Here is a 107,442-nt window from a genome sequence, read left to right as displayed (position 1 = left end):
CCCAACTGGCACGCTGTCTCCTCAGACTGGGTCTAGGCTGGCTCCTGTCCCCAGCCCCATGACGATTACTTTTGCTGGCTCTGCTGTCCAAGGATGTGCTGCAAGTGTCCATCATCCCCTGAATTTTTCCCTTGACAACCTGTTCCCGGGCTGCTGGCTCCAAGCTATTGTTGCATTCCTACAGCGTCCCACTTCCCAAGGGCTCACTGCCTGGGTCTGATGCACTCTGTTACCAGAATGACACTTCTTCTGCCCTGTCTCTTCAGATTGTACAGGACTAGGAGTTGATGTGATGCTAATCTGGCTTGCTTTTCCCCAGGAAATATCTGTGGCTCAGTGTTTGCTCTGTAGGTTATGCTAAAATGGGACAATGCCAGCATGTCCATTACTTTGTGTTTCTAACCATTTCACTCATCACTGTGGTCCATTTTTTGAACTATTTTGGTCCATTTTTTTCTGTCTGCTACACACTTTATTATCATCATCATTATCATCATAGTCACCACTATAATACTTGTAGGAAACCAAAAATAGGAAGATTTGAAGAAACTGTTTTTCTAAAGTTCATATGTTTCATGGTGATATATGGTTATTATTACATGGTCTTGGAGTGAACTCAGAGAGTAACTGTTGTAGTACCTGTGTGTTCAAATTGGTACTTTTTTAGTTACTACAAACAGCAGCAAAGAGCCCTACAAATGAAGAATGCCTGATGGCCATGGACAAATCAGTGTGTGATCAGAACCAACCATCTCCTACCCAATTAGTAACAGAATTAGGAAGACTTTTTTTTTCAGCATACACTTGTCCCTGGAGAACTTGTGAGGTGTCTGAAAGCACCCCAAGGCTGCAGGCACAGTACACATGTTCCTATCAAATACACTGAACACTGGGAATGCCATAAAATGTTTTTCCACACATGTGATGCCCAAATGTTATGTTCTGGTTACCCAACCCATGTGTATAAAGTATTTTGCACTGGGGTCTCTTGGTGATCGCAGTGTTTGAGACAAAGTGGTTTAGATGCCAGCCACATAAACACTCTTAGAATCTAAATGTTCCATTTTGTTCTTCCACACTTTCAGGTTGGCTTTTGAGTTGAGAAAAAAAAAAAAAATAGGCTTGCAGAATGCCACAGGTGAGGAAGCTTAAAATGAAAGGAGTAATTTCCCATCTTATTTCCCCAAATGGTTCAAACTAAATACGTGATTTTTTTTTAGTTCCTACATTTCTATTTCCATGCAAAATACAGGAGAACAGTGTTTGAAATTTAACTCTGTCAGTTTCTAGAGGGAAGATAAAAGATCGTTCATTCATAGTTGTTGAAACTATCTCCTTCGCTTCATTTTGTCTGAGGATTAAATTAAATCAATTTTTTTGCCATTCATGATGTTTTTTCATTCATCTGTTTAACGTTTTGGACTTTCACAGATCTAAAGAAATATTGAAAAAGGCGAGTCTGAAGCTTTGGGTTTTTTACCATGTAAAGGGAAATTCACATTCAAAATCAACATTTAAATAATGGCACAGATGCATACAAGCAAGGAAATAGATAGCTACAATGGAAATGTGCCACATGTCTCAGAACACATAACCACAACAGGGTGTCTCTTTTATGACTTCCTTAATGCACTGCAATATGCCTAGATATCAGAGGACATATGGTATATTTTCCCTTTAATTGCACATTTCTTTGCTCTTGTGAGTTACTCACAACCTTAACATTATTTAATTGTAATTTAGATGCATAAATCTCAGTCATCATCAAGAGTTTCAAATGCAAATATGTTTCAGTGAGATCTTGCTTCCACCTCTGTTCCTACTTTGGTCAGTATAGTCTTTCTTTTCTGTTAATGAGCATTTGAATATGTCATATTTTTTTGAGAGGGAAGAATTCAGACAGAGGAGTATCAGTCTTTTTCTGAAAGACTTTTTCCTATGTTTCTGACTAATTTCTTAATAACAAGTTGTTTTCTGTGACTTCTATTATCTGAATTTCCACAGAGTCATGGACATTTCCATCCTTGAGAAGGAAAATACAGCATGCTGATTCATTACCATTTTCAAATGTACATTTAAAATTAAAAAGAAAAAATTTAAATGTAGTATTTATGAAGCTGTCTATGAAAGAAAGCGACAGCAAAGAATTTTATGGTAGTACCACTTGCTTAAAAACCTTCATGACTATAGGTCTTGGTATGAGAGTTAAGAATTCTTCCTATGAGCCAAGTGTTTCTTAAGCAAAGATTTTAATATCTTTTTTGGTGAGAGCACCTAATTTTGTGTACTCACTCCAACTGACAGCAACCCACCCACTTTCTTTGCTATAGTAAGGATGATAGCTCAGGATCTAGTGCTAATAGATAAGTTAGTGGTGAATTTAAGCCTCTTTTTCAGGACAGACTACTTTTTCATCTTGAAATTAAAAATACCAAAGGGGGTGTTTATACTGGTGTTCTGTAACATCAACAATACCATCAGGTAACAGAGGAGATCCCAAGGAAGAAGCGTCTTTCAGTAGATGAAAAAGGAAGATGGAGAAAGGAAAAAATGCCATTTTTGGTGTAGTATTTCTTACCAACTGAACTTGATGATCTCAAACTTTTTTGGGATTTTCTAATGCCCAGTCTCTGTGTTAATTCATCTTGTGGCAAAATGAAGCTTGCACCTGAAGGTCTGCCTATGTAAATGGTTGATGTTCGAATTCTGTTTATTTAAAACTCAGCAACTTGTTATCAATATACACAACAATATCAGAGTGGTTTTTAGGGTAAATGGTGCTTTTTGCTTCTTAGAAGAGATAAATTTGTCTTGAATTTATTCTGCCAGCTTCTTGCCTGTTTTTTGGGGTTTTTTGGCAGAATTTTGTAATTTCTATTCTGCGTTGGCTATTGTATGGAATAGTAATAAAAAGTAGCAACTGAAATGCAAGCCTGTATATTCCAGTATAAAATTAAATACTCAAACAGCTCTGTACACTACGAGAATATTGGTGGCTCTGCCATATTCCAGAGGAGCAGTAACAAATCCAGAAAAAAAATCATTTGGATGCTAAACTTTTATTCTACTACCTGTCATTTTAGTCTGCAAATATAAATATTTAGAATAAAGAAGCTCACAGCAGGTTCACAAGTTTGCATTTATGGGAGGGAATAAGTGCAATACCTGTGGTGAGAAAATCTTTCCATGTCCTCATTTTATTCTTCAAAAGGGAATCTCCAGCCACTAGGAACATATGCTATAAATAAAAAATAGCAGAACATCTAATCTAAGCCTCCTTAGAGCTGAACATTCCTCAAGTATTCTTTGAGGTTAATATTTTATTTTAGGGCACAGAAGCAAAGTGCTACAGTTCACTAACTTCTTCAGTTTTTGAATGTTGAAAGCAAAGCAGGAAAGAAAACATGAGAAGGCACTGCCAAGCCATACTGAAGAAAAGGCAGCAATGATCTTGATGATCACTGAACTTTCATATCTGGTAAAACACAACTCGTTTGCAGTGGAGAGTCATACTGTTCTTCTGGGGACTCTCACTTCTGCATCACCTCCAGCGTCTGCCTACTGAAGAGCCATGACCATGAAGGACAGAGGAGATGACTGAAAAACTAGAGGGCAGTACTTCCACCTTGTCACAATTCCAATAAACTTCCTGAGGGAAAATAGAAAATGCAAATTATGTCATGTGTGATTTTCTTTCAGCGAGTCTGATCCCATGAGATAAAGAAGATCCCGCTCATTCTGCTGGCAGTGCTCTTTCCAGTGCTGTCCAAGATGCTTTTGCCCTTTATGACAAGGGCACATTGCTGGCTTACAACCACCTTGTCCACCAGGACTCCTGGGTACTTTCTGCAAAGTCATCCCTCAGCACGAGCTGGTGCATGGGGTTGGTTCTCCCCAGGTACAGGACTTCGCTCTCCCCTTTGTTGAACTTGATATGGTTCATGCCTGACTATTTCTTCAATCCACTGAGGTCATCCAAGAGTGATGGTGTATCAACAACTCTAACTCTTGGAACATCGGTGAACTTGCTGAGGGTCTGATTCCCTCATCCAGGTCGGTAATGAAGAAGTTGAATAGCATTGGCTCCAGCAGTGACTCCTGAGATGTACCACTGTTGACTGGCCCACAGCTGGACTCCATGCTGCTGATCCCAACTCTGTGAGACTGACAGTTCAGCTAATGCTGAGTACACCTCGCTGTACACTTGTTTAGTCTGTACTCCATCAGCTTGCCTATATCACTGTTGTGGGAGATAATGTCTAAGGACTTAACTAAAGCTGAGACTATTAGAATATCCATCTCTGTTCAGACAATATTTCTATATTATTCCTCTAGATTGCCTGTCCTTGCTTCCACCTCTGCTATACTACATTCTTATGTTTGGGTTTTGTCAGGAGCTCCTTGTTCATGTTCATCCATACAGACTCCTTGCATCCATGCATGTGTGTTTCTTTTCAAGAAGGAGCAAAAAAGAAGAAGGAAGATGCTTTATGTGAGTACAATCTGTAAGTAGAGAGTTCAAATGCAGAGAAGGTCCACTGTAAAAAACAGGAGAAAACATAAAAAAAAACCTAGTAACTATGTTGATTTTTAGCATTTATTTTATGGCTGTAGCAATGCTTTTTACCACTCTCTTTTCCTTTTATTCAGCATGAAATTTTAAAGCATGCCTCTCACACAAAAAGATACTTCAAAAAAGTGTTATCCTATAATTGCAATATATTCTTTTCCAAGCCAAATAGCAATATATCTTACTATTAAGTCAGTCTGAAAATCAAGATGAGTTTGCTCTTGGTATCAGTAAGAAAAAAATCTAAGTTAAAACACTAATTAGAAGCCTTGCTGATGGGAACGTGGGCCATAATAATACTTACGCCTCTTTTATGTTGATTCTGTAAGATTAGAGTCTGTAAGAATCTATAAGAATAGAATTTTTCCTAACTATAAACCTTCATTATTAAATACTACTTGTCTTCGAGTAATGACAAAACGCAGTTCTGTGTAATTTTCTAAATATATTCACATACTAGCTATTAGTGTGTATATATTTCTATTGCTCAAATCAATTCATTAGGCCGTTTTCTAAATGCTCTATTCTTTCCTAGTCATTCCGAATGGGCCTTTGATTCTGCTGTCTATGATGCATCATTTTACCCTGATTCAGCTAGTGAGAATAATTCAGTTTGGAATAATTATCTTTTGTATTTTTTATTTATGTATCTACTGAAAATGCTAAGCATGGATTTCATTCTTCTTTGTCTTTTCATAATTCCTCATAGTATTTGGTCAGCATCAGCTTGTAAAGTTCATTAGATACAGTCAAGGAAAATAAATTATAACCCATGAATGAAGAATTGAAGTAACTTTGCTCTTTGGAGAAAGGAAACCAAAAAAACCCTAAATTCAACTGAAATTATGATGAGAGCCAAGTGGAAGAGAGAGTGGGCAAATCTGGGTAAGAGAAGCAGATTAAACCTTCTGTGTTTACTGATATTTATTGGTTCGGACCAAATTTTTGTAAGCAAAGTAATGATCTATAAGGCTAGAACAGAGGACAGAATTTTAATGGATTGACAATGTAACATGAAATTTTCTATGAAAACTTTCATTTGCATAATTTAACATGGAAGTTTTATGAGCTCTGGAACAAGCAGAATTGATAGCTAGATTGTATGTACCTATTGGTTTGCACTTCTGAAAATAGCAAACATTTTATATTAAAAGTACAAAATCATAGCCTGTTATTCTTCTTAAATGACCAAAATATCAGCATATGTCTTTTAAAATAATAAACTGTTTTCTAGATTTATGCATGTAATATTTTACCCTGTGTGTACTTCATAAAAATAGTCACGGAAAATGTGAAGTATGATATTGGCTGTGATATACCAAAGCTCTGGTCTTAGGTAAACAATAAGGAGAATATTTATCATAAGAAAGTTGGGTAAAAAAGGGATGAGTTTTGTATGTAGTGTACTAAAAGTATACTTTTCTTTCTTGAGTACTGGATAAGAAGATACATTTCTGCAAGGGAAGGACTATGTGTGTTCCTATAAGCTCCCTTTTACATCAATTTGTTAGTAAGAGAGAATCTTTAAGGAAGACTTACTAAGCAAAGGAGGGGTTGGTTATGTTGTATTTCAATCATGCTTAACCATCATAATCATGTTCAGCTCAAAATCCTTGTTTATTTATCACTGATCCTATCATTCATTTAATTTCTTCAGTCCATTGTCAGATCTGACACAGTGCTGGTCAGTTTTCCTTTTTCATTTATTTGCATCTTTGAAGAAAAATGTTTTATGAGGGCAAGTCTGAATTTCAAACAACTGAGTAAACCACAAAGTTCTTATCTGCTCTTGAGATACTGACTAATATTCATTCCAATAGTCTCTCTCAGAAATTTTCAAAGCAACAGTTGCCTGCCTTCCTTCCTTCCGCCACTTCCTTCCTTCCTTCCGCCACTTCCTTCTGCCACTTCCTTCCTTCCTTCCGCCACTTCCTTCCTTCCGCCACTCCCTTCCCTTCCCTTCCCTTCCCTTCCCTTCCCTTCCCTTCCCTTCCCTTCCCTTCCCTTCCCTTCCCTTCCCTTCCCTTCCCTTCCCTTCCCTTCCCTTCCCTTCCCTTCCCTTCCCTTCCCTTCCCTTCCCTTCCCTTCCCTTCCCTTCCCTCCGGAGCTTTTCACAAATCACTGTACTGCAAATGCCTTCAATATTCATCCCGACCAAAATATTCATGACACCAGTGACAGTGTTAAAGTTGCAGTCTGGTATTACCTTTCAGATAAGTAAACCTCACAGCAAGCTATTAACCAAAATTCATGTTTTTCCTTCAGTCCCCTCTACACTCGTCTTCCCACTCTCTCTCCTGCGCCATCACTTTTACTTGTCTGATCACGTAGTGGTGAATGTGTGTTTAAGGAAGATAAATTGGCAGAAAACAAACTGCCTTTCTATAAAATCACTTTCCTGCCTGATCAGTTTTAGAGACTGGGATCAGGTGAGTTTCAGTATCAAAGCAAGGGAAGATGATTCACAAGGCAGAAGAGTGGAGTAGCTTTACCCTTTGTCAACAGTTAACTTTTAGAAGATCATAGCCATGACTGCTATGGACAAAAGGTAATTAGGAGTCCTAGCTCCTTCTTTTCTCCTTTTCTAAGTACTGTATGTTTGTTTGTGTGTTTTTTTCATTTTCCCAAGGTGAGCATACAGTAGCAGAGTTACTTACCAAGTGGTGGTGTTTAACTTTGCAGTCTTCTACTGTTCTACTGTTCTATCCTCTGATGTGCTCATCACACTTTCTTGGCTTCCTGTCCTGCTGGGACCTGCCTGTACTTGTCTCTTATTCCCTAGTTTATGCCTCAAGAGTGTAGTTAATTGGATTACTCTTCAAGTTATCAGCTTGATTCCCAAAAGAGAGAAAGCAAGGAAGCCCTTACCCCCATCTGTTTTTCCCATCCTCTGAATATACTTCTTTGTTTTCACTGTAAACAGTGCAGAACACCTTTCCTACCATTCTCATTTTAATTTCAAGAAATGCTCCTGGATGATCCTTGTCTTCAGGACTGGTGAATGTGTGTTGGCAGTTGGACCACCAGGGATACCATTTATTGACAGTCATGGCACAGGTGAAAATGGTCATGATCAGCTCTTCAGTTAACCCAGGTGAAGCTTCTGCCCACTTTCTGTATCTCTTCTGAATGAACAAATGCTACTGGGGTTTTTTACTGCTATTATATTAGAATAATTTTTTTATGATTAAACTTCAAGGAGGGAAAGCTAATCATCGAACCACTACAAATATTTATTCCCTAGATAATATAAGAAAAGAAAACAACAGCACTATAAGCTAGTCTTGCACATGAGACTATGTGGACAATCTTCAATTCACTTAAGAAGTTGATAGTGATATAGATGCCAATGAAACTGGAAAAAGTTTGGAATTCCATTTGAGAGAAACCTTGTGCATGCCTTTTTTTTTCTTCTCTGATGTAAAGTAGTATGTACCAAACTTTGGTGGTTCTTTCAAACTGAGCTTCTTGGCTGTTTTTACAAAAAACCCTGACTAACTCAGCCACTAAATGCATTCCTAAATGATGAATATAGATTTACATGGGTTAGAATAGAAATAGTTAGAATAGACTATAGAAATAGTCTACATTCCAGCTTACTCAGAATGCTTCTGCCATGGACAGAATTTGAGTTCCTTCAACTGTTGCTCACAGGAGTGTCTTAAAGGATTGAAGTTCTTGTGCTTTCCATAGCTGTTGATCAGAAGGGGTTTTGGCAAACAAGAGTTGCCAGAGGATAAAGAAAAAGATATGTGGCATAAAAATAGTTGAGAACTGCTGCTTTCATGTATTTATGTTCCTAGATATCCTAAGATGAAGTACTGGAACATTAGCAGAGTAACTATGAGCTGCAAGGGGAAATTGTTGACCTGGCAGACAGGAAAGTCATGCACTGCATGATGCACAGTGACTGTGAGGGAGTCCCTTTGCAAAATGTACGTGAGCCTTTATAAGATCTACTTAAGCAGGTAAGTTCATGTGTGTTGTGGTGAGATTTGCAACTTCCTTTCTGTCATCTGCAATTGGTGGCAATGCTAAAACTGGCTAAGAGTTTTTGGAAGAGAAATACCCCAAAATTGCTCCAAGAGCTCAAAGGACACCATCAAATTAGCTAAGAAGTCATCCAGTACTAAGTACGTGCTAAAAGCTTCAAGAAAAGCCTGTGCCTCTTTCCTTCACGAAAATGCAAAATACTTGGTAAATATACTTGTTTTAATGATTTCATTGTATGCTACACTGTGAAATCTGGTGGAAAAAACATTGAACTTGCTATCATAAGGAGAAACCAGCCACCCCAGGTAGGTATTAATGACTCTGTAGGAAACAATTATATAAATGGTATGCAAAATCTTCTCACAAAAATTATTCCAGGTGACACCTGTGCATTCAACTTGATGTATGAAATCTCCCCTAACATCTGGCGGTACAATGTTAGGTGACTTTTGTAGTGTCTCTGTAGATTGATAGTGCTGGGAGCTATAATGGTTGCTGCTGATTTATAATAGCATAAGACACTGTTGGGAACATTTCATGCAGGAAGCAGTGTAGGAAGGTGTATGGCAACATGCTACTTGTGTGGGTTGTATAAGACATTATCATTGTCTTTAAAAATGATGAAAATTATAGCAGTGTTTTATCCCGTAGTGATCCTTATCACAGTGTTTCTGACATGTTGTTGTCCCTTTCTAGCTTAATAGCTTCTGTTTCCATCACAAGTGGAAGATACAGGCTTTATAGTATATAGAAAACTTGCATTAAAATATTATCAGAATGCAGTATTCTCATTTTTTTTTGTAAGTTACTGTAATACTACTTCTATAAAGTCCTGCTAGCACACTAAAGGAAGATAAACTTTGCTCAGCACTGGTGAGGCCACACCTGGAGTGTTGTATTCCGTTCTGGGCTCCCCAGTATGAGAGAGACATGGATGTACTGGAGAGGGTCCAGCAAAGGGCCCCAAGGATGATGAAAGGACTGGAGCATCTCACCTATGAGGAAAGGTTGAGAGTGTTTGGACTGCTGAGCCTGGAGAAGGCTCAGGGAGATAAAGTCAATGTCTATAAATACCTGATAGGAAGGTGCAAAGAGGACAGCACCAGTGGTGTTCAGTGACAAGACTAGAGGTAACAGGCTCGAACTGAAATACAGGAAGTTGTGTTGAACATCAGGATTCTTTTTTTATTATATTTTTTTTTTTTACAATGAGGGTGATGGAGCATCAGAGGGTATTGCCTGTCTCTAGGTATTCAGCTTGAATAACAAATTTTAATGAGTGTACTTTGAAATTCAGTATCCGTTTCCTCTGTCCCAGTATGATTGTACATTATATGACTATGACTTGGATGTTTTGGAAACAGTACAGAAAAAATATGGGAGGGAACAACATGTAAATGCATTTTCCCAAGTGTTTAAATAGGGCAAACAATTTGCTTTGCATTAATGCTTTTGAAATTAGACTAATTTTTCCATTTTAACATTTGTTCAAAGTTTAAAATACCCCTCTTTACCCCTTCAAATATGAGAACAGTGTGAAGGAAGGAAGAGGAAGGGAAAAAAATTCTCAATCTTTTTATTAATGACCAAAAGAAAAAAAAAAGATAAATCCAGGCATTCTTTGCAGGCACTTTTTGATCAAGTAAACCAGTTTCTTTGAATTATCCATGGAACAAAAATAAGGAAAAAAGATTGCATTTCCAGGTTCAGAAATCATTAGCTTCCTATGCTTTTATGCTCTTTGTGTATTAAGGGTGAATCAAATTATGAATTCCCAGTGGAAGACCAGCAGTTCAGCTAAAAAAGATGCATCTATTTAATTTAAGGAGATATGCAAGCATAGGGAGGTGGAAATTTAACACACCAATCCAGTAGTAGTTTACTACAATGTGATACTTGCGAGGATAAAGGAAAAATAGATTACAGCATCACAACTGGAAATCCGTGGCATTAGTAATTTTGTTTTACTCAGATTTTTAATGCAAAAGACACTGAAATGCAAGTTACAGAAGCAGAGAAGGGAAAAAGATCTATGTCACAGAACAATTATGACAGCGTAATGTTTTTGAAGCTCTTAGAAGCAGTAATTATCCACAGTGCACAGAGTTGCTGAATGAACTTGTTTCAATCTAACCTGAGTTTTGTGGTTTTCCTGAAACATGATGGAGGTAGAGTTGTGCTATTTCTGATATGCTTGAGCTGTATTAAATGAGGCTTTTTTTTTCTCCTCACACATATATTTGCCCCAAAAAATTGCTGATGTGTTTTCCAGAAGCTGATGATTGGCCTGGGTTAGTGGTGGTACAGGATATGTAAAGTCTGTCAGAACCTCTTTTTTCCTCCTTTTTTATTGAAATTTTTGTAAATAGGCTAATTACTGCTCAGTGGTACTATGAGTCCAAGAAAGATCTTATTTGTGTTCTGTTTCAATTAATAAATAAATAGCAACGTCACTTTACATAATGCTGTATTATTATAGACCACTGCAGCTTCAGTGATAAAACTTTTATTTTAATGATTTTTACTGGATAGCAAGTGGTATCCAGTATAACTTCACAGTATAGTTCTGTAATTCTTAACATATTAAGTCTGAGATCAATTTGTTTTATTCTCTGTGCTCTGTTGAGAATACATTTGTGCCCAATGGCTAAGCTTTAATACTGTGGATCTCTTTTGTAGAGGCATTTTTACCATACCTGTTTCCTGTTACTGTATATTTTCAGCTACTCATGCCTATTGCTCGTGCCCGTTCCTCCCTTCCTTCTTCCTTTGTTCACCTAGTTTTCTGATCTTTCTCACTTAGAGCCATGCTTGTGAGGTGCCTGTGCTTTCCAGACCTTCCCACCTCACCAGGTCATTTCCAGCTGAACATGAATCAGCTGTGCCCAGGTGGCCAAGAAGGCCAATGGCATCCTGGCCTGTATCATCAATAGTGTGGTCAGCAGGACCAGGGTAGTGATTGTCCCCCTGTACTTGGCACTGGTGAGGCTGCACCTCAAATCCTTTGTTCAGTTCTGGGCCCCTCATGACAAGAAGGACATGGAGGTGCTGAATCGTGTCCAGAGAAGGGCAACAGTGCTGGGGAAGGGTCTGGAGCACAAGTTGTTTGGGGAATGGCTATGGGAGTTGGGGGTGTTTAGCTGGGAGAAGAGAAGGCTGAGGGATGCCCTTATCACTCTCTACAACTACCTGAAAGGATGCTGTAGCCAGGTAGGAGTTGGTCTCTTCTCTGAAGGAACGGTGATAGGACAAGAGGAAACGGCCTCAGATTGTGCTAGGGGAAGTTTAGATTGGAGATTAGGAAAAATTCCTTCACTGAAAGAGCTGCTGAGCATTGGAACAGGCTGCTCATGGAAGTGGTTGTCACAATCCCTGGAGGTACTGAAACAATCGTGTGGTGGTGTGTTTTTATTGTTAATTGATGTTAATTGTTTGTACCAATGGTTGACCCCAAATTCCTTTCCCCTGAAATGGAATGGTTTCTCCTAAATTCTCCCCACCCTTCTCTTGTGTCACTCATCCTGGTATCCTTCCCCTTGCTCCAGAATGGTCTTTGTCAGTCTTTCCAAACACCAATGATATTAAAGTTCCCCTTTGTCCATTATTGTAAACCCTGCCCTTTGTTCTAGACCCTGCCCTGTCAATCCCTTAACCCTTGAGGCCCCATTGGCCTATGTGACCAGTCCTCTCCACCCCCTCATCCCTGTTGGTCCCTGCATTGTAATCCCCTCCCCTTGCTCCTCCCTCCTGGATTCCCCATTGGCTGTTTGCTTGTACCCACCCATTGGGTTGATGCTCTATAAAATCCCAAGCACAGATGTGCTTGGGTCTCTTTGGTCCCTGATCCCCTTGGGGGACAAAGCTCTCTGGGATGCACACCAAAGGCTCCTCTCCATCCTGTACCCCTGTCCTGGGTGCTTTCACTGACACCAAAAGCCATAGAGCATGCCACTCTGACCCACGAACTTGCCAGCCGTACCCCTGATTGCACGGCTTTCTGGGGACAGCCCACTCATCTGTTGCCATACCAGGGGCTAGCCTGGGCGTGGCAACACGATCTGTATGTGTGATACTGAGGGACAAGGTTTAGTGATGGACTTGGCAGTGCAGTGTAATGGTTGGACCTGGTGATCTTGGTGGTCTTTTCCAACATAAATGTTTCTATGATTCTCTGATGTAGCTTGGGGTTCCTCAAATCAGCTAGCACTGCAAATGCACAGCCAGACAGGAATTCCTCTGCTGGGACTTCATATGCCTCACTGTTAGTTCTCTTGCTATTAGTAGCTCAGTATAGTCAAGCTTATATAGCAAGCTTTATGTCATATATCAGTTTAAAAGTATATGCCCAATTCTTTTATTATACCTTCCTGTTGTCCTTTTAAATTTACAAAGTTTTAAAGCTGCAGGGTACTGTACCTCATGGAATAAAGACTTTGACTTATGCAAATCTGTATATACATTGTGACCTGAATATCCAAAAGAAAGAGGCACCTCCATAAAAAGATCATCAGTCAAGACAGAAAAAGCAGGGCAGACTGTATCTCTGACTATAAATAAACTAAAAAATCTACTGAAATTGCAACTGTCTTAGGTTGCAATGCAAGATTTAACCAAAAGTATTTTCTATTCTATTCTACTCCTAGTCTAGTCTAGTCTAGTCTATTCTAGTCTATATTCTATTCTATTCCTTGCCATCTGTTAAAACCAGGTGAGGCAGTGCTCTTTATCTCTTCCATGACCCATCCCTCATAACTGGGGGATATCTTCTGTTAATGGGTCATTGAGTCTCACTGCATGACTGATAAAATTACCTCATCCCATTGTGAGATGCTCCACCCAGGGGAGGAGCCAAGCATTCCTACTTGCCTGTAATCTGAGACTTGGAACACCACAATCAGCCTTCCTCCACTGGCTTCTGAGAGGAAGACTGGACCCATCTACACCACCACTGGACCTTCACAGTAAAACTACAGCCTTCTACAGGATCATTGCTTCAACAGAACCACATCTGTCACTCCAAAAGGACAGCAGCCACCATTTAATCTGTTACCAATGCCCTGACCAACAGGGTGTCAGGTTGTATTCTGATTCTGTCAGGGCTTTTTTGTACTGCTGCATTTTTATTTTAATTTTCCTAGTAAAGAACTGTTATTCCTATTCCCATATCTTTGCCTGAGAGCCCCTTGATTTCAAAATTATAATAATTTGGAGGCAGGAGGGGTTTACATTTTTTCCATTTCAAGCAAAGCTCCTGCCTTCCTTAGCAGACACCTGTCTTTTCAAACCAAGACAGCAACTAAAATGCAGGTGTGTTTACTGCTGATATTAAATAGCTATCTGTGAGTTTACTTGGTTGTTTCCATTAGTAAATAAATACACATTTACAACTTTGGTTGCCATTACTTAGTCTTTTTGCTCATGTATTCTATTCCTGCATTTCCAACTAAGAGAAGATAAAACTTTCATAAAAAGGATTATGGGCAGATTAAAAACTCTTGAAGCATACTAGATAGATTTTATAGGATTATAGGAAGCTGGAACCATTGTTGTATGTAAAACTGGCTTAAGACCTAAGGACTTTAAAAGGTCCATCTTTGGAAGAGTTAAGGCTTGCTGTGTGTGGACAGAAATTTTGGAGGGCAAGTGGCTTTATGGAGGGTGGTTTGTGTTTTGAATATGCTATTTGAAAGCCTCCAAAAAGCTTAGAACAGCACAGACTTACTCGATGCACACTGTGATGGTCTCAGCTGTTGGAAACAGGTTATGCAGAGCAAACTACGGGCAGTATCTATCCAACCTAATAGCTCCTGGAAAGGAAATCTGAGCTGCTGTTTGCTGCAATGCATTCCTGTGCCTGGAAGGCAAAGAAGGGACTTAATTCTATATGAATGTCAGATGTGCCCATTCATGGGTTATTTGAAGTAGTAGAACAGGTCAGTTTGCCAAGGCTGGGTGTTCATGAAAGGAATAGTTACGTGGTTAGATGCATCTTCACCTGACTTTGAAAAGTAATTATGATGTTTAGCAGTACCCCCAAGACAAGACCTGGGTTCTTTGTGGGTTTTTTTGATTGGTGGCATTTACCCACGAGAATAGAGATTTTTTAAAAACGCAAAACTCTAGGTAATGACAAAAGTAACCTCCTTACATGTACTGTAACCTCTTCAGTTATGAAAATAGCTTTCAAGTTCCAGATTCTTTGTTCCTTTTTATTCTGAATGACATTTTGTATTTCCCTTAACATTGCTAATAAAGAGTGCGTACTGGGCGTCTATGATAACACATTTTTCCAGTGTGGGAAAAGGACTCTTCCTTTTATTTCCTGTGCAGTTTCATACAATGATTTGTTTGGAGAAGACAGTATGCCACTTTTAACTTTTTAATTTTCTTAAAGATATGCATATTTCTAAATTGTCTGGGTATAGGGGTTTTTTTTCTTCTTTACTGTAAATGTGCTATGCCTTTTCTTGTAATGCGTTTCATATTGCTTTCTTCGTTTCTTGATTCGTCTATTTTTCTCTCACTATGCTGTATTTTATACTCCCCATTTTCTCACACTGCTGGGATTTGCAGTTTTGGTGCATACCCTTCTGCTGTCTTTAGCTGTTTCTTTTTGCCTCTTTCAGACACGTTTTCATTCCTAAGAATCTGCATGGGGATCTCAGAAATTCCCTCTAAAGTTCAATGGCTACAAGAAGATAAAGGCTTGGCTTTAAGTAAGAAGCCAACTCCATTCTTCCTGAAGTCCAAGAATAAAAAACATGATATCTTGCTTTGTATCCTCTTCCCATCTGCTGTCAGTCACTGCTGGTCTTTGCTGAAACTGAAGCATCCCTCTCTCCTGTTCTCTGTGCATCCTTTGGCATGTAGGAGGTAACTCACTGTACCCTGGTTGTTACTTTATGTGGGTAACAGCTTGATATGCGTTAGAAGCGATGTAACTTGGACAGACTTGGCAGAGCTGTAAAAGGTACAGAGGATGCTAACTCTTGCTTAACCATGTCTTTCACCATCTTCTTGGCTTGCTCTGACACTTGGAAACTGTGACCATTGCTGCTTCAGGCACCTCTTTGAGATTTTGGGCTGATTTGTTCTGGAATAGAGTCCAGAACTAGTCCATGGCAAGAGGAGAGCATTTTCTCTGTTTCTGTTGCTGCTGACAGCAATATAAAGCACTACAGCTGTGGAATCAAGCAAAGTTGTTACTCAAAATGGCCAAAAAAGAGTGTTTCTCTTTCTTGTCTACATTTCTATCTGAAGAACATAGTTGCAGGGGAAGTTTAATACAAAAATATTTTTTTTTTCTCCTAGTATTTTTTTGAGATTTTTGTACCACTTTAATAAACCGTACAACAGGCCCTGGATTTTGTAATTGCTTATGTTGTGCTCAATTTGGATAGTTATAAGCAGTAACCCTTAAATTTTATGCATAAAATAAAGCATGTGCATCAACATGCTTCAGAATGTATTGAAATTTAACCCAGCCTTGGCTATGATAACACGACCTCAAAGCAGAATTACTGAAGGTCATGCTGAGTTCCCTTTGTGCAAAAACTTTCCATTATATTCTGAAATTTGTTTTTAGAGCTGTATTGTGTGTATTCTGTAAGGATCACACTTGCACATCTTCCCTCAGCCTTTCTCCAAGTCGAGCCCCGGGCATGAAGGTCAAACGGGACAACTTTGTCCCCTTCATCCTTTCTGTCCCTAAGTCCGTGCTGCTTTCTCCGTCTCGGCCTGTCAGCAAGTTTCCATCACGACACGACCAACTCCCACACTTGCCGGAGCTGCTTTTGTTTTGAATGGAAGCCCCAAGGACACCTGCAGCCCAGGTACAGCCGGGGGTGGTCTGGCGCAGGTAGGCGGGCCGGAGGCCGGCACGGCGGGAGGAGCAGCTCCGCGCCTCTGCCGCGGCCTCCCACGCGTGCCCCCCATCCCGGGGCTCCGGGCGCGTCCCCCTCCGACCGCCGGGACTCTCTCCGCCGCCGCCAACTTCAACGCGGCACAAGCGCTGGAGTCCGCATGGCTCCGTAAACACGGGCGGGCTCAAAGGGGCGGCGGGGCCGGGCCGGGCGCCGCCGCAGTAGGACGCTCTGGCAGCGTTGGACCGCCCTTCTTCCCTCCTCCCTGCCTCCCTCCCGCCGCCGGCAGGGGAGGCCGGGCGGTCCGGGCCCACGTGCGCGGCGCCCGGGAGCCGGAGGAGCGGCGCTGCCATGTGTTTCTGCGGGCGAGCCGCCGGCCGGGGCACCGCCTGAGCGCCCCCCGCCCGCGATGCTGCGGGGCGCCGCGGGGCTCTGCGCGACGCGGCCGCCCCCCGTCCCCTCGCCACCTCCTCCTCCATGAGCGCCTCGGCGGCCCCCGTCAGGCTGATGCCCGGCGGGCACCCGGAGCAGGCGGCCGCCTGCGCCCCAGCCGCCGGCTCGGCGCCCGGGGGGGGCCGCCCCGGCGCCGAGCCCGGCGGCCCCGCGCCCGCTGCCGCCCCCGCGGGGACCCCGGTGGTGCGGGGGGCCGCTCCCGGGGTCCCGCGGCCGGTGGTGCCCAAGGGGCCGGCCACGGCCAGCCTCCAGTTGCCGGCCAACTTGCAGCTGCCCCCAGGTGAGTGATCCCTCCCGGGCTGCCCCGGCTGCGGGCACGTCCCGTGTCGCGACTTAGCCGGCATGTCGCCGGCGTCGCTGCCGGGGGGCAGGTGGGCAGGAGGGAGCCGCGCTGCCCTTGCTGCTGGAGATGAGCCGTAGCGAAGGACGGGCAGGGCGGCGGGGGTGGCGGTGATGGTAGCGGCGGTGTGGGTTTCGGGCTGCTCGTCTGCCCCGAACTTCTGGGGACCGGCGTGTGCGTCTGCCTTGCCGGGCATTGGCAATGTGACTGGATTCAGTCGGGTAGCGCTGGGGATGCTTGCAGCCTGTCTGAAAGATGGATCTGGAAGTCTCTGGATAAAGGCAACTTCTTACTTTGCTGGATAGCACGAAGAGCAGGAGGAGTAACTAAAAACTCAGCGGCCAAGTTACCATCTGACTTGAAAAAACTGCTCGAGGCTTTAGTGGAACTTGGATGAAGGAGTATTTCGGGGAGAGGGGGTGTGAGCGTGGGCTGGCGGCTGCAGAGCGGCTCGGTAACTTACGGAGCGGGTCAGGTTGCCCGCACTCCCCTGCGACCGGGCGGTCCCGAGGGAATTCTCGTCACTGGCACAACCAGGCCGATGTGACTGTTGATGGAACAAAATACTGCCGTGCCTAAGGAGGGCAGAGTTGAAAGTTCATTAGGTGTTGCTCCTTGAAACACTTTTTTGCTATGAACCCTTTATGGGAAACATAAGAGTCCGGAGAGATACTGCCCTTACAGATGCGAAGTCCTTCTTTCTTATAGCAGCAGTGAAAATACTAACGTAGGAGTTGCACAGTGCTGATACACATATTTTAATACTTTGGATAGCAACAGAGGATTAGCCAGAGCTTTCACCTGCACTTTCTCTTAAGAGGGAGAAGGTTCTGAACTTAAGTGGTTTTTTTTTTAAAAAAAATAGTGACTTTGCTTCCACTGGTTTTGGTTGTGCTCTGTTGAGACCCCAAGATATGTAATGACTTTATTGCTATTTGATGCTGTAATTATTTCCTGCCAGGACAGTTCTGTTGTTGGAGCATCTGTTGCAATTACTTTTAGGTTGGCTGTTGCTGAAAAGGATGACTGGCTTTTACAGTAATCCCTGTGCTGGTAGTGCGTATTTGCTTTTTTTTTTCCTTCTCTCATTTTTTTTTTTTTAGTCCCAATGTCTATCAAAGACATGCACCTCCCAAGGAAATATATAATGCTAATTAAAAATAGTCTTTAGTCAGTCACTTTTACTGTAGACTTCCCAGCACTCATGATGCTGTAATGTCTGGGTAGTCAGCAGTCAAGGATGAGTCTAAATCCTTGCCAACTTTCCTCTGAAGTGAACCATGATGGAAATATATTAACTTCTTGGATGGAAATATATTGACTTCTTGTACTGGGGCTTCCCAGATGTTCAGGTTTTGTATCTAATATTTTTGCTTTCTGGAATGCATTGACATTCAGTTAAACACCTTTCTGTGAAGGCAGATACTCATGTGAGTTGCCTGTGAATTGGGAGCTAGAAGTTATCAAAACTTGTGGGTTTTTTGTAGTGGCTTAAGTTTGATTGCATCCAGGTAAACTGTTGAATGTCATCTGACTTGAATTGTGGTAGGAGGCAGATGCCACAAAAGTAGTATTACCCCTCACTTGCATCAGCCTTGCCCCTGGGACAATGCAGTCTTTGTATCAGAAGTTCAGAGATGCTGGTACTCTGCAGCATTGTAAATTAAAATAACTGTATGGACTTCAGTGCTTTAGAAGAAACTAGACATTGTCAGATTTCAAACAAAGATCAATGTTTCAGGGAAACTTGCCTATGTAATTGTTGCAAGGTTATATAAAAACGCATCCCATTTTGAAAAAGTGTTAGTATTTTACCTCTGTGTTTCTAGGTGGATTCAATTTTTAATTAATATTAAAAAATGCAAGTTGGATAGCACTGAAGCTACAAGTGCTAGCAGCATTAAAAAGAGAAAGTGGATTAAACCACCAAATTCCTAGGCTTGAAAGTTTATATTTCAAATTAACTGCCAAATTTAGCCATACAGGATAAAATACAGAAGGGGGAATGCACTTAAGTTTAAAATCATGGCATTCAACTTTTGTGGCACCAGTTAAGAAAAATGCATACAGAAAACATCCTTCCCTTGAATGTCCTCTTGGTCAGAATACAGCCAGGAGTTGGGAAAAGCAGATGACTTGATAATGACTGACTCCTCATGTCTCTGAGCACAGATTGCCCATCTGCCAAGTGCCTCTTTTTGTCTGGTTGCCCAGGAAAGATCATTGAGCTTTACAAGTTCTTTTGGTCTTGAAGGACTCAGACTTGCTCATGGGTAACAAGGGTTTTTCATCACCTTCCTATGATTTCCTCTACAAAGTGCTGGTTTTCAGCGGAGCAGCCAGCTGTCAGAGCAGTGCTGCTGATGCCCAAGGCCATCCTCCTGCACCAGTCCATCCCTGGCTGACCACCACTGAAGGCTTGAGCACGCAGTAGGACTCCAGCTGGTCTGACTTCAGGGTTTGGGTGTGTACCATCAGCTCTTAAACTGAATGGTTGAGCTGTGTCCTCCCAAATGGAGGGGATTTGATCTGCTAAAGGGACCTTTTCTCAGTTGCTCTCTTTGTTGACAAGGACAAAGCTAGCAGCATTTCAGAAGGTAATTTGCAGGTAGCAGTCTGAGTTTGCAGAGAGCAGAGGCAGAGTGCAGTGCTGCCTCAGTCCTGAGCTCCGTTTGGCCAGTGCTGATGCGTACAAACCTGCAAAAGTCTCACGTCATGGACCATCTGCTTAACAAGAAATTGTGTCCTTGATTAACCTGAGTTTAATGAGGGGGGAGAAATGGATGGGCTGTGCTGTTAAACAGGAGGAAATAATTGGGAAGGGGAAGGAGAGATGAGGGCTGTGACAAATGTGTATAGTTCACCTTAGTGTCTTTGGGCCCCACACTGCTTTGGAGAAGTGGAGGGTAGAAAAAGTGCATAAAAACAACAAAAAGAATGTTGTTTCTTGGTTTTGTTTACTTTCTTGAATTTAGGATTTTGTCACTTCTGTGTCTGTACTTTCAGTCTATCCCTGGCCCTGGAATGCTTGTTACAAGCAGGTGTTGAAAGTACAATTAGTAGATAAATCTGCTTCTCTGCTGGTGGGATGAGAAAGGACAGAATTGAACCGGATGCCAGAGATCCTCCATTGTTACCTTCAATCTGCTTAGAGCAGGGAAACCCTCTGAAAACCTCACCTCATGCCACTGCTACTGGCTGCAGGGCTGTGGCAGCAGCTGCTATCACTCTCCACTGTAGCACTGGCTTCCTCTTGTGTGTATTTCTGTTTTATGCTTTCCATTACTGCTAACACCAGTGGACCTGAGCAAGTACGGTGTCAGCAAAGAGAAGTTGCCCTGAGCGTGCTGTATTTCACTAGTAATGTGGTGCAAGGCATAGTCTCCGGGTAAGGTTTCCTTTGCACCTGACTTAGAGGGGAACAGCAGCAAGTGCAGCTTCTTGGTTTCTGTTTGCAGCTCAGTTGACTTTGCTTGGATGTTTTGCCTTGTCTGTGGCAGGTTTTCCACTGCCTGCAGCTTATCTAAGATGATGGTGGGTAACTTCAGAAAGCACAGCCACTGTTTGTGTCAGGTGGCTGGGCTGTGTGGCATGAAGGAGGCAGGCAGAACGTGGACTTGTGTGGGTGAGAAGGAGAGAACCTGTGGGGTATTCCAAAACTGCAGTGGGATGGCATGGAGCCTGGTCTTGTCGAGTTTCTCTTAATTTTCTGTAGAACCTAAGGTAGGTAACCTGAAGAGGTAAGAGCTGATAAACATCTGGATGCTGCTGCCTTCTGCTTTTGAAATTGACCTAATGCGTCTCATGCAGAATGCTGTGAATCTCCCATGTCATGGTCTAGTTGTTGTTTTTCAGTGGTAAAACCCTATGAGGAATCCGATATTTTCATATTTGTATCTGGTCTGTTGCTTTAGAGTAGGAGGTAATGCTGATTTTAAAATACTTCTTATACTGTATTTGAGTAGGAGTAGGCTATCTAAAGATTTCTTGTTTCAACAGGCAGAAGTCTGTAGAAATTCCTTTAAAGTATGCAATTTCTGGATGTTGATAATCCCATGAAGTCTGAGCATGGTACTTGTGCTTAGACCAGTAGGGGCTAAATAATCGGTGCTTTTAACCTTTTGTATCACAGTTACATCCTCTGTTTAGCAGGCTTCTGGGGATGGATTCTCTGCAAACCTTTCTCTTGACATTAGGTGACACTGATCAACTTTTTATTTTTTTCCTGAGGAAGGGTGAACAAAGCTTTGGTGGGCTTGAAGAACTAAGTCAAACTTAGTGAGGAGATGTTTTGTGCTGTAACCGTTTGAAATTTCAGCTGCATTATAGAGCTGAATTTTGCTTTCAGGACTGAGTGTATCTAGCAAAATAATGCCTTCCTATGATTAAGTGCACAGCCATGTGGGAATTAAGATTTAAATCTCGGCAGAAGATGTAAAGCTAATGTCTAAATTTATGGTTTTCCAACACAGAAAAAAAAAGATGCATTAAGAATACTGAAGCACGGAAATCTGATGCTCAGTAAAATTAATGTTAAATGCTGTTCAGATTTTACAGTCAATTGGAGTGTATTGCAAAGAATTACAGCTACAGTTCGGTGAAGAGTAAACTTCTTTTAATCTTCAGAAGAGAGAATGTGAGCCTGACTTGTGTTGCTTTTGCAGTATTTTAAGGACCTTTCAGCTTCTAGCAGTAAAAATAGTGTCATCCACACACAAGTGACAGCTGGAAGAAACATCATTAATTATGTTTCAGTATTCTTTTTCCCAAAGATGCTGATAAAATCTAGGTAAGCTCATGTGTTGTTATTTTGAGTAGTTATCATACCAGGTTTTTAAGTAATTTTAGAGAATCGGGTATTTGTTATGCCACTTGATTGGAATCTGTGCTGTACCTATTGGGTAGGATTGTATTTACAGATGCAAGTATATGCAAGTTTTGATGTAAATTGCAATGCTTCTGGTAACTATCAAAGATGAATAATTAGTACTGTCATAACCATTTAGACAAAAGCAAAAGGCAAATACTTTTTTAGAATTCTCTTTGGATGAAGCTACTTTTCTGAAAACTGATAATGTCAGAAGAAAAGCAGGTACAATTTGCAAAATGAAAGAGAGCACCATAGATGCTTTTAAGTGTCTTGCTATTCAAATTGTCAGGATTAAGGTCTGTTCTGCCATCTGGATCACCTTTAGAACAAAGTCCACTAACAGTTCTTTTCCACCAGTGTCTTGAGGAAATAGTCTTAGTTTGCAACTGAAGTGGGGTGAAAAGGCGATAGATAAAAGATCCTTGTTGCTAATGAGCAAATCTAGGGTCTGTTAAAGCTAGAGAACTGGTGAAGCTAAGTGATCTTACTGCACTGTAAGAACAGTCCCATGATATGGTAACACTTAATTTTCATAGCTCATGTTTGCAGACTTCTTCCAATGCACACTTCCAGTTTGGTGGAGGCAGAGGAGATGTTTTCACTAGTACTGGCTGCTCCTAGGAGTTGCCTGGGAAATCAGAGTTCCTTGGGTGAATGTCCAGGCTAGATTAACAACTGGGTGAAACAGCATCCCTTGGTTGGCACAACACCTGGAGACTTTCTCTGGCAGCTCGCCCAGTGGCAGTTGCCACCTAGTCCCAGTGGAGCCTTGGGAGCCAGGTCCAGCTGACCGATGGCTGGTGCATTACCAGGCAGTCTCAATGGGGCAGCCAATGCTTTCTGTTGAAGGGGGTAGGTGCAGTCAGAAAGAACACCTTTATACATGGCTTGCATACTAGGCACTTGACAAATATGACACAGTTCTGGTGCCAGTTTCCACAATATCTTTGTAGACATAAGTTAATGCTTCCCATGAAGGTTTTGCTGTCTTCTGCAATAATTTTTGTTTGCTCCATCACACTTAGAGCACGGTGGTGACCAGTGTTAAAATTCAGTGTTGATCCCTTGTTTGCAAGTGAAAAACCATCCAGCTGAGGAGTGACTTCGCACTTTTAGAAGAAATGAAGTGGAATTCAACTTTTTTCTGATCCCCAAGTGAGCAATGAAGAAACAAGGGTCCCATTTAAAATTAATCTGAATTAACTGACTTGATTCTCATCTTATTTAAGAGAAACAGAGATTTAAAGGGGACTGATCTTGTCCTTTCTTGAAACACTACCAAAACACCAATGATGTGTTTAGCAACTCCTGTTATAAAGTTAAGATCTGTGGTTCAATATTTCAGATTTCTCTGTAACAGCTGTTACAGAATGGCTGTTCCAGGAATGCTAAGTATTGGCGTACCTTCTGGTCCTTAGAAAGCCATGTGCTGTATATATATGTGGCTGCAGTGTGCCAAGCATGTAACTTGCTGTTTGAAGAATTCCACTCCAGTGAATACTAGGACTACACAAGAGGATGTGGTGTAGAGACTCAATGCTTCTTTCAGCGTAGTAGGAATTGTCTTGAGAGTAAGGAAGTGTCACTTTGCTCCTTTGAGGTACTATTTCACTGCCATCAGCTGAGTCCCCAGCAAGTATTTGAAGCTCCTATATGAGGTAATTTGTGTCCCGGAGAACGCTCAACTGAGATCATCTTAGCTGTAGACAATCCTAGAGCTGTCTGATTGCTCTGATAGGAAAGCAACCTAGCCTCAAGGTGCAAAGTAGCAAACCACAAAGATGGGATGTGGAAATGCTGATGGGAAATGATCCCAGTTGGTGAAAGGCATGGCCCAAGGACAAGAGCTGGATGTTATCACAATATCACATAAGGCTCTGCCTTGTGGTACACAGTGTTGGCTGGGAATCCCCGATGCCTACATGCAATAAAAACAAAGCCTCTTGGGATTCAGGTGTAATAAATACACTCTGAATCCAAATAGAAACTAGTGCTATCTTGTAACTATGCCCAGAAAACCTATTGGTTGTTTACAGCCCTTCCAAGTACCAATGCAATATCCAGATTTTCTTCAGATGATTCGTATGGGCATCTGCTGCTTTGCAAAAAAACTTGACTACCTTTGCAACTGGTACAGTTATACTTTTGCTTAAGAGTTCTACTATAACTGTAAAATTATGTGGCTATAACTGTACTCTCAAGGAAGGAAGCTCAACTGTATGTGCAGTCGAGGAGAACTCTTTTTAAAAACACCGAAATGTGGGCTAGTATTCCATGAAAAGGCATCAGAAAATGTGAAAACTACGGTGGCCCTGTTGCTAGACTGGTAAACAGATACCCGTCTAGGCACCAAAATGCATTGATGAGCAGCTAGTCTCCAACAGCTTGGATAAGACTTGCTGGTTGAGCCGTGTGTGGAACTTGGCTTCAGAATTTTGCAGTTTTAGCACTTTGTGTCTAGTTCCTGGAGAAAGGGAGGGAGAGGGGACTTTGTTTGCACACTTGAAAAAGTTGTGTGTATTCCAGACTGTTTTAAACAATAGGATGTCAGAGTCTTCTTCATCCTGCCTAGAAGAGATAAATAGCGCTGTCCCTTTCCTGGCTCCCTGCACTTGGAAAGCCTGTGTCTGTGCTGGGTGTCTTAGGAGCTGGTGCCTGCTGTTAGCACAGAAAGGTGCTTAGCCAGAGAAAGGCTGGAGTTACTGGAGGCAGCAGCCTTTGCTGGGATGTAAACCCCTCGAGCTGTTAGTGTGTACGTTTAAAACACTGCTCACAGCAACCCAGACAGTCCAGGAAACATTAATGCTGGTGGAACTGTGCTGTCAGCTAGACAGTGATGTCCATGAGGAAAGCTGGTCAGTGGCTTTGGAAAGGTGAGATGTCAGACATCAGCCTTGAAAGTAGTAGGCCAGAGTCTACATGAATCTGCAGTGCAGTTGGCAAAGATGCCATCAACACCTTTAAAGAACTTACAGATATAACATTGTGTTGTATTTTATATGGACTGTGTTCTATTGTAGCATGAAAGAATATGAGGATTATGCCCTTTGAGTTTTTTTTCCTGACATGGAAATTAATGATTTCCATATCTGTGGGCAAAACAAGGTGTCTTTCATTGGAATTCAAAATCTGATGTTTCATTGTGACTCTGCAATATCTACATGCTAGTCACTGGTCCTGAGCCATTGCTATAAAGACCCATTAGTTTAGAAGCTTCCCTGGAACAAAGGGAAAGAGCACAGAGGGAGATTTCTGAGATATGTAATTATTTAGTTTGTGAAACAAAATGTGAATGGAATTAATTGGTTGAGGGCCTGGATGTGTGGTGAGTGATTCTGGTTGCTGCAATGGCAGTGCTTGATTGTGGGTTGGGCATTGCTGAATTCTTCTTACATCAGCTAGAATCGACTTCCAAAGGTTGGAATGATTTGTTGTAAATCAACAACGGAGTAAAATGTTTTGTGGGTGTAGTGTAGATCCTGAACAACTTATCTTGACCCCATGTAGTGTAGATGAACCCTCTGCCCTGCTTATCTGGGAAATATGAGAATAATCACAGGCATTTTTCCCAAGAAAAGCACAAAACAGTCAATCCTTGTGACTTCACGGAATTTCTGTTGTCTGAAGTCAATTGCATTTAAAAACAGAAGTTAGAGATCATGATTGGGAGCCTGTGGTAACTTGGTGTAGCCTCTAGATCATTGTAGCTTCATTCCTAAAACAGTGAAAAGCACAGCTGGATGTTGCCTCCGAATTGGGCTGTTTTCCTGGTTTCTTAATCTCCACTACAGAAATTTGCAGCAGACATCTAGGAAAACTCAAGTACTGAGTGAAGTTCATAGGGAGTAAGTAGTTCTCCTTCATGCACTACAGATCTGAAAGCATTACAGCCCCATCATATTAGAAGGATTATGTAAATCATGTAAAAGTTACATTAGTGTCTTTCACAGTATTTCATTAACACTTTGTGCCTCTAGCACTCTTTTTAAGCTATCCTATGATATAATGCACTTTGATACAGTCACTGCTGGTAGTCTGCATCTCTAATAATGCTCTTTTTTGGTCTGTCTTATTCAGTCCTGTAATGTATTTTTTAAAATTTTTAAGTGACCTATTCTGTGGGGCTCAATAAATGGAATTGAAGAGGAAAAAACAGGCTTTTTCTCTTAAAGGATGGCTTTAGAGAGGAAAAACTGTATTCAAACCTGTTGCATGGATTAGTAGTGTTTGGTATTTCATTTTCCGAATTTTGAATGATCCTAAATAGTCAAAGAAACTTAAAACCAATATTCCTTTTTAGTTGCCACTTAGTTTCCTATTAAAACATGCCCTTCAAAGCTTGGTCTTAGCTTGAAATAACTGCCTTAAAAGCTTTCACTTTGAGTAGCTCAGTGAAAGAGTGGCCTTTGTTTAGGAACAGAGAGCTCTGACACATTACTGTTGTTTTAAAACATTTTTGTTGTTCAGTTACTGATTTGAGACCTGGAAGTCCCCATTTAGCCTTGTTTTTATGATTGGGTTAAAGTGTACTTTACTAAGAATGGCAACATACCTGATGCAGACATTCCTGGTTTTGAAATAGGCTAAATTTACCCTTCTTTGAAAGCAGCTTTTGTGACTTGTGTTCTTTTAAATGAGTTTGGTCTCATTGTGGCTGGTTCTTGCTTGTATTTTATTTTAGGAGCAAAAGACTTGATTTCCTCACGTTATTCCCTAGCCAGTAGCTCACAAGAGCTGCTTGGTTGCGCAGTTGGGTTGGAAACCTTGTAATCTAAGTGGTGGTTTAACATGACAACTTCAGCTTCAGGTGTAGTAACAGCGTAAATTCTGTCTCTACTAGAGCACAGATGCCAGCTGGTTCATCTCAGGAAATTCCTGGGTGAAGTTCCCCTTCAGAAATGGTCTCAGGCTTATCTTATATGGTGGAAGTTGCTCTTTTGGTGAGCTGCTTTTAGCATTCCTTGGTGTTCAGTGCTGCTGGCTGAAGCCCAGAGCTTCAGCTGGCAGCGCAGGTTTATGTTAACAACATTGTGGTTTCCTTAACACTGTTCCCTGAAATACAGTGAAGCCCATGCAGGTGGCATTGCATACAGTGGCATAAACAGATCTCTGACGTTATCCCACAGCTTCTTGCTCATGTCTCCAGTGAGGTTTTGGTGTTTTCTTGTTAAAATGCAGAGGTATCTGGAGCTGATCCTCCAGCTAACTTGTGTTTCTTGGTTCCTGGGTTGGGTGCTGAACCAAGTTCAGAATAAGCTGGGTTTCCTTCACTGATGGTATTGGGACAGTGAAAATTTGTAGCAGAGGGATCTCAAGTTTGTGAAATGAAACGAAATTTCCTTAGAAGGGCTCTGATTTTCCATTGCTGACAGTGCTGGCATGTCTAGGTAGAGGCTGGTCTGGGTGACGGCTGCCGGAGCTTTGCAGCACTGCTGCCAGGCGCTCCTCCTGAAGGCAGGGTACCTGCAGCCCTGGTTCCAGGAGAAGGCAGGGCACTGGGTGTAGATCTCAATGAGACCTCCTCAAGGTGAGAAGGTGGCTCCTTCTGTGTAGCTTTGGAGGAATCTAAGTTGGGTTTTGGTTGTCAGGTACTTCCCCTCCAGCCCTCTTTCCAGGGTTGCAGCTGAAGAAGGGTGTGCAGAGAGCAAATGGCTGAAACAACTGATTGTGTTTTAACTGGCTTCTCTGCCAGTGTAGGAAAACCAAATAACTTCCCAAAGTGTTTTTGGCAGGACGGGCAGAATCTCTAAGGACAGAAGTCTTAGTTCATTGTAAAAATGTTTGTTTTTTTTTTTAAATCTGCAAGAGACATCAGAGTCCTCCAGTGAAGCGTGTAAAAATAATTCCTGATGGTAACCGGTCACTGTGGTTTGAAAATAGGAACAGCTTTGTAGCCCCAAAGGGGTTTTGCCTTGCTCTTACTATCAAAGTGTGTGAGCAGTGAGACATTTGTTCCTGCTCTCTGAAACAACTCCAGTAGAACTATCAAACAGTGTTCTTGGAAGTGCAGCTCAAAAGAGGGCATCTCTAGTGTTACGAGGATGCTTCATTGCTCTTCATTTACTACCATTGGTGCTGATACTTTGCTCAGATTGCCAATACTTTTTCTGTTTTTAAATGCAGTGCTGAAAGGTGTTAGCTGAAACTTCATGCTTCAGCTGTTCAGAGGTCCTGTGTTGTTTCGTGTGTTGTCTCTTCGTTTCCCCCCATTTTCTTGTGGAGTTGCAGTGACTGCAAGACATGATCTGTTTTCACATTTATTTTGTTAGTATTTGCCTTCTAGTGAATGTGAAAGCAGCTCTTGATAGGAAGTACTATCTTTCCCCCCTGCCAAGTGAAGAATGTGGATTCTTACACTTATTTTCATTTCTGATGGTAGCGTCTTGGTAGCTGCACGAGTCTGTTTATGTGACCTTTCTACTGAGAGCCTCAAGGTTACCATCACCTGCTGTTCCCTCATTTCACACTTGTGCAGCTGTATAAAAGTGTATGAGACTTCAGGCATTGGTTTTGAGAGCCATGGAACCTCTTCTTCTGGCTTAGGAGACCTCCTGTGCCGCCCCTTGGAGTCTGTGTTATTGGCTGCAGTATGGGGTTATTGCTTTTGTTTCCAGGCAGAAAGGGAGTATCAAAGTTGTGAAAAACTGTAATTAAATTGTGGCAACCAGAGGTAAAAAATAAGTGCTGTTCTCAACAGCTTTCAAAGTGTTTCAGGCAATTCATGTGTCAGTTTACTGTCCCTTTGTGACATTAGGTTGTAACTGCCCAAAACACTCTCTTGTGCTTGGACAAGATGTGGCTCTTCAGTGTGTGGAACTGTAGATATAACAGTTGTTTCAAATTTGCCCTCAGCTTTATCTGTGCTAGCATCAGGCATCAATAGCATTAAGCCTGTAGAAGCAGTAGTTAGTAGACTATCATAATACTGGTTTGGAGTTAGAATTTTGCCAGTGTCACAAAGAGCTGCTGCCATGAAAAAGTTACCATGCCTTATTAAAAATTCTGCTAAATGGAACAAAGATAGGGAAGATTATTGTTTGTTCCAAGGTAACAATTTCTTACTCATATGCTAGTAACAGGCATTATCATAGTTGACTGTTCCAATCAAGGCTATGACCACTGGAGTAGCCTTAGGTAATTTCTTCTGTGGATGCTCTCACCAAGTTATTTTACAGTGTTCTGATTCAGTATGGATGTCCTTCTGTTGCCTAATCCTGTTACTAGGGGGAAAGTTGCTTTATATTACATCATTTTTGGGATCGTTATTATCCTGCTCAAATGTAAAGGGGCTACTTTGACTTGTTAATCCTCTAGTTGGTTTTTGTTTACCTTTTCTTTTTCGGAGATGTTAATGAATTTACATATGAACTGTACTGTATTTGCATAAACTTTCTAGTTCTGTCCTTGAGGTAATTTCCTGTCAAGCAAGTAGATTGTGCTGGAAACTCACCCCATTCAGGTGACTGGAGGATGGGATAGTTTTCCAGCAGGGTCTCCATCTCTGGTGAATGCCAACTGAAAATGCAGAACAGTAGGGCAAAACCAGTCCCATCTCTGTAATCAGGTTCACTGGTATCAATGTGGTTTCTCAAATGCAGACTAGAAAATGCACGTCTGATAATTTGACTTAACAGACAAATGTAATGAGTAGTGACAAAATATCCAAGTACATGAAAACTAACCCTTAATGCATTCCAAACCTCTAAAGGAATGAACTTATAAGTTTATATGTGCCTTCTCAAAGAGTAGAACTCTCAGTTATGTTTTAAACCAGGCTTATAAAGAAAAAGCCTAAAATCTCCAGTAGCAATACTTCTGCCTTTCTAAATGTAGACCTAGAGCAAAGAGAAATGCTACTGCTAGCAAAACGTGGTCAGCTTTCTCTCTTCCAAGTGAAATCTGCGTAAGCATGTGTGAACAAGGAAAAAAATGTCCCTTTTCTGGCTGATGATAAATTGTTTGCCATGAATCACTGTCTAAGTAAGATGGCATGAAAAGAGAATTAAAAACCTAATATGTTTTCTGTAATTCCGGTTATTCATTGATTAAATTAAATGACCCATCTGTACCTAAATATAATTACAGTCAAGTCATCAGTGGAGGAGGAGAAAGCTGAGTTGTCAGATGGAGTTAAGTGTTTTTCTGAATACACAATTGCCTTGTGCATCTGCCCCATGTAGTAAAAGCTGCTTGAGAAAGGAGGGGATCATGTAGATGCTGCTCTTGCAGTTCTCAGTTTGTGTCTGCTATGTAAATGGCAATATGTTGATGTTACAGAATTTTATACCAGGTTTTGTGTTGTCTTGCAACATCCTCTTAAGCTTTTAGATATGGAGGATGAAAAGCTGTTTCCAAGCATGTGGTTATAGTTTGATAGTTTTTTTTTTAAAATACCCCAAAACATACCCAACAAAACCCAGCTCATGGAGCTTATGGCTTTTTCTGTTGTATGCATTTCAACTCAAACAGAAGCTTTAGGCTGTATTGCATGGTAGTATTTTGACAACTTTCAGACTAACCAAGTAGTAAAAAGACTTTCATTGCAGTCTTGTTTTACACTAGGAAAGATCGTAAGTGTGCATAGAAGATCTTGGTTTCAGATATTTGATAACTTGCAAGAAAGTTTAATGCAGTCCTCCAGAAACATTGAGGTAGTCTTATTTACGTATCTGGATTCTCCTGTACCTCCTCCTTCCTTCTATTTGAAAGGTCAGTGTTAAGGGAGGATGCTTGGGGATGGTGTTTTCAGTGATGGACCTGTGCAGCAGCTGCTGTTGGAGGCAAAGGAGGTGAGACACAAAGGTAGGGTCTTCTGTGGCTCCCTTGAAGAATCTGACATGGTACAGACCAGGTATCCAGCTGGCATTTTGTATTTGTCATTGTTTTGAATCTTCTGAATTTTTCAGAGATGAGTCCTTAGGGGAGGAGGGAGAAGGCTTTGGTAGCTGAATGGTCTTTTTTTTTTTTTTTTTTATTTTCCCCTTTATTTTTTGTTTTTAATTATTTCCCGCTGTAATCTCCATATTTGGCTTCAAACTGCTTCAATAAAACCCTGGGTTTTAATGCTTTTGGACACAACTTTGACCGAGGGACAGCTTCAGATATCTCAGTGACTTGATTTTCTTGGGAGATCATTGCCCTCTTGACTGGGTAGGATGGTCTTGGTTACAGGTAGGTGAGCTCATACTAATCAGGCTTCAGTTCCCACTGCAGTTTTCTCTAAGCTGTGTTTTCACCTCTGAATGTGTGCATAAATGTTCAGAAGCTGAAGAGGCAGCCAAGTGTGATAGTGGTGATGAATTTTGCAAGTTGAAGAACTGCTTAAAATTAGTGTTAAAGAAATCCCAGGGTGTGTGTATATTTTGTGTGTCTGTCTTTTTAATGTTCAGAATATCTTTTGGACTCAAATGGTGAACTGCTTTGCAATTTGCATCTTGTATGCACACAGTGTTTCAGTGTGGCTGGTGGCTAAGTTTTTGTCTTGAATTTAGGGATTCTTTTCTGTCATAAGATGCATAGTAAAGCTAGATGTGCACTTAATTCTTATATTTCTTGGCAGCTTCTCCTTGGAGTGATAAACTCAGTATTACATTATCAGTGTGGTCTATTTATTTCTTCCACAGAAATATAGGAAATCCATAATATAACTTAATTTCTAACAATCTAAATGTGTTTTTTTTCCACAGGAACTGTTCTTATCAGAAGCAGTAATGGCCACCTAATGCTGGTATCTCAACAGGCAATAGCAGGAGCACAGAACCAGACACAAAACAACACAAGTGTGAGACCATCTGTGCCGACCAGCACACCTGCAATCAGAATATGTGCTTTGCAGGTAACTTCTCTCATAACTTCAATTTGACATAGCTGTATGTTATGTAGTTATAACAGGGTTTACAAGTAAGTTGTGGAGGGTTAAGTGTTTCAATCCTTTCTGAATGGTGTTTGAATCTGAATCCTTCTGATGGTGTTTGGTTTTGCACCAATAAATTATGTACTTTCCTTTCTTGCCTGGGAAAAAACTTGTGAGCCATTACATATGGTAAAGGTCAAATTAGTGAACTCCTCTCTGATGATGATGATGTAAACCAATGTAAGAAAAAAAAAATGCCAGCCACTGTCTAAATGGTAACTGCTAGTATCTAAAACCTTGTGATCCTCTCTTGGGATATTTCTCCAAAGCTGAGTAAAGCTGAGGACTTTTCCCATGTCCCTAGGATGTTCCTCCTTCCCTGAACTCTGCTGGCTTTTTGCTTCCATCTCTTGTAGGGTAGTCAGCGCACAAGAGTAGGGAAGTACATGAAAGTAAAAATTCACTTCATTTCTTTATTTATTAAATTTCTTTAATTTTATTCTGATTATACTTTATCTCTAAATGCCCCTGAATCTGCTATTGAATATTAAACTGGTAGACAAAGAGCTTTATTGAGCAGTGTTTAAACTATATAGACTGTGTGAATTATGCCTGTATTATTACTGTAAGATGATGTGTCTCAGTTTGTATCTGACCCCAGCTTCAGTGTCTGTTTTGTCACTGACTTGTCTGACAACTGTTCTCTGCCCATGTGTAATTATTTTTTATTTTTATTCTTTCAAAGAATTCTGGCACACAGTTAGTAAAGAAAATAGCAGCTGCTCCTGTGAAAACGTTATCTCAAACAACAAATGCTGTGGTTTCTACTGTTCAGACACCTGCTGTAATACAGGTACTTTGCAAGCTTTATAGTATGGTGGAATAAGTGACAGAAAGAACTAGAGAAAATATGGATGCATTCTTGTTATTTCTAACTGTAATATGGTTTTCAGTAAGCTTAGTAACCTTTGTTCTCATAACAAATTATTTCCCAAATCTGTTTTTTTTTTTAAAATGCATAATTTAATTAGGCTTCTGTCACTGTGTGTCAGATAATCTTATCTCACTACAGTAGAAAGCACACGAACAATGAATAAAATAAATAGTTCAGAGAGTCATTTCCAGTGCTTTTGTACACTGTGACAGAGCTCCTTCAATCTCTTGCTAAATCTTTTCTGGGAGATGTGCTCCTGTTGGAATTTCCTGATTCCTTAGTGGGGAAAAAGGTATACCTGAGATGATGTTGAGGGGAAAATGAGCTATCTGTGCCAATCAAGCTGTTTTTCATGTGTATGTTTTTTTTTCCCCCTCATTATACATTGAAGGAAAGTCATAGCTGAAGACCTGTTCTGTAATTGAGTGTGACAGATGGGTTCCATGGGTGCAACTATAAATAGGCAGTGGTTGAAAATGCCTCATTATTTTTAGATAGTATTTTTGTTTTATTTCCTAGGTCTTATTTTGCTTTTTCTGGAGAAAAATGCTGTAGTCCTTTTCTGAAGGACTTCTATCAGCTGCAGAGTATGAGATTTTTCCTACCTATGGTTCATCTTCTGTTCTTGGGGACCAGACTTCTGCATAAGCATGTGGAATGAAGAGAAAACTACATTTTTCTGCAGATGTTCTGGTCTCATAATCTGGAGAAGAAATCATGAAAAAGTCAGAAGTCTGGCTTGTACCTATATTTTGTGACAAGAGTTTGAAGGAGACTGAGCTGTAGTAGTTGACAACAGAACACTCAGTAAATGGGCAGGATCAGTCAGTCATTCAAAAAAACGTGCTAGATGTATGTTCTTGACCCTCAGGGTGTTTGAAGGATTGAGGGATGTGTTTGCTGGTAACAGTCTGACTAACAAGTTCATCCTTCTGCTGTTCTTCTGCATCAACAACTGAACACTACTCACTCTCTGTGCTCTTTTTTCACTTCTCTCTCACTACAGATAGGTAGTGTTGGGGCTAAAGGGGAAAACCCAGAGGCCTCTCTTAATACATTTTCTGTTTTGCTTAGAATGGGAACAGTGTATGCTTTGTGTCTAAATACAGCAATGGATATTCCTTGCTTTTATTTTGGAATACTAGTTTGAAAACTCTATGTTTGTGATCTCTGCATAGAGGTCTTTAGTATATAAAAACAATAGTCATCTACTATACTACCCTTGCACCGGGGAAAAGAGATGAAGGTCATCCATTATCTGATGGATGAAGTTGCCTGCATCCTCACACTCTCATGTGGATAAACACTGAGATTCATCATGCTATTAACTTCTCTTTTTTAAACTTATATCTGCCTTTGGCTTGGTTTTTCTGTACTTCAGTTTAGTTTGATGTAGTCTATTGAACTTGTGTTCTTCTGAGATATTTAAAGACATAGACATGGAGTATTTTTTGTAAGCTGTTCTTTTTTTTTGTTCCCCACTGTAGAAACTGGAACACTTGTAATGAGCTGTAGGGCTGGATTTAAACAGCAGGAATGATGACTCTAGGAAAAATGAATAGAGCTGTTTTGTTTGGAGTGGCTTCCTTGAAGCCCCACTGTTGTGCAGAGGATTGCAAAGCCTTCAGTACGAGCTCCTTGTACAATGACGAGTAAATAGAAGCGATGTGGATACATCTTGCTGTCATGTGGTCACGTTGCTCTTCACTCTGGTGTGGACAAGAGAAGAGTGCTGAAAGGGGAGTGAGTGCAAAAAGTTGATGGAACCATCTGGGGAAAGGATGGCAGAGCCCTTGAGTCTGATTTCCTTGGCAGAAATTCATTCATCAGTCTTAAAATAACTTCCTCATCTCAGTCTTGACAATTTTTTGAGGTCACAGGAGACGAGTGTTTGTGTGGAAGTATGATGTCATCACAGAAAGTGGTGGAGAGTGGAGAGGAAATAATCTTTGGCTTGGTTGTGCATCTTCAATCTTGTGTGAAATACAACTTGGAATACTGTCTGCAAAACTCTTTAGGTACTGACTGCAGGATTATTCTCCTCATCAACAAAAATACTTCCCTTTTTGATGTTACTGGATGTTTAAGCTCTGAGGTTAGACAAAATTACCTGCACATTCTTATTTTTCACCTGTTTCCCAGATGAGGTAACGAAGCTGCAAAGTGTCTAATTAGCATCATGCTGGGGCACTTTCATTTAGATGCAGAGCACTTCTTCTCTTGAAATGACTTCAAAATATGCAGGATTAATGCCATTTTTTGGTGGTTACTGTTTCTCTGTTGCTCAAAGTGAGAATGAGAATTGTCAGTAGCGAAAAAGGTTGACGGCAGATGACAGAAGTTAATTCCCATATATTCATTTTCCTGGGAAAAGGGTTCAGCAGACTTCCTGTCGTTTCCTCCCTCAGCTGATAAAATGCTGTTCTAGTCTTGATGTGTAAGCATGCTGGAATTTGCAAGAGATCAGCGCCTGTTTTCGACTTTTAAAAGCCCAGGGCATTGCAACTTGGCAGATTTGCATTGTGTCCCACTCTGTCTTCCTCCTGCCCATCTGTTTGTGGGATTCTTGTGCCCAGTTTGCCTCCCTGTGGTCTTAGAGCTGTTGAGCCTCATCCTTGGAAGAGGCAGTGGTGGTGGCAAAGATCCTGCAGAGAGCTATTAAAGTGTTACCAACAGTGGGAACCTAAGCTAGGAGCTTTCTGGTAGCTGCCTGCTGCTTTCATGTCAAGCTGGCAGCAGCTTGGGGAGGGGAGGACACCCACCCAGAAAAAAAATAAAATTAAATATATGACCAAAGTGTTGCGGTTTTGCTTTAGCTTCAAGTGTTCGTTCATTAATTTTCCCCATCCTGAAAGGCTGATATTCTACATGATGTCTGTCCCACTTTTGATTAGTTTTTCTTTTATCTATGGTAGGGTAAGTTAAATTCCTGTCTGTCTTATGATTGACGCAATTAGCAAGTATTAGTTCTGTCTGTTCGACTAAGCTGGGGTGATGGAATGTGTTAAGAGTCAGTGAAAGCCATTACATTGTGCAGATCTGAACATAGAATTTGAACTACAAAACCAGACTTTCCCTTCCTCTTCACAGGCTTGGAGGAAAGATGACACCCAACTTGAGGTTTCAAATGTTAACCTGGAACTCTGCCTGTGGGTTTCCTCTGACTTTTCTGCTTTTAAGTTGAGAAATCAAATGTAGTTTTTTTGCATGGGCAGAGTCTTTTATTCATGTTGTTTTATTCATCTTGTATTCTGTTCTTTCAAATGAACTGTGTTGGTTTTTTGGGTATGGTTTATTTTCTTTAAAATCTGAAGTAGAAATACTTCTGTTAAGTGGGTTTTAGATTTAGCCTAGTTTGCAAAGAAGGGAGGTATTTTTTTCTTAAATCTTAATTACTCTACTGTTGCTGGAGCTTCTTGATCTGTTGGGAAATTATAATGAGCTTTTAAAAAGAGGTCTCAAAATAACTGAATTTTGTGAGGGTTTCTGTCAGGGCAGAGGAGAAGGAGATCCAAATTGCTGTCCACAAGGAAAAGACAGGAAAAACCTGTTAGGTTCATTTGCTGAGCTGGCTGCTTCTGCTGGCACTTGCATCCTTCCAAAGTGGACATGATGTCTTTTGCCTACTCTGTGATAGGAAAAGCAAGGGGTGTTGCAGTTGGGAGAGGAGCTCAGGGCAAGACTGGAAGATAAAAAATCACGTTTGGTTCTTCTTGTCTTCAGAATAGTATCACCTGGCTTAGCATCGTCCAAAATCTATTAGTCTTAGACTGTAGGAGCCTAGCAAAGTTAATATATTGCTTTCTATAAGACAATTTTACCTTTCTCTCTTCCTTCAAAGTTGCAGGCAGTGCTTTGGTCTTGATGTGCCTTTGTAATTTCTTCCCCCCACCCTTGATTTGTAAATAGAATTGTGGCTGTGGCTGTCACTTACTGTATTAAATAGAGCCTCTCAAAGCAAATGAATCTAAAAACAAAGAGAAGAATTGTTTCTTTGTGTTTCAAATAGCAGTGTGGAGGAGGTTGCTACCTTATGTGCTAGCAGAATCCTGTATGTTTGTCACGTTGTTCCTTGGTTAAAAAGTGTTAATTTTTCTCTTCAGCCAGCAGCTGCAACAGCTACTGTTACTACAGTTACTGCTGTAAAGCCTTTGAGTACTGGAACACCTGTAAAACTTCCAGTTACAGGACCACCTGCACGAGCTATCTCCCAAAAGGCAGTCTCTGTGAAAGCAGAGGGCACAACAGTAGCACAGACCAGCGCTTCTACAGTAAGGAAAAAAAAAGTTTTTAATTAAAAATTAACATTCTGTATGTTCATCAGAGGTTGAAGAGACAGAGCAACATCTAATACTCTTCTCTTTATTTCCACACTAGGAGATGCTAGAGAATGTGAAGAAATGCAAGAATTTTCTTGCTACACTAATAAAATTGGCGTCTAGTGGACCTCAAGCCCCTGAGATGGGGGAGAATGTGAAGAATCTGGTGCAAAATCTACTGGTGAGACTTTTTTTTCAAAACAGTCTGTGTCATTTGTGTATAGATTTTTGACATTTACGTTATCATAGTCTTGTTCCTGTTATTTTGTAGCTTTTTTTTTTTTTAACAGCTCAAGAGTTGGATCTGTGGCTGAATACATCTGACCTTTGTTAAATCTTACATTATAAATCTTATTTTAACTGGATCCCAGTGTTACTTCCCCCCTCACATTTCTGTTTAATTTTATGCACACAGGTAACTGATAGCAGGAGGAGCTGGTAGTGTTAACACAGCTTCTGGGTCTTTTTTTTTCATGTTAGTGTAGTTTTGAGTGCTCAGTAGCAAGAATCTGATGTGAAGGGTGCAGTACAGTGCTAAGTCCATACTACTGCTTTACTCCGAGACAGAACTGAGCAGTGGAACAAGAATGACATTATCAATAGCTTAAAAACAGTAGGATGGAGCAAACAATGTGGTGGCTGCCAACCTCTCTCTCTTTGCAGGTGGCTTCCGTATGGTGCTTTGTGCTGTATCCCAGCACAGCTGGGTTTTCCTGGTAACGATTTCTCCTGCCACTTCTTGTCATGGCATTTGACCGCTGCTGCTGTGTTGCTGTTCCACCGTAGCAGAAGGCTGTGTGCTGGTGGAGGGGGGTGGCTTTGCTAGTGGTACCAAAGGGCTTTTCAGTCTAGGAAGGTGTGATGTAGACAGATGTAATTTCAGAGAGCAGATTGTTTGAAGATGCAGCCTTGCAAAAATTTGATTCCTTAGCCTGTGTCCCTGCTGGACTATACACCTTCCTTCTGTGGGAAAAATAAAGTTGTTCTTTCTTGTGCTTACAGTACTTTCTTTTTTTTAAGAGCAGTTAAGAGATGTTAATACATTGTTAACTGCACACTTGTTTGCTTTTTGTAGCAGTTTAAAAATCTGCCATTCGGTATGTGTATGATTTAAATGCAGAATAAAGTGATCTTTTGTGGGTATGACAGAAATGAGTAAATTGAAGCTGGGGAGCAAAATGATCCTTAAGGCAGTGTTTCATGAAGTGTGTGGCAAGCACCCTGTATGCACTGAGCCTCAGTGTGCCAAACCACTTGCATCTGTATCAGTGAGACCTTGGTGACCCATGGCTGTATCTCAGTGAGATCTCAAATGTTCTGGCTAAATGGGAGAGCTGCGGGAAGCTCTGTTTGTCTGCAAATACAGTCTTTACAATCCCCGTTCTGGTGATGTAGCAACTTGGAACAGTTGCTCCAGAGGTGAATATGGGTGAGAGGAGTAATTTCTCAGCAGAAATGGAGATTGGTGCTGCTCTTTGTGTGTCTGTACCTTCTTGGAGGGGGTAATGTTCCTTGGTGGCTCTGGGAGGGTGAGGAAGGGCAGTCTGGGGCTCAGCCCTGGGTTGCATTTTGCTGCAGCTTCCTAACCCTCCCAAGCCCTTGAGTCAGGTGTTTGTGTTGGGACAGGGCGGAAAGCATTAAGAAAGGAAACTACTCTGCAATTGAGAGGACTGTTACCATGGGGGTATGCAGAAATGTTTTGATTGCTCTTGAAAGACAGTGTTAAGTGTTCTATTATGTTGTGTATTCATTAGTTTAGAATTGTCTTTCAAAAACTGCTACGTTGTCATTAGTCTTCGATACCTGTAAGTTTATTTTCATGCAGATAAACTATGTTTACTGAAGGAAGTACTAGTAGTTGATTTAAAATACATCTACACAGCAATGAGATACTCAAAAGGATCAGTGCTGCTTATAAACTTTTTTCTATCCCTTCACTTCAGTGACTGGTGTGAACACCTATCCCATGGTGTGTTAGCTGCCTGTAGCTGAAGAAGGCATAAACTGGGGTAATACATATGGAGATTACAACATTATTCTATCCTAACTGCCCTTTTCTTTCTTTCTGAAATAAAGCAGGAGAAAAGCATTTGAGTATTGAGATTGAACAATGCCATGATATGTTTCCATGACCTTTTGCTACATCTTGGGAAAAAAGTGGGGTGGATTCAGTTATAGCTTACTATTGTAATTATATTTTCCTCTTAGGAAGCAAAAATTGAACCAGAAGAATTTACAAAAAAGCTGTACATAGAACTTAAGTCATCTCCACAACCCTATTTAGTTCCTTTTCTCAAGGTAAGTGTCTGATTATGGATAATGTAGTATTTAAAGAGCGAAGGAAGGAGGACCAGAAAAGAAGAGTTTGGGTGTTCAAATAGGTATTTGTTCAGGTCAGTTGAAGAAGAGTGCTTAGCATACCTCTGTGTGACTGTTGTGCTTGGAAAGACAATTCTTAAGGGGAAGGGGAATTTTTAAGGAGTAATTTATGCTGTGTTCTTAATGTTGTAGAGTAATTGCCCTCTAGGTGTTAGTGGAGACCAGTGTTTTGGAAGCTGTGCGTCGATCTACAGTAAATCAGCTATTATGTTAAGCTGACCTCTTACTTTCTCATCAAAATCGTAGCAATTCTGAGTTCTAACTTAAAAGCTGACAACAGTGGCCATGCACAGCTTATGCCATGTTAAAGATCAAAGAATCTGCATAAAGCTGTTCATCTTCTGCTGGTGTATGTTTAGCTGGAGGCAGAAAAAATCTTTACCCATTTCTCCAGAAAGGGTCTGACAAGACTACTGCTTCCATTCAAGCAAATAATCATACAAAGGAAAGAACACCTTCTTGAGACTTTTAATCATATGATAGAATGGTATTGGCAAAATAAAAAATAATTATACAGCAAGCATTAAGTCTCAGTGAAAACATGGAAAACTACATTAAATTTACTAAATTTCAATGCACACCATACTCTTAGGCTTGTTAAATTTGTACTTTTGTTACAGGCGTGATGGGGAATAAAGGAAGAATAGTTAAGTGGTAAAGCTGGGACAGAGTTTTTCTGGAGTTTGCCCTTTTCCTTGGTATTTGACAGGCCATATAGCAATGCATGTGATAATGTTAATATTGCTCTAGATGGCTGGTATTAATCTGCTCAAATGTGGGAAAAAAAAATTTCTTACAGTGGCAGCTTTTAAATGCCTTGCTAGCCAGTTTGCCGTGAGTCTGAAAGACTGCAGTCATCTCTGGAGGACCTTAAGCTGAGATGGAAGATTCAGATTTGATACTAGAAAAAAAAATTACCATGTCAGGATGGTTGGGCATTGGGAATAGGTTGCCCAGGGAGGTGGTGCAGTCACCATGGAGTCACCACACTGGAGGTGCTTATTAGGATCCAGATCTGGTGCTGGGTGATGGTTGAACTTGACGATCCTAAAGGTATAAGGTTTCTTCCAACCTTGATGATTCTGTGATACATAAAATTTTCCTATTGGTCATTTATTACCTGTTTAATTTCCTGGAGGCTTCTTAAATGCCCATGCAAACGCCAGAAAAGTAAACAGCTCAGAGAATGGGTTTTCTGCATCCAGCGTGGCCCTGGCTGCAGAAAGACCAGGCTGTGAGTACAGGGTCAGCATGACTGGCACTCACAGAGGTGCTCAGCTGTTATAAGAAGCCATCCAATGATGTGAAGAGCTGCTACACTTGATGCAGAGAACTCAAGGCAATTCTGCAGGGGTTAAGTTGGGTTCATCAGCGTGGGTCAGACCCTGACCTGTCTCAGCAGAGCCATTGTGTGTTTCTGCTGCAGCACACTGCCAAGTACTGGTATCATCCAGGCTTCTCTGATTTGGGCAGTGTCCCTACCACATAATCCTTGGCGCGTGCTCTTTCCCTGTTGCATGCTATATTAGCAAAGATATACTGTGACTTCAGAAGTGTTGTTCAGACACGGTCGGAGTTAGCTGATTTTGCGGTGTTGCCAATCCTTTAACATCTTGCACCCAGATTGCCTTTTCCTGAAACTCTGTGAGGATGTGCGGTTGATACACACAATTAGGTTGATCTGTAACTCTGAGCAGCTGTGACTGGAACCAGGTGCCAAATGGAGGATGACTTCAGGAGCACTTCTCTAAGGTGCTAAGCGGATCAGTACTGGCCTTGTTTGTGGGGGAAATGTTTGCAGCTTGAGTCTGGAAAGAAATGTGATACGGCTTTTTGCCAATCCACTTTTAGCCAGTGAAGTGGAATTTTAGGGATGACTCTCTGGAGTCAGCTCTTATCTTTGAGCTGCAGGTTTTTGATGAAGTTGTGCATGTGTTTTGTTTTGTCTGTTCCAAGAGGTAGAAAAAGTACAGTGGCTTTGGCTGTGAAGCCTGCTTGATTTTCAAGTCTGCTTGATGCTTTTGGTACATAAATTGCATCAGGAGCTAAGCAGCTTTAAAGGAAAAAGAAGTGAATTTTAAAAAACATATAGCCTGCAAAAGGTCTGGTTGTGCAAACAATATGATTACTTGGTACGCTTGCATGTGAAACATGAACCTTCTGCATGAAGTCCAAAGCTGCAGCATTGTGTTTGCAGCTCTTACAAACTTTAGCAACTGTTAAGAGGGGAGGAAAAAATACAAGGGTTTGCAAGAATATACAGGTAACTGCAGAATTGATTTCCCCTGGTTCAGAGCCATAGCAGATTATAAACAGTGAAGGAGAAAAATCTATGGAGAGTTTGAAGATTATTCTGTCCATTAACCTTCTCAAACACAGCTGTAGTAAAAATGAGATGTTGCCAGATTCCTTTACTTTTGTTCTCCTGTTGTGGAGAAGTAGCTGGCTGTAGTTGCGTTGCTGCAGCTCTACAGACATTATTTAAGTGCCATCCCCCCCTAGTGTAGATACAGCTGTATTGGTATAAAAGTGTTCTTCAGACCTTGTTTCTGACTTTATTGGATAATTCCTAGCTCCCTGTCAGGCTCCATGAAATAAACACAGCTGCTCCAATATAGTAGGGGTTTTTGGCAAAACAGAATTCTTTGAGGTAATAAAGCAGTTAAAATCATCTTACTCTGAAACATAAATTCCAAATTGAAAAATCTAAACAGAAGAACAAAGTAATATGCGAGTTTTCCCCATAGATGGGATTTACTATGTGTAATGTAGCTGTGATGGTTGACCTTTGCTCAGCTGGTGTTTCTTGTCATCTTCACTGAACAGGATTGTTCTCAATTTAAGGGTGCCTGAAATTTAACAAAACTTGTTTGCCATTTATTGTCTCATGAAAAATGAAACTGGAAAACGAGGAAGATGATTCCGTTACAAATGTATTATTATTGTGGAAAACTCTGCTGCTACTACATCCAGTGTTTTTTCATTTTTCTTTCAGAAAAGCATGCTTGCCTTACGGCAGCTAATGCCTAATCCTCAAAGCTTTATCCAGCAGTGTATGGAGCAGCCAGCTCCAACCCAAGAAGTGGTTTCAACTTGTACCTCTGCAGTGCCAGCTCCTTCAACAGCAGCGGCCACCTCGGCTGTAGCAACAACCGCTCTTCCAGTTGTAAAACCTGTGCCTGCCTCTGTAGCAGGCACAGCCCCTCTGGTTATCACACCAGTCCTTGCCAGCACATCGGCAGCAGCTTCTCTGCAGGCTGTGAAGGCTGTTCCTTCCCCTGCAGCGGGGACAGCGTCGCTCAGGCACGCAGCTTCCGTCCTCACCACAGCCATGGCATCATCCGGGCTCACTGCTGTCCAACCTGGCAAGCTGGTCTTCACCTCTACGGTGCCAACGCCCTCTCTGCCATCTGCAAAGCCCGTGCTGGTCTCTACGGTGGCATCTTCAGCAACAACCCCTCTCCAGCCTCTGAAACCAGTCATTGGAACCCCAATTGGTCTTAAAATCTCGCAGCCTAAGTGCGTTGGTGCGCAGTCAGTCGGTGCTCAGCAGGTGGTTAAAGTGAAACAGCTGGTAAGATGGATTCTCTGCTTCTCTGTAACTAACCAGGCTCCTCTACTTTGACTCTTGCTGTTCAGTAAAGAGGATACCAATTTGGACCTCTGGTTCATTTTTTGTTTTTTATTTTAATACATGAAGGTAGTCTGTCTTGAGTTCATCAGTTACGTTTGTCATAGTTTAGAAATACTGAGCCCTTGCTGGAAAGGTGAATCTAAAGCCAAGCTGTCAGCTTGGTCTCTTGCAAGACATGTCGACCACCATTTCACCAGACTGAACATCCATCTTGAGACACAAGAGGATGCGAGGTCCAACCCTCACTCTGCACACAGCCAGGCTAGGTTGGCAGCTGGGAGAAAAAGTAGGAAATGCAAGTGTCAGAAACAGAAACTGCTGATGGGATACTTAGATTAATTGCTCTTGGATGCCCTGTTAGGGCTGTGCCTCAGCTAGCTACCAGGGATCCCAGACTCTCTCCCCTGGTAGCTCCTGCCCTGGGTGCTTTGCAGGCTCGATGATGTTCAGCGATATGTTATCTGAAATGTACCAACTACCTCAAGGAGCTTTTCTGAGCTCAGTTCTGACCTCCACATTTACTAAGACATGTTAATTATGAAGTCGTCCAAAAGTGAGCTTTTTCTATCAGGCCTCATTAGCTAGCAAAGTCCAGGAGGAATAACTGTCTTACTAAAACAATACCCTCAAAAGCAACGTGTTAACTTTTTTTTATTCTTGGCACAGGTTAACTTCTTGCTAATGTTAATATTAAATACCGAGAAACTGTAGATCACAGGTAAACCTGAAAGAGCAACTTGGTGAAATAAATTAGGTTTGGCTTATAGGTGTTTAAGATATGAGGTAGCATGGTGTCTACTTGTGAGCAATGCTCTCAAGTATTTTGAGAGAACTAGTCTCCCTTCGGTAGATAAATAATTCTTGCAAAGGAATTCCTTGTAAAGATTATTTTTCTTTAAAAAGTGGGAAAACCATTAGACTTCCTGGGAAAGTAGATTTACTTTCCACAGGTGTAGCAGGACATTTGCTGTGTGAGTTTTCTTTTTTAGTTTGGATATTATGTATACTTAACAGTGCTCAGACCCCTGAAATGTTCTGCTTTTTTAGTTTTCTTCCTTTGAAAGGGCAGACGGTAGATGTAATACAATAATCCTGCATTCTAAAGAAAGAGTTCATGCTGTGGTAGTGTAAACTACCATAAGCATGAGCTTTTCACCTCTTCAGACTTACTTAAAAAGAACAAAACATTCAACTGTATGGGGTGGATGAGGAGTCCTTTTTCTGAGTGGATTTGTTTTTAAAAAAAAAAAAAAGCAAAATACCCTCAACCCCAAAACTCTAAAGAAGAGCTATTAATATTAAGCATATGCACTGACAATCTTGGCTAGTAGTATCTAAAGTCAAATTGGAAAAGGAGTTGGTACTCATATTGTCTTTGAGGACTAAGTTTGAAATTCCAGCCAGAAGAAACGGAGAATTTCTTAGGTAGTACAAGGGCAGGAGAGCAGTTTGTTGGCTACACATCAGGTCTCGTAATCCAGGGGAAAGGTTGACCATCTGTACAAATAGGCAGGGAAGCTTAGCTCCACACAGGGGAGTCAAAACTCTTCTTGAATTTGATTGTGGTGAACTCAAGAAATGGCTTCTGCCTCTACACTGCTGCATTGTGACAGTCTGCTGCAATTGCTTTTCTTTGCTATGCCTTACATATATTGAATTGCATACAAAACATGTTTTTACCCTAATTTAGGTAGATCCCAGGCACAGTGATTAAAATACTTGCTCTTCTCAGATACAGTTGAAGGATTGAGTTGTCTGCTTCACAGCTTAGCCATATCAGGAGCTTGGTGTTTGTTCAGACAACTTTTTAGTGCAAAGGACAAGTTAGTAGAAGTGGCTATATCTCCTATGGCTTCCCTGATGCCTTTTCTTCAAAGGGCAGAGGGTCTATTTTGTCCCATAAGAAAACAAATCTGGACCTGCCCTCCCTAAACAGAAGAGTCCTACTGCCAGCTGAAAAAGGAAGCACACTGCCAGCTGTGCAAATCTGTTTATACAATGCTGCCAGCAATTTTTTCCCTTTTCAGCCCACAGGGATGTCTGATGCCATACACTCCCTCTGCATGCCCCTTTCTAATTCCAGCCTCTTGTGCTTGAGAGAATTTGAACTTTCATGTGCCAGCTCCATTATAAAGTTCATGGTACTCAAGAATGCAGCACTGCTGTATTTTAATATCAAATTTGTTACTGGAGTGATGCAACATGAAACTTTACATTTCTCTAGCATTATTATCAATACTCTGTGTGGACACTAAGGAACCTGTTCTTCAGGGGTGCTGTTGGGATTGACTGCCCTCCTGTGCTGTGAGAGTTGCACATTTTGAAGGATTTTCTCCTGTGACTTTTTTAACACCACCTCATCTAAGGGTGTTTGTTTACAAAGAAGTTTCATCTTGGAAATAAAATTTGTCTTGCTCTAGTGTTGCTTTGTCTCTTGTTAAAGTGCAATAAATGAAAATTTACTGTACCAAATGCTGGCATCCATTGGTGAGAAAGCTGCTGTGAGATTACAGCTTCATGTCAGGCATAACCAGCTAGGGGTTTATGGTGTAGTCCCCACAGTTACCAGTGAGAGACACTGCCTGGAGATGATTAATGGTTGAACCAAGGAGTGAAGTGTTTATGCTGTTGCAGTTGTTTCTTCTTGGTGAGCTGGTAGTGCCAAATCCCGTCGGAGCTGAGCTTTCATGAACAATCTTCTCCATTATTTTTTTTTTGTCCTGGTTATTGCTTTTGCATTCAATTAGTGAGGCTTCCTTCATGAAGTGATATTGTGTGTGATGATACCTCAGCATCCCTCTGCTGATCTCCAGACTTTGTTTTATGAATGTAAAACATGTTCGGTGAGGCTAATCAAAGTCTCTTTCAGGCAGCTGTCTCTTCTATGTCAGTTGGATGTTGTGTTGCTTTTTTTTTTAAACTTCAGAACATGGGTAATTTTATTCTGATGTCTGTGTCAACCTGCTTAACAGGGCACAAAGGAACAGTCCCTTTTCTTTATTATTTTCTCCCTGCTAACTCCCTGCTAAGAAAAGAGACAGTAACTCCTTCTCACAGATACTACCAATGTTGGTAATGCTTCATTCTGGCATTGGATCCTTGTTGAAATTTCCAGTTTTGCTGTTCTCCCATTGCACCTTCCAGCTTTTGTTAGTCTAGAGCTAGAATGGCAAACAGAAAATGAGCTCTACTGCCAACACAGCCTTTGTTTCTTGGCAATGTAGCTTCCACTTAGACCATTGTTGTAACATTGCTGTCTCTGTTCTTTTGCCTTCTGTACTTCAGTCTGGAATGCTTATGTTTCCTCCTGTGCTGTTTCAGTGTTTTGCATGCTGAAGATGAAGCATTGTTCATCCTGGTGGTAAGGAGGATCTCTAGGTGTGTGTTAGTGCTAGTGGAGCCTCTGAGTAGTGTGTCCAAGCTGCTTGGCTCCTCATTGATTAGCTGAACTCACAAAAGGCACTGCTAGCATTGTTCACAACTTGTAGTTTTGGAAGCAGGATCTTTCTGAGAGATCAAACAGAACTCTGGGAAAAACATAGAGAAGTAAACGTTAGCATTTGTTCTACTCCATGAGGAAGTGCTGCATGTGTGAGCTTCATCTCTCCACAGTCTGTCCCTGTATTCCTGTAGCTCTTTTCTCCTGTGAACCTTAATGTTAACTGTCTGTCAGGTTTTCAGATACCACTTTGAGATCAGTTACTCTATTACTGCTGCTACGCCAAGCCTTAGTGCTACCAATACGGAGGTGGTTGAGAAGGGTGTCTTGGCTCTTTGATACACAAAGTACCTCTTTTTGTGAACATGTGAGGCTTATGTTGATGATAGTTATTAACAGAGGAGAAGTTAGATGACAGAAGAGAGCCTAATTTCTGAAGTATTGTCAAGAAATGTCAATTCTTTAATTACTAGTGCAGTCTTACTGTACAAGCACTCTTTAGACTTTCTGAAATAAAAGATGTAGAGGAGAAAAATGGTTTATTGATCCTGACATTTTCTTTATGTTAGTTTTTGGCTGCTAAGAAAATAGGATCCAGTCTGAAGATGCTGATTTTATGCTTTGGTGAAGTAACACCTTCCTAAGGCCTGTAATCAAGAACTTTTTTAAACATGTATCAAAGCTGAAGCCCACATTCTGCTAGCTAAGAGGCTTAGAAGTGAGATTTTTAGGGATGTTGCAATCTTATTACCTTCTTGCATTTTAATAGCTGCCCCTGAAGAGGAAGGATTAGTATTTCTGGGCTGTGCCTGGAGGTCTGTGTTGTGATGACATCCTGCTGTCTGGTTTTGTTTCTTTGAAGAGTGTCTTTAAACAAAACCATGAGCTGCCTTCCTTTATACCCTTCAGCTGTGTACTGATGTCTTTGTGTAGAGGCTCTACTTGCTATAGGTGTTGCTATCTAGTACTTCATGTTCCTGGTAACCGATGTGTTCAGTGTACTTTAGCTTAACACTTCAAAACCCAGCATCTCAATTTACAATTGATGTTGCAATTCCAAAAACACATCAGTGATTTTATAGCGTGTACTCTTTAATTCCTAGCAGGTAAAGTATTTCGGGCAAGACTTCAGTTGTTTTGGTGTTCTCCCTTTTTGACCAGGTGTTTGTGATACCTACTCTTTTTGAAGTTATTGGCAGGCAAACTCACTCTTTAATAGTTAGCTTGCTGAGCAAGACTTAGGTAAAGCCTCTCAGTGTAATGGCTTGTGTGATTATTATTGAAACTTGTCTGATAGAGTTATCAGTAGAGAATAGAGGTGAAGTGTCTGTTTGAGCTCAGTGAATGAGCTTAAAGCTCACTACCACTTGTTAAGATTTCTTGACATAAAGTTTAAAAAATTAAGGTATTTTCTGAGCATGCTGTTTGCTTTAAACTGAAAACTAGACAAGCATGCCTGCCCAGTGGCACTTCTGGCTAAATGGAAACACTGATACTGTTTACTTCTCTGTATTTTTAGCTCTTCTCAATCTTGATATTGGATATTCCGCTTCCAGGTAGTCCAGCAACCATCGGGAACCATTGTCAAACAGGTATCCACGCTCCCCCAGCCCTCAGTGCTCACCCTACAGACACCTGCCGAGAGGAAGATGCCGCTGAATACACTTGTTCAAACCAACCAGTTTCCTGCAGGTAAAGTGCAGGGACCCCTTTCACTGGAGAAGGGGGAGGACTGCTGAGGTGTAGAAGTACGTGCAGGCTGTTGGCAGATTGTATGAATGCCAAGAAGGTGGCTGTCTGTCAGGAGCAACCAGCTCTGTGCATTAAATTGAACATCTTTACTGTCTGGAGCTCTGAAGAGAAAATCATTGTCACACCTACTTCTGGTACTTGTTAAGAGCATATCAATCAACTATCTGTACTTCTTAAAATACTATGACTGAGCTTCTTGAAGTGAACTTCTTCTAAGCTGATGATTTTGAGAGTTGTTTCATGAGACCCTGCTTTTTCCTTCAACAGGTTCGGGTGATGCACAGTTAGAGTTTTTCTCAGCCAGTCACTTTTCATGGGCACATTTCCCTGGTCAGCACAGAAGGGAGGGTGTTTGCTGAGAGTGTATGAGGCTTTGGGCCATACAGAACTTGTAGAATGTAAGATTCTAGAGTGTCTGGTTTTCAGATGGACCCAGTTAGTTGTTACTGAGTCTGCAGTAGCCTTACCTAGAAGAATGAGCTGACTAAACAGTTGTCTAAGCATTTTGCTTTCTACTACAGCATGTTCTTTGTTTTGTTTTAGGTTCCATTCTGAAGCAAATTACTTTGCCAAGAAATAAAATACTGTCGCTTCAAGCATCTCCCGTTCAGAAAGTGAAAATTAAAGAGAATGGAGCAACATCCTTCAGGTAAAAATGAACAATATCAGAAGTTAAGTATAGAAAGGAACAAAAGGAAGAGGCAAGTAGAGATGTAGGAATGGAGCTCAAATAAAAGCAACTTTGTTCAGAAGCTTTTTTCTGGTACATGTTTTTCACGTTAGAAAAGTCATTGGCATTCACGTTAGAAAAGTCATTAAGGGTAACCTTAAAACTTCTATGCAGATGTTAATTGTTCTTAGTGTAAGAAGACTGTCCTGGTGAGGTTGGGTTTTGTGTCAGTTTTTCACTGACATGTTTTCTATCCTATAGATAGAAATATAGATAGAATACAATTACTAATCTAGTTATCTTGTATTAAAGTCTCAACAGGATTAAAACAGATAGAACCTCTGTTTTTTGCATATAGTCTGATAGCATTTAACTGCTTGTAACCTGTCTAAAGCTCTGTGCTGCATTTCAGAATCTTTTATTGGCTTCTCTTACAAGCTTGTTTCTGTGTGTATGGGTGAAAGTCTTTGACTACATCTCTAATCATGCTTTCTAACATGTTCTCTAGGCCTTTAGATTACAAGAGTGCTTAAAGCCTTTAGTTCTGGCAACTGATTAACTTTACAAAAGCAGAAATTATTTTTACAGCTGTGAAGTGTGATGTTGGAACTGAGGTACAGACTGCCATAAGCATTATTAGTCTTACCACCTCAAGGCAAGTTTGACATTGCTCTTCCAAGGCAGGCATGACGACACCTCTGTGTTGCTGACCAGTTGACTTATCATCTCTTGAAAGCTGCAGCTTTGAATGTACTGGTATAGACAGAGAGCTGCTGCTGTTCACAGTAACATACAGTATACAGTGAACACTTAAAAACAGTGGTTTCCAGAAGTTGAAATGAAAAGCTCATGTTAAAGCAATAGCTCTGTTCATCTGCCTCAAGGTCTCATGAAACATGCTTTAGAATATAAAGTGGGATGTAATTTTGGGTAGTGATGTTACGAAAAAAACCTTTTATCAATATCATAATATAACAAAATAACAAACAAACTCATACACAAAGAAAAAAAAGAAACGTTTTTTTCTGTGATCTTCCAAATGGAATATATTAGCTGTCTTACATGACAAATTTGAATTCTTGGAAGTCTTTCCCTGAATTGAATTCCTAGTGTAGGAAAAAAGCTGCTTTTACAATATGATTCAGTAGAGATTTCTCTGCTTGCTTTTGGGTTGTGATCTTCAAAGCAGCCTAAGTCCATGAGTGTTTAGGTAGGAAATCTCTAACTCACCTTAAATTTTCTTTGTAGAGTCTCTTGTCTCTGAAGAGTCTGTCTTTGGATACACCCTTGGTGTTTTTTCTATTCACTGCTATAATTAAACTTTCTGACCTATGATCCATCAACTGCTGATCATGTGTGAGGCAGAGAAAGGCACCATGGCCTGCTTTCCAATTTTGTGATAAAATTTGTTACAAGCAGAGAGTGTGTCTTGTAATTGATGTGATTGTACATGTGGCTCTTACTGTGCACTCACTGCAGTGTGTCATCGAGCCTGACTCCCTCTGCTGTTGTGTGACTAGGCTAGGTAAGGATTTGAGGACATTCTAATCACTAAGCTGCACTTAATTAGTTGCAGTTTGCCCTTGTCTGCTCTTTAACAGGCAGGTTTAGGTTGCCTGAGATAAGCAGTAAAAGGAGTGATTTCCTGCCCCCCAACCAAACAAACAGAAAAAAAACAACACACAAAGCATTCCAGCCTTCTAGATGTTGTTTCAGGTAAGCATGGACATTGCACCATAGCATGTCAAGAGATATTCTGTTTTAAAAAAAAAAAAAATTTAAAAAAAAATCAAGATTTTTTGTAATCTGATCTACACATTTCTGTAAAGTATATGCTAGAGCACTCTGCTAAAAAAATCAGATGCATATTTCATCTGTAGATATTTGTTTTGAATTTATTCTGTTTAATAGAGTAGTTCTCTAGAGCACATGCAGCTTTCTGGCTTGGCTGGAATTGTTCTGGCCTGAGTAGTTGTCAGGGATGGTGCACAGAGGTTTGGTTCAGTTGTCTTTCTAGTTTTCCCTTTGGCTCTTGGATAGAACGGAGTAAAGTTAGGGGGATTCAGAAGACAAGTGCGGTTGTCTGACACCAGAGGGTGCCCCAGACTCACTTTTCAGGCAGCAGGCTGATTCACAGATGTGAGCTGCATCTGCAATTGCCTGGGCTGCCTTTGCAGTGAATACCCAGTATAAATGTCAAACCTGACTTCGTGCAGTGTGTCGCTCAGAACTCTTGAGTTCTGTTTTCCATCTTGTGCTAGTAAGTGTAAATCACTGGAGACTTAGAGCAGCTGGGTGAGTTTTTCCTGTTCATTTCTGTGTGTGACATGATCAAATGAAAGGGCCATTGAAGAAAGTGGTGCAGAAAAGGGGCTTTATGGAGGGATTGCTGAAAGTGAAAGCAAGTCAATATCCATCAAACACTTTCATGTACACTCTGTAATGCTTTAAATTTATCACCTTAGTGAAATGATTTCTACAGCTTACTCAAAGTACATGGTACCTTACTTAAAATGATTGAAGTTTGTTTGAACAACAACAAAAAAAAAGAGTAGTAAGAAGTATGAATATGGCTTCTGGAACTTCTGTTAATCTTTAGTGAGCACTTTTCTAAGGAAATATAGTGGCAATTTCTTTGGGTTAAGTAAAATAAGTACAACAGTTTTTTCATATCTTTCATCAAAGCTAATGACTAATTGACTTAATGCAAACTTATGTCTCACAGTGAAAAAGTTAGAATTGGTACTGAAGAACAGTACAGGTAGAGGTATCTGCTTGCATATAAACTCTTGTATGCCTGTACACACTAGAGAGACCGTATGCATGGAAATAATCAAGAAAATAGTAACCTGGTTAAAGAGAAATGAAACTTCTCTATGTAGAAAAATGCATAGATGTACATTATAGAAGTTTATCTGTTCTTTGCTTGAGCATTTTGAGTATGTGGCCAGATTAAAAGCAAAATTGATTTCCTGAAACTGCATGCTATGCAGTTGTGCCTGGGATGCAAGCATCATTCCTGGGATTCCATAAACAGTTCAGCAGGAGTAATGTCAGGTCCCAGCACTGATCGCTTGTGATGTGTGTTCCTGGTGCTGGTTGTGCTGATTTTTGTCAGCGGATCTATGGTAGTCACTGTGTTTCAGTGGGATTCTTGTCTCTGCCATCAGCAAAGACTTCTCTGTAGTGGTCACTAAGAAGAGGAAACTGGAATGTACTTGTGAAGATCAGTTAGCACTCAATTATCATCCCATGAATCTTCATTGACACGCTTGCTGAAATTTCAGGTCTCTGTTAGGCTGATAGAGCCGAGTATGCACTTGGAGCTGCTCAGTTGCTGGTTGAGAAGGGGTAGGAGGAGGGAAGCTTCTTCTGGCACTGTTGGCTTCAGCTTTAAATTGTGGCTGTGGACATCGAACTGTTCTGACAGTCCTGGGATTTAACACTTTTCTTAGCATGATGGATTTGGGGCACAAGCTGTTTGGGAAGCTGTTGTGTCCAGTTAGACGTAAAGAGCTGGAGCTGGTCTGAGAATCTATTAGGTTTCCTTTTCCCTGAACACACACACACATAGGAACTGCTAGCAGTGAGGGCACATGAGTGAAGGAGGGGTAGAAGAAGGACTCATTTTCTGGCAGTTCTCTCACTGGATGTTTGCAGAAAAATGGTGCCATAGAAACATACTGAAACCCAAAGGGAAAAATACATCTATAGTTTAAGAAAAATATCCTAACATTTTCTTGTGTCTTTTGAGTATTGCTTAACCTCAACCCCAACTCATGTTCTAATAACTTCTACCTCTAGTCAGTCAAAGAATAGCCTCCAAGAAATATAATTTCACCTTGGAACGGCAGATTTCTGGCTAACCCCTTGTTCAAAAGTTATTGAGGCCACACAGTGTTTTCTGAAGGTGAACTTTATCAAACCTAGCCAGAGAATATTTTTCAAGAGGGGTGTGTGTGTTGATTTTGTTTCCTATACTTTGCAAATAAAAATATGTACAGATTGAGTGATTTTACTTATCTGTCTTAATACTGTGGATGTCTGCTTTGGATTGGTCCTAAATCCCTGAAGCCACAACTAGGGCCTTTATCACATTATGAAGTAAAAATGCTTTCTTGTGAGTCTGAACTTATTTGATGATAACTTGGATTGTTTCTTTGACAAAGTAGCAGAAAAACCTTTTCCATATAAGACTCATTCAGTATTTTAACTTAAATGATCTCTAAAAAAAAAATTAGGCTGAAGCACACAGGCTATTATACCTAGTCTGAGTGATGTTCGCTCTTTAAGTATGCCAGATTTGAGTTTTTATTTTGAACATATAATCCAAAGCTGCTGCATGAGAATCCAGCTAATGGTGTTGCCAGCTAGAGCTCCGGCATGGTGCTTCAGAAGCAGTGGCATCTTCCCCACTGTGTACATAGTATGGTAGGACTGATCCAAAGTACAAAGTCTGGATTGGTTCTAGTACATAATCAAGACTGTTTGTATCCTGTGTTTTAAGGGAACTCGCTTAAGAAAACTGAAGATCAGGTCTGTGCTAATAAGCTTCTGCTTTCAGCCTCAGTTTGCAAGATATGCATCTTAGTTAGAAAATGGGCTTGTTTTATAGTGCAATGAGTCAACATTCAACTTCATTCCATACTTGGTTTTACCTGGTGAATTAGTTTTAGAACAAATTTCAGGCTGCGAGAGTGGTGGTGCAGGGTTAGGGGTTGTGGGAACTTTTAATCTGGGTTTAACTCAGTCCAAAGTTTCCAAGCTGGCTCAAAATTTCAGTTTCATATAAAGGATTTGCATGCCTAGCAACTGAGGCATTAGCCAAATTAATGCATTTTGCAGAAGTGTGAGAGCTTTTAGGAGCTCCCTGTCCACACCCACACTAAACATCAGTTGTATATAGGATATGTGAATGTGGTTGCTTGTTGATAGTTGAGACTTTGTGTCTATTCTGAACAAAGCATAAAATCTTGGTCTCCTCTTTTGTAGAGATGAAGATGACCTAAATGATGTGACTTCTATGGCTGGGGTTAATCTCAGTGAGGAGAATGCCTGCATTTTGGCAGCAAACTCTGAGCTCATTGGTACAGTGATTCACTCTTGCTCAGATGAACCATTTCTGTCTTCGGAAGCTCTTCAGACTAAGATCTTGAACATAGGTGAGAACAAAGGACACATAGCAGATATATATGGATGTAGTGTTTCCTTGCCTCTTTCATCAGCCATCCTCCAATCTTTGAAGAAGGACCTGGAATTATTAAGATCTGCCATCTCAGTTAATGTGTTTCTACCAAACAATACTGATTTTTCACTTCCCCTTCTAGGAAAGAGCTGTCCTTTAAAGTTTTCGTAAACAAAAACACAAAAACAGTTTGAAGCATAACGAAAAAAAAGAAACTGATACCACTTTAACATGTGAGAAGTGAGCAACTTTCTTATTCTTAAACCTAATGCAACACGTAACAACCATAAAGGTGCTAGTGTCAAAACACTTAAATGTGCTTTTCTGTCTTGGCAGCTTCTAACTTGATGCATTACTCTGACTTCCCTAACAGTTGTTGCATTCCTCAGCCTGTTCAGGTATATGTATACTCTATTGACTGACATTAGGAAGAAGTTTCAAACTTCCAGTACACACAGAGCAGAGCTTTGTTTATGCCTCCCTCCTTGGGGAAAAAAAAAACATAGTTAATTTTATACAGAAGAGATGTTGATGCTGTTTGTCTGTATAGTGAGTAATACTGTGGAATGTATGTTGAATGCTTGTCACAGGAAGTTTCTTGTGTAGGTATCATCTCAGCGTTACCTTCTGGACAAAAGATTAAGTGTTTCTCAGCAATGTTGTATTATCTCAGAGCAGGGAGCATGCATTTGTGTAGCAGCACACTGGCTGGTCCCACTGCTGTCGACAGCAAACTCTATGCATGTGCTCAGCTCCTTGCTCGTGCCCTCTGCCCTGTACTTGCTGCACTGGAACACTGAGTTTTACAGCTGAGCATCCAGGAAAGCCTCAATGTGCAGTCACAATTCTGTCACAGTGGCTTAACCACGTGTTCACAAAGTCTTTCTGTTTCCACACACAGCTGGTTCTTAGTCCAGAGTGAGCAGCTAGCGTGTGACAAGCACGTAACCTGCAAGTGCTACCTGTGACCTTGGTGCTCCTGCCCCGGTCAGCCAGATGTGTCATCTCGAGCTGTACGGGGCTTAGTAAATGCTGTGTTACTGGGGGCAAAGGGAGAATACACATCAGGTCTGGTGCCTGGAAGTTGTTCTCAACATTCAGTAGAGGATTAATCAGTCATTTGTGGGAAGTGGGTATAAGGAAAAATAAAGAGCTCTGCAAAAACAGGGAGAGTATTTCTAGAATAATTTGCTTGTTGTGGGTGTAAAGACAATGTGTTGAAAGACAGAAAATAGAAGCCTGGCTGTTTCATAGCTAGAATGGTAGTTGTTCCAAATTAATAATAATAATAATAATACAGTAATTCATGTCATAAATGATAAGTGCTTGTTTGCAAGAAAAGGAGTGCTGCCAGGGAGTAGAGCAATTCAGAAAGTTAAGATGTCTGCTTTTGAGCTGAGCCATCTTTGGATTAAGAAATGTGTGTGTGTGTGTGTGCGCGTGTGTAGGGAGGTCTTGAGATTTTGGGGGGATTTTATTTTGTTTTTAAGTTGGTGTTTCATTAATCTGATTGTCTAGCGAGAAGCTGCAGAGGAAGCATTTTGAAACATGCTTGAGCAAAATGAGCTTTGCACTCAGTTAAGTTACAGGCCAGTGCTTACTGATCAAACAGGGAATGCTTTGGTTGTGTATGGGAAAACATTCTAGGTTTTCCCTGTCTTGTGAGATTGTCATTCATTTTCAGTTACAGTAGCAAAAGCAAATGAAATAGGTGATTAGCTTTTTTCAGAGTGCGCTGTTTATCCAATCTTAACACTTCACTTGGCAGTAAATACTGAAATGGGTTTTGAAGGCGTGCTGTATATTGCATCATAAAGTATTACAGCTGCTGTAAATGCAGTGTAGGGCAAGGAAAAGTGCTTCTGACAGGTACAACGTATGAGGCATGTGGAACTGCCGCTTGCCGTGCCTACCAGGGAAAAGCCGCAGCCGCCCAGGTGTCTCGATGGAGCCGCGCTGAGTGATGGATGGTGTCAGCCACGGGAAGGCTTCTCTGTCGGCAGCCTGCAGCCGTGGGAAGGTCACAGAGGTGATGCCCAGCTCTGGGTGCAGGGCCAGCACAGCCTTGCCTGGAGCTGTCACCAGCCTTGGTCGCAGCTGCTGAGACGCGGAGAATCGGCGGCAGCCCGAGAGGAAAGGTTGAAGGTGATGGCAGGATGGCCCTGGCTGGACTGGAATCTGCGCTGTCCGAGCGGCTGCTGTGGGTTGGTTGGGTCTGTCTGCCCCGTGTCGGTCAGTCAAGGCAGTTCGGAGGGTCTCGTGTGCCTGGAGTGCGCTGCAAAACCCATTCCTGCTCGTCAAATAAATGTCATGAGTTGTTAACAAGCACGGTGTCAAGCAGGGCAAAATGTAATTCTGTATTTTTTTAATTACTGGAATTAACAGAATATGGCACTAATTTTTACAGCTACCTCTTCTCCCCCTCCCTGAACACGAAACTTGATTTGTGTTCTTATTAACTTTGTCCTATAAATGACCTTGCAAGGAGAGTGGTTCTGGAGGCTAAGTGAAACAATGTCTATATTTTCTGAAGCTCCAGGCTAAGTTTTATTAATGTAATGTCTAAGATCTTTGAAGTTGTGACTTTACCAGGAAAATCATAATCTCCAAACCTTTATTCATAATGGGTATGACTTCCAGGGGGAACAGAATACCTGCTGTGCTAATTATTTCAATTATCAGCTACTACTAAAACACGTAATGGATTTTCTCTGCTTCCACAGGTAAAAGGCATGACATTATGGAACTTAACTCTGATGTTGTGAACTTGATCTCCCACGCTACACAGCAGAGATTACGAAGGCTCCTGGAAAAACTAACTGTAATTGCTCGGCACAGAGTGTCAACCCACAAGGTAAAGGAAATCATTAGCAAGTTTTGCACAAAGTTTTCCTGCTTTGCAGCCTTGAAGGTAAACCTCTTCCAAGTGTGGGCACATCACAGGCAACATTTGTGTTCCCAGTATCTACCAAAGGCTGGTTTTAGCTTTGTCTAGCCCAGCATATAACTGTTCCATTTGACTTGTTGGGCAGGTGCTCTTAAAACCCAGCGTGAGACTGAATGCATGTGTTTCTTCCATAGCAGTGGTAGCTGTTATACAAAGTCTCTTACATGGTAAATGGAAAGCTAATCTTGAATGCTCTTGATGGTGGGTTGATTTAGGGGCTTGTGTTTTCCTTATGCATTTATTGTTGGTAGAATTGCAGTCAGTATTGGCTCAGTAAAAAGCCTTGGGAAACTGAATTGATTATTTTACTTGTAGAAAGTTCTCCATGAAGGCAGAGGCCCTTTTCATCTTAAGATTTTTTTTTCATCTTAAGCTTTATTTAGCTTCATTCAATGTAAAGTCTGTTGTGTCCCAGTGGGCTGGTATCCCTTAAGATGCTTGTATGGTGCAAATGGGAAGTGATAATGTACTGGCCAAACCAGCTCTTTCTTTTTCTGGTTTTTTTTTTGTCATTCAATAGCAAGATACTAATCCTTACTTCTTTCAACGTGAAGGTGTTTTAGAAAAATAAGAAGTGAGAAGCAAATGTATCTGTCAACTCTTACTTTCCTGTTTGTTCAGGTTTGAGCAAGAACTTTATGCTTAATGAAATTTAACTAGAGCAACCAACTGATGGGATCAGAGTTATTTTTGTATTTTTGTACTGAACACTTTTTATGGGCTTTTCAGCACTGGAGCAGCAATAGTAAAGAGGAGCAACTATTTGGAAACTAAATGTATTTACAGTGCTGTCTGGAGCAGTTGGAATATTCTGCTCCTTGCCAGAAGAAGATGTAATAGAAAAGAAAATCAATACAGGACAAGTACAGAGTTTTGTCTGAAAAGATTTCAGAAATCTGCACATGTTGTATGGTGTTTTCTCGAAAGTGGGAGGTACAATTGAGCTTGTGAGCATAAGTGAGGAGGAGGCTGAAGTCCTGAGTAACCAGTAGAACTAAGTGTCTTGCAGACACCAAGAGCAGAAGGAAATGCTTTTGGACAGTAAGCTGGATAGGACTGGTTTCTTTCTCATTGAACTAAAGCAATAGTAAACCAGATAGGTTTTTGTCTGATTGAATTGCCAGGAGCAATGATAAGATTATAAGATTGCAATAAGCTGGCTTTCTTTTCCTCTTTTCAAAAGCAAAACAAACAAAAAAAATCAGAAGTAACGGGCACAGTAATCTTACAGGCACAGATACCCTCTTTTGTTAGGACGATGGTATTACGTGACAGAGGAGTGTCCTACAGGATTACCTTTGTGAGCCTTGTGAGAGATGCTGACAGGCTTTTAGAAAGCTTAAGTTCAAGAAGAGAACACTGCAGAGTGCTGGAGTCCTGTTATGTATTAATGTAGGTGTTTATACAGCCCTGTATTCCATCAGCCGTGGTGCTTACCCCCTGTTCTCTTTTCGCTGGTGGCTTTTGATTCCCCTGAGCAATGTGGGCTACATCTATGTCAGATAAACTCCCAGAACCTTTCCAGGAGGGTTGGGTGGTTGCTCCATAAGGCTTTGTACTGGCCTATCTTCATTACAAAAAGACAGTAATAGGGGTAGGTGTGGTGAAACCAGAGTAATTACTGTTAGGGTAGGAGTTGGTATAAAAAGGCCAGTAATTCATGGGATCATACTCAGGGAGCTCTTCCCAGTTTGCTCAGTTCATGCCTAGCAGCTTTTATCTGATAGATAGCTCTGCAAAGACAGAGTGAATTGGCAGGGTAAAAGCTTCGTACTGTGCCATCACGTAGACTTGTCAACTTTTGTTCCTTTCTTTGCTAAATTTAAGGAAAAAAAATATGATTGGAAGTCACTAACTTAATTGGGATAAAACTATGATGGTGGTTTCTTTATGTGAAGTGGGAATAACTTTTTAGATGGTTGGGAGCTGCTCTCTGTGATGCAGCTCTTGTTGCAGTGCTCATATAGAGCCTTTGGAAGACCATAAAGGGAAAGGGTTTTAATGTGGATTCATCCCAGCATGAAACAGCTGCCGTGCTCCTGCGGTTGGAGCCCCTGAACTCATGGCTCCGAGAGGCATGGTGTGGTGCTGAGCTATAAATGATGCTCCATGAAAACATTTTCCCCTCTTGCAGTACCACTGAAATGCCACAACACTAAACTGCATTATCTGTAGGATGTAGGTGATAATGGTTGATCGTAACAGGACTGGCTACAAGTCATGAACAGGGGTACAGTGTAATGTTTTCTGTCTCAGCAATTCCCTGCTAAATGATCGCAGAGAAATTTATTGAGTAGGACAAAACATAACCTCAGGTGTTCCTCTTTTAAAAATTCCTGAAATAAGCTATCTAAAACAGGTGATGAGCTGAAATACGTTACCGATGCATCTACTTCCTGTCACATACGAGCTCGTGGTAATGCATTGGGGAGCTTCTGATTGGGAGACTTACATTGCTGGTTGGTATATCGTCATGGATTTGTCTTAAAATGTGTAAATATCCAGCTATTCCAAAGTGAAACACTTCTAAACTTTTAAAAAATAATGTTCTGGTACTACAGCTTTCTTCTTTGTCCTTTTAAAAGGATTGTGGAATGGTGGTGGATTATTATAAACTGCTGCTTCAAAACAAGTTGTACTTGATGTACCGAGAGTGACTCAAAAATAGCGTCTGCTTTGTGGAGGGTGGTTAAAAAAAGCGTGAGCAGTGACAGAAGCGGGGGAAAAGGTTTGTTGGACTTTTTTGCAGGGCCACAGACACTGTTTGGGAAAGTCTGTTGGTTGCAGCATGTGGTGTGTTTTGAGCCACAGTTGGTAATACGTGACAATGAGGTGGCTCATTGAAAAAGATCAGATGTAATACCAGAAAAGAGATTGATTCCATGCTCTGACTTAGTTGTGAAAATTCAAATTAGGAGACAACAGTGCTCACAAGAAAACTTTTTACTTTCCATCTTTTCATAGTGCATGACTGGATGTGAGAAGAAGAGTCTTAGTATCCTTGAAAACTAAAAATAGAGTAACTGATAGTCCATATACTTAATATGTAACCTTGCCTAAAATACAGCTGTAAAATATCCTATGCTTCTTTTAGAATAGTTGCATGTCAGAGTTGTTTCATTACAATGTGAGATTGGGGTAACATAGAACAAAGAGTTGCTGAAAGTACGTAGTGTGTGTGGCTGATAAAAGACCCAGGATAAACTTCTCAGGAAAAAAAACCAAGTTCACAAAGTAACTGAGAAAGAAGACATCTGTAGGACATACGCTAAAAAGTGATACAAACAGGTGGCACAGACATGCCTCATCTAGAATGGGCTCCTTGTCTTGTGCTGCCTAAATGCCCTCTGGCCAATGCGTGGCTCCAGAAGCCGGTCTTAGGAAGAGCAAAGTAGTAAAACCAAGCTTTTCATTGCCAGTTGACCCTGTTTTGGATCTTTCCTTTCTCTGCCTTTCAGAGCTAAAGTAAATGTCAACTCAAGCTTTCCAGTGTGGGCAAAAACAGAATGTAAAATAAACTAGTGATTGGTATTCTTCAGGCCAAAAGGAGCTCATGTGTCCAATGCCTCTATGTTCACTGATTGTTGGACTAATACTAACCATTAGTATTCATTGGCCCAGCTTTGTACAGGTGGCTGGACCAGATGACTTCCCTGGGTTACCTTTCAATGTAAACTACCCTGGGACTTGAAATGATTCTCTGAGGCAAAAAATATGTACTCTTAAAGCTATAATAAACTGTATATAATATATTTCACTTTCTTCATCCCTGAGATTCACTGTAACTGGTTCTAAACCACACCTCCAATACAAAAAACATCTTTTTAGAAATACCAGGCGATGCTTGTTTCAGTTTACACATTAAATGGCTGAAACTAGAACACAAAGCACTAGAAACTTAAAATGTCAAATTTTTTTTTTCTCTTCAAAGGAGAAAAGCTATAATGCCCTGCTGCTTTACAATTACTTTTTTTTTTTTTTTTTCAATACATGTTTACTGGATATGAAGTTGGTGGTTTAAAACAAAATTTCAGTCTTAATAAGGCTAGGGAAGACTTCTGTTATAGTCAGTATAGACTGGATGTTGTTGGATGTCACTTGTTCAGTAACCTGTTACTAGTCATGGACACCTGGAAACACTCTGGAGTGGAGAGGAGATGTTTAAATGACTGCCTACAACCTGAACAGCCCACACTTGGCAGCTTTGAAAAATAGTGTTGTTCTTTTCAGATGGTTCCCATTAGGTTTATTAGCTCCTGGTTGTCTATAACGCACTTCTTTTTTCAGGGGAGTGATAAGTACATCGTATGTAGTGACACCAGAGCACAACTGAGGTTTCTTGAGAAGCTTGATCACCTAGAAAAGCAGAGAAAAGATGAAGAGGAACGTGAAATGTTGCTTCGAGCAGCCAAGGTAAGACTCTAGGTTTCCAAGGAAGTAGTAATGTCCTCTAGATTGGTGACCATCTTCAGGTTTCTCCTACTTCTGCTTTAAATATTGTAGCCATTAAACCTGTCACTGAAAATCTGTAATGTTTAGGACAATTGAGGCTATACAGAAAAGGATTTAACTTATTTATGTTTTTTAAAAAGTCCACAAGATTTCATGGCAGCGTGTGGTGGGGTGAACTCCTCATTTGAGATTATTCCTACTGGTCAAAATGAAGTAAAAATCTGTAAATGTCCTTCCTGTATCTCAAAAATTTGCCTCTGAAACAGAAGCCTGGTGAGATCCACCACCCTTGCAGGTGTGTTTGTTTTCTGTAGTCAAGTTCAGAGGGCTGGCCTTGGAGCTGGTACCACAGCATCCATGAACCCCTGCTGGAGCTGTTGCTAGTACAGAATAAGTTCTTTCTCTTTTCCCTCTCCTCAAGAAGAGGAGGAAAAAAAAACCCCTATGACAGTAGATGTTGCTTCATGAGCTGTGACTTGACCATCATCTGTTTATTATTTTATTTTGATTTTGATTCAAGCCAAATTCTGGAGCCACTTGGGTGGAAACCTAATCTAGAGTTGAACGAACTGTGTTGTGCTTGCATGAATACAACTCCCTTTCTTTCCTATACTTCCTGTCCTTTTTAAGTGTCTGCTGCTGACATGAACAACATCATGCCTAGACTGGACCTGACTGACAGTGTTAGCATCATTTTCAGCTTAATCTTGCCTCCAGCTAGAGGAGAGGCAGCAGGCCCAGATGAGGAGGGGTGTGCACGTATGTGCACGGAGGGGGATGGAAGCCAGTCTGGATTGAGGCATTCACCCCTGGAGCTAAATCTTTCAATCACCAGAGAAAACTGTCATTTATTAAATATTTAACAGATAGGATGGTGTTTGGACGCCAGTAGTTTCTATTCAGTCTTTTTCCTCTTCCTTTGGTAGAGCCGTTCCAATAAAGAAGATCCAGAGCAACTGCGGTTAAAGCAGAAAGCGAAAGAGGTAGGACTTTCCAGTTACCATGCTTGCCTTTGTGTGTGGAGAGAAGGTTGGCAGCCCTGTCCTGGCAATTAGGTCAGGGTTTATTTTGCTGCTGCATACCATTTGCAGAGGCCTTGGGGAAGGACAGGAATTGCCACAGGCAAGGGCAGTGCTTCAAATGAGGTCAGTGAATTATGAGCTCTCTTTTTTTACCATTTTATTTTTGCTTTTTCAGTCCTGTCTCGAAACAGTCCTTTGTAAACTGCAGCAGTACACTTGGTAGGAATATAATGTGGGATTAGAAAAAAAAAAAAAAAAGAAACTTTGAGATTTAGCATCTGGGACTGTACAATAGGCTACATTTTTCCAGGGTAATTGTTCGTTTTGTAAATCTGATACTGCTTATAATTCTTTGGCTGGGAGGCGGTACTGGGATTTAGTTTTAAATGGAAAACGCCTCTGGCTTTTAATTTTCTGGGCCCAGCAGTTTTCTGTTCTGGAATGGAGCCCTTGTTTCACACAGTTCATGTTTAGCTGCAGGGGTTTTAGTTTATAGCTTAGACTGGTTAAGCTTTTACTCCCAGAGGCCTCTGCATAGCAACTGTAGAAATCAACAAATAAGTTCATTTATGTCTGCAGCCTCCTCTCAGTAGCTGACTTTTTACATTTCCCAATATCCATTTCCTGACTTTTCTAGCCTGAGAGAAAAAAGCTCCACTAATTGGAGCTTATTTTAATTGAGCCTTAATATTGGATCTCACTGGAGTTGCCCCCAGAGCTACTGGGAACAGAATGAAATGAAAGTACCTAAGGTTGAAGATGTGTGTGTGTGTGTATGTGTGTGTGAAATTTTTCACTTGACCTACAGATTCTTGTCCCTGCTGAATAAATCATCAAGCCTGTTCACATTTCTGATTAAGGATCTGACAGCAGACGATAATAAAGACAATTGAGGTGTGAGACGTGTGATACAGAGCTGAAGAAATTGGTTTCTATAGTTACTTGACTGATTTCATGCAATTTTTAAGGATCTTTGTGCTAAATGAGAGTGATTTTCTGAGCAACCTTTTTCCTTAACTGTGCCTCTTGAACTATGAAATTTGTTGTTGCTTAACATTGCTGCACTTGGCTCCTAGGTGCCAGCAGCAGCAGCAGGTTATTTATGAATGCTTTAAAGGCCCTTATTGTTTGGATTAATGTAGGGGCCCAGGCAAAACAAATGGAAATCCAGTAAAATAGTATTTGAATCAATGCTCTGGATTTGCACCACAGTAGATGAAATTTGTAAAATGAGAGAGAAGGAACTTGCTTTACTACCTATCCTTTAATTCTTTGTTTCTGCTTACAACTCTTTCTTCATTCCTACAATCTGTGAGTACAAAGTTGCCCTAAAGCCCTTCCCAGTTTGCCTCTAGTGCCACCAGGATCAACAATCAGTGGGTGATGCTAATCTATCTTGTTTTGTAGGTGACTTTACCTCTGCATCATTTGATCGTTTCTAGATGTACTTTCTTTTAATAAAGACTGCAAAGTAATTCATTTGTGCAGCTTCTCTTGTTTTCTGAACAGTAATGTGTAAGATCATGAAAAATATTCTGTGGTTTGCATATTTTAAACACAAAGAAGGTTAGGTTAGATTCATTGATTTTTTTTCATGAGAAAAAATTTTTTTTCTTTTAAAAAGTGGTATAGTGGTGTATAAAAAAAAGCAGCCAACAGAGCAGAGAAGACATCTAGGTTTAGTGCTTGGTGTTCTAATATGTCTTGAGTTCCCCTCCTTCAGTGCATCTCATCTTGTCCTAACACAACCTGCATCACTCTTTGTCCTGCGTGTTTCTCCATGCTGTGCTGCTCCCAGAGTGACACTGTCCAGCTGCTCCATCAAAAGAAGAGGAGGCAGATGTGCCTCTTGGGGCAACACAGATCTTTGTGTTGGTATTCACTTGCCCTTTGTCCTGCTTCTTTGTTCTCCAGAGAATGAGGTAGCCTGAAGCTTCTCCAAGCTTCACATGGAGAATGGGGATACTCACCTTCTGTGCCAGTGGTGCTTTTTCATCTCAAGACTGGGTGGAAATGAGAGCAAATGCAGCTGGAAAAAATTAGCACTTTATTGACAGTTTGGAGAAAACTGGTCAGCACACATTTGCATTGAAAAAATGCAAGCATGAATAGGACTGGAATAAGAGCAAAACAAAAATCAACAAATATCCCAAGACTAAAACTGGTAACACAGAAGCATGGTGTACAGTGGGACGAAGGCTTGAAATAGCTTGCTCTTGTCTGTCTGTCCTGTCATGTTGTGGTTATTGTCTCCTCCTTCAGGAACCAAACTTGGAAACTTTGATACCTCTGTCAGCTGGAATCAGATCCTTTCCAGGTCACTCCAGTCTAGTATCTGCTGGAAAGCCTGATCTGATTGTCTGCTTATAGTTCTTTAAGAATTAATATGGACCTGCCTTCCTCAAAGCTGTCTTTTATGTGTTGATGGTGACCCCCTGGGAGAAGGGAGAGGGTGTGGAGTATTGGCACTGTAGCATGTTCTAAAGCAAAGTTTCCCAAAATGCAGGGTGTACACCCTGACAATGAATGACAATAAATCCAGGATGTGCTGTCATCCAGTAGCTGGAAGCAACATCTTAACATTGCTGGAAGTACATCCAGAGACTCTGCAGTGGATTCTTTTATCCAAAAGGCTATACATAATTGCTGTGACCTTTTCATCCTTTTTGCATGACCTATTGCCTCAAACTTCCCCTATGCTAAGTCATTTACTTTCCTATATTCTTAGCCTATGTAGCTTGCCGTGAATTAAGTCTGTATTTATTTCCCTCTTTCACCTGTTTCAGCAGATTTTAATACCTATGGAAAGTGCACATTCCTTCTGAGACAGCTGCAAGGCTTGCTCCAAGCTGCTGCTTTGTGCACTCAAGAATTTTGTCCTTGCTCTCCTCATGGACCAGCTCTTTGTGCAGTGGCGTTCCTGCAGTCTGGGTAAATTACCCCTGTTTTTCATTCTGCCTTGTCTGCCTCTTCAAACTGAGAGGATGCAGTCCTCTCATTGTCCCTGATGTTTGCACTACTAAACCATAACTTTTTTTAGGTGGTTTCTGCTATTTCCTGTTCTACTTTCTACAGTGCTTCCAGTTACAAAGAAAATGTTCAGTCAATGTGATTCTTCTTGCTGTTTTTATAGTTTATCTGTGGCTTCATCCCCTCTCCTGAAATGAGCTTTCGTAAATTGAGTAGGTGTAGGATACTGTCAAATGTGCAAGCCAGCCATATGAACAGTGCAATCCCAGAAGACCTGTAAAAATGTCAGTATTAAACAGTTTGTACTGTAATTCTAAATATAAACTCTGATCCTTTAGAGTCATTTATGTTGGAAAAGACCTCTAAGATCATTGAGCCCAACTGTTTACCCAGCACTGGGTCTTAGGGACTAAACCATGTCCCTAAGTGCCACATCTAAATATTTTTAATTCCCTCCAAGAACAGTGGCTCAACTACTTCCTTAGAACAGCCTTTTCAAATGCTTGACGACCCTTTTGGTGAAGGAATTTTTCCCAATTTCTTTGTACTTTTGTTCATGCTCTTCAAAAGTGAGTGTGCTTTTGTAGTACGGCTTCAGGAAGCTTAAGGCTGAGCCTGGGCAAACCTTGTAGAATGTATCTGAGCAAGATACCTGCTTGGGATTGAGCAGGTGATGAGGTATTTTACTGCGAGCATCTTTGCTTATTTCCATAGTAGCCACCTTTATCCCTGCTCTCAACCTTGTGTCACCTTGTGGCATCTGCCAGTGCATAAAGAGGAGCAGCTGCATCTTGAGCTAGGGGAAGGAGTGTGTGGAGCAAGCACCTGATGGGCAGCAGGTTTGCCTGCTCCATGCCTTGCTCTCTCAGCAGCTGTGTTCACTTGTGACTGCACAGATCTTCCCACTCCCCTGTTCCTGCCTGCTTGATGCACTTGTGTGTTTTTTGACGCAGATACAAGGCAGCAGTAGATGAGATGATGAGAAAATTCGATACCTTTATTATCAACTCACTGGGAGGAAAATGGCAAACCCTAGGGTTTTTGTAGAGACCAAACAACGCCTATAGAAAACATCAAACAAAAAGCCAGCATGATTCCAGTGCGTTCTGGGTCTTACATAGTAATGACTGAATGTTAGTTGTTCTGTAGTATCTTTTCAACAGTTACCTATTTCGTATAATCTTCTAACTCCCTTATTTCCTCTCGCTTTCTCAGGTAACAAGTTACTGTAACTTGATTCTTTGCTGCTTGCCCTACGGCCTCCAACTCACATTTTCAAGCTGTTTGTTTTCTTTTTCCTCTTGTGCTGCTTCTCTGTCTAGTCTTCTGGACCCAGTGATTCAAATTATTTAAGACCATTCTTGTGTCAGGGCCGAAGTTAACCATAATCTCTCAAAAAAGCAAGTACAGGATGCTGCAAGCAAAACAAAACCTCATTCTGATCAATTGGCTTTTTTTATGAGCCTTCAGTGACATCCTAAGAGCTTCTGCTTAATTACCTGATTTATATTTATTATTCTGTAGTGTTTCTTACCTGCTTCTGCATGTTTTGAAAAACAAAAAAAAAAAACATGATAATCAAAAGAGACATAAATTTTATTAACTGCAATTTAGCCTTACAAATTACAAAGGGCAATCATCAGAGATTTGGTGTGTTACAAGTCTTGTAGAAAGGAATAGAAATTCCACAGTGTGTTAGATTATTGGGTGAGGTACAAAGCAAACAGAATGTCTGTTTGTGGCACTCATATTGGTGTTTTGAAGGGATGTAAGAAAAGAGCAGCTGAGACACTGCATTGAACACCCTAAAACCATCTGGCTGAAAGATGATAGCAACTATCTTTAGTGAAAAACAGCCCCCCCACAAAACTCCATTAAGTATGTTTTTGGATTTGCAAATAGCCTTTTCTCAGTTTGTCTGAGAGACAGAAAATGGACGTATAACCAGTTGTAAGTATGGCCTTAGATTAGAAATATGCTAATAGAGGAAACTTTAGGGCTGAAAATACAAAAAGAAAATTATAATGAAGATACAGAGAGCTGTCTGCCAAGAAGTGTTGGATGGACTGCATGATGAGATGGAGAAGCCTGCCTGCTGATGGTCATTGAACAGTCTTCTCATAAGAAATGGCATCTGAAACAAAACCTGTGGAATATGTTGTACTGGTATGGGTGCTGTTGTCTGTTTCTTGTCCTTGCAGCAAAATTAGCCTAAGCAATGTCTGAAAGCACACAGAGAGCTTGATGCTTAATGCCAGACACCCAAGAACTTCCCTGGGCCTCCAAGTAAGGCAAGCTGATGCGACTGCAAAGGGAGAATCATGTTCCAAGTGTCCTAGAAAACACAGAAATGTGTCAATAATGGTTAAGCAAACCAAAAAACTGGTAAAAGGAAATACACTCTCCAACACATAGGAAATTCTTACCAAGAGTGGGCAAAATAAGGAGTCAGGAAGTCACTGTGCCCTGGATGTTTTCCTTGTGTGGAGTTAATTATATATTAGGAAATATCAAGTCTAAATACCAATTTTTTTTCCCCTCCTCCTATGGGTAGATTACTTTGTGGTTATCCTGGAAAAAATATTCTGTTGTTCTCCAGAACATTTTATTGCACCCTTTTAGACAGACAAAGCAGCTGGTCTTGGGGCACACAGCCATGGTAGGGTCTGTGCTGCCACTGGAGCAGGTGTGTGGGATATTAATCTGAAAAAAATCTACAGTATTATATATAGCTCTGTTATAAGTCAGGACTGCATTTCAAACCAGTGCATGCTATTCTGCCTTTCTGCTGTTAAATCTAAATTACAACAGAGGGAAAAGTCAGTGGAAACTAATTGTATGGCTAACTAAAACAGTTTGAAAGGAAGCAATTGCAAGAAGAGAAGTTGCATTATAGGCAAAAGGAGAGGATGGTAAATGTTTAAATATGCAGCCTCCAAGTGTCAGTTTTCCTCAGAGAATGTCCCCCATATGAGAAGTCTGCTATTCAGCTAGCTGCATTCAACCTGTAGGGCAGAAAATTTTGTATAGGAAAGGTAGAAGCTGGAGGCAGTAATGCTCATTGAGCTTTATGACAACCAGTGTGAGAGGCTTGGGATTGAAAGCGGATTTTAGGGTTTATTTTTCATTTTCTTCACAAGTTCCTTAAAATGCTTAAAGGGAATGTGAAAAAAATTGCAGTTCTTTCTTCCAAAGACAATGAAGAGAGAAGTGACTGAGAGCAGTAGACAACTTTCAAAGCACTAAATAGAGGACATAATGAAACCCAGTGAAACCTTGCTTGAAAAAACTGGTCAAAAAGAGAGAATGGATACAAAAAAGAGAAAAATCATTTGAGTGGGATAAGTGGACCCACTAAAAAAGCACCTCAGTATTTAGTTCTTTAAAAATACACAGTAAAGGGCAATAAAAGGCTCAGATAGGTCTTGAGGTTTCTCTATCACAGATGTGAGCTAGAAAAAGGTAGACATTGAAATTTGGTCTCAGTTAATTTGACTTAAGTGAATTTTACTATTTGTTAATTTATTGTTTGGTTCCTTTATTGTGGAAGCTGATAGGATTGGGAGCTCCTGTCTCTTTTTTATGCCTATATTCCCTTCTTTTTTTTTTCCCCCCCGCAAGTCTTATACAAATTCTTGTTCATCTACTTTAGTGCTTTTATTACTCCTGATGTACTTATTGCTGGGTAGCACACATAACCCTTAGGCATACATTAAGTTGTCTTCAGCCTTCCCTGGTTTCCTTTCCTGCCAGTTTTTCTGTTAGTTTAAATATTTATTTAATCTGTCCTGTACTCTATCTGCCTGTAATGTCATATGTGGAGACATCCCCACTCTTTACTTAATATTAAAGCCAGTATCTTGTGCATACATTTTTAAGTCTTTCTCTTATATTAATTATAACGAAGTCCAGAATTTAGCCACATCTGTCTTGCCAGCATTTCTTCTGAGCTCATTTACATCCATGGGGCTGTATTTATTTGTCATTGCATTGCCAAGAAAATTTTTTGGCTCTTTTTTTTTTTTTTTTTTTTCCCCCAGACATAAGTTCCTAGCACTCAAATGAAGAGAGATTTCTTTTCTCTGCACCTCAGATTTGTTTGCTAATACTTAGTATATTGAAGTGCAGAAGCAGACAGTGGTATGAATTTCTCATGCTAGCACAATGCTGGCATGTCATCTGCTGGACAAGGGCTGCCTGTCTGGCTTTTCTTGAACCTCAGTCCTGTTACTGCTCCGTGAGCCCTGGCTGAGACAGGTGATCTCATCTCTACCTGTAGATAAACCTTCCCTGGCAAAACTGTTTTTTGAGGCTCTGGAGACCAAATGTTTCATGTACTTTGTCTTCTATGAAAGCTTATTCTAATTACTTGAATCCTGTGCTGGGTACTTTGTGACCTGACACAAAGGCTTTCATTTACTCCTTTTCTAAGGTGAACTTGAATTCAGCTAGATAACACTCTTCCCCCTCCCCCCCTTTGATAATACAGCCACCCTCTGCTGTACACATCATGGATTAGCTGCTGTGAATTAGTTGACTTTATTTGTAGCAGTGTATTCTTTTCATCAGTTCTGTTTAAGGGATTCTTCCACTTTAGGGAAAGCCTCGAGATTTGCACAACTTGTATTCTTGAGGCTCTGATAAGGCAGGCAACCATATTATCACGTACTTCTTAACCAAAAGAATTTAAAACCAATCAAAAGAGTTTAAAACCAATCTGCAGTATTGCTTTAAGTAAAAGTTTCAGCATCTCATAGCTGAAGCACTTGTCTTATACAACTTGAAATTTATTTTTTTAATATTAAAGTGCCTCAAAAATTTCGTTGGTGTAATAGTAAAAATAGATTTTGCGTATTTTCTGAAATGTGGGGTATGAGACATAAGTGAGAGAATTTCTGTGAGCAGGAAAAGAAATTTTTTTCTCAGAGGATTGAGTGAAGAACAGAGAGGTCAATTTTAAAACCTTTCATTTTGTGTGATTACAGCCATGCTGCAAATGCCATTTCACTATAAGGAAGGACTTTAAAACATACCTTATTTCCTGATTTCTGCTGCAGGTCAGATTAACTAAAATGGTTATTGTGTCACCCTAGAGATTCCTGCTTGCTGCAAGACCAGACTTTAAACCCTATTTTTATTATTAAAAAGGCCAGCAGCAACAAAGACTATTTTACAAGTTCTGAGACGTTTTCATAGCAATTTGATCTTTATACACAGGTTTTTAGAACTCTTTGTACTGCAATTCTTAGCATATGTGAAATCAGAAAGTGGGGGAAAGAAGCATGAGCATTCATTTGCCACTTGCCTGGAACCCATCCCCTCTTAATGCCCTTCTTGGGGAATGAGTTTTGAATAGAGCATGTGTTGGGTTCTTGTGTTATGATGGAAGAGCAGCTTCTTTCAGCAGATGAAGCAGGTCAGATTGAGGGGCAGCCTGTTAGTTTGGGGGTCTGATGTATGGTGCAGCTTCCTCCTGCTCCTCTGGAATTGCCATGACACACTTCTGTCTTCAAGGAAAAAGATTAATCTGTTGTCAAGATGAGTATGATGGTATGATTTCATCTGGGTGTGACAGTTCTTTCTCTTTGCATCCAATCATACTCAAAGACATCAGTGTTAATAAAACTGACCTCTAGAAGGGAAACCATGCAGCTTCTCTGTGTTATATCTTAATAAAGTGTATATACTACTTCTACCATCTTTTACTGCAGTGATCTTTCTTCCCTAACTTAGGTGCTACAAAACTAACCATTAAAGAAAGATTTGGCTCCACATAGTCACCTCTTGCTCTTTCCTAATCTCGTTTAGGAAAATCTGGTAGTAGTTAGCCAGCCAGTATCCTCAGGTATCCCTTGACATTATCTGCCTGTCTTCTCCTTATCCTGTGCTTTTTTTTAACTGCTCACACAATGTTTAGACACTTAATCTGCAATTTTTAATTGAACAAAACTTGATGAAAAGATGATTTTGCTGGCTTCAGCAGGGTAATTTGGATGCCTGCCCATATCGCTTAATGGGGATCTGTTGAGTCCATTATAGAAATAGAGTGTATAAATTCATTTGTCTTAATTATGTTCTCAGAAAAATCCCTGAGATGTAGAACGCAACAAGACCGTGATTTTTTTTTTTTTTTTTTTCTTTTGCTTCAAACCCCTGGTGAGATTTGTATGAGTTGAAAAATCCTTTGACTACCTAGGAGGTGGAAAATGTATTGGAGAGAGCAGATGTTGGTAATGACGTGTGATTCCAGCATTGTCTTGGGAGCTGCCTGGTTGAAGATGCATCAGTTCTGTTTCTAGAAAACACATATTTTTTTATACAATCCCCCAAGTGTCATCCTTTGTTACCTCTGCCAGCACTGCCCTCCAGCAGCATTGCTCCCTCCTGCAGTGTGTCTGTGCCAGCAGCACGCTTGGTCTGCTCAAATTCCATGGGGTAAATGGTGATGATGCCAAGGCACTGCCCAGTCCTCAACCAGAGCATCATCCTCATGCTCCACCATGAGATCCTTAACCTGCCCAGTCCCCTCCACTCCATGCTGATGCCAACCCAAAGCCCTCTTGGTATTTAATTCGTAGCTCTGCCTTTTGTCCTCACACTTGACCATGGCTGCCCATCAATAGCAGCTGTAAAAAGGAGAGAGGGTCTTATTTCAATGTTGCTTCAAGCCAGAGGTGTTCAGCAGCCACACGTTTTTGACAAGTCTAACTGCAGTAGAGCTGGTTGGTGCGTGTTTTGTAGAGTTAAGAGAGAAGGGAGATATATTTTCCAGTGATTGCCAGGGGTGGAAGCACACAGACTAATAAAGGCTTTTGATTTGTTTTGCTTTGTCTTAAGTTTAATGGTTTTAAAAGTCATTTTACTTTGAGTGTAATGGTTCCTAAATTAAAGCAAACCGTCTTTCTCCTTCTGGTTTTCTTTTTCACTGGAGCCTTTAGGAGTTTAATTTTACCCCAGAGGGCTGGTGTCTGCATGGCATGTTGCAATGCCCCCTCTCATGGCAAAAAGACTCTGGTGTACATGTGATCATGTTGATCACTGAACTACACTGCTGGCAGGAGGGAATGCTTTACTTCTGCAGGAATGTTCCATAGCTGCCTGTAGGGAGGGGTGGCTCCACGTGTTGGAGGCCTGGGCAGCTGAGGCTGGAAGTCAGCACCTGCCTCTGCCAAAAAATCTCAGCATTTTATTGCTGAGATTTAACGCTTATTCTAAGCTTTTTATTGCTCCTGCTTAAGTAGTTTCTAAGCCTCAATCTTTCACAGTTTGCAAAGTTTCAAATTTTTTTTTTATTAATGTTCACTTTCTCCCATCTGATTGGCTGGAGTGTGTTACTAAATATAAAGGTATAAGATTCAATCTATATATGAGATTAAAGGAATGTTTATCTTAAGCATTTTATGCTAGTAGGCTGGCTGGACTTAACCTCAGACAATTGCAAAATAGTAGTAGTTTGAAAGTTCGTAGTCTGTAAAATATTACTGAAAGCAATCCTGTATATTTGGATAAAAACCAAGCTGACTGAATTGAGTGAATTTTGATGGATAAGGTTTTAGTTGTGTACACTGCCCACAAAAGCAAGAATAATGTGTGTGATAAGTGAATGATGGTATCTAGCATTGAAGAAGTACTACTGTGTGAAGAAGTACTACTACAGTACAAGCCTACATAGGGTGATGAAAGATGACTTGCAAATAGTGCTGTTTTCAAAACTGAAACATACAAAGCCCCCAGAAACTCTCTTCACAACATACTTGTTAGAATCTTACTTTCCCTGATTTCTGCTGGAAAACCTTGATCAGTTTGAGTCTTCTAGGGAACATCGTTCTTTTAGGAATCTTGCCCTGAAATACTGTTTTTATTTAAATAGCCTAGCTGCTGCAGTACTTCATGTGAAGCTGCCACCATCACTAAAGCCCACTTATATGAAGTAAAATAAGGCTTGTAACTACACCCACTCAGAAACCACCCAGCCAAAAGCTCTCTTCCTCAAAACGCTCGCCATGAACCCCAAAGTATTTCTTTGTTGTGGATTCATCTTTATTTAAGTGGTAGCAAGTAGGGGACCTATACCATGTAGGTGCTGCAAGCTCAGTTGTTATCAGCTGTTGTTCTCTCCAAATGGGATCTCTGAGACCTGAAAAGCAAGCAAACTCAGTGTTGCAAGCTTGATAAGCAAGATACCTGTGTTGACTGGGTGAGGAAATCCAGGTAATTCATTGTGTTTATGAAGGGGGAGGAGATATGGATGCTTTCCTACCCATGGTATGGTTGTACTTGAATTTTTTTTAAGACATGCACATCCATGCAGAGAATCCCCATCTGAACAATGTTCTAAGTCCTGGGAATGGGGAGGACACAGGCTACAGAGCTATACAAGTTGCAGGTCAGATCATCCCAGGGTTGACATCAAACCAGAGGATTATGTTTGGAAAGCCTTCCTTCTCCACCCATGCTCCAAGTTGGACAGCTGGTGGATCTGGAAGCAGTGTGGTTGTATTAGCAAGATGGCTGATCTAAGACTGTCAGTCTGCCAGCAGACGTGGCTGGATTGAGCTCCAGAGTAGCTGGCATTGATAATTATTGAATAGAATGTATCTTGAAATACAAGAGGTTTTTTTTGTTAAATTTTATTTTATTTTATTCCTTTTTACTGTGAGTTTCTGTCCCATCCCAAGTTTACTTAACCCAGGTGAAGGTTGTTTCTAATGATTTCTAAGTGTTCAACAGTTTTGAGGTGAGTGAAAATAAACATGGTGGTGTATCTCTAACTTGCTTCAGATGTTCCTGAGCATTCAAATACATACTGGTAAAAGAAAAACTAGCAGTCAACTGGCAGCATCCTGTTAAATTGGATAGTACAATGTTTCACAATGGCAGTATTAAGTGCTGGATTCAGGTGATAGTGGAATATTCAGAATAGCTGTACGTAGGGCTCCAAGCATGCCTGAGTGCTGGAATTTGTCAAAAGTGACCAGAAAGAGGGGAAGATGCTGTGAAACACATTTTTCTGTAGGAGCTACAGAGCTGTCTGAAACTACTATAAAAAAAAAAAACTACTTTACATAATGTGTATCATAATTAATGTCGATGTTTTCTTTTTAAATTAGATGCAACAGTTGGAATTAGCACAGATGCAACAAAGAGAAGCCAACCTCACAGCTTTGGCAGCCATTGGACCAAGGAAGAAAAGGCCATTGGATTCATCAAATGTTGGATCTGGGCTCGAGGTACAGACGTGGTTTGCAATGACTTGCATGGTGTTACATCTTCATACTGAATTACATTTATCTTTCCCTGTTGGAAGAAGTGAGAGTTCTCTCACACAAAATGGTTTGTTGCATTCTGTAAGAAACCTAGTTTGTGTGTTAGGTGCTTGAAAGGATTGCTTTTGGTAAATTAGATGGGAGTGTGTAATTGTGTGTTAAAGGAATGACGGTGCGTAAGAGCACTGTGTGTAAAGGGTTGAATAAAGTGATGACTCAGAGAAATTCACTTCTATAGTGGAGGGGTAGCCAAGCTGTGGTGGCCTTCCACAGCAGGTAATTGTCATGGCTCTTCAGTTGACCTCACAGTACCTAGCTTGGATGGCTTTTGAAATGGCTCTTGATTTGACATTTGACTGTGGACTTTTATCTATGCGCAGTGCATAGAGACTCTTCTCAAGTATTCTGTGAGTTTACCTTGGCTAGGTTCTCCCCAAAAAGCAATAAATAAATCAGTAAAGCTAGACCATTCACTTCCTGCAGTGAGCCAGATCTTCAGTCTTCTATGGCTCATGTTGAATATTGAAAGTGCTTTTAACAAATCTTTTCTGAGCAAATCTCTTAATGTGCTGAGGAGTAACTGTTCCCAGTACCTGGGAAGCTTTTGTGGCTGTGGAAGTCTTTTCTGAGGAGACTGACAGCCTACTTCTGTTAAAGGTCATCATCTTTGCTGGAGATTGGAGAAATCAGTGTTACTGCCAGTTCTGCTGCTTTGTCATAAAGCCCTGATATTGCTCAAGTGAAAGGCTGGCTGGCCTGACATAATCACAATGAGCAGGAGCCTGGACAGTAACTCTTCTGTGGAGGCAGTGGTAGTAAAGTTGTCCTTTCTGATGAACCTTAAGTCTTTTTCATTCTTGTTGTCTGGGAAGCTTACATAGATGGTAGGATTGAAAATACTTTGTCATTTTTGCATAGCGGAGTCTGGGAGGACCTTGTCCTCAGTTATTTGCAGTGTAACTGAGACAGTGGTGGCATCTGTCCTGTAGTTTTTTCTTCATCTAGACTGTGACAAGAGGCCTCGCTAAGCCGGTGAGATAGATTTGTTTCAGTGAATTTTTAACTTATTTTTTCCCTGACATGGATGCAGAATTAAGTCTTTGAATACTCCCTGTTAACCACAAGTGAAGGGAAGCAATCTATCTCTAAACAAGCTGCAGAAAGCAGCGTTCACAGCTTTTGAGCAGCTTTTCTTCTCTTCTTTGAAGTTTTTTAATGCACTTTCACATGAAGCTAAATGTATGGCTATTTCTTTTTATAATACCACTGGAAAAACTTGAAAAAATCAGTCTAGCACAGGAACAGTTTTCCCCGTTCTTTTTTCATCTTCCCCCAAGCTCCTATTGGGTGACTATTCCTGTTCTTCATAGTGGTTTTCTGTAATTATTGCCGGATTTGTTTCTGAATACTTAACAAGTCTGCCTGTTAAGTACTTTTCAGTTATTTCTCATCATCTGTGGTATGTCTGCTTTATTAAAAGCTTCATGAGATTATGGCAAAGCGAGACAGATAACAGTGTTGCTGTTGAAAGCTGGTGAGCCATTATTTACTTTGCCACTTTAAAAGAATGTGGACATGACACGCCTAAAACTGACCATAAACCTTGATAACATTCCATTGTCACAAATTTACCTGCTGTATTTTAAGCAGCTTCTCATATAGGTTGTCACACTAGACTGATTTACAGGGGCAGTAGGTGAAACGAATTCTGACAGTGAAACTATTTTTGTTTCTTGCATGCAAGCTCGCATTCCAGTGCCTAGTTCTTAGGCTTCGTGCTACCGGAAAGCGTATCTCTGCAGACCTCTTTTTTCTATTTTGTGGAATTATGCAGGATAGCAATCCTTGAGAAGGATGTTTAGATATAGATGTTTTTAAGTGTCGCAATATATCTGAGCAGGATTTATAAAAGGCTTAAGACTTCTTGCGCAGAATTAAGAACGGTTTTGACAAACACTCTCTAGTTCAAGAAGCAGAACATTTGTAATACATTCATGATAACATGGCAAAACATCCTGAGCAGTAAACAACATTCCATTCTTCAGAGATGAAAGGAGGTCTTTGAAACTGAAAGCAAGTACAATATAGCCTTAGGCTGATACACATTTGGGCATCTTTAAAATCATCTTTTTGGGCAACCTGTCTGAGAATAATTTAAACAGTCAGGATGTACTTTCTCATTTCAAATTGCAAATACAGACAAAATACAGACAGCTTTACTCTCAGATAATCTTAAATTTCACAACTTCTAGACTGTGCAATGGCAAGCAAATCTGTGCATAATACTCCTGTGACCTTTTTTTTTTTTGTTATTGTTTTTAAAGCCTAATATCTTGGTAGACAGGTATGATGGAAGAAGTTATTCCTAAATCCGAATGATATTTAACATTATTGAGTGAAATCACTGATGCTAACTGGATTAGGATTTTTAACTATGATTTTAACGTTCTTTGGATAATGTTCTTTGTACAACGTTTGTGTCTCCCATGGCCATGTCAGTTCTGTACAGTTTTTTATGGTTGCCTACTGCAATAATTAAAGGAAAGGAATTGTTTCAAGCAATTACTGATGCAAACCGAAGCCCTGAGGTATTTGGGCAGACAGGGAAGAAATAATCAGTTACAGCATGTATTAAAAAAGTGAAACTCTGTAAGCAAATTTGTCATATATTTGCCTTTCTTTATTCAGTACCAAGATGTAACGGATACTGGGAAAGTTCAGTTCAGCAGACTGGGTTGGTTGAATCTGCTGCCTACTGTTGCAGTAAATGTGAAAGGCTCAAACCAGCATTTTAGGGAGCATGGTATGCTAACTTATCCACAAATGAATATCTGTGTTTGGTTTGACTGGGATGATTTTTCAGCCTGAGGTTTTCTATTTCTTCACACTACAGCACCAGGCTTTGCTCCTCTTCTAGAAAGTCTTTTTCCCAAGATAGTTGAGCACATGATTCCTGCAAATTTATCTTATTTTGATGTCTGAAACTGTGCTTTACTTGGTCTTTCCAGGAGACCTATTATGGGTCATTTGAATATGGTAACTAGAAGATGTGGTGACACAATCATGTGCTTTCCAGCTAGAAGCCTGCCTGCCAGCAGCCTCATCACCTCATAGTGTAACAAATACAGAAAGAGGCTTTTGTCCAGAGGAGTGCCTGTCAACTAATTTGGACCTAGAAACAATATAAAAAGAATAATCTATATATTGCCATGATTGCTTCTGTATATCTAAAATTGAAATAGCAGTAGGGACAAATCCATGATGGTCATCGAATGAAAAAAATAAGGCTAATGCTTTAGGCCTAATTATAAAAAAACAAAAGAAAGAAAAGGCATCAGTATAATGGGAATTCTTTTTCCTTTCTTGTTGGAAACACTAGTTTGGGTAGTTTTGCATGTTCTCTTCACTGCAGCTTAAAATTTGAATAGTATTGTTCAGAAAGAGTAATTTGAGAAAGCCCTGGTAAAAAAATCCTTCTATTGTGAAAATGTGTTAATTGGTGCTACTTGTAATCCAGAGGTGGCAATATCTTCATCTCTCTCATTCTTATCCCTCTGGATGCTTTTGGATACAATGAAGAGAAGAGGCCTTTGGATTTGATTTATATGTGTCATGGGGTTTGTGCATTTGTTACCCACCTCTCCTCCTCCCCTAGTTTGAGGGCATGTGGTAAACAGTAATGAATTAAAGGGTAGGAAGAATTGAAAACTAACTCATCTTGGGAAGGGAGGACACTTCTAAAACAAATAAGAAAAAAGTAAACTTGAAACCACAGATTTATTTTCTCAATTCTTTGTTCTGTTTCATAGCTTTTACTGATTGGTAACACACTCCATAATGTTTTCAATGCTGATAAATAGTCAAGAATTTTTTTATATTTTTTTAGTAAGTTTTACTGGTTTTCTGTTAACAAAGCCATTTTGGGAACAGCTTTGTCTTATTCCCACTGTAACTGGAACCTTAGAAATTTGAAGACTACAGTTCTAAGACCTTAATCTTTCTTTCCTTCTATTCAAACGTGTCTTGGGTAGAAGGTCATCTTTGGCCTTGAACCAAGAGCTGTGTATTTGTGCAGAATCATGCAATAGGGAGGAAAAAAGTCTACAGATGTTTGTGAAAGTAGCCTGAAGAAGACTGGCTGTTACACTTATGGTTGGCATCTGAATACTGTGGTCAGGCCTGTCTTCTACTTTGTATAGGAAAACTTAGTTGGATACTTGTACTTCTGTGTAATTTTTTGGGGTGGACTACTTGCTTTGCATTGCTTTTCTGGCTCCATGATAATACATTAAGTACTTAGAAGTGATGCAGTCTCTCCTGCCCCTAAGTGCTATTGGTGCTGAGTTCTTCACTTGCTTTCTTCCAGGTTAGTTCCACTGACTGACTCTGGGGTCTACATCTCGTGACTTTTCTTTCTTTTTGCCAGATCCAATAGCAAAGGAAATTCCTCCTTCCAGATACTGCTTGTGTCTGTTCTGTCCTCTGCCAAGACTGGCTGCTCTGTTAGTAAGTGTGGTTCTTGCCTTTGTCACAGGTAGTCTGGCTTTGCTGTGGAAACTTAAGCTACTGCAAGTAGTTGCTGCAGAAGTAAATCATGCAGCTAATATGCTGTGGTCAGTGCAGAGCCATTCAAGTACTTCCTTTCTGTCAAACTCCTAGCCCTGGCCAACATACTTAAAATAATGTGATACTTCCAGGGTTGTGCACATCTAATAACAGCAGTCCACACTTACATTCTGTCTGCAAAGAAGTTTGGCAAGCAAAAATGGGAGAAATGCCTTATTTACCACAGTGGTCATTGTTCCATTTTTAATATTGATTGTGGGTGGAGGAAATGAGCTTGTCATCTTCTCTTGTGTCTGCCACATCTGATCATTGTTAGCAGAACTTAAACTTACTCTTCTTGTTTTACAACTTTGGGATGCTGCAGTGCATGTTGATTAAACATATTCTGTACATGGTGCTTCTTTGAGCTTTGGAACTGTTCTTTAGGTTGACTGAGGAAGAGCTGAGCCTTTGAGCAACAAGTCCTTTCTGCAGAATGGAAGTAAACCCAACTGTTCCAAGTGACTGGGGAAAAGACATATGTTTTTTCCAGTGTATGACAATCCAGTGTTTTCTTACTATTTTTTTCTTTTTTTTTTTTCTTTGTTTTCTCATTTCCAGAAGGGGTTTATGCTCTTGTAAGTGGCAACTGTAGAAGCTACTGCCACTTTTTGGCCATAAGCTCTTCTGATGAGGGAACATACTAGCACAATTCATCAACTTCAATATTGGTGTTAAGGACATGACTGTGTCTAAGTGTGAATTTAAAGGCATGAATTGACTCTGTAGCAAATGATAGCTCCCTGTGCAATCAGGTCACTGCCTGGTCTTTGGCATGGGTACATGATAATCTGCTAGAGTATTTTCTTAGGAGCTGCATAAAATTAATTTAAAAGCAATCACTTCAAATTGGGCTACTTATATATAAGTAGGTGTTCATAACTAGGCTACAAAATCTGTTTCTACACTTCAATGTTTTCCCTCACTTTCTCTGTGTCTGTTTCTGTCTTTGTCACCCCTTCCCCCAGCCCATAGGTATTACGTGATACTGGAGGGTGAGATTTTTTTCTACTTTGCATATGCTTAATGTATGCAGACTCTTGATTTCAGTTTCTGGTTCTTATTTAAGCTCTGGGACAGCTGAAGTGTCACAACATGGTCATACTTTTGGAGAACAAGGGAGCTAAAACTTACTGCAATTAAAAAAATGTCTTCAGCATCTTAGTTATCTGTTTCAAGACCTAACAAAGCACAGCTCTGTCAGCTAAAGAGTTTCAGTTTCTGTGCTGGATTTCCTGGCTCCTGTCAGTCTAGGCCACACACTTGATCTGAATTTTTTCTCCATGTAAATAGGCAAAAATATTCTCAACTGCCATTCACACGCTTCAGAAATACAGTTCATTGGCCCATATTGTGCTTTCTCTGTGCTAGAGATGAACTTAATTCTTCTTATACGTGAAAGATATCTGCAATTTAAATGACTAATTGCATTGTAGCTTTAGGCTGAACATATTGGTAACGCACAAATGTTGATGACATGTGAAGGGTCAAGAGATTTATAATTTAGTTGACAATACATTGCTTAAAATGATGTGGCAAAGAGCCAGAAAATTTCAGCTTAATAATTGTCTATTAACTAACATGACATATTTGTATAGGATTCATTACCTCCAGGTACAGATTAAGCATCTGATGTACCCATACGAAGTGACATGCGTACATGAATCTTGGGCATAATAGTGAATAAACTGACATTGCATTCACAGTAATTTGTTTCAATATGTAAAACATGTTGTTGCCTACATTTGAAAGGACTTGTAGGAATGTTGCAATGAAATCTGAAGAAAAATGTGTAATTGAATGGAGTTTTCTATTATATAGATCTGACAGCTATGTGAGGCTTTTTTGTAGGCTGCAGATAACATCATAAATACACGTTTGTTTTCAGCTGCACAAGAAGCAATCTGAATATAGAGATCTGAGTCTTTCAGCCATTGGCTTGAGCTAATGGTCTATAAGGTTAAAAAGAAATAAGATCCTCAGACCCCAAGCTAACACAACCAACTTTATTTTTTAAAAAAGAGTCATATAAATATTGAGTAATGTAATATTTTAGTGTTTTGAATGTGGGAGTATTTCTGTCAGACCAAGGTTTGTTAGAATAGGCAGCATCAGTAGGCTGGCTTGCCACCAAACTGCTATCAACTTCTTTCACTTTGTTTTCTCTGGCCTAGATTAGGCACTTGTGTGTATGAGCAAAAATGTCACAAGTTTGACAGGGTCTCTTCCTTTCCTCCTGGCTGCTGGAGGAGACTCAGGTAAGTGCTTGAACACAGTGTGTTAATGGTTTTTTTAACCCTTGTTTCCTCTTATGAGACAAGAATATGTTCTGTGTTTTACAGCTGAGAAACCAAGTACAGCATACACTAGGTATCACTGACCTCAGTGTGACCACACGTGACGGAGATGGGGGTTGAACCTGGATACTTTTGCTTCAATTCACTAGGGAAGGGAGCGTGTACTCCACCAGGAACAGCTCACTGAACCTGACTGGAACTTGGTGGGGAGGAAGATGTCTGCAGACCTCTCTGAGCTTTGTGTGTAGAATGGCTCTGAGCAGTTTTGAAATCCATGTCTATATCCATGGTCCAAACTTGCAGATGCCAAGCTCCAGATACCTTGCAGACTAGAAGTAAGGTGGTAGTGGTGAGCAGCTCTGTATTAACTTCTCTCTTGCTTTTTCAGAGAATTGGTATTTAATTCTCCATCCAGCCACTGGAGAGAGCTCTAGAGATCTTTGAACAGGTTTCCAGAGCAACCTCTGAACGAAACTGGCTGTTCAGTAGCTTGGGACTACAGCAGGAGCACCACAATGTGTTCTGCTGCCAAGATCAGTGAGTGTAATTGATCTCTGTCAGGTGTGTATAAAAGGCACTAAGGGTGACAATGTGCTGCTGTGGAAAAGGTGCTGATTTGGCTCAATGATGAGGCTAGTTCAAAAGCAGGACTCCTGCTGTTGTGATCTTGTGGGGCTGATTTTAAGCCACTTGTGGTCTCAGTCCTGGTAAGGGTGGTTTACAGTGGTGCAGTCACACTGCTGTAGTGTGGCTTACAAACAGGGTCTGTCAGCTGTGATACCCAGGCTCACTGGTAGAATATACACTGGTAGTTGGCCCTCCTGGGCTGCATGTCTCTGTCATTTCCCTTTTGGAGGAAAGGCAGGGTGGTGAGGGTTTACTGAAAGGCAGGAACTTCAAGGTAACAAACAAAAAAGAGTGAGAAAAAAGAAGTTACTAGTTAGTTAGAACTAGTAACTAGAAGTTACTAGTTACTAGAAGTTGCTAGTTAGAGCACTAATAATTAGATGTTGCAGAAGCAGGGGAAATGCAGACTGGCTGCAGTAGCCTTTGCTAGATAGAAAATGCTTCCTGTAGAATCAATTTGCTTATCTTTGTACTTGTCTGTGACCTAGTTGAAATGCAGCATTTTTCCCCTAGAAAGAGACAAAGCTGTCTTGGGGTATGCTGAAGACTAGCAGTGAAGAATCCCCCAAAACAGCAAGACACAAGTGATTGCTGCCCGAATAGGAGGAGCATGATAGAGCTGTCTGGGAGCAAGGAGTGGGCTGGAGTTTTTCAGGTCTCAAAAACTTTGTGCTTTTGAGGAAGGGGTATGTGAGATCTAATGGAGAGGATTATTGACTTTTGCCTAGAGCTAGACAACACTGACCTCCTGCCCAATAGGAATTTGCTCAAGTGGAGCAGCAGAGGACCCTCCCTTAAAGTGTCCCTTGTGTCAGCTTTAGAGCTCAGAGCTGAGCATTCCTTAAGTAGTCTTGGACATTAACAGTGGTATCTGTGATGGTTCTTTGGGATGTGCAGATCTTGGACCACTGCTTGGTCCAAGTTCCAAAACAAAACCAGGAAAAACCAGTGTTTTGATACAACTGTAGAAGACAGTAGCTAACAGGAGATAGTGCTCAGCACTGTAGAACTTAACTTAAAAGTGGGCTCCCCAGCATGGTCCCAATCTGGACTGGAATGACCTAGGCTGTCTGTTGGCTTCTTTAATTTTAAACCATTGTGTAATTTGAGAGAAGGACACTTTCTTTTAACTTGTGGTGGGAGCTATTGGTTGTCAAAGAGCTCCCTGGCCCCTGAAATAACTCGGTAGCTTTGATAAGCCAGAGTGATACTATGGGAAACTTAGAACTGTGAATGGCTGTCTTAGTAAACAGGGGCCCAGGATAAGCTTTGACTTTGGATGCGGTATTACAGCATAATATCACTTTGTGTCTTTGCACTGGGCGTGATGGGTAAGAATTTAAGAATAAACAAATCCATAACTCTTTCTCAAATTCAGGCAGCTCAGTGCTTCTGCCCTGTTGTAGCATCTTGCAGCTACAACAGCTTCCAAAGTGGGCTGGGGGATTTGTGCCGTCTGTTTCCTTTTTGTAAGAGTGAACAGGATTGAGGTGGCTTTGTTTGGTGTCTTTTTAAAGGTAAGACTTCTAGTCTAATGACTTATTTAGAGAGAAAATACTTTCACCTCAATAAAGTTCTTTGAATTTTAAAGGACATTGCTGTTGGGTTACTGAAAACCCTTGGGGTTTGTTTCATTTATAACATTGCCTGGGGCCTTCTGCTGCATCCTGTTGGACTGACCTCCTTTTCAACCCGTGCTGGCAGCTGCATTGCAGAGCTATCTTTTCCCTGGATCCTTCAGGGTTGTCATATGACAAACTTGAACTGTGACCCTTTTGTGTCTTACCAGGACAGCAGTGCCCTCTGTGCAATGTGGCCAGCAGTCTTCCCCATGCACGCATTTGTTCCAAGCCATTTAACAAACTGAAAGTTTCAAATGATGGCATTTCATAGTGTTTAATAGTATTGACTGTAAAGCAAATGAAATGGTGCTGAATACCCTGTGTGCTGCTTGTAAAAAATACAGCTTCCATTTCTGCAGTGTGCCCTGGGTTTTCTGTGGCTAGCATGTGCTCTCTGGTAAATCTCTTTATATTTTTACTAAATTCCATGCTTCCACCCTAACAACAGTAGCATTTGCTACTATATGTAGTCTAGCACTGGTCGTAATTTCTAATAAATGAGGGGTTTAAATAGATTTCTCTAAGCAAAGTGGGCAAAATCATTTTGCAGAAGTCTTGCAGAGAGTGTTAGGGTAAGAATTTATATAGTTAACACTGCATCCAAGCAACACCATCTCCAAGTGGTGTTGATGCTGGCAGGCATTGCCCTGCTGAAGTTACAGAGACTGAGCACTCGTATTTGTACAAATTACATTCATTACCAAGAACCCTCCAGTAGTGATAAGAGACTGGCTGTGCAGCACAGATTGGCTCCAAGATAAGTAGCCAGTCTATTGTGCAGCTCATGGTAATCTTCCTCTTCCCCACCCCTAATAATAAATCTTAGGGCATTTTGGAAAGCGTGGGGGTTGCTCATTCTAGTAGCTTGAATGTAAAACTGCTAAATGTCATCATCTCCTACCAATTGTATTTTCATAACCAAGCAAGGCAGCTGACTGAGATGGATAGCCTCAGATATAGTATTCTGAATATCTGGATGCTTTCACTGAGTATTTGTTGCCCTCTTAAAGAGCAGAGCACAGATGATGGGTGGGATGAGAGTTTCTCCTGGCCATGTTCCAAAGCTAGGGTGCACTCACAGTGACAGTTTTCCTCATGAAGAGATGGAAACCTCTGGAGCAAGCAGTAGTAAGAGTTGTGCACAACCTGGGGCTCTGCATAGGTACTGTGTTAGTACCTTCTTCATAGTTGGCTGATCCTTTCTCAGAGCAAGTCTGTTCAGCAGACTTCAGTGAAATGGCAGTTATTTATCTTACCATATTAGTATAATTTTAAGGGAAGAAAACTTTGTGGTTGCTTTGACTGAAATAAACCATCAGCTGGCAAGCGCTTGCTTTGTCTTTTTCAGTATCTAATGTGCAAGGATCTTTGGATTGTTGTTTTTCAGCATGGAGAGCACAGAACATCAATGGCCTAGTTTTATACAAGTGGGCAGTATAATCCAACCAGTTTAGTTAAGACTTCTGTTTACATGAAATTCTAATGTTTCTGATGGTTTTTTTTCTTCCTCTCTCCCCCATTTAGGGTTTGAACAGCAATGGAATTGCTGGATCATCAGGTTTTAGCCTTACGAAGCAGATGCTGTCTCCAAGAGTAACCCGTGTCTGTCTCAGGGACTTGATATTCTGCATGGAACAAGAGAGGGAGATGAAGCATTCTCTTCACTTGTACCGTGCTCTTTTGAAGTGATGTGAATCTTGCATTTCACCGTGCTGTCTACTGCCAAAGAAAACACTGAAGCATTGTTGCACTGTCTTGAAATTCCAGTTTCTGGAAAATGATCCGTTGTAAGGATAACTCTTGTTTACAGATAAACACTTTTATTAAATACCTAACTTAGCACCTGTAAGATTTTTAATAACACTTGGCTTAAATCAGTCTGTAAACCAGTGAAAACACTGAGCTGCACACGTAAGCACCTATCTGCTTGCATTTAACTGTCTTACAAGCTCTGAGGGCTTGGTAAGTGTCCCTGGTTTATGTATGTCACTTGCTTCAGTACTCCAGAGTCTGCAACATCTGTTCTATGTGTAGTGCCACCTTCCAACCCAATCTTATTTTGGGAAACAAATATCACTGTAATGGCACAGCATAGCATGGCAACTGTATTTAATGAACCAGCAGTCAGTAAACATGCTAATGTATTGCCTGTCTGACTCAACATCATCTTAAATTTTCTGGGTTTAGAATTACTACTTGATGCTTATTTGTGGAGATCAAAGTAGCAAGCAAAAGGAATGAGGGGTCCTTTCTACCCTACACTTTGCCTCAATTTCCCTCAGCCTTTCCTCTGAGAAAGTGACTGAGGGAAGGAGGACAAATCAGTCATTCTTGTGATTGAAGTACATCACACAGTGTAGTTAGGGCATACTTGGATGGTCATGGAAAATTTGGAGTTACTAAAAATACAAGGAGTAAAAGATCCTAAAAAGGGAGAGCGAACAGAAGAAACAGTTTATCTTTCTGTGGATACAAAAAATAGCATTGAACTTGCCTAGATGTGGAAAGATATTAACAAAACCTGTTCTGACTACAAAAAAGGGAAAAGTTGAGATGCATTGGAACTCTGGAGCTGAACACACTCTTGGAGATGAGCAGTTTTTGCAAAGCACAGGATTCACTGCTTTAGAATATTGTTTTAATACTTTAATGTAGTGTAACAGGGAAGTCTCAAAAAGAAAGTACTTAGACTTGCTTTGTTTCCATTCAGTGAGGAGGAGGACTCTGGATTATACAGACTGTTAGAACAGATTCAAAGATTGTCTACTTGCTGGTAAAGACTGCCTTGTGGTAGAAGGAAAGCCCTCTGAGTCACCCTTCTCCTCAGCCTCCAAACATGATGCCTTCCATGACACAGTGCTGTATAGCATGGCTGTTTCTCAGGACTGGTGGGAAAGGCACTGACTGCATTCACGGAATCACAAAATATCCTGAGTTGGAAGGGGCCCCCAAGGATCATCAAGCCCAACTCTTAAGTGAATGGCCTGCACAGGGATTGAACACAGAACATTACCATACTCTAACCAACTATTGAATGGCTTCCTGCTGAATTTTTTTTCTTCAGAAGAACAAGCTTCCTATGGTTACTTGGCATGCTGCTTCAAAACTTGAAGCAACTATTCACACAGCTATTCTGCACTATCAGAACCATTGCAGATGGTTCCCAAATTCATAAAGTTGTGAATCAGTTATGTTGGTTTTTGTTGGAACAGTAGTAAACAAATCTAGTAAATGAATGCTGTAAATTGTTTATATATGTATATATAGCATATATATATATATATAAAAGAAAAGCAGTACTTTAACTAAACTATAGTTTGCAAGATATTGATGGCATCAGGCAAAATTGTTTTGTATAATTAAATGCTTAGCTTTACTTTTTATGTAAAGTGCAGCATTTTCCATATTTGTGTACTGTTATCTTATTGATCAGATGTTAAAAGTTATTTTAAATACTGCATTAAAGCAATTATTTTATTAAAAATAATAAATTGGTAACTGTTTCCTGATGTGAGAAGTTCAGCATCTGAAGCTGTCAGCACCATGACTAACGGTGCGACTCGATGAGCGAGTCCCAGCTGTCTGCCCGTCACAGGACAGGAGCTGGCACGGTTTCCTCATGTGACAAATTAACTATGAACATCTCTGTTTGAAGGGGTTTTAAACAGAAGTAGGTGACAAAGAAAAGGACTGCTGGAAAGGGGAGGGGTGGGCAGGGAGAAAAAGCAGCATCTCATGTCTGATTTCCTCCTCTCAGCACAGAGACTGGATTGTGGGGTTTTTGGTAACAGCTGGGCAGAGGTGAGAGCTTTGCACATGTTCTGGGAAGTGAAAGCATGAACTGTGTCAGACTTCAGCAATGTGCTGTGGAAGCACTGTCCTAAATTATTTTTAAAGCAACTCACAATTACTTAAGTGCAGGCTGGAGAACCATGAAGAGCATCTGCATATTGGCCTGCCTCTTTCTCTTGAAACCAGTGCAATTCTGAAGTGAAATATGTTGGAGAAAATAATTGATAAATAGATATATCTAAAGGATTATGGATGATTCAGGTGTTTTTATGGCCTGCCTGTGATGTAGATCACATGCTTTTATTGCTGCCAGAGCAAGTTCTCTCTCGCCAGTAGATTCTCCTTGTGTGCTTCCTCTTCCCCCATGTGCTATGTCCACACCCACCCCACTCCCAAAAGACCTCTCAAATTCAAAAGCTTTACACTGTAAAGAGCAGCAGATGTTTCAAAAAGGTTTTTCAGGAAGTCTTTAGGCCTAGTTTCAGACAGGGATAGCTTTGTGCTTGGTGCAAAAACAGAAAAATATTTGTCTCCTTGCCAAGGGTTCATAATGCCTCCCATTTGAGCTCAGCTTTGCTTCTGAGAAAAGTGTCCTCTAAAGTGGCATTTAGGAGATACCTGTGTTTTGCTTAGCCACATCAGGAATTAAAGGAGATTCACCAGGGGTTCACTTCCATGCTTTTCCCCACTTTTCCTGCCAATTATGGGAATACTGAAATCCCAGTCATAAGGTGATGAGGACAAAACCTGCTATCATGCTCCCCTGCCTTTTAGTTCTCAGTGTGCTCATGTTCAAGCTTGGGAACCTAGGGGAACTGTCTGAGCCACCAGTGCTGGGAGGGCTCTAGAGCTTGCTCCGGGCATTTCCTGCTTTCTAGCTGGCCTGCTAGCCTAGTGGCTGTTTCTGATGCACTGAGCTGGCTGGGCAACTATCCCTGCCACTGAAGGGCTCAGCTTTCAGAGAAAAGGGTATACAGTTTTGGGGGGGGGGAAGTTGTTGTTGCTTGCTCTTTACTACTATCTCAGCAGCATTCTGTGCCAAATTTTGTGTGTTACTTGGTGACAAAAGGGGGCCTGTACTGTTTCTCCTCCAACTGATGCTTTTTCCTTTTATTGCCATTTTCAAGTCTTAGCACTGAATCCAGCCCTTTGCACTGTCTTTGACTCCAGCTTTTCCCTTCTCCCCCTGGGAAAGCCTAGCTGGAGTGCACTAACACACCCTGCAGCTTTGTTCGAGGTTTAATGAGGAGGGTAGCAGGGGATCGTGAGACACTTCTGGATGATTCCTCAAAGCCATTGCACTCACTTGGACACTTCGACACGAGTAGCTTAAGGCTACTGTTTGCATCAAGTTGTTCTAGGCCCCCTCTCTTTGTAGGCACCTGTGTCCTGCCATGTGAGTGCACTGTGCTGAGCAAAAGTGCTGTCAGCTGTTCTCCAGGTTCATCTCTTTGCTCTGTTCTTTGCTTTCCTCTTCATTTATAATCACTGGGGTGAAGAGAGAAAGACTAAAGCAAGTGAGGATGTCCTGAAGGGGCAGACAGTCCAAGTGATTGGACTTGGTGAAACAGGCTTGTTCCCAGCAGCTTTTCAAATGAGGGCTGCTGGGTTTCTGAGGCCAAGTGCTGCACACTCTTCCCTGTGCATGTAGCACACGATGTCTGCGCATGCTCTGGAAGCTGGATGCAGCCGTTGTTATCCCAGGTCCTACGGCTGTAGCTCTGGAAATAACTACAGTCTGTAGTGAAGGCTTTACTCCTCTGAGGGGTGCGAAGCTGAGAACCAAGACTGAAGAGCACAGCACACCAGACCTGTCTGTTTTGCCACTTTGGATTCTGGGGTGTCAGTGGCTTGCCCCTCCCTCTTCGGGAGGCTGCTTGTCTGCAGGTCACAATGCCAGTATTTCACTTGGTGCAGGTAATCTATAACCTAGACAAGCACCCTGTTTGGCTTTGTAACACTGAAGGAATAAGCAATAAAATTTGTCTTTTCCTTTCAGATATATCAATCCTTGTGCCTACAGCCTCTTCTTTCCTCTTCTATTGCAGGCATGAGCTGGTCACTCATTGCCTGCTCTCTGTAGCTATTCTGGCATGTTAGCTGGTAACTTTGCTACCCAGTCTCTCCTCATGAGCCCCTGCTTCACAGTTCCCCTCTGACAAGCCTAGTTTTGAAAGAGTTTTTGCTGTGCAGAAGGGAGGAAAAGGAGGGTTTTCATCCTGGACTTTAATGGTTATTCTAGAATGGAAGGAGGTGGTGGCACAGGTCAGCCCACAGCTCTGAGGCTGCTACTTTCTGCTCCAGGGAAGATCCTTGCAGGAAGTTGGTGTTTCATGGTGCCCAAAACCTCCACCATTAAGTCCTACTTCAGTCAAAGGTTTGTTTTCTACCTATGCTTATAGCAGTAGGTACCTCCTGTGTTCCAAGGGATGTTTCCCTGGCAGAGCCGTCCAAAGTTCCTGCTGGGACACCCTCTCAGAGATGGTCATTCTCTTCCCCAACCCCACCTCAGTCCCACAGCTCTTTCATGTGTCTCATTGTCCACCTGTGTCTATCTCAGAACTAGCAAAGGGTACAGAGCCTGTTCTATGTGATTCACATGGACACTGAGGGGTGTCAGGACTCACACTGAGGCCCCAGAGGGTGACCACTATGTGTTCCACCAGAGTTCTGCCCATCTGCAGTGTCACTGAAAGACTACTTCCCCTGGGGCTATGCCCTGGTGGGAGGGAGCAAAGGTGAGAGTCTTCTGCATAGGTACTGCTAAGAGATAAAGTCCATCTTGGCAGCTTGGCATGCCACACTCCTGCTCCACAGGCTTTGTTTGATAACTACTCTACAGTTATCAGTAAGCAGTTACTGTCTCTACCAGATCACAGGGAATAGTATTTTTAAATCTATCTGAAATGAAAAATTATCTGACAGATCATCTGTATCTGTTTTTGAGAGCTAATTCATAATTACGTGTAGTTCCCCAAGCTTCTTGAGATATTTGCTCTTCCACTTTGAAGTGTTTAGCGTGACAGGGTTTATTATTTACAGTTATTTTAAGGTGTTTCTTATTTCTGTTCTTAGAAGATGGAAGGGAGGATGGAAGTATTTTTTTTCAAGTAATTATGTGTGAATATACGTGTACTCTGTGTGTATAAGGATGGCTGAGTAACTTCTAAAAAGAAATACTCTATTTTATGTAAAGACCGAGTTATAACAGCTCCCAGGTGTGAAACTCCAGCAACAAGGAGAGAGGGAGGAAGGAGATAAATTATCTTCTTTCTTTAAGAGGTTTCAAGTTTTAATGTGTTAAAATCCTTTGATACCTTTGTGCAAAATTGGGCAGAGAATAAAGACTCCCTTGAAGAGCTGATCAGTGGGAAGTCTCAAGAAGGAAGGGTAGGAAAAGGAGAATACATACAGATTATCAAAAACAGAGCACACTTCTCTCTTCAGGAGCTTCAGTGATACATTTACGTGCATTCTGGCAGGGGCTTTCTTTTAGAGAAGAGACAGAAAAGGAGCTTTCTAGAAATAGGTGAGAATGTGTAGGCAGGCTGTGTATTCAATGAAGCAGACTTACTGAGGAATAAATCCCTATATTGTTTCTTCCTGCTCAATGCAATTTTTATTTTTAACTTCATGTCTCTTAACATTTGGAAACCCCCTCTGTTATCACCTTATCTCTCTTTGAAGGAGTAGAATCACCAGCACAGAACTGAGCTGTTGTGGGCTGTGGGCCACATGCTGTCCATGGGAGTCAGTGGCCCGACACTGAAGGAAGAGGCTGGAGTAAGCAGAAGATCTGTAGCGACATCAGACATGTAAGGAGATGTGTAAATACAGCATGTACTACTCAGCATGTCATAGCTGAAGCAGTTTTCCTCTGCTCATGTGACTAAACCATGGTTGGAGCCTTACAGCCTGCTTGAGCATCTGCCTTGTGTCAAGCTGAGGTGGTAATCAGGCTTGTGCTACCTCTTGTCAGGGCCAGGTCTGTAATTTTCTTCACCCTGCCTTCCACCAGCCCATTCCTTAGCCCTTTGCAGACTGGCTGGTGGGTGGTGCAAACTCAAAGAAGACTCATCTCGCACAGCTCTCAGTCTTTGCTTCTAATTTGAAAGCTTTACCCTTCTTTATTACAGGGGAAAAAAATTGAAAGTGACCCAAACGTCAGGCACAGAGGGCAAATATTAAAAGTAAGCCTGTTTTTGCCTTTGAAATTCCACGCTTCTTAGAAGTTGTTGGTGATTGATGCCCCAGAGCTGGGGAGGATGGCTCCAGAAAAAGATCCCCTCAAGTGTGCAATCAGCCCTTCACAGCAGTCTGCTGGGGATGCTGAAACAGAAATCAGCATTTCGAATTGTTTTTTTTTCCCATGCGGTGAAGAAGAACCTGTGGGAAGGTCCTGCCTATGTCCTTACACAAAACCAGGATATCCAGTAATTAGTGAGAGATACCTCCAGGGCAAGCTCAGATTTTGCAACACTTCCCAAGGCAGGGAAAATGCCCTGGGCTAGGGCAGTCTTGGGAAGAGAATGAGTCAGGAGCCTAATTTTTTTTTTTTTTTTTTTTTTCTTTTTTTCTTTCTCTCTCTCTCTTTTCTCTGTAGCCCTGATCAAGTGAAAACTTTGTAGGGATGAAAACTTTGCAGAGACCTGACTCTTCCAGACCTCCCTGTACCTGGGTGAGGCTGCTCCACCTCCTGAGCTAGACGTCTGCCTTTTCAGACTTTTTCTTCTCAACAGGCTCAACTTTCTGCAGTCCTGAGCCACGTCTGGGAGCGGGGAAGCCGAGCTGACCCCAGGTGCAGCATCCTCCAAGGATGAAAGCCTGGGAGGAGCCACCCAGCCCTCGAAGGGGTAGGCTGCTGCCTCTTTTGGTGATGCTTTCCCCTCCCTCAGAAACACACGGGTGATTTAAAGAAGGGATCAAGAAGAGATTTAAAATTCCTGTTTAGCTGTCAGCCGCCTTGGGCGGCACCTGACACAAGGGAGAAGCCGGATCAGCACAGGCTTGGGGCAGGGCGGGTGGCACAGGGGCAATGGATGGTGGGAGCTGGTGTTGACCCGCCGGCAGCTCCTGCTCAGGGACCCAGCCCCGGGAAGGGCGGAGAGGCTGCGCTGGCGAAGGCAGCCTTGAGAAAGCTCCGGCTTGGCTTTGGGCCCAGAGGAGCCAGCACCGCCCTGCTGCCCCAGGGCCGCCGGGCCTGCCCGGCCCAGCCCAGCCCCTGGGGAAGGCCCAGCCCCTGGGGAAGGCGGGCCGGGGGCCTGCGGCTCTCGGCCAAGGGGCGGGTGGGAGCCCTGGCGTAGGGGGGCTTTGAGCCCTCACTGAGCCATGATTCCCTCGGTGTTCCTTGATGCGACATGGCACCAGCCTCCTCAGGCATGTCTCTCATTGAGGAGGTCTCCTTGAGAAGCTAGTGGCTTCTGCACGGACTGCGGGCAGTAAGCCATATCTAAGGGCCTCAAGTTCCTCACATCGGGGTGCAGCACAAATACTCCCTGGCTCTTGGAACAAACATCCCCAGGCACGTCTGACCAAGATGCTGTGGGCCCGCTTCTCTTTGCCACTCTTATCCCCTCCACCTTTTTCTGTGTTGGAACTCCTTCCCACCAGTTGTTCTCCCCCACAGCTGCCTTAGTTTTGTATCTTTCTCCCCTGCTCATGCCTTGCACAAACCTGCTGTGGCACTGTCTGCCATTCCTTACTGTTCTCCCTGGCCACTGCCCTTTTTAAGCCCTGGGAAAGATGTTTTGAAAGTATAAGGTGTGCCCCCACTAATAAACAATGCTGGGATAGTGGTGTCAGCAGATGAGGCTGAGGTATTCAACAATTTTTTCGCTTCTGTCTTCAATGGCAACCTCCCTTCCACATCTCTCAAGTGGATGGACAGCAGGGTGGGGATTTGGAGAGCAAAGTGGTTTCCACTGTGTAAGCATGACTACCTGAGGAACCTGGATGTACCTAAGTCTTTGGGATTTTGATGAAGTGCCTCCTGGAGTCCTGAGAGAATTGGCTGATGTAGTTGTCAAACCATTCTCCATGATATTTGAAAAGTCATGGCACTCAACTGAAGACCCAGGTGACTAGAAAAAGTGACTTGAAAAGTGGCTGATGTAGTTGTCAAACCATTCTCCATGATATTTGAAAAGTCATGGCACTCAACTGAAGACCCAGGTGACTTGAAACAATGTACCCATCTTTAGACATAGTAGAATGGAGGACCCTGGGAACTACGAACCTGTTAGCCTCAGCTTCATGCCGGGGAAGATCATGGATGAGATCCTCCCAGACGCTGTGCTAAGGCACATGAAGAGCAGGGACACGATTCAGGACAACCAGCACAGCTTCTCCAAGGGCAATCCTGCCTAACCAACCCAGTGGCCTTCTATGATGGAGTGACTACATCAGTGGACAAAGGAAAGGCTACAGATGTCATCTAATATCTGTAAAGCCTTTGACACAATATCCTACATCTTTCTCTCTAAATTAGAAAACAGTCCATCCAATTTGATGGATGAACCATTGGATGGATAAGAAATTGGTTGGATGATCATATTTGGAGGATAGTGGTCAATGGCTCAGAGCCCTGAAGGACATCAGTGACAAGTGATATCCCTCAGGGGTCAGTATTGGCACTGGTGTTATTTAATATCCTCCTTAATGACATAGACAGAAGGAATGAACACCTTCAGCAAGTTTGCAGATGACACTCCTGAAGGACCTGGACAAGCTCAAGAAGCAGGCCCATGGAAACCTCATGAGGTTGAACAAGACCAAGTGCAAGTGCTGCACCTGGGTCAGGGCAACCCCAGACATGAGTACAGATGGGGGAAGAAGTCACTAAGAGCAGTACTGCTGAGAAGGACTTGGGGGTGCAGTAGATGAGAGGCTGGACATGAGCAGGCAACATGTACTTGCAGCCTGGAAAACCAACTGTGTCCTGAGCTGCATCAAAAGCAGTGTGGTCAAAAGATCAAGGAAAGTGATTCAGCCCCTCTGCTCCACTATGTTGATTCTGTGAATTCTGAACTGGGAGAGAACTATCTGCTTCATGCAGGCACCCTGCAGCCTGACTTGAACTTCTGTGCTTAGGCGAAACCCAAGTGAAATGTTATGGACTGGCAACACCCAGACCAGGTGCTTCCACCTTTATAGCTGTTGGGCATTTCTGCTCTGCCTGAAAGCCTACCTTCCTCTTCAGCTTCCATGGCTGCTCTGATTCTCCTCCCCATCCCTCGAATAATTTGTTTCCTTTGGATGACTACCATCGCTTCTCAGCCTTCTTCAGGTTTGCTGCTTTGATTGCCTTCCACAGGAGACATCTCCTGTATAAACAACTCCTTAGCTGCCCCTTGTCTGAGCTGAGACCTCACAAAGCTTTATCATAAATCTGTTGTCCAAGCAGGAATTGTGAGCACTTGGGGGTCTCTGTGGTAATGTTGAGACATTAAATCAATTTGAACAGGGCTACAGTAGGGCTCAGTTACTTTCTCTCCTGTTATCTTTGTTAATGAGTAGGCAGTGTCAGTCCTGCAGTATTTGCAATCTTGAGATCTTCCAAACCTTGAATGTAACTTCTCGAGAGCCTTGAGGAGTGCTGGCTGCAAAAGTCTCTGCTGTCATTTCTGCCTTTCCAAAGTGTCAGAGAAGCAGGTTCTCTTTTCCCCAGGGAAGAACAGCTGGGGTGGAGCAGTTTTCCTTCCCTAGATTCCTTGTGCACCTCCTGCAGAAAGAAGACACACTGTCCCAGGCAGCTGCTGTGCTTTTAGGCTATTATGCTGTTTCAGATGTCTTGTTCAAGTTGGGCTTTGCTGTGATGCCAATAAAAACTTGCTGGTGTTAGGCTTCTGCAGCTTCACAGAGAATGCCATGAGAAGGAAGCACTCACTTCTCAGCAGCTGAAACCCTGCATTGGGGATTTCCCTCCATCTATCTTTTGGTAGTTCCCTTTCCCAATGTGCCATCCTCTGTGGATGTCCATGGCCCATTGCTTGAGGCAATGTAGACCAAGGACAACACTGTACTATACCTTCCTAAGATTTACCACAACAAAGCCTTTTCCTGAAATCAGCCGTGAATCCTAAACCGACTGAAAGGTCACATCTTGTAACACCTCTGAGCATGTGGGGCTGCTTTGGGGGTGGCACTTCACAAACCTTCTCCCTCATCCTTTTGCTTCCTGATTCTGCTCTGTCTTCAAATGGGCAGAGAGCTGACAGAGAAAATGGAAAACAGTCCCCACTCCCATGGCTTCATGGTTTTGCCTTCCGTTGTGCCATCAGCAGCCTGTCTGAGGGAACAAATGGTTCTCAGCACAGGGTTTAGAAAATTAATACTGTTTCTTTGAGCTACAGTATTACTTATGCCTTTGGTTTCTATCTACAGTGATAAAGATACAGTCCTTTCTATGACTGCACAAAAGAAATATATGGAAGGAAAAAATGGAATTTTTGCTGGTCTAAATTAATGTGTTCCCAAAAGTCTCACATTAAATCTCCCAGAACAAAACCATCCTATTTTTATGACCCCAGAAAAGGCCCTTAGATGCTCTCCTAGGGGTTTATGTGCCTGCATGTACCCAGACCTCCCTCCCCAGAGCAGCTGGAGGGGGACAGGAGCTCACCTTTCCGAAACATGTGGGGACAGATTGGTCGCATCCACCATGATAGTAAAGGGCTTGTCTGCCACTTGGCTGCAGTGGGGGGACAGCATTTGCCTGCTGCTCCTTGGGGAAAAAAACCCTTTCCCAATCTATCCTGCCCCAAGGCAAAGCAAAAGCCGTGAGGAGTCGCTCCAACATGCTGTGGTTGGTTTAGACTATAAAATTGTGGGGGATTTTTTTTGGGTGTTATTTAGTGAGCAACTCACTGTGAATTTAATAGATGAGTTTTTCTATCAGTAACAACCCCGCTAACCCCCAAGCAGTTTATTTCATGTGTACAAGAGTAAAAGAAGGGAAAAATAAGAACACCTCTGGGGAAAATAAGGGGTTGGGAAATGACTGTAAGTTTAAGCACAGGATTGCCAAACCCACACGTTCAAAAAGCATGAATCAGATCTCCAGGAATCACAAGACTGGTGGTCTGAATTCCAAGTATGAAATCTGGGCAGTTCCTGAAGGGTATTTCCCTCCATGTTTTCAATGCTCCAGGGGAAGCTGTATGCCCTCCCTTGCGGAGAGAGTGTTGGTGGGCTGGAGTTGAGGCTTTCACATGCTTATAAATACATCCTCCCTATGCTGGAGTTGTCATGCCCTCCAAACCACCAAGCCTGCCTCGTTTGCAGGGCTCTCCCCCACTGTGGGACATTGCTGCTGTTCCCTCATATCCCTGATGAGCTGCCTGGAAGGACACCCAAGCCCCAGTGCCCACTTTGCCGTAGTGGGGAACAACAGCTGCTTGCACCAGTGTTATTCTTCTCCCTGTGGATAGGTGGTGAGGAAGAGGCGTCTTTATTAAGTCCTCAAACTTTAATAAGAGAGAGAAGCAGCTTTGAATAGTCCAAAGATGTACCTAGCCAGGGCCATAAAACCAGCTCAGCACTGCCTGAGGTAGGGAGAGTTGCCCATAACACCTGTTCTGGAGGGACATAAATTGTTTTTCCATACTATGCTTTAAGACAAAGCTGAAACTTTTTTATCTGGGGATACAGACTCCCCAAAGTTACCCAAAACCCCCAAAAACCTGAGATGAGTGCTGTGGCAAACTTCCTCAGTACTAGACCAAGTGGCCCAATTCACTGGTGCCTGAACCTCCAGGCAAGGAGCAGCCTTCACCCACACCTCCAAATATGGATGTGCTGGCAGGAGAGGGAAGCTTCCTCTGTCTCCTTTCTCACTTGAGGGCCTCTAGATCTATAACTGATTTAAACTGCAGTTGCCCAACTCGGCCTTGCAGAGTCAGCTTTGTTGCAAGTCTTTTCTTGTTCCCCTCTGGAGTCCCTCAGTTACTGTATGTGCCACAATGTTGGTCCTTGCAAGCTCTTTGGTCGTGCTACAACTGCTCAGCTACAGCTGTCCCCACTGAAGGAGCAGCATGGGAGAGGACTCCCTAGGTGACTGGCTACACAGCACCATGAGATGGTCTTCCCAAGCCCAGCATGGTAGTGTTGCTTCCCAGTGCTGGACCAACATCTCTTCTGTTTCAGCAAAAGCCACTCTCATCCTTGTGTGTTGGCTCCTTGTTGCTCTTACATCTCAACTCATACCAGTCAGGACTCATTGGTGTGAAATGTGGGGAAACCCCAGGCTGCATGGCTCTTCCTGAGCTCCTGATGGCTAGGCAAATTACCTGTCACAGGGAGAGGATTCAGGAGTTAGAGGGAATTGCATGCAAATGGGAAGAGCAACCAAAGAGCCCCAGTTCTCCCAGATCTGCTGAAGACTGCAGTTGGAAGTGCACCTGCTTCAGTGAGGGGTGAAGCTGCTGCTGTGCAATAGGTAAACCTCACAGCCTTTCTCCTTCAAAGCCAAGCATCATATTTTGCTCCAAAGCATTTGTACCACCCACCTGTGGGAGAGGAGTACCAGTGACTTCCAACTGGATGGACAGCAACCAGCAGGCAGCAAAACCACTCACATCTAACAGGAGCTGCAGCTCTTGGAATGGTAGCTGATGAGCAGAAGCTGGTTGGTTTCCAGGGCAGGAATGACTCACAGCCCATCTGTGATTACCTGTGAGTTGTCATCCCTGACTCCAGGCTCCCCAGGGCCTGGTGCAGCAACCTCTGTTTCCTGAGTACAGTGAAAGGGAAAAGGTGCCTTGCTCCCTGTTGATGTGTGAATTAATCCATGCTTGCCCTAGGTTGGAGGCAATACCAATAGCACCAAGCACTCCCTCCTGCTGTATATGAAGTGTGGGAGTATCCTGGCCTGAAGGACCAGACATACTAATCTGACCCATAAGTGAAGCATCTGCATCAAAGAGGACACGAGATTAACATGTACATGGACAGCTCGTGGCAGCACCCCTTCGACCCTTCGTCACTATGCCTGCTTGCCTCATTAGAGGTCCTTTATCTGGGGACTCATTTGCCAATATAAATACACACTTGCCAGCAGGGGTCAAACACAGTGCATAAAGTGCTGGAGAAGCTGGAAGAGCAAAATGTATCCAGTATACACGGCAACGCCAGGAGAAGAGCACCGTTGGAGCTCAGGAGAACACACACAGTCATATCCCAGTGTAGTTCTTGCTTTGATTCCTCTTCCCCCAGTCTCTCTATAGCCATGGCTGCCTGAAGGGGAGAGAAAAAACAGAGAAGTCCCTTTCAATGCTCACTGCAATCACATAGAGTACATCAGCCCACACTGTTGGTTGGAGCAAGGTGATGGGACCTTTGGCTGCTCCCAGGCCAGCCTCTGCATTGTAGTATCTCCAGAGCAGCAAAGTTTGCTCTTTCACTCTCAATGTACAGCTGCTCCTCAAAACCCTCTCTGGTTTGCAGCAGAGCAACCTATGTGGTCCGTGCTTCAGTAGGGCATCTGCCAACACAAGACTTGAGCCTCCTGCTCTCCTACCGCACTGGCTCCAGGGATACAGCATGTACAACAAAGGTGTCTCTGCCTGCTCCCTCCAAGCAAAAGCTCTGCTACAGTTGGATGTCCACCTGAATGCTGCTGTAGGTCCACACAGGGAGCACTCTCCAGATCTCTGTGGAGTTCCCACTCTTCTTTGGGACCAGGAGTGCATAGTGCAGGGTGAAAGGCTTAGCATACCAAGTTCTTATCCACATTGTAAGCCTGGCAAGTGATTCCTACTTGCTAGGTTTCCTGATATGTTTTTCCATGTCCAGATGCTGCCCACAACCTATCTGAAGAACCATTCCCCACAACCCCCTTGTACACTTCTCCCAGCTGTCTCTCTCGTGGGAGTCGCATGCAGAGTGCATATTTTGAGATTTGGAATGTCAGTCCACAAGCAGCAAGTGAGCACTTTTACCTGTTCCAAGCTCCCTGTAAAGTTCTTCAGTGTGTGCAGGTTCTGAAGAGCTATCAGGTTGTTCCTATGGCGAAGTACCTGTCTGGTTGTAGCTACATGTGCCATCACTCTGCTGAACTCTTCTCTCCTTTGAAAGGGGAGGGATTTCCCATCCTTGCTGTGAACTTTCACTCATGAAAGAGCACTCCAGTGTGGACAAAATGGCCTCACAAGTGATGGCTCCATTCTGGATTTCTGAATACCGCTGACTCTTCAAGAAAAGACTGGATTTGCTGCTCAGCCTTTCCCTCAGAGTAGCAGCCCTTATCCAGCTAAATTCAGCTGGGGGAATTCCACCTGTAGGATGTGCAAGTAAGGGCAAAGACATCCTTTGCCTTGTCCCTGTCAAGTTTCTGCTCCCCAAGGCCTTGCTTTCTCTGTTGGTAGTTCCTGCATGCAGCAGCAAGTCTGCTCCCTGTGTGTTTCACTAAAGCCAAGATGCCCACACATTTTTTCCATTGTGAACCTGGCTTCATCCCTGCCAGCTCACGCAAGCAGCTATTGTTAAGTAATTGTTTGAGTCATCCACTGAGCCCACACCCAAGCAGGCTTTTTAGATTTAGCACATGGGAGATTCACTGCTGTTGCCTTGGCTTTGGGGTACCCTACCTCCTGCCTCTGCCCAAGAGGATGGCAGCAATGAACACTCCAGATGGGCCATTTCATGCCCATCCTTGCTTTCCGAGCCTCCAGCCACCAGTAACAGAAACCTAATGCAATACAGAAGAGCCACCAGCTTGCTCCCAAGCTGGAGCAAGGGTTTTTTCTCCTGATGCTGCTGGAGATCAGGGGTATCCCTTTCTTCCCCTTTTTTCCCTATTCTCATTGTCATTACCACGGCAAATGTCAGAGATGCTTCCCTCACCAGTGATGATGCCTCCCCCTCACCCCTACTTGATGAATTGGGTTTATAGTTGAATTTTAGTTTGGCACAGTTGCTGCTCCCCAACTCTGGCAATTAGAGGATTTGCTAAGTTCATTACAGAGCCCTAAGTTTTCATATGGTCATTCTGGCTGACACCACACTTTTTGCCACCTTTTTACATACACAGCCAAAATACTCAGCACATTTTCAGAAGAGGGAAGATTAAAAACCAAATGAAAAAAAACCCAAAAAACAAAACAAAACCAAAACAAATGAACAAACAAAATGCAAAAGGCAAAACAAACAAAAACAAACAAACAAACAAACAAAACCCCAAACCCAAAAAAACCCCAGAAGAGCCAAACAAAAAAATCCCCCCAAAAAAACACCCAGGAAAAAACCTGAAGTGAATTACTGAAGTTTATAAGGCTAATACTTTATAGGGCTAGTATGCACAGGCCTGGGGCCTTCAAGATAATATAATCTAATACTTGGAGATCCCCTGATGAAAGGCACTATATATGCAAAGTGCTTTATAAACATTAATTAGTTAATGCTGAAAATTTTGCCCAGGGCAAAAAGTAAAAAAATCCTACCAAAAATCCCCCGTCCCTCCCTCTCTCTCTAGTCCCTAACTATACAAAGTTAATGATTCTGTGTGTGCAAACTTGGAGTAGATTTTAATTTCTGTTTACTTCTGGGGAGATGGAGGCACTGGAAGTACTTTCATATAAGTTATGCTTCTGCAAGCATTTTTAACATGGTGGCTTCTCCTATGGACCACTTTAATCTCCATGAATGAGGACACCCCAACATCTACAGCATAACTTTGGACCACAGTCTTTGCAGCAAAACTGCCCAGGCTCTACTCGCTCATCCCTTCATGGTCTGTAATCAGCAAGCAAGCAAGCCACCAACCCACCCATGTGTGAAGGTTTTTGTGACAATAGTTTCCATTCCAGGCCACCTTTTTAAATATTGGGCAATCAACGGGTGGTTTCAGTGTCATCACCACATCATATGTCACTGCATAATCTATGCACAGGGAGCAATGGACAAAGTAATACAAGTGTTGCTTATCACAAAAGGAGGGTGTCTGAAGGACAGAGCAGACCTTGCAGAATGAGGTTGTGTTTCAGAGTAGGTGGTGTAAAAGGCAACAAGTTCTGCATTCAGTGATATTTCCAGCATTGCTATTCCAGGTATATTTCATCTCTCCTTCATGATCTTTCCCAGGGAAACATTCAGCTTTTAGATAACACTAGGGGTTATTTTCCCTGGAATCCTACATCTGTGCTGGCATAATAGTCCACCACAGTCCATCCCACTCCTTTCAGAGCAGTGTGCTCACTTCCATACTTTGCAAAGCTTAGGGACCCTCATAGGCAACACTTTTCTCCTGAAAAAACCCTTTGCATTGCACTTAGTTCAAGCAAGTCTGCAGCATGCATGCTTCTAGTATGCCACAAACTACCAAATCAGCTGCCTGACTTGGCCTTCTCTTTACCACATCCATCAGCAAAGGACTGGCAGGCCCCTTTCCCTATGGCCAGGGTGGGTAACATCCTCTCCCAGGCAGCAGAGACCCCAAGGGAAGATGTATAGGAAAACTGCTTCCCTGAAAAGGTGGTGGTATCTTCCAGAGTCCTTTTTCCCCATCTGTCCTGTTGGAACCCCAAATTCATGCCTGTCAGCCCAGACACTGGGATAAAAGTGCTTGATGGAGCAGGAGAAACTTTATTGACAGAGAGGCAGAATTCAACCTGCTTGCCCAGCAAGGTTTTTCAGGCCTGGGTCAACCAGGTCCCCATGGCAGTGGGTGGATTCAGAGAGACCTTTTATTCTGCATCTGATGCCTTCCCTGTCAGATGGGTTTTTGCAGGCACCAGATCTTTTCCCAGCACCCACAGCAGCCAGCGCTGCCTCCCTGACAATGGACCTTTGGTGGGGGATGCTTTTGCTTTTCCTCTCCTGGGTCCTGTGGGTCTTGACGGCTGCTCTTAGCATTTTGGCTCCCCACAGTGCCACCCTGTGAGATCTTGCTGTGCATTGGCAACACGACACTAAGCCAGACATTTTCTGTCTGCCTGGGCTGTCTCTAGGAGAGGCAGCATCAAGGGATAAGACCACTGCAAGGTGCCACCATTTCCCTTAGCCTCAGACTTGGTAACTGGTATGAGCAGTCTTAAAGTGAAGTGGAGTCAGCCCAAGTGACCACAGGCCATGCTGATGGTGGCTGTCTTGTGCCTCCAGTGCTTAGCAGCCAGGCTGCTGCATGAGGCTGCTGCCAGGCTGCTACAGAGGGAATGTATCTCCTCTCCAGAAGCTTGTGAAGAGGTGACTTATTGAGCTTCACTGCATGTGGGTGCAGCTCTGTGCTCAGCAGTTGAAATGATGGGGCCGAGGAATCAATGCATTCCCAAGGATCTCAGCCCTAATGACAGCCCCCCTTACTATCAATGGCAGCTATTGATGGAGTCTGGAGAATCAAAGGGTTTGCTCTGGTCTGTTCCAATCACTGCCACCTCTGGGCACAGTCAGGGTTCAGCTGAACATCCAGCTCAGGCAGGTCGTCTCAGGGGAGTTTTGCCTGTGCACAAAAGCAAGATCAAGCTAGCGGAGAGCAATCGCTTACACACGTATCTAATGCAGACGTACCTGAATGAGCTAAGCTATACTTTCATCTTATGCAGTTAGGGATGTTTAATTTTAATCCCGTGTCAATGGGGGGAAAAAAAAAATGGTATGAAGTCCTAATAAATAAATTATGCTGCCGAGTGCTCAGATCAGCACATCCTAGCTAGAAGCAGTACAGAAAAAGCCGCCTTCCAGCACTGCAGACTGCTTTAAAACATCCCTTCAAACAGATGTTGTTGCAAGTCAGTGATACACCAGTGCTATTGTGTTGGCTTCAGATCACAAAGCATTTGCCATTCTGAGGATGTGCAACTCTCTGTGCAACTGAGGAAGAAGAAAAATGAGAAATATTTAGTAGTTTTTGACGATCAATTTGAGAACTCTTGAAGAACCCTGATTTTTCAAAATCATTGCACATTTACTCTCAGACAGCCTGTCTGCTTCCAGGCATATCATGCTGGGCACCTGCCAAGGCAACCACTGAAATTGCAAGTCTGCTTGGAAAATCTAGATGAGAGATTGTGATGGAAGAAACTGTCTGTTCTGCTATTGCTGAAGTTACTGATTTTTACCTCCTCTGTTTTTAAATTACTTTGCAGCATTATTTGCTCTCAAAGAGACAGCTAGGAATGCAAGGAGAAACTGGAGATTGGAAGGATGTTTTATATTGCTATGGGTGAAAGACTTGATTTTCCTGGGATTTCTTGGATGCTCAGACCCTGATTAAGTTCCAGAGACAGCAACTAGCACAGGGAACTGTTGTGTCTAGGTCAGATACCACCAGTTTCACCAAAGCTGTTGGTCTGTGCTACAGCAGAATATTTGCAATATGTATTAGGAGAGAAGCTGTTTACCACCCACTGATGAACTTTTATGTGTAAAATGTCCCTTTCAATTTGGGCTGAAGCAGACACTTGCTTTGATAGTTATATGAAAAAACCCTTAACTTTGCTTTGGGATATTTATAACCAAAACACGCAGAATTATTGCAACATAAAATCTGCTTCACTGGGTCTTGGTGATATAAAAAAGGCAAAAAAAAAGAGGAAGAAAAAGAAGATTAATATAATAAAGAAAAAAAGACATATGAGTACACAGAACACACTTCAGATCTACAGCACTATATTGTCCCAGCAATGCCACCAATTCAATTTAAATCCTAAGGACAAAAACTAATCCTATTGAAGCACTGCAAATTAACAACAGCCCTGGCCTTGTACATCACCCCTTCACAAGAACCAGCCCATCAAACACCTTTGTGGCTCCACATGAAGACAGAGTGGAAGAAAAGTGAAATGGTTTCTCATCCTCTGCCCTGCCAGAGGCAAGTGCCAGCTCTCACTGTTGTAAACTGTAAGGCAAGGCAATCTGCAGTGCTATGGAAAGAAAACAAATACCACAGTAGCAGGCAGGCAGGCAGGCATGCAGAATGAGACAGAGATATTTTTAATTGATGCTAGAGGAACATAAATAGATGAAGCTGGCATTAAGCAGCACAGCCCTTTTTCTCTCTCTGCCAGGTACCCATTTACCCGGGCTCATAACCAAAGGCCAACATGACATCAGAAGCCCTGTGGTGTTTTGCCTTTGGGCAACAGCCGGTAAAACTGGTTTCATCTGGCAGATGAGCATGTGAGCTGAGGTAATTGGTGTGTTCTTTTCTGCCTCAGATTCCTTATCTCATCCTGAATATTCCCATAACCTCCCTTTTTCCAGCCCCTTTTGTTTCTCAACAAAAAAAATATTTACATTGAAATAAACAGTGGGAGCCTCTAGATGCATCAGGAGACACAGGTGCCTGTAACTTCACAGACAAAGAGCAGCACAGTGACGGCTGCAGAAAGGAGAAGCTGGAAAGGGGGGCTTTTTCTTGTGGGACTATTCCTGAACAGAACAGGCTGGAACAGACACAGTTTGATAAAGGAGTCTCACTCAAAACCAGCTGCCCTTCCATTTTTTCTTCACACCTGAGATCAGTTTGGATTTTTTTTCTGAGGTGTTTTGCAACTGCAGAATAAAACCCACCTGAATGTGATCAGAGTACAATGTGGGAATCATTCCACACACCAAGGCTGAAAACAAGCAGGGCTGCCTATTCCTAGGGCTGCATTAGCAGTGCTTTGGCAGCACAGCCATCCCAGGCTATGCAGAGGTTGGGCAGGCTTCCTGCAGGCATCCCTCACATCTCTCTCTTCTTAGCTCACTGAAGAGAGCAGGCTCAGAGAATAATCCTGCCAGAAAAACTGTATTTTCTAGCATATCACTGAATGTACATTACCAGCAGTTTTGTTGGATTATCTATGTGAATGAGTGACTTCACCCATTGCAGCTGTTGTTTAGGGATGTCCACGGCATGTCTGCAGGATACACATGCTCAGAACACTACTGTGGGGCAGCACCACAGCCAGATAATGTTTAACTTGGTAATCTGGGGGATGGGACAGAGATTTCTATCTTGTTTGGAACATATGAACTGCTACAAGCTTCCCCTGGAAAGAAGCTGGAAGGGAAATAAAAAGGTTTCTCCTTTCTTCACTTCAAACATACTACTAATATATATAAATGGGCTAATAATATACTACTAATAATATACTAGTAATATATATAAAATAAGGACTGGGCACCATGCCTAGCATGGACACGCTGGGGATGAGGTTCCTGCTCTGACACATTGGCTCAAACCTGGTAGGATGCTGCCTCCATCTCTGTAGTTTAAGGAGATGTGGCCTGTTTTTCAGAAACATTGTTCTTTCTACTTATAGGTCCCTTTGGAGCTGGGAGATGCTGGAAGCATGAAGAAGCTAGGGAAATCTGGCAATAGACAAACCCAGACACTTGAGTTTAGCCTCTGACATTTTGAATGTTCTCCCTCTTCTATGGAAATCACTGGTGAAACTTCCCACTGAAGTGAAGCTGGATCCCAGTCTGTTAATGCTGACATATTAAGAGGAAAATGCAGAACATAAGATAGAAAAAGGAGCCTCCAACCTGCTAAGCAAGGCTAAAACACAAATCCGGTGGTTATGTTAAACAGTCCAAATGAAAATTATCCAAATGTACAGGATTATAGAAGAAAGAAAATAGACAACGGGAAAGAGATGATGAAAAATGGGCTAAGGGAGGAGGAAGATATAAAAGGTGGGAAATTAATTAGAAAATCCACTTGGGGATGAGAGAGATGCCAAAGAAGATGTAGAAGATGTAGGAAGGTTGGTGTGAAACCCAGGTAGTTCTGGGTGCAGAACGGGGCTTTGACATCTGGGTCTGAACCTCACAGGTGACAGGAAGAAACACCCAGAGGAGTATGGACACCTCCAGAGAGGCTGGAAAATGTCTGAGCTCTTTGTGGTCTCTATGGAAAATGACATAGGGGAAGATGGAGAAGGGAAGGAATGGAGGGGAGTCCCTTGCCTGGCCCACCTTGCTGGATGTGCCCCAGAGACCAAGCCTGGACAGGTGCTGCAGGAGCTCCTGTTTTTTTCCTGGAGGGCTTCGGGGTTTCCTGTAGGACTGAGAAGCCCAGGGCAGGGATGTGGTCCAAGTGGTGAGCAAGGCAAACCCAGGTGGCTCCTCCAGCACATCCCCCTGCCCAGACACACACACACCCCCCACATATCCCTCTTTGCACCACCCCACTGCTCCCAGCCCATGGTCCAGCACTGCAGGGCTACCCAAGACCTGAGCAGGAAGCCAAAGGGCTGCAGCTTGTGCTGCTCTACATCCCTACATGGCGTGCAGATGTTTGGGAGCCAGAGGACTTAGGAGGATTCTGAGCTTGTCCAGGACAGTGGCTCTTCCCACAAACTCAGCCCCACAGTGACAGCACATGATGCTCCCTGCCTACCAGGTTTTGAAACAGGTCCACACAGACAAAGCTGAGAGCACTGTTTTGACCCCTCCTCCTATCCCAGTCCTCCCTCCTGCTCTGAGAATGTTTTGGGCAGGGTCTTAGCAGCAGAAGGACATGTCCCCTGCTGCTTCTCCCTTTGGTGAAATACTAACCAGCACACGATTTCAGCAAAAAGACAAATGCCTCAGGTTCAGAAAACACATTTTGGACTTTTAAGAAGAGTGAAATGAGGCAGCTGCCCATTGTGGGCAATTTAGCTTAA

General features: G+C 41.9%; 1 protein-coding gene across 3 annotated transcripts; it reads left to right on the top strand.

Annotated features, from left to right (window-relative positions):
• The first annotated feature begins 16,902 nt into the window (after positions 1-16,902).
• On the top strand, positions 16,903-87,396 carry TAF4B (TATA-box binding protein associated factor 4b). 3 transcript variants are annotated; one of them, XR_015772762.1, is made up of 16 exons: positions 16,903-17,158; positions 31,775-31,923; positions 32,687-32,794; positions 36,979-37,146; positions 37,253-37,375; positions 39,403-39,492; positions 42,569-43,147; positions 48,203-48,338; positions 48,942-49,047; positions 54,061-54,230; positions 56,977-57,107; positions 61,488-61,613; positions 62,579-62,635; positions 74,755-74,874; positions 85,586-85,848; positions 86,772-87,396. XR_015772762.1 is itself a non-coding variant. In XM_088056855.1 (15 exons), the coding sequence occupies exons 1-15, from the start codon at positions 16,903-16,905 to the stop codon at positions 85,748-85,750; spliced, it is 2,484 nt and encodes an 827-aa protein (XP_087912981.1). In that variant the 3' UTR covers positions 85,751-87,396. The 3 variants fall into 3 exon arrangements, 2 of the variants coding, with proteins under 2 accessions (XP_087912981.1, XP_087912986.1); XM_088056855.1 differs by having other exon boundaries at positions 85,586-87,396; XM_088056860.1 differs by lacking the exons at positions 74,755-74,874; positions 85,586-85,848; positions 86,772-87,396 and adding exons at positions 62,744-62,797; positions 64,082-64,149.
• The last annotated feature ends 20,046 nt before the right edge of the window (positions 87,397-107,442 follow it).

The sequence above is a fragment of the Pseudopodoces humilis genome, chromosome 1 (genome assembly GCF_049639895.1).
Source record: "Pseudopodoces humilis isolate 2021_Gansu_Grassland_sample_001 chromosome 1, ASM4963989v1, whole genome shotgun sequence".
Taxonomy (NCBI): Eukaryota; Metazoa; Chordata; class Aves; order Passeriformes; family Paridae; genus Pseudopodoces; species Pseudopodoces humilis.
The sequence above is the reverse complement of the archived record's forward strand: the minus strand, read 5'-3'. Positions and strand labels throughout refer to the sequence as shown.

Excerpts from the sequence above, each read along its gene's own strand:
- TAF4B (XM_088056855.1), top strand. The coding sequence starts at position 16,903 with ATGAGCGCCTCGGCGGCCCCCGTCAGGCTGATGCCCGGCGGGCACCCG. Across the intron at positions 31,924-32,686 it reads TCAGAATATGTGCTTTGCAG|AATTCTGGCACACAGTTAGT; the intron begins GTAACTTCTCTC and ends ATTCTTTCAAAG. Across the intron at positions 57,108-61,487 it reads ACAGAGTGTCAACCCACAAG|GGGAGTGATAAGTACATCGT; the intron begins GTAAAGGAAATC and ends TTCTTTTTTCAG.